The sequence below is a fragment of the Zingiber officinale genome, chromosome 4A (assembly GCF_018446385.1).
Source record: "Zingiber officinale cultivar Zhangliang chromosome 4A, Zo_v1.1, whole genome shotgun sequence".
In the NCBI taxonomy this organism is placed as follows: domain Eukaryota; kingdom Viridiplantae; phylum Streptophyta; class Magnoliopsida; order Zingiberales; family Zingiberaceae; genus Zingiber; species Zingiber officinale.
This window is the reverse complement of record NC_055992.1, coordinates 158,801,157-158,945,335: the sequence shown is the minus strand read 5'-3', so window position 1 is coordinate 158,945,335 and position 144,179 is coordinate 158,801,157. Positions and strand designations below refer to the sequence as shown.

The 144,179-nt window shown below is 38.1% G+C and overlaps 8 protein-coding genes and 1 pseudogene across 11 annotated transcripts; 3 read left to right on the top strand and 6 right to left on the bottom strand.

Annotated features, from left to right (window-relative positions):
- Window positions 1-32,812: 32,812 nt before the first annotated feature.
- Window positions 32,813-34,327, bottom strand: LOC121971915. Its single transcript, XM_042523434.1, has 2 exons — window positions 34,090-34,327; window positions 32,813-33,752 (listed from the first exon to the last, which is right to left on the bottom strand). The coding sequence occupies exon 2, from the start codon at window positions 33,712-33,714 to the stop codon at window positions 33,214-33,216; it is 501 nt and encodes a 166-aa protein (XP_042379368.1). The 5' UTR covers window positions 33,715-33,752; window positions 34,090-34,327; the 3' UTR covers window positions 32,813-33,213.
- Window positions 34,328-35,626: 1,299 nt separating this feature from the next.
- LOC121971914 (AMSH-like ubiquitin thioesterase 1) lies at window positions 35,627-52,153 on the bottom strand. Its single transcript, XM_042523433.1, has 14 exons — window positions 51,799-52,153; window positions 44,559-44,623; window positions 41,655-41,730; window positions 41,297-41,473; window positions 41,056-41,150; window positions 40,092-40,197; window positions 39,964-40,010; window positions 38,757-39,081; window positions 38,505-38,594; window positions 38,353-38,415; window positions 38,202-38,276; window positions 37,474-37,536; window positions 37,288-37,340; window positions 35,627-36,025 (listed from the first exon to the last, which is right to left on the bottom strand). Exons 1-14 carry the CDS (start codon window positions 51,910-51,912, stop codon window positions 35,851-35,853), a joined length of 1,524 nt encoding a protein of 507 aa, XP_042379367.1. The 5' UTR covers window positions 51,913-52,153; the 3' UTR covers window positions 35,627-35,850.
- A 1,320-nt stretch (window positions 52,154-53,473) lies between these two features.
- Window positions 53,474-60,139, bottom strand: LOC121971913 (transmembrane protein 214-like). Its single transcript, XM_042523432.1, has 10 exons — window positions 59,629-60,139; window positions 59,341-59,478; window positions 56,987-57,175; window positions 55,272-55,409; window positions 55,060-55,181; window positions 54,843-54,975; window positions 54,637-54,766; window positions 54,475-54,554; window positions 54,258-54,389; window positions 53,474-54,063 (listed from the first exon to the last, which is right to left on the bottom strand). Exons 1-10 carry the CDS (start codon window positions 60,085-60,087, stop codon window positions 53,815-53,817), a joined length of 1,770 nt encoding a protein of 589 aa, XP_042379366.1. The 5' UTR covers window positions 60,088-60,139; the 3' UTR covers window positions 53,474-53,814.
- Window positions 60,140-62,506: 2,367 nt separating this feature from the next.
- Window positions 62,507-63,884, bottom strand: LOC121973843. Its single transcript, XM_042525188.1, has 3 exons — window positions 63,178-63,884; window positions 62,990-63,053; window positions 62,507-62,891 (listed from the first exon to the last, which is right to left on the bottom strand). The coding sequence occupies exons 1-2, from the start codon at window positions 63,799-63,801 to the stop codon at window positions 62,991-62,993; spliced, it is 687 nt and encodes a 228-aa protein (XP_042381122.1). The 5' UTR covers window positions 63,802-63,884; the 3' UTR covers window positions 62,507-62,891; window position 62,990.
- A 1,680-nt stretch (window positions 63,885-65,564) lies between these two features.
- Window positions 65,565-66,954, top strand: LOC121971911. Its single transcript, XM_042523431.1, has 2 exons — window positions 65,565-66,400; window positions 66,610-66,954. Exons 1-2 carry the CDS (start codon window positions 65,591-65,593, stop codon window positions 66,670-66,672), a joined length of 873 nt encoding a protein of 290 aa, XP_042379365.1. The 5' UTR covers window positions 65,565-65,590; the 3' UTR covers window positions 66,673-66,954.
- Window positions 66,955-69,824: 2,870 nt separating this feature from the next.
- Window positions 69,825-72,716, bottom strand: LOC121971910 (receptor protein kinase-like protein ZAR1). Its single transcript, XM_042523430.1, has 2 exons — window positions 71,040-72,716; window positions 69,825-70,672 (listed from the first exon to the last, which is right to left on the bottom strand). The coding sequence occupies exons 1-2, from the start codon at window positions 72,529-72,531 to the stop codon at window positions 70,029-70,031; spliced, it is 2,136 nt and encodes a 711-aa protein (XP_042379364.1). The 5' UTR covers window positions 72,532-72,716; the 3' UTR covers window positions 69,825-70,028.
- Window positions 72,717-74,663: 1,947 nt separating this feature from the next.
- On the top strand, window positions 74,664-77,831 carry LOC121971909 (lipid phosphate phosphatase 2-like). Of its 3 annotated transcripts, none has more exons than XM_042523429.1 (9): window positions 74,664-74,842; window positions 75,022-75,078; window positions 75,428-75,649; window positions 75,736-75,823; window positions 75,915-76,024; window positions 76,109-76,202; window positions 77,076-77,252; window positions 77,349-77,408; window positions 77,528-77,831. In XM_042523429.1, the coding sequence occupies exons 2-9, from the start codon at window positions 75,043-75,045 to the stop codon at window positions 77,647-77,649; spliced, it is 909 nt and encodes a 302-aa protein (XP_042379363.1). In that variant the 5' UTR covers window positions 74,664-74,842; window positions 75,022-75,042; the 3' UTR covers window positions 77,650-77,831. The 3 variants fall into 3 exon arrangements, with proteins under 3 accessions (XP_042379363.1, XP_042379362.1, XP_042379361.1); XM_042523428.1 differs by having other exon boundaries at window positions 77,076-77,264; XM_042523427.1 differs by having other exon boundaries at window positions 74,937-75,078; window positions 77,076-77,264.
- Window positions 77,832-78,077: 246 nt separating this feature from the next.
- Window positions 78,078-84,498, bottom strand: LOC121971908 (receptor-like protein 4). Of its 2 annotated transcripts, XM_042523425.1 has the most exons (9): window positions 84,354-84,497; window positions 83,224-84,276; window positions 82,996-83,146; window positions 82,341-82,412; window positions 81,517-81,585; window positions 80,093-80,161; window positions 79,856-79,933; window positions 79,522-79,727; window positions 78,078-78,629 (listed from the first exon to the last, which is right to left on the bottom strand). In XM_042523425.1, exons 1-9 carry the CDS (start codon window positions 84,454-84,456, stop codon window positions 78,523-78,525), a joined length of 1,908 nt encoding a protein of 635 aa, XP_042379359.1. In that variant the 5' UTR covers window positions 84,457-84,497; the 3' UTR covers window positions 78,078-78,522. The 2 variants fall into 2 exon arrangements, with proteins under 2 accessions (XP_042379359.1, XP_042379360.1); XM_042523426.1 differs by lacking the exon at window positions 81,517-81,585 and having other exon boundaries at window positions 84,354-84,498.
- Window positions 84,499-90,500: 6,002 nt separating this feature from the next.
- Window positions 90,501-100,596, top strand: LOC121972978 (annotated as a pseudogene).
- The last annotated feature ends 43,583 nt before the right edge of the window (window positions 100,597-144,179 follow it).

Sequence of the window (144,179 nt, the reverse complement as noted above, 5' to 3'; positions counted from 1 at the left end):
AGAGAATGTGCCAGTAGAAGTTGATGGAATCATAATTCTCACAGATTTTGTGGTACTCGACATGGTTGAAGACCCAAAGATCCCAATCATATTAGGAAGACCTTTTCTTGCAATAGCTGGAGCAATAATTGATGTCAAAAACTATAAGCTTTCATTGGTAATTGGTAAAGAAAGGTTGGAATATGATTTATCTAATTCTTCTAACCATGTATCTTCTCTTTTAGTAAGTGTTTACAGCAGGGTGGACGCTTACGAGCTAAAGGATTGGAATTTCCATCCTCACAGGAGGCCGCTGGACGAGGTACATGATCCGGCAAGTGATGTTGGGAGAAGGCCTCCCAACAAAAATGAAAAATACATCTACCCTCCGAGGGCAAGAAAACGAAAAGAAAACGGGGATCAGTCAAGCTAAAAACCTTAAACAAACGCTTCTTTGGAGGCAACCCAAGGATTTCTTTTGTTAGTTTCAATTCAAGTTTTCTTTTCATTAGTTAGTGTTCTTATTGCGTTGTTGTTGTTTGTTTTCAGGTTGTATTTTGCTTCCATGAGCTGGCCATGATTACTTCATGGGCATGGAAGCATTGGAGAAGTTGGAAAGGGAGAAAATCATCTATGTTGAGCTAAACAGAGCTTGACCGTGTACTAGACACGGCTGTGTAGAGCTTACAGAGGAGGAAGAGCACTCGGCCGTGTGACTCACATGGGTCGTGTAAACTTACCCGAGGAGGAGACATGCTCGGTCATGTACCAGACACGGCCGTGTGAATTTTTTAGAGGAAAATTGTACTGCCCGTGTCCCATACACGACCGTGTGAGAATTTCCGAGAAGAAGGACTCGGTCGTGTCTCGGACACGGGCGTGTGAGGCTAAATCAAGAAGGAAAAGAATCCGGCTGTGCATCACACACGACCGTGCAAAAGAAGCCAAGAGGAAGCCTGCATTGCCCGTGCCATTGGCACGGCCGTGTGGACATACCCAAGAAGGAGGAACCTTGGGTCGTGTAGATCTACACGACCGTGCGGAGCAACCCTACCTTGGTCGTGTCTATAAGACACGGCCATGCCCAGGTCGTGTCGGCTACACACCCCCCTCTCTCAACTCCTGCTAATCTTCAACCTATCTTCTTCGAGCTCTCAGATCTAGCTCTCTACCTTATTTTTCTCTACAAACTATTTCATATCTAGATCTAAATAGTAATTTTCTTCTCCTATCTTCAAGATCTAATTACCTCCACTGCTAAGATCTCATTTCTCGAGATCTATTCTCTTGAGATCTTACTTCTCAAATCACAAAGCCTTTCCCTGCTTTGAACTTCACATCATGTCTAATCTTTTTTGAAGAAACTTCGTTGTCCCCAGGACGTAGCACAGTTGGGGGCGCATGGTTTCGTGATCGAGAGGTCCAGGGTTCGATCCTTGGGGTGTCATTGCCTGGGGTTAACATCCCGGCTATACGCTTTCAACTGTGTACCTGCATTTACCTCCCTCCATTCCGTGGGACCGACTCTAGAGGGGCCGCTGATGTGGCGGTTCCATTTTTTATTTTTTTAAAGAAATTTCGTAAAGGAAGCGGTGGATCAAGCGGAGGAAGGGAGCCAACAAAGGAAAGAGGAAAGGAAAAGGTCACAAAGAGCAAAGGAAAGAGGATTTCACACAACGAAGGTAACGACAATGAATTCAATATTATTTTTAGAAATGAAGATCATAAATCTAGATTTGATATTCTTGTCAATAGAAAAATTGTGTGTACACGTTATATGGACCCAATTGTTTTGAATATTCTAGGAATTAGAGATAATGTAGATTGGATGATTGGGTCTCTTGATTGGAATGATATCATGTACACACATCTACCTACATATCATCGCATTATACTTGAGTTTTTGAGTTCACTAGATGTTCATTTTGCTAATGAGGATGGCTATGTTGGCCAAATAACTTTTAGATTAATGAACCAAGAATTTCAGTGGATATTTAGTGAATTCAATAATTATTTTGGATTGCCCACCGGTAGCTCTCGTAGGTTTGACTCTAGATTCAATTGGAATCATTTTTGGAATTCGATTACTGGATTGGATCAACCTTATGAGCCTTCTAGAGCTAAAGCTTCTCATATGCAAAACTCCATTTTTAGGTACTTACATTCAGTTATGAGTAAAACTATTTTTTGTAGAGGGGAAAACGATTGAGTTGTTAGAAAAGTGGAACTTTATGCTTTGTGGACTATGTTATATAAGGTTTATTTTGATTCTGATTTTTATTTTTTGCAAACCTTGGTGAGAGCTGGGAAGACATCCTTAGGATCGATTGTTTTTGGTGGTTTGATTACTCAAGTAGCTATAAGTTTGGGCTGTGATATAGATGAACTAGAGATTATTCATGGCAATAATATGATTGATATTGATGCATGCATTGCTATGAAAATGATTTGTCGGGATGAGAATGATTTTGCTTTTCCTAGGAGGGATGATTTTCCACTACCCCTTCCTTATCCCGAGCGTACTTCTATTCGCAACCCTACTAATTGGGTGATCACTGATGTAGATCTTGAGAATGTCCCTTCTTTATTCGAGGACACAGAGCCCCACCTTGAGCCCTCGTCATCTGGACACCCGCAGCCCTCCGGACATCCAGAACCTGCTAGGCATTCTTTCTCCTATGGTACGGGTCAGTCCAGATTTGATTTTTCTGATTTTCGTGCATCTCTAGACTCGCTTCATGAGAAGCAGGAGGCCCAACGAGTAATGTTGGAGGGTCGCTTTACTTTATCAGATGATCAGTTTAGAGAGGTACAAGATCATTTTCAGTTTACGAATAATTTTCAAGGTCAAGTGGCCGAGTTTGTTCAAAACTATGATATTGATCAAGCTAGGATGAGAGAATTCATGCAAGGCATGAGTGTTACTAGTCAACAAGTGGATGCCCTCTATGAATATCATAAGTTCCTAAGTGATACTCCAGGTTTTCCTATTGGTCATTCACGTAGACCCCCACCTCCTCCTCCACCATCATATTGATTTCATCGAGACGATAAAAAGTTTAAGTCGGGGGGGTGGGGTGTTTGTAATAACCTAATTTTTTCTTTGCATTTTTCAATTTTTCTATTTCATTATGCATTTTGTTTTGTTTGTTTGGTTTCTTGAGTTTGTTTTTTGACTTTCATTTAATTGTCTTTTGAAACATTGTGGCATACATATTGAGAACATCAATCTTCACTTTTATACTTTCTTGTCTTTAAGTAAAATGGTTAGCGCATTTTTATCTTAATTCATGATGTTGTAAATAATGCTAGTATGTTTAGTATACCTCTTTTCTCTATCTTAAGTAGTATGATATGAGCTAAGTATTGTATGGAGATAAGTTTGAGATTTGGTTTAACCTTAAGGATCTTACTTTTACTTTACTTGAGCTTGAATAGTTTATATCATTAAAATAGTCATGATTCATCCTATTTGTTTAGTACTTGGTTTCCATGGTGATTTCTCAAACTTCATTTTGGTTACTAGATGAGGCTCAAATCATGTAAGCACATTTGGAAAAATCAAAATATCTCAATATTTGTGCTTATGTACATATGTTTTAAGTGTTGCACCTTGTAACCATTTAGAAAAAAATGAAAAAAAAAAAAGTGAAAAGAAAATAAAAAATGTTGAATAAGAGATATAAAAAATAGTTGTCGTGAGTGAAAACTAGCAAGTTACCCCTTTGTGATCGAGTTAGGATACTGGGGAAATAACTGCTATGATTCTCTTGATATCGAGCACGCCTTTGAGACCTTGGGTTGATTGAGAAATATGAACCAAGTGTGTGGCAGGTAAGTGTCTATCACTGGAAACATTAGGAACTCAATTAGATGACGACTTGACTAGGACGAAAATTGAAACTTGAAGAGTTTGGGTTACTTATCTGCACTGTGCACAAAGAGACTTATGCTTAAGCCATACTTGAGTTATTTCCATGATCATGCTTATCAATGAAACTTTTGGATAGAGATAAGAAAGTGCATTAGGGATTATGATGCATTATAGAACATATGAATCTAGATTGCGACATTTTGCTTGAGGACAAGTAAAAGTTTAAGTCTAGGGGTGTGATGTGCGTAGATTGTATACACTTGTTTAGCATGTTTTGATTTACATTATTATATTTAACGCATGCTTTATCTATGCATTTTCATGCTCCTTGATTACTTTTAGCATATTTACTCTTGTTTGTTTGGAGATATGCTCTTGTGTGTTTTCTGTCTACAGGAGTCGAATTTGAAGAAGAATTGACGTTCGTGGCCAATTCAATAATCAAATGAAGAAAGAAGACACTAGCCATGAGTGTCACACAACCATGCCAAAGGAAAATGACCTTGGCCGTGTGAAGCTGGCTGGCCGTGCAGCTTCAGTAGAGAAGGAGAATGGAACGACCGTGTGAGAGCCACACGAGCGTATCACTTTGGAAGCTAATCTAGAACACGGCTGTGTGGATCTACACGATCGTATAAGCCTTCCAGAGACCAAGCATTGCCTGGCCGTGTGTGCCACACGGTCGTGTGACATTTCCAGAGGCAAAATATTGCTAGGTCGTGTGGATTTGCACGATTGTGCAAGGCATCCAGTGACAAATCATGGCACGGTCATGTGAGAGTCACACGATCGTGTGACTCTGGCCGAGAGGGAAGTAGGCAAGGCCGTGTGAGATTCACACGGCCATGGCACGGGTCGTGTGGCACCCAAACCCCCTGCCCTATATAAGGATTTCTCCTCCTTTGAAAGAGAGGAGGCTCTCCCTTTGGGGAGATCGAATCTTGAGGCTTTCCTTCACCTTTTGGGCGTTGATCCGGCAATTTCAAGGAGTTTTTCATCCAAGATTCGACTTCGGTAGCACAGATTGGTTTCGAAGATCACTCGTCATCTTTAGATAAGCATTTCTTCTTTATCTTCTTGATTGAGATCGGAATGTTTATGATCATCTTATCTTTAGTTCTTTTCTCTTGTTTCATGGAGTAGATCTCCTTGTTCTAGGATAGAGGGAGTATTTGTGATGTGAATTGATATATGAATTCATGGGTTTACCAACTTCTTGTTTCAATGATGTTGTTATGTTTTGTATCAATTTAATCTTGTGTGGATTATTGTGTTTGGATCTAATTACCATTCTTGATTGGATGTTTGTAATTCTTGTGGATCTTGTAGAGGAATTCTCTAGATTATATGACCGAGGGGCGTCGTTACAGGGCTACCCCGTTAACGGACATTTAGGGGATCACCTTAAAGGGTGATGCAAGAATCTACAAAGAAGAGGGATAGATGAATGCGATGTACCCTATATCTTGATGTGAATTGATTAGTGATGAGTTTCTATGTTGTATGACCAAGGGGTGTCGTAACAGGGCTGCCCTGTTAACGGACTTCATAAGGATCGTTTCTATTTAGTTTCTTAAAGTGTAGATTAATGTCCTTAGCCGGTGTTTTCTGCAGAAGATAACCGACAATTTCTTGCAAATGCATGATAATTAAGGATAGGGTTGGTAGACCATATTACATTGATAAGTATTACAAAGAAACCAAATCTCCTAGAACTTCCATAAGACCTAGTTTCCTTACCTTTCTATTTCTATTTTCTAGTTTTGTTTTAGTTCGTGTAATTCTTGTTCGGTTGTTTAGTTAATTCGTTTTGATACATATTTAGTGATTATAACCAGTCCCTGTGGATACGATATTTTTTTTATCTTACTGACGACGTATTCATACACTTGCGGAGACGTAACACTTAACATAAACTAAATTAAACTTACTTAAACTCAATTTAAAATTAAACTTAAATTCAAATCAAATCAACTTAAAATAAATCTCACAATCATCCGTAAGTATAACATGTTTTACAATATAGACTGGGTGAGATAGAAAATTAAGCGATTGAACTCAATCAAACTATCTTTTAATTCATCAAATTGGATCCAAATCAAATACTTTATGTGTTAGAACATAATAATTTGGAACAATGGATGTTGGATAGTGGATGTGCCAGACATATGACTAGAGACAGATTGAAGTTCATTAAGCTGAAACTCAAGAACATAGGGTCAACTACGTTCGGCAACAACGAAAAACTTAAGTTAATCGGAACCGGTAATATCTAACTGAGTTCCGATTTTATTATTCGAAAAGTACTATTAGTTGATAAATTTAACTTTAACTTACTTAGCATAAATCAACTGTGTGACACTGGTTATTTAGTTACTTTTTCTAACTCTAAGTGTATAATTAAAAATGTTGAAAATCTTGAAATTACACTTAAGGGAATTAGGAAAAATAATGTGTTGGAACCCCAAGGTTGTTTTGATGTGATCAACAAGTTAAGGTAGGTCCTGTGTCTTTTAACCTTGTGTCTAAGTGTGCAGGAGCTTAGGAACACAGGTAGTCCAGCGGAAGACGCAGCTAGCGAGAAGGACGGCAGTCCGAGGGACGAGGTGCTGCGGAAAAGTACACCCGCAGACGAGAAGGAAGCGTGCGGTGGTTCCGAGGGACGAAAGCTGGAGCGGAAGATTGCTCGGGGAGCAAGAGACGCAGCTAGCGAGAAGGATGACACGCGGTGCGTTCGAGGGACGAAGACTGCGGATGAGTACGCCGGTGGACGAGAAGGAAACACGCAGCGATTCCAAGGGACGAGAAGCCGGAGGGAAGCTCGCTCGAGAAGACCGGAAGTTGGGTTCGGGTGAGCCCTTTTCCGGATGGCAGAGATCACCCAAGCGAGCGGATCCGGAGGAGAAGAACCAGACCGAGGAGGGACTGAACCAGAGAAGAGGTTCCGGACGAAAAAGTCAACGCTGTTGACTTTGGGCTCTGGGGCGCCCGGAACAGTCCGGGGCGCCCGGAGCCCTCCGGGGCGCCCGGAGCCCTCCGGGGCGCCCGGAACCCTTCCGGGCGCCCAGACCCTGATTTTGACCAGGATCACGATTTACGCGATCTGAACGTTGGGGGATAAAGTTTTATCCCCCCAGGGCGCCCAGAACCCTTCCAGGCGCCCCGACCAAGGCTATAAATATAGCCTTGGTCCAGAAACTTTTCATCAACTCAGTAATTAGCATTCCAAACACTTGTGCGCTCACTATTCTAGTTTAGCTTCTGTTTTTGTGCTTTCACCGGTGTAAGAGGCTTCTCCGCCCGAAGGAGTTTTTAGTACGATCACTTTCCTTGGATTAACAACCTCCCCGGTTGTAATCAAGTTAAACACGGTGCCTCGTTTCTTTCTTGTATTTCTGCTTAGCTAATTTTATACAAGTGTTAGTTTAAGAGTTCAAGAAGGGTTGTTTTTGTTTTTTTTTTACAGGGTTATTCAACCTCCCCCCTTCTAGCCGGCCCAACGATGCTACAAGTGGTATCAGAGCCAAGGCGCTTCAGGAGGACTAACCGCCGAACGAAGCAACGAGATGGCCGGACCAAGCATTCACCCGCCGAAATTCGAAGGGGATTTTGCCACTTGGAAAAAACATATGCAGGTATTTCTTACAACAGATATTGAATTATTTTTAACAATAAAACTTGGTTTTCAAGCTCCAGAGGACAAGGAAATAGATAAATGGACAAAAAAGGAGTAGGTCGACTTCGTGGCGAACGGCAAAGCAGAGTACCATCTGCTAAGCGTTCTTCCGCCTCAAGAAGTCAACAGTGTTGGAGCAATCTAGGTGCCCTAAGTTTTGATGTTTGGGCAAAGGTTTAAGTTAGGTTTATTGTTGTATTTGATATGCATTGTGAGTGTGCAAGATACAGGTACAACAAGGAAAGTCCAAGGGTGAGTTTTGGCGGTGAAAGTCCAAGCATGTAGTCTTGGCAACGTAAGTCCAAGTGTGATCTTGGCAAAGGAGGAAAGTCCAAGGATGAGTCTTGGCGGTGTAAGTCCAAGCATGTAATCTTGGCAACGTAAGTCCAAGTGTGACTTGGCAATGAATGAAGTCCCGGAGGCGCGATCTCTTGGCAAAGGAAGACCCGACAACAATGACAAGGCCGATGGAAGCTCCAGAAGGCAAAACGTGAAGGATGGGGAGGCATCCGAGGGACGCAAGGCTGATGGAGGAGGCTAGAAGGCTAGGTCTAGGTTGGTCGGGCGAGAACGAGTACTGAGTGAATGTACTCGAGGTAAAATCCTAGAATTAGGGTTTACTGTAGCGCACTGTAGCGTTACTGTAGCAGTAATGTAGCAGTGGACTGGTGACTGTAGCAGTCGACTGATGCACTGTAGCATAGCCGTTGAGAGAGTCGTTGGGCTGGCACCAGTCGACTGGTGGAAGGACCAGTCGACTGGTAACGGGCAAATCAGGTTCTGATTTGTTCCAAGCTCTATAAGAAGGAGCTTGGTATGGCCGGCCAAGGTGACGAAATTAGACTTGGTTAAAGCCTAATTAGTAGTCACCAAAGTGCTCAAGGATCTCTTGTGTCCAAGTGTTCTTGGTTGAAGTTGTGGTGAGGTTTCTCCACCCACAAGGAGCGGTTTGAGCTAGCCGGAGTTTCCGGGGACTAATCCACCGACGGATTGAGGGATCGTCCACCTTACGGACAGCCGTGGAGTAAGAGCATCATCTCCGAACCACGTTACATCGACGTGCATTGGTTTGCTTGTTCTTTTCTTTATCTTTAGCTTTCGTATTCGTAATTTGTATTGTATTATTCCGCTTGCGCACTAACGAATACGTAGGAAGCCATCGATTTGGGTGAGACGCTATTCACCCCCCTCCCCTCTAGCGGCCACCGATCCTCCAACAATTGGTATCAGAGCGAGGTCGCTCTTCTACGGACTAACCGCCAAGAGAGCAAGAAGCTAGAGGAAGAAGAAGATGGAGTCCGAAGGACCGCTCGCATGGGATATCCGAATTCCACCTCCGTATGACAAAGAAGACTTCAATTATTGGAGGAAGCGGTTGGAGACATGGTTCCAAATGGATTGGAATCAATGGGTTGTCTTGAGTGACCCATTTGAAGCTCCTACGGACAAGAAGGGTAAACGCCTCCGACCTCGGCATTGGACCAAAGAGCAACGAGAGCAATCGGAGGCGGACAAGGCGGTAACGAGAATTTTGCATAATTTACTACCTTCTAATATCATTGTGAGTGTAGGTGAATACACAAGTGCATGTGATCTTTGGAAAAAGATCATTGCCTATCATGAAGACCTGTCACAATTCCAAGGAGTAGAGGAGTCCAAGGAGAATGGTTCATTGGTCCAAGAAGAGAATGACCAATCCGATGTTGACATAAGGTCAACATCCGAGGAGGAGAAGGAAGATGAGGAGGTATCATCCACATCTTCAAGGGAGGAAGAAGTGGAATCATCGACATCTTCAAGTGAAGAGGAAGAAGAGCAATCCAAGGAAGAAGAGATCTTGGAAGCTTAACTCTCCACCTCAATTACCAAGAAGAGCACAAAGGACCACATCAAATGCTTTGAGTGTGGTAAGATGGGGCATTACAAGAGTAGGTGTCCTTCACTCAAGAAGGTAAAGGAGGTAAACCCTAAACTCACTAAAGTTAATTTAGAAACTAATGTGAGTTGTAGGAAGAAGAAGAAGGAGGAGAAGAAGCACATTAGGTGCTTTAAATGTGGTGAGTGGGATCACTACCACACAAAGTGCCCAAGGAGAGGAGAGCTCAAGAAATTGGTGCACTTGAAGAAGTGGGAGAAGAAGAGAGCTTCAAGGGTAAGGGAGGTAAACCCTAACTTGAATGCTAGTTCAAATTTAAATCGTTATAATGCTATTTATCATGAAAATAGAATGCATGATAAATCTAAGGATAAATATATCCCTCCTCATGCTAGATTTATCACACCTAAGGCTAGAAAGGTAAATAATAATTTAGGCAATAACTCTAAGGATTATAGATATATGCCTAGATATAGAAATACTCATAGGGGTCAAGAAAAATCCAAGTCTATGGATTCAATGACGGAAAACCAAGTCTTAAGGTCAAGACTTGATAATTTAGAAAGAACCCTAGCAAGAATGGAAAATATTCTTAGGGGTCAAAATGAGCATAACTTAGGAAAAGCTAGACAAGAGTCATCCAATGGCTATATAGGTTTGGGATACAAACCTAAAGCCAAGAAGGATGTGACTTCCTTTCATAGGGTTCCATATAGTTATGAGACCAACCCTAGGTTTAGTGGTCAAGCTAAAAGTACAAGGGAAGTTGTCCCTAAGAGTACTTTTGCAAAGACCAATGTGACTAAGACTTCTAAGAAGTCTAATAATGTCACAAAGAAGGTCACAAGGGAGGTCATCCCTAGAGTTGACTTAGTAAAGGTGACTAAGGCTCCAAAAAGGCTAAACAAAGTCACAAATAAGGTTACAAGGGGAGTTAGCCCTAGAAGTGACCTAGTGGAAGTGACCAAGGTTTCTAAGAAGTCTAGAAAGGTCCTTAGGAAGGTATCTATGGAAGTCATCCCTAGTGAGTACCTAGAGCATCCAAGGAGCACCAATAGGTTTTGGGTTCCTAGGAGCATATTCTCTACACCCTAGATAGGTTAGAGAGTGTCAACTCCAATTGGAAAGGTAGTTAACCCAACCTTTGTAAAGTTGACACTTGAGAGCATTTTTAAGGTTATTGTTAACCTTTGAAAAAGAAAAAGGTTATTGGGTTACTCTTTGAAAGAGTAATATATATGTCAAAATTTGAGGAGTTAAATATAATTTAAATTGACACACTATAGAGAAGCAAAAGTAATGCCAAATTTGGAATTCGACATTTTCTTATGGAATTAAGGGAAATACAAACCTTAATCCAAATTGTCACTCTTGGAAAGAGTAACATGTGCCAAATCTTAAGGAATTATGTTTGAATTAAATTGGCACAATGTGGAAAGACATAAGAAGTACCAAATTGGGGGTTTGGTATCTTCTTAGGGTAATTAAAGAAAAATCTAGATCCTAATGTAAGATGTTTACTCTTTGGAAGAGTAAAATGTGTCAAACTTTGAGGTTTTGAACTTAATTTAAATTGACACATTTAGAAAAGGATAAGAAATGCCAAGTTGGAGTTTTGACATTTTCTTAGAAGGTTAAAGGCGAATCTAAGTTTTAATTTGATTTCATTTACTCTTGGAAAGAGTAAAATGTGTCATACTTTGAGGAATTTGTTTAACTTAAAATGGCACAAATTTAGAAAGAAATTAAAGAAATGTCAAGTTGGGGTTTGACATTTTCTTGATAAAATTAGGCAATCTAGGGTTAAATTTTGAGTTAGCTAGGGTTAAGAATACTTAGATAGGTAATCTAGGTAAATTTTATTTATGCTAACTTGCCATGATTGTTTGCCCATCATATATCATGACATCATATTTAATATTCACATTTTATTATGAAAAATATAAAAATACCATGTCATGTCATACATGCATCATGTAACTATAACATGCTTTGCTTTTGAAAATTGCTTATTTTGATGTATGTCATTAATCATCATGCAGTATGTCAATTTCCTTGTGATTAAGGACAAAAGACATTTATTATGTATGGAAGTGTTCCAACAAGAGGGATCATATCAAGTGACATCCTAGATGGATGATCATGATTTTTACAATGCCTAGATAGAGATGCATGATCCCTTAGTTTAGGGCAAGACCAAATATACATCTCACAAAGAACTATAAGGTGACTTGTATGTGTTTTAATACACGTTAGATACAAGTGAGATGTTAAGATGGTGAACAAAACTCAAGATGTTGATCTAGTGCATCTTGTTGAGTTTTAGGTTCATCAAAATACATAGTTATGTGTCTTCCAATCATTGGGAAAGCTAATGTACAAGTCATGTGCATTGAGCCCAAAGAACGTGGTTGGATATTGGTTTTGAAAATGATTTCAAAATACTTTTGAAAAACCTTTGTGAAGACTATCTTTTGATAGTAATCATCATTGAAAAGTTAGACACAAATTATGAGAAAACATTGAAGTTTTCAAGAGTTTTCAATTTTGTATCAATCTTTGAAAATAGAAAGTATTTTCATAGAAAACTATTTTTCCCTGATAAAGTATACCCTAAATAATGTCTACATGAGTTTTCATGATGAAAACAAGTATGAATTGGTTAAGAAAAACTAGAGTGAAGTTTCGGTTAAAGCTTAGTTTCATTATTGAACTTTGAACCTCAAAACTTCGAGTTTTGGTTTTCCTAATTATTTAAGAACCCCAAGTCATTGTTGGTGCAATGATAGAAGTTTAACCATATTTTTAGAGGGAGTTACTATTTGAAAACATAAAAATCTTTTCCAAGACCAAAAGGAGGTCAAGTGTTAAGGTAGCACATGACATTGGTATGAGGGGTGTTACCAAGGACAAGAGAGAGTCATCCAAGGCTAATAAGAAAAAATATGCTAGGGTAGCATATAATTATAGCAAGGATGAGGTGTCCATGATTAAGGACAAGAAGAAATTAATCAAAGACAAGGTGTCTAAGGTTAAGAATGTGAGTTTAGTAGGCCAAGTGTCACCCGAGGTGCATCGAAGTGACCTAGCCATAGTGGATGAGTCACCAAGAGAGGTGACTAAGGTTAAGATTCCTAAGGATAGGAAGAGCTTTTGGGACCCATGATAGATGGATTATCAAATGTGCCAAGTGATTAAGAGACAGACTTAAGTCTCTAACCTAGTGGGTTGACACAATTGGGATGTGTTTCATGCATGAAAATATGACATTGGGGGTCATATTGCATAAAAATTAGCTTTAGATGTATAGATGCCACATAAACCAATGCTAGGGATGTATTGTGGATTGGTATGGGCAAATACATCAAAAGGAAGCCAAAACTAGGACTTTAGGTCAAGGTTCAATTGAACCATTTAGCTAGTTTTGGATTTTGTGTCAATCTTGGGATTGGTAATAGATACATTTTGTAATGTATTTTTCCCAAGTAGACAAGGGTACAATAGACCTCTCCACAAAATTTGGGAATTTTTGGAGGTCTAGGGAATTTCTGGTGTATTTCTGAAGTTGGTCTGAAAAGGTTGATTTTTTCAGAAATAGGGTACCAGTCGACTGGTACAGATACCAGTCGACTGGTACAGATACCAGTCGACTGGTAACAGTGTTTTTGAGCACAGAATGCCTCTGTAAGCTCATTTTTTCGATACCAATCGACTGGTGATGATACCAGTCGACTGGTGATGATACCAGTCGACTGGTGATGATACCAGTCGACTGGTGATGATACCAGTCGACTGGTAACAGTAGATTTCGACCACAGAATGCTTCTGTAAGGTTCTGTAGAAGGGGGCAGTCGACTGGTACTTAGTTCAGTCGACTGATACCAGCCTAAAAGTGTTTTTCAACGTTGTTCTTGACCGTGTCAACTCGTTTAAATGTATGAGATCCATGGGGGATAAATACATGAGTTTAGGGTCAATTTGGATGACATGTTTTCAACAATTGGGATATTGTTGGAGCTCTTTTTGATGTATGGCAATGGGGGAGAAGTCTAGGTTTAAGTGGGAAACTTATACACCTTTGCAAGAAATCCTAACTCGAGGGAGAGCTTAGGTGAAGGGGGAACGATTGTTTAGGCAAAGGGGGAGAAGGTTACCTTTACGAGAAATCCTAGCTCAAGGGAGAGCTTAGGTGAAGGGGGAGCCTAGGGATTTAGGTTCCATTATTTATGCATGAATTGATTTGCATATTTATTTGCATATGTATTGCATTTATGTTTCCCTAACTTAAACAGGTTGCCAAACATCAAAAAGGGGGAGATTGTTGGAGCAATCTAGGTGCCCTAAGTTTTGATGTTTGGGCAAAGGTTTAAGTTAGGTTTATTGTTGTATTTGATATGCATTGTGAGTGTGCAAGATACAGGTACAACAAGGAAAGTCCAAGGATGAGTCTTGGCGGTGAAAGTCCAAGCATGTAGTCTTGGCAACGTAAGTCCAAGTGTGATCTTGGCAAAGGAGGAAAGTCCAAGGATGAGTCTTGGCGGTGTAAGTCCAAGCATGTAGTCTTGGCAACGTAAGTCCAAGTGTGACTTGGCAATGGATGAAGTCCCGGAGGCACGACCTCTTGGCAAAGGAAGACCCGACAACAATGACAAGACCGATGGAAGCTCCAAAAGGTAAAACGTGAATGATGGGGAGGCATCCGAGGGACGCAAGGCTGATGGAGGAGGCTAGAAGGCTAGGTCTAGGTTGGTCGGGCGAGAACGAGTGCTGAGTGAATATACTCGAGGTAAAATCCTAGAATTAGGGTTTACTGTAGCGCATTGTAGCGTTACTGTAGCAGTAATGTAGCAGTGGACTGGTGACTGTAGCAGTCGACTGATGCACTGTAGCATAGCCGTTGAGAGAGTCGTTGGGCTGGCACCAGTCGACTGGTGGAAGGACCAGTCGACTGGTAACGGGCAAATCAGGTTCTGATTTGTTCCAAGCTCTATAAGAAGGAGCTTGGTATGGCCGGCCAAGGTGACGAAATTAGACTTGGTTAAAGCCTAATTAGTAGTCACCAAAGTGCTCAAGGATCTCTTGTGTCCAAGTGTTCTTGGTTGAAGTTGTGGTGAGGTTTCTCCACCCACAAGGAGCGGTTTGAGCTAGCCGGAGTTTCCGGGGACTAATCCACCGACGGATTGAGGGATCGTCCACCTTATGGGCAGCCGTGGAGTAGGAGCATCATCTCCGAACCACGTTACATCGACGTGCATTGGTTTGCTTGTTCTTTTCTTTATCTTTAGCTTTCGTATTCGTAATTTATATTGTATTATTCCGCTTGCGCACTAACGAATACGTAGGAAGCCATCGATTTGGGTGAGACGCTATTCACCCCCCCTCTAGCGGCCACCGATCCTCCAACAAACAGGATTGGTAAATATAACTCTGCAAAGGAACTTTGGGAGAAGTTCCTCGAGCTGCACGAAGGAACGTCCGAAGCAAAGCTCGCCAGAAGAGATCTGCTTCGCAATCAGCTCACCAGCCTGTGACTTGGGGAAGACGAGTCAGTCGCGCATCTGCACTCGAGAATAAAAGAAATTATCATTGGACTTTCGAATCTCGGAGAAAAGGTAAGTAACCGAGATTCGTTCAGGTACGCTCTAAATTCCTTTCCTAGAAATACCAAATGGGCATCATTAGTAGATGCATTTTACATTTCTAAAGATTTAGAAAAGATTTCATTAGAAGAATTCTTTTCAACATTTGAAGTGCATGAGTCAAGATGTGCAGGAATGAAGGAGCCTAAAAACAACGTCGCTCTCAAAGCCTCGAGAGACGAACCAGAATCTGAATCCTCTCTCGACGACGAGGAAATGGTAATGATGGTAAGAAGATTCAAGAAACTTTGTAAATCCAGATCTACTAACCATCCGCAGGGAAAGAAGAGAAGAACGATCCGCTGCTACCACTGCGACGAAGAAGGGCACGTCAAGGACAACTGTCCCAAGCTAAAGAACAAGGACAAGGAGAAGGGTAAGAAGCCTATCCAAAAGCGAAAGGCCCTAAAGGCGACGTGGGACGATACATCGTCCGAATCGGAAGTCGAAGCTTTCTCCGGACTCGCACTGATGGCGAGTCATCAAGACGACGACTGTGATTCAAGCTCTTCCGAAATGAGCATCGAGAGCATCGATGAAGGGGGAGACACGTCAGAAGAAAGCAGCAGCTCAGGGGGAGAAACGGACAACGAGATCGACAAGGTAAGTCAGGTACGATCTCTTCCTCCCGATAAAATGTTTAAGTTCGTTAAACTTTTAACAAAAGATTGCTGCAAATTAGAAAGTGAAAATAAAATTTTAAAAGTAATTCTAGCTAAGTCTTGTCCCTTAGAAGAATTAGATAAATTAAAACTAGCAAATGAAAAATTGAAACTTGAAAATGATGATTTGAAAATTCAAGTAGATAACTTGAAAAACTATACATGTTCATCTAAAACTAATTTTAGAAGATTTAATAATTTAAATTGGTACTTTAAATATCACCCGGGACAAATTAAGAACATTTCAAGAAAATATGTCCCTAAAAATTTTTTGGTTAATCCAGTAGGCTGGAACCTATATTGGGTTCTGAAGTCATGCTTAAATTAATTTTAAAATTAAAATTAGCGCTTTAAGTGAGAAAATTAAACAAAGAATTTCTTTATGAGGCTTTGTCTAAGGAAGTGGTTGTTGCCCCAATAACCAAGAAGGCCTAGTGCCTCGCCACGACCTAGAAGCCAAAATAATTGAAATAAATGTTTAATTAATTTACTAATGAAGCATTAATACAAGATTTAATTAGAGCTTTAAAAAAGATTATTCGAAACATTTTATTTCAATTTATAAATCTACTTACTTAGAAATTTTTAATTGACTAAGTCATGTGTTTTAAAAATGTACTTAAAAAATTCTCAAAAATCATTCTTTCTTAAGTTAAAAGATTTTCTGAAATTAGAAATTTATGCTCAAATTACTTAGAAAATTTTTTTTTCTAAGTGCACTTTTTTTAAGAACTTTACTTAGAAATTTTTTTTGGAAATATTTCTCAAAATAATTCTTGCAAAAATTTAAAATTATTTTTATGATTTTTTTTCAAATTTACTAAATCTTTAACCCTTAGATTGTTTTTCTTGGAACCCCATTTTTTTGTGATCAAATGGGGAGAAGGGAAAGTATAAGTCTAGGGGGAGGTAGATAGATTAATTTGATTTTATCTTTTCTATCTTTTTGCACTTAAATTGAAATTTAAATTAATTTACTTAATTCTATTTTATGTCTATTTTAACCCTAGCTTAACTTGGGTTGATCACACCAAAAAGGGGGAGATTGTTGAAACCCCAAGATTGTTTTGGTATGATCAACAAGTTAAGGTAGGTCCTGTGTGTTTTAACCTTGTGTCTAAGTGTGCAGGAGCTTAGGAACACAGGTAGTCGAGCGGAAAACGCAGCTAGCGAGAAGGACGACAGTCCGAGGGACGAGGTGCTGCGGAAGAGCACACCGGCAGACGAGAAAGAAGCGTGCGGTGGTTCCGAGGGACGAAAGCTGGAGCGGAAGATTGCTCGAGGAGCAAGAGACGCAGCTAGCGAGAAGGATGACACGCGGTGCGTCCGAGAGACGAAGACTGCAGATGAGTACGCCGGCGAACGAGAAGGAAATACGCAGCGATTCCGAGGGACGAGAAGCCGGAGGGAAGCTCGCTCGAGAAGACCGGAAGTTGGGTTCGGGTGAGCCCTTTTCCGGATGGCAGAGATCACCCAAGCGAGCGGATCCGGAGGAGAAGAACCGGACCGAGGAGGGACTGAACCAGAGAAGAGGTCCCGGACGAAAAAGTCAACACTGTTGACTTTGGGGTCCGGGGCGCCCGGAACCCTTCCGGGCGCCCGGACCCTGATTTTGACCAGGATCGCGATTTACGCGATCTGAACGTTGGGGGATAAAGTTTTATCCCCCCAGGGCGCCCGGAACCCTTCCAGGCGCCCCGACAAAGGCTATAAATATAGCCTTGGTCCAGAAGCTTTTCATCAACTCAGTAATTAGCATTCCAAACACTTGTGCGCTCACTATTCTAGTTTAGCTTCTATTTTTGTGCTTTCACCGGTGTAAGAGGCTTCTCCGCCCGAAGGAGTTTTTAGTGCGATCACTTTCCTTGGATTAACAACCTCCCCGGTTGTAACCAAGTTAAACACGGTGCCTCGTTTCTTTCTTGTATTTCTGCTTAGCTAATTTTATACAAGTGTTAGTTTAAGAGTTCGAGAAGGGTTGTTTTTGTTTTTTTTTTATAGGGCTATTCAACCCCCCTTCTAGCCGGCCCAACGGTCCTACACAATGTTTATATAATTGACTTACCAACCTCCTCACTAAAGTGTCTACTAACACAATAAGAGGAAACCAAGTTATGGCATAGAAGAATAGGTCACACTCATATCAGACTTATTTAAAAAAAATGAGTCAAAATGGCTTAGTTAGAGATTTACCCAAATTAAAAAACTCAGAAAATTTAATTTGTAATGCTTGTCAACAAGGTAAATAAACTAAGTCAACCCACTAACCAACAAACTTAAATTTAACCAACTCAATACTTGAGCTCCTACATTTAGACCTATTTGATTCACACATAGCCAAATCACTAAGCAGAAACTATACTGCTTAGTTATAATTGATGATTACTCAAGATTTACTTGGGTAAAATTTCTAAAAACTAAAGATGAAACTTTTGAAATCTTTAAGAATTTTTGTAAATTAATAGAAAATAAAAAAGATACTAAAATTAAAAGAATTAGAAGTGATCATGGAGGAGAATTTGAAAACTATAAATTTATTGAATTTTGTAAAATTAATGGAAATAATCATGAATTTTCATGCACTAGAACTCCCTAACAAAATGGTCTAGTAGAACGAAAGAATAGGACATTACAAGAAGTTGCGAGAACTATGTTAAATGAATATAATTTTAGTAACCAATTTTGAGCTAAAACAATAAATACAACAAGTTATATTCAAAATAAAATATTAATGAATAAATTTTACAACAAAACTCTTTATGAAATATATTACAATAAAATACTCAATCTAAATTATCTAAAAGTTTTTTGATGTAAAGTACACATATTAAACACTAAAAACTATTTAGGTAAATTTACATCAAAATCTACAACTGACATATTTTTAGGGTACTCCACAACTAATAGAGCCTATAGAGTCTTTAACAAGCCCCCGGGGCGTAGCACAGACGGTGGGCGCATGGTATCTCTGGCGTAATGGTCAGGGGTCGATTCTCATAAACTGACGACCTGGGGTTTACCCCGCCATGCGCCTATGGCCTGTGTACCTGCATGAACCTCCCTCCATATCCGTGGGGTCGGCACTAGGGGGGCCGCTAAGGTAGCGAATCTACCTTTTTATAGAGTCTTTAACAAAAATACTTAAAAAATTGAAGAGACAATTAATGTAATTTTTGATGAAGAAAATAACTCACCTAATGAAATCAGTGAAAATAATATTCAAATTACCAAAAAAATAGATGATGGAGAAGAAAATCAACTTAGACCTAAAACTAGTCAATCAGAAGAACCAAGTCTTGACCCTATCACAAGACAATTTAGGATAAAATCTAACCACTCATCTGACCAAATTTTGAGTGACCCAACCCTAGGAGTACGAACTAGATCATCATATAGAAACCTAAGCAAATAACCCTTATTTCTAAAATTATATCCAAAATAATAGAAGAAGTCTTACCTGACCCAGATTGGATAATCACAATGCAAGAACAACTAGCTCAATTTGAAAGAAACTAAGTCTGGGAACTTGTACATAAACCCACAAATAAATCTATAATTGAAACTAAGTGGGTATTCAAAAAAAACTAGATAATAAAGGTGAAATAGTAAGAAATAAGGCTAGACTAGTAGCAAAGAGGTTCCGCCAAGTAGAAAGGTTAGATTATGACGAAACCTATGCACCCGTAGCCAGACTTGAATCTATAAGGATGCTACTAACTATGCAGCACATAAAAGATTCAAGTTATACTAAATAGATGTAAAATCTATATTCCTAAATGAGTTCATTAAAGAAAAAGTTTATGTAAATCAACCCCCAGGATTCGAAGATCTAGACCACCCAAACCATATCCTTAGGTTAAAGAAAGCTTTATATGGATTAAAACAAGCACCTAGGGCATTGTATGAACGACTTTCAATATACTTAATATCCAAGGGATTTAACCAAGTCTAATAGACCAAACCCTATTTGTTAAAACCTTAGAAAAAGATATCTTTATAGCTCAAATTTATGTAGATGGCATCATCTTTGGCTCAAAAAATACAAAATTCTTAAAAGAATTTACTAAAGTAATGAAAAATGAATTTGAAATGAGCCTAATAGAAGAACTTAATTTTTTCTTAGGTTTATATATAAAACAAACAAAAGAATGAATTTATATTTTTTAAACCAAATACGCTAAGGAATTAATTAAAAAGTTTAGAATGGAAAACCCTAAAAATATAAATACCCCAATGACAATTAATATTAAAATTGACTCTAACTTAGAAGGAAAACCTGTAGATTTGAAATATTATAGGAGTGCAATAGGAAGTCTATTATACCTAACTGTAAGTAGACCTAATATTTTATTTACAGAGGTATAGATACTAGGTACCAATCATGTGTAAAAGAATCACACTTAACCAATATAAAAAGAATACTAAGATACATTAAGGCAACTCTAAATGTAGAACTTTGGTACCCTAGGACTAGCACGCTTGACCTAGTTAGGTATTCTGACTCAGACTATGTTGGGTGCAAACTAGATAGAAAAAGTACAAGTAGTAGTTACCAACTTCTAGGTCAGTGCCTAGTAAGTTGGTCCAGCAGAAAACAACACTGTGTTGCCTTGTCCAGCAGTGAAGCAAAATACATAGCCTTGGGTGAATGTGCATCTCAACTATTATGGATGATGCATACCTTAAAAGATTATCAACTAGAATATAAAAATACAAAATCTCAATTGATAACATAAATTCAATAAACTTAATCAAAAATCCAATACACCACTCAAGGACTAAACAGATAGAAGTTAAGCATCACTTTGTAAGGGATCATGTAGCTAGGGGTAATATTGTACTTGACTATGTTGAGTCCAAATCAAACCTAACAGATATTTTCACAAAACCCTTACCTGAACTTAAGTTCATCACACTTAGAAGACAATTAGGTATGTGCACAGTAGAATAGATTTTAAAGTTTTTCAAAATTACTCCTTTTATTAAGTTTTTTTCAAAACTCCCAATTTTACTAGTATTTTCAAAGTTTGGAAATAGTTTAGGACTTTCCCCTTAAAAAACATGTACCCCTAAGTTTCAACCATAGCATCTCACAAGCACACTAGGAATATCGTGCTTGTATATGAAAAATGTAGGGATTTAGCGCGCTAAACACGCTTAAGTGCAGTGGAAAATTAACTAGATCCTCTCCAGAAGATCTATGCAAAGGAAAAAACAATCATATACTAAGTTTTACATGAGAGATATACCTTTGTTGCGTGCCCTTCGTAATCTCGACAGTAACTTTTTCTTTGGATGCAAATCTCAGCGCGATCAAGCATCCGCACCTCTACAATATCCACACGAACACATCCTTCGTTCGTCACACGAACGAAGCCTTCAGAGAAGAACCACCCTCATGGTGCTAGCCACTCATGGAGGTTCGGCCAAGAGCAAAAATCGCCCAAGGAGGAAGAAGGAGGAAGAAGAGGGAAGATTAAGAGTCACACTTTTCATCTCTCTTGAAAAATCTAATCAAAAACCTATTTATATTCATCCAATGAATACCAAGGGTTTTTTTGTCTCTTTGTATTCCTATTAATGAGTTGGATTATTATATTAAATTAACCATTAATTCAATAACCTAATAAGTCTAACCCATTAATCCAATGTGTCTAATTCGGATTGGACTCAATTCAATGAGTGAGTTCATTTGAGTCTAACTCAATGAGTAACCCTAAAAGTCTAATCATCTCATAATTGGCTCTTAGGGCTAATTACTAACAATCTCTCACTAGCACTAGTGTCAATCACCACTAAGATGACACAAACACTTTGGATTTACCCATTATTCTTAATATCCTTAGTATTTTAGTCAAACTAAAATACCCATCTCTAAACTAATTTGTTCTTTGTGTGTGACCCAATAGGCCTCGTAACGTTGGCAATGTATCTAAATCAACATTTGCGATACATAAGCAATGAGTGGCTTCTAGCAATGCATCATTGCTACCCAAGTGACGAGAAAGTCGAGATCCGACCTAACCTTTCTGTGGCTATTATCTTATAAAACTCAATCATTCTATCCTTGATATCTAGATTGATCAATGAGGCATAGACCGTGTCATCCTCTTATCAATTTTTGTATTTTTTTGATCTCTAAGTAGACACACTAAACAAATAAGCTCAATATCTTATATTGACTCATTTGAGTATGGTCATACATTCTTGTGTCCTACTAATCAAAGGGCCCACATATATCGCTTCTGTCATATGGAAGGGATAGATTCCATCTACATCACTCACATTCCTCCGCATAATTTATTGCATACCCAGTGATCGACTTTATAGTCCACCCTGTTGCAGGTGACGTTTGATGATACCAAAGTACACAACTCCTTATGTAGGGAACTATAGTGACTTCAGGTTTAAGGACTATTTATACCAATAGTCACATGAGAATGTTTATGACACTCATATAACGATCCATGAAACATCTCATAGCGGGTCAATTTAGCACATATTCTCTAATATATACCCATGTGTCAATCTAATATCTCATATCCATGACTTGTGAGATTAAGTCATCTGTTGACTTACATGCTAGTCTTAACACATTAATATTGTCCTTGTATATTAATGCTTGACTAGGAATAGTTTAAAGTAGCATTCTCTATATTATTTCACTATTAATTCAACAAATTGATATATTGTAGATTAGAACCTTCTACTTTAGAACATTATTATACTTATTCATTCGACACTCAACTATCCAATTCGGTTGACAATTCTAAAATTTCAAGTGGACAATAACTCCAGGATCGAAGTGGACGAGAAAGTTGAAATTGCAAATATGGAGCTAGAGTCAAATAATGAAACTCTTCCGTCTCATACAATGGAGACCTTTGAATATCCATTGGAAGTGACAGAATCAATCAAGTCCTCTGGTAATTCTCATAGAAAAGAGTCCTTAATGGTGTCAGACATGCTTGAGGTTAACAATAATGACATATATAGTAGCATTGCTCCATCAAGTTCTTACTATCTAATGAAATGTCCAAAATTGAAATTGCATCCAATTCGGTTGACAATTCTAAAATTTCATATGATAAGTCGCAAATGAATCAAGTAGGGAAGTCTAGAAAACTTGAAACAACAGATGAGCATTGGAAGCAAATTATTGAGGCACTCAAGATTGGTTGCGATGATTCACTAGATAGCAAAGATTGGATTATGCTAGAACTGTTAAAAGACAAGTTGTCTATGAAACATCAAAACAACAAACAAGTAGACTCTTTGTTATCCAAGCAAGAACATGACATTATACATCTTATTTCTGGTCTTGGATACGAGTGGGCTTTGAATATGAGCATGGTGTTGGCGTGTATAACAAGCTTAAGCTTAAAGATCGGAAGATTGGACCATGTGTGATATTGCAGAAAATCAATGAATGCTAACAGATTGCGCTTTACTAGTCACTTGAAGACCTTTGATGTCTTTAATATGAAACACTCGAGTCCTTGTTCTGTGGATGTTGATAATACTATTCTAAACTCGAGGATGAGTTCTTTTTAACCAGGGGCAACTGATGCAGGAGGATCTGAGCTTTGACGGGACATAACTTTTAATTTGGGCTGAACCCATAACGACCAATCTTGGGCAAAAACATGTCGTTTAAAGTCTTTTCGAAGGCTTCGAAGATTTTGTCATTTTTTTAGAGTAATTTTCGTCTTTTGCATTTTAGGGTTTTGAGTCTGTTAAGATTTTTTTCTTTCTATTATGATTTTTTTCTTTCTGTTAAGAGTTTTGGATCCATTTAAACACTTGTCTGGGTTGATGTTAGATATTCGCATTTGGTTTTGAAAATAAAACTCTTTTTGTTTAAACCTAGAGGCAACTCCTCTTCGTTTATTGAATTCTCTATGTCTTTCTCTGCAATTCCTCTGAGAAAACAAGCCCTAGAATAATCGCTATTCTGCCCGGCGTTAGTAAGACTATCAATGTTGATATTTTGTGTCTCCATTGATTCAAGTAGGCTTCTTAATGATTTAGCATGAGATCCATATTCTAGCTGTGCTAAAGTTTTGCTTTTTAAATGATAGCATAGTTTTTCTTGCAAGTTGTATCAAAGTCGCATCATGTTAAGTCATTGAAAGATGAACTTAGATTGTGTATAATCATATGCATATATGTTGTCTTTGTTTTTCCTTTCTATATCCTTATATTCTATGATTTAAGGTTTGAATCTTGAGTATGAGAAAAACTTATTATTGGAATTCAAGTCTATGGTTGCAATTTCTTTATTATTATTATCATTTACGAAATTGTGGATATATATGTATATCCAAATTTTTATTTGAATTCAAGTTGGGTTCTGAAAATTCTAGAAATTATTATTATTATTTTTTTAAGAAGACAGGATTACCTTTAGTTGTGGAAGGCTTTATATTTATTTTGGAGGAGTGGGTTGCAAGTACTGAGAGTGCAGTTGTATGCAGTTTTGGATTGGCTCAATCCATGACCTAGTTTGCTTTCGACCCAATCCAATTGACCATCAAGTACCACCAACGACTGCCGACCAATGATTGGCATTGATTAGCAATCCGTGACTATAGACCGACATTGTTCGGCTAAGATTCAAATGCTTATTCTACAACACTCCTACCAAAGTTGGATGTGGAGTGTATGGAAACACAGAATTTTACTAGCATTTGAGCAGCAAAGTCAGAAACCCCCCTCCCTGTGTTCAGAAATGGTTGTTCGATTGATGAAGAGATGAAACCAAATCACTGTGGGTTGCTGCAAAGTATTGATGAAGAGATCACCAATCACTGCAGATGGTTTCCTGATAGATCAAATTCGTTGTGCAGTAACCCTCTGCTAAACCCCTCAGTCTACCATCTAATTAGCTGTGCTTTACTCTACATTTTGTATCAGATGGTTAGGCCTCTATAAAAAGGGCAGTCCGGTGCACGAAGCTCCCGCCATTTGGGTCCCGAGAAAAGATTCATTGTACGTAGCCTTACCCTGCTTTTTGCAAGAGGCTTTTCCAGATGGTTAGGCCTCTATCTAATTTGTAATTCTTGAGACATTGCTTCTTCTCTATATGCTAGTGAAAAAACTCTAAATCTCCTATTCAATCGCTGCATGAGTCAAATTCAGTAAAGAATTTACAATATATAGACTTTATCAATCAGTTGCTGTGTGAAGCATGCATGAACATGGCCTGATCTCACCTTCCATTTCTCTCTTTTTTTTTAAGATAATAATAGTAATTTAAGTAGCAGGTTTTGATCGAATTGGTTGGTTTGTCAGCTTCATACAATTTCCAATGCATGGATTGTCGTTTAATACTACTTTGCATTGCTAATGCTAAATGCTAACCTCGTTGACTCATTTTCACAAACAGGAAGGGCGCATGGATGCATCCTCCTCCCAGCGGAAGCGACGCGGCGACGGCGACGACCGTCTCCCCTCAAAGCCTCGACCCGCTTCTTCGTCGCTGCCGCGTGGAGAAAAGGGTCCCGCGGCGTCGGAGGAGGACGTGGAGGAGTTCTTCGCCACCCTGCGCCGAATGCGCGACGCGTCGCAGTCCGTGGCCGTTGGGCGAGGCACCGCGGCGTCGGCCAGGTGGAGCCCGTCGTTCGAGTGGGAGGACTTCTTCGGGGGCGGCGCCGAGAAGGTCGCCTGCGAGGGGTGCGATGGAGCTCGAGCGGTGACGCCGGCGGTAGATGAAGAGGCGAAGCGGCCACAGGGCATCGACCTCAACGTAGACCTGACCACGGTTCGGAACCGACGGTTCGACGGTTCGGAACCGCCGGTTCGACGGTTCCAGGCAGGTCGACCCTTAACCTTAACCGCCCAAGACGGTTACGGTTCACGGTTCAGAACCGCCGGTTCACGGTTCGGTTCACGGTTCGTCACGGTTCGTCACGGTTCAAGATTAATATGTTAATAAAAATTAAAAATTAAAAATTAAACATTAAACATTAAAAATTAGAAATTAAAATTTATTAAAAAAAGGGCTTGCACTTATTTAAGTTGCCTACGTATCCCTTTAGGGGAATCAAAGCCCACGTAGTTCTTTTACATTTTTATCCTTTTACATTTTCATTCACTTCCATTTCCTGTTCCTGTCGTATTTGTTCCTTGAAGTATCAAAATCTTCAACTTCGTCATCCGAAAGTTGCATTCCTTGGATTCTTTTCTCCGCCCTGGTCCAATCGTCCAATAATGCTTGGGCTTCCAATGAGTCGAGACAAAGTTGATCGTTCATCTAATATGTTGCCGCGGCACTGAACGTCTGCTCCAGCAATGTTGACACTGGACAAGCTAAAATTTCTTTTGCGATCACGGAGAGAACGGGAAAGCTTTGAGCCTTCTGTGACCACCACTTTAAGATATCGAAGTTTTCGCTATCCGCTTCATTAAAATCAAAAGAAGTCGTAAAATAATTCTCAAGTTCCTGTGGAACTTGAGGATCCCGTGGACGTTTGTCCGTTCTTTTAATAAGAGTTGTGCTTTTGTAAGTTTTAAATTACTACTAGTAGTTTGTTGAATTTCGAAATATTAATTTGTGTTCCATATTTTGCATAATGTTGATTATAAATATCATATAAATAAATTCTAACATTATATATAATATTAATGGATCAGGGAAGAAGAATCTTTAATTGGAATTAAAGCATCATAATATAAAGTTAACATTTCTTGTAAAACTTCTAATTTAAATCTAGGATCTAAAGCAAATGCAATTAAATAAATTTCAGGAATTAAATAAAAATATTTTTCCCATTTAGTTTTCATAGCTAAGATGCAAGGAGATAAAGATTCATTATTAATATGTTCATTTAAAACTAATACTATATTAGAAAAATTTTCTAAAACTAATTGAGCAAAGGATAATAAACACCGGAAAGTTGTTCGGTTGCATCATTAAATACTTTTAAAATTTCACAAATACTACTACAAATATTCCATTGTTGTGAAAATAAATATATATTAGCATTAGTGTTTTGTGCAAAAAATGAACATAATAATTCTTTATATTGAAATGAATCTTGTAATAATTGGTATGTTGAATTCCAACGTGTTGGTACATCACGTGAAATTTTTAGGTCTCATTCCATTAATTTTACAAAACCTACCCCATTGTTTCATTATAGATGGATGAGACCATAAATAAGAAATTGCAATTCTAATTGGTTTAATATAACTTTCTAAAATTTTAAACCATCTTGAACACATAAATTTAAAACATGGCATACACAACGAATATGAAAAATAAACCTCCAATAATAGGTTGACAAACAAATTTTAGATCATCTATACAAGCGGTATTAGAACTAGCATTATCTAATGATATTGAAAATATTTTATGAGTTAAACCATATTCTTCTAAAATTAAACATAATAATTGTGCGATATTATGAGCATTATGTGATTCATCAAAAACTCTATAAGCTAATAATCTTTTTGGAGATTCCAAGAGTTATCGATCCAATGGCAAGTCACACCCATATAAGAATGTGTTTGCCAATGATCACTCCAAATATCGGAACATAAAGAAACTTTATTATCTAATTTACTAAATTCATCAATTAAATTCTTTTTTCCTTGTTTTATTAATTTTTAATTGTACGAGTAAGTGTAGTCCTAGGAACACGTTTAGCACATGGATTAAGAGATTCTTTACAAAATCTTCAAATGTGCATTTAGATCCAAAACTAAAAGAAAGATGTTCTACGAAAACAAATTTAGCTAATGATTCTCTTAATTTATTATCCGAATATAAAATAAACCGGAATCGGTACTACCGCTAGTTGAAGAAAATCTTGATAATTGTGTTTGAGAACGGTCGAGTCCATATTCCGTCGGGTGCTTCGTTTCTACATGTCGTTTCAACGACCCATAGCCGCCGCTTGGAATTTGTAGGAAGCATTGCAGTGCTTACATTTTGCACGCATTTCTCCCGACGGAAGAGTGACCTTCTCAAAATGTTTAGTAAAAATAGAAGATTTTAGAGGAGGAAGTTCCCGAACCTTAGAAGTAATTGCATCGGTACTTCCTTGTGTGTCGGGTGTCGGATTCGGAAGATGCTCGATCTCATCATCGGTGGATTGAATGTTGGGGTCCTCCTCCCGCGGATTCATTATTTGCTTTCCTTTCGAGCTCGAGATGATGCACCTCCGGCCTCCTTCCATTGTAATTGAAAGCGTGTAGAGATTAGAGAATACGAAATGAGATTAAGAGTAGAGAAGATGTGTGAAAAATGATGAAATAAGCTCTCTATTTATAGAGTTTTGATAGTAATGTACACTAAATCATAGCCATTGATCAAAAACGGTCAAATGATCCTAACCGTTGAAAAAATACCTAAAAACCCTCCCAATGGCTACGAACCGCCGGTTAACCGCCAACGCTATGAATCACGGTTAACCGCGGTTCAGCCGCTTAAAAATTTGCGGCTCAACTCCGGTTAACCGCGGTTCGCTTTACATCAATGAACCGAACCGCCCGCAACTTGCTGGGCGGTTCACCCAACCGGGTCAGGCAACCGCCCGTTGACGGCCCGGCCGGCCCGGGGTCGGGTCTACCTCAACGCCGATCCGGGGCCCGAGGCGGAGGGTGTGGCGGTGCCGAACCCCCTCGGTGAGTATACCGCCCTCTCAGTGCTTCCTCCGGCTGTTTCCTAAAATCAAATGTCGCTGCTGCTCTCAATAATATGCAATAAATTAATAATATTTAACTTCCTTGTTTTTGTTTGCACTTCTCATTTTTTTTTTCTTTTCCTTCTAATTTTAAAGTACAATTGCCTTTAAAAAAAATAAGGATAACAATGGATCGAATTCAAGTCGGATTTTACATCCTCCATCTTTATATTCATTGGGTATAGGATTTCGATAGGTATATTCATACACATTAAAGGATCAGATATCTTCTATAGTTTTAATTTTTTTTCTTCCTATCCAACTATTGTCATTCAACAAAAATAACATCCTATTTAAAAATATATATATAATTAAAAAAATAGATTAAACATCTATATAGTCTCCTCCTGATATCAACAAAAATAGCAAGTTGATTTTGGAAAACGAAAATTTTCTTTAATATATATATATATATTATTTAATCGGGTATTCGGGTCGGGTATCAGGTATTGATAGTCCCTTCATACCCTCCTCCATTCGGATCGAGTATCAATTCTCCATCAAATTCGGATGAAATTATTATCCCTAAAAAAAGCCCTATTGCATATTTTATTTAATGTCCTTTTCCTTTTTTAAAAAAAAAAATAGTCTTAGCCTCTTGGCTTAATCTTGTCACCCAATTATATTTTAGTAATTTAATTGATTGCTAAAATAGAAAAATAAGAATAATAATATTCATAATAGAGACTTACAAATGGTCATAATATACATTAAAATATTAAATACTTAGGACCGAATGGATGGTTAATAACTTTTAAAAAAACACTTCTCCTTAGCAAATGCAATGCGAAATACTGATCGTGTATGTTTTAGTATTAGAAAAATACAGTGAACACAAATAGATATACAGTCAAAAAACATATGCATCAAGCTCCCCGAACTTATTTTATAATCGATCGTCAAATGATAAGATGGAAGAATTTTTTTATCCAAAGATATACATTAGTTAAGAATTGATCTCTTATTCCACTGTAACAAATCTACTATCTCTAGTCAATTGCTTTATCCGTAATCGGTCAATTATAATAAAAGATGGAATCTATCACTCTAGCAGCTTCACACGACCAGTCACACAAGTATATGTGAGGAAGTAAATCGGATTATATGTGAGGAAGTAAATCGAGAAACTACAGTTGACCATTGTAGGAAGGACATTTTTCTCGATTTTATCAAGATTCGATCTCTTGTCTATTGTAGCAATAACTACCCCCACGATAGCTAACTCAATCATACTCCAGGGGCTATTCATAACTTGTTAAAAAAATAAATAACATTGAACCTAGGATGACCAATCAGATCGCATAGAAATTTTCTTAACGACCCCTTTAGTATCAACCTTACAGATATGGAAGAAGGTAATACAAATATATAGACGGGAGACACATGATGGGTTAAACCATATATGTCATCAGTTCCTAGGAATCAACCCCTGACCATTATACCAAAAATATTATGTGTCCACTATCTAAGCTATGTCCTAAAGTAAATAAAGTGTTATTAAAAAAATAATAAATCCAGTTAGCCTCATTAACTAGTTCTGGTATGATCGGTCCGATCTAATGGAATTTTTTCACCGACTATTAAGATAAATCAAAAAGTACTCGCGGTGGACAATCCAGAAGTCCAGTATCCTTTGATTATATGTCCTATTTAGAAGAAAAAAATACTATTAATGCTCCTAGTTAAAATTAAAAACTTGGGCATCATTATATTAACAATCTTCCCATTAACATAATAAATATTATTAAATGATAGTAAAAAAAATGAAATTCGTTATCTCAATGGACTATGGTTAAATTTTGTAGTAAGAAATTAAATTTTGTAGTAAGAAGTTAAATTGGAAAACTATGGTTGATGACTTGAGCATCATTATATTAACCATCTTCCCATTAACATAACTTATCCTCATCGAGCCACGAGCTTCCCAAGGTTTACGTGTAACACACTAAGCTTCTACACACTGATGCACATATTAGAAAACTAACGTAAACTTAACTTAAATTTTTATCAATCAAATCAAAAATAATATTGTCAAACTGGACTTGAATTCTTTCCAATTTCCTTACAAATATTTTATTTCGATCGACAATTTGATCAGGTCCATTTATTTGGAGCATTGATTATAAAGAAAATATGTTTTTTAAAAATATCTAGAAAGATATTTATAAATAATACCCTTTTAATTTCATCAGACTAAGTAATAAGGATGGTAATAAGACGAGATGGAGACGGATTTGTCATCCCCATTTTCACCCTTGATTTTCATCCCTGATCTTATCTCCGTCTCTATCCTTACTTTTTTGGGTTCGGAGAATCTCCGAATCTAAATTATCGAGGATCAAATCAAAGGCGTAGCTATATAAAGATCAGGAGGTGCGATCGCACCCCCCGGAATTTAAGAAAAATATTAATACTTGGAAAAAATAAAAGAATGTATAGTCATAAATTTTAAAACTTTCTCGTCCTTTTAGTAAAAAAATTTAATTAAAATCCTTTTAGCCGAACGGCCCAAACCTAATTTACTCTTTTCCTGAGTCAATTTTTTTCTGTCTATTTTTCTTCTTCCTCCTCTAATCCCGAACTTTTATTTTCCTCTTTTTCATTTTTTTCTTTCTCTAATTTCTTTCATATATTTTTTCCTAACTCTAATTTAATCCGAAAAATCTTCCGCGACATGCCACTGACGTTATAGCCCAAGTCGCTATTGCCGTACACCGATTGCTACCATCGTCGCTGTCATTTGTTGCATGGTCGTCGTCTTCACTTGGCTAACGTCGTCGCTTTGCAGATGCTCCATAAAAAAACACCTTTTAATTGAGGTAACATTTTCTTGATTGATTTCTTTCGCTTAACCGACGTCATTGTTTGTTGCCAGCATCATCGTCATCATTCGTCGACTCCGTCGCTTTGCCCCTCTTGAGTGAAATTCCTAGCTACGCCACTGGATCAAATCCCTATCTCCCGTTTCATTCCGCTTTCATCCCTAAATTAATTTAATAATATTATTATTATTTTACTATTAATATTAATATCAGTATTAATAATAATTTTATTATTAAAATTTTTTAAAAATTTAATATTATTATTATTATTATTATTATTATTATTATTATTTTTAGGACGGGTTCGGGGATAGGGACAATATCCCCATACCCACCCCGAACTCAACAAAAATTCCTGAATCCATCCCTATCCATGAATAAATCGGGGATCCCATCCCCATTTCAAATTTTTCTTACGATACTCTTAACTCATGAGGAAAATTATCATCAGAATTTCGTAAAAAAAAATTATCATCCCTATTAGATAGGAAGTAAATTCCTTATTCTCACTCACATATATTCATATATTTTTTATAATAATAATAATTTATAACTCCTAATACAATTCAAACTTTAAAAATCCTAGACAACCTCACCAACACCATTGGTCATATAGGGATGATTAGGCCTGATGAAAAGTCAAATTAGGTGTTGGTCCAGCGAGAAAAATAGGATGATTAGACCTGATGAAAAGTCAAATTAGTCTAGGCTGAGGTACCAAGTTAATCAAAAATAATAATAATAATAATAATAATAATAATAATTAATCAGGTTAAATATCACCAAATCACAAAGCGCGGGTAGTGGACGTCTAGAAATTCAGCATCTCTTAATTATATATTTCATTTAGAGAAAAAATTTATATAAATATCTCGTAACTGGGTAAACCAACTAGCCTCTTGGATAAGCAATCAATTCTAGCAAATCAAATGTGTTGTGTTAATTCACTTGATCTAGGTGATCTAGTCATTTTCAACGAAATCACATGAGCCATTTGTTTGATTTTGGTCATCAAATGTGTTGTGTTAATTCACTTGATCTAGGTGATCTAGTCATTTTCAACGAAATCACATGAGCCATTTGTTTGATTTTGGTCAAGTGGGTTGAGTGAGATGTGCAAATTGGACGGTCTAAAAAGGATGAGTGAGTTAGTTGGATTATGCATTGGGTCAAGTGGATCAAATAAACTAGATAGTCCCAACAAGTCGAGCGACCTATTCAAACATAGCTGTCGAATCTATTTAGACAAGTTAATCACGTTAGGTGATCTGAACAAACAAGTTGAATTGAACGAGCTCAACAATTGTAGCAATAGGTTGAATGTATAATTCAAGTAAATTATTATATCATAAAATTATAATAAAAGATTATATATATCTATCTTATCAGATATGTTTCTTTAGTCAACTCTCTTTGTATTCTTATTATGCTGCTTTTTGCCTCTCCCTCTCTATTCTTAGTTGACAAAGCTGACCAAGTCGCAATTTTGACCTCGTTTCTTCAATAAAAAGAAACAAATCAAACACAACCAATTCCACCGTTGACTTCAAAAGCAATCCCAAGAATGATCTCATACCACTGGAAAAATTCCGAACTTCATTCAAAAGATCCAAACTTGATAACTCAATAGTATACATTGAAGAATATTTACACATTTCATACAGATAATCTCAGCTTTGTATCAATAGCTAAAAATCCAATTCTTGGAACGAAATCAAAACCTCAAAAGATTTGGTTGATCGGTTCTTCAATCCCTCGCTCTCTCGCTCCCTCTCCCTCTCTAATCTAATTATTATATCTACAGATTTTGGACTTAGAACAGCAAGCAGACAAGATTGGAGGGTGGTAGGAAAACTGTACAATTACAAGAACAGATTGGAAGATTTTTCCAAAGTACCTGAAAGTTTAGCTCCTTGAATTGAAATTTTGAGTTTTTGGAGTCGAATGATTGCCTCTTGCTCTGCTTCACATGGCGGTTGTGTAAAAGATGGCAGTTTTAGGCCACGGCGGTGATGCCGCTGCAGCTCCGGCGAGCGCCGTCGAGGCAATCAAAACCCTCGACGCGGACGGCCGCCGGTAAGAGGCCGAGCTTGGCGTGGGCGCAGCCGTGCTTGGGGGACATCATGGACTGGGTTAGCGGGAAGGGGGCGAAGGGAGCTGGCGGGCGGTCCTCGCCGAACCGGGCATCGTGGACCACCGGATTGGCGGCGCGACTCGGCGGAGAGCCGCAGAAAAAAGGCGAGTTCGAGTCCGGTTGGTGGAGTTCTCCGCCCTTTGAGAGAAGCATATCGACAAGGTCTTCTTCCCCCGCCTTCGGATCAGGGAAATCCTTCGAGGGCCACGGGAACGGCCTCAAAGGCTCGGCGACGACGCCCAGCGGGCGGAGCCGCCGCGGTTTGGGACACAAAATTGGGGCTTTGCGGTCGGCGGCGAGGAAGGGCGGCCGCATCTCTTCACGGGCGGCAAAGGCGTTCTGGTGAAACCCGCAGCTGTTCATCTTCCCTCCGATCTCTTCCAGATCCGCCGGCACGCCGCCTGTAAATTACAAACCCCCAAAATCCTCGTATCAACCCTAGCGATCTCTTACCAGAAACACAAAATAGTCGATCAAAAGATCTCTCGAAGCAGATCCGTAGCTCTTTTCGAACAAATAAAAAAAAATTCTCAAATTTCAAAAAAGACCAACAGATCTGATCTTAAATCAGCCGAAGATCCTTCAAAAACTACGACCAAGTCACTAAATTTATTCAAAATAATTGCATAAATAAAACGCCGTAAACGATAAGAAGGCACAGATCTACAACAAAAAACAAGACCGAATCAAAAACGAAAAAAAATACTTAAATCGAACAGTTCTTAAAAAAAAAAGTACCGCCGTTAACGGGCAAAGATCGCAAATCTCTTCACCAGATCCACTTCGCGCTCTGCGAGAGAGGAATCGGACAGAAATCCGCGGAATAAAAAGGAGGAAGACGTCGAAAGGACGCCGCAGAAGGGATGGATCTGGCGCAAAATTATAGAAAGGGTTCGAACTAAAAAGTTGTGAAAAAAAGCAATAATAAATTAAAGAGGAAGGTGTGAGGAAGGAGTAGGAGAAATTATTGTATGATTGATCTTGTGCAAAACTTTTTAGTCCCAATTTTAGTAAAAAAAAATTCAAATAAGAAGATTAATATATACAATGTATATATATATTATTGGATAATTCAAAAAATGGGGAAAAAAATCAAACTGATTTCCTCTGAATAGGTCATGCCAATATAACACTTTTTATTAAAATTAAATCATAATTTAAAATCTTATACGTTAATAAAAGTTGATAAGATTATTAAATTAATGAAAAAATAAGATTTTTAGATTGGATTAAAGCGTTTAATTATTTAAACACATGCAACATAGAAGATGTACATTATAAAAAATCAATAAATTAATATGGTATTATTACAACTTATTGTCTAAGCTTGATAAACAATGTCACGCTCCCAGGGGCTGGATCAGTTGGTAAGTGGTTGGAAAGTTGTACCATGAAGCAACTGGTTCGAGTGTCGACGGTTGCAATGTGGGATAATATCCCCGTCTGCCGGCTTAAAGCCTCGAACCCCCAGCCACTTGTCAACCCAGCATTCACCCTGATTAACCCTCCTCCTACATCACCATGGGGCAGGCGTAGGGGGCCGTCGGGGCGGCGGATTCCGCCTTTTGTACCATGTACCTTGATAAACAATGTCATGCATGCCTCATGGCTATCTACGACCTTGTGTATTATTATTTAATTTTCATCGTTATCCAACAACTATTAAAGGCACGTTGAAATTACATAAAGATATTAATAATGTCATGGGGGCCAGCGAAACATTTTTAATTTTTCACTCAAAGAAATTGCTGGAGCCTTTCGGTGCATGCCAAGAGACATATTCCTAATGCATTGAAAAGTCAGTTGGTGTGTAAACAAGGGAAGAGATGCTTCGTGCAAAATGCCAACCTTTGAAGTTGATGTCTGATCACATCGCAATCTGCGTTCATTGAAAAGTCAGTTCATTTAAACAAGGGAAGAGATGCTTGATGCCAAATGCCGACCTTTGGAGTTGATGTCTGATCACATCACTCTCTGTGTTTGTGATTAAGATTCTATGAAATTACATAATCGAGCACAATTTGTCAACATTAATTAATTCATCGAAGAAATACTTGAAAGACAAACGAAGTTGAACACGCATCGTAGATAAGTCTGCGAACCACAAAACAAACGAGAAGACAAAGCTACACGATCGATCCTATTTAAAAGAAAAGACAACACTTCAGACTTAGGACACGACCTAAGTTTCTGCGCAAATCACAACTTGCAACTCACTAAAAAAGAGAAGAACAAACACTGCCATGACCCATGAAGTAGTCTGCTAGGAAAAAGATAGTAAAGAGAGCAACCATTTATAAGATGAGTATGGCTAGGATCAATACATGTTTTCATTCGCGAAACATAAACATTTTGGAGAATATGTACAGCAAATATCTCACAATTGTTACCATGGAAATCGGGAATATGTAAAATTTGAAAGAGAATTTACAACAAGAAATTGATTGTGTCTTAGCACACAGGTTCAGTGTAACTCGAGCAACATATACTTAGATATTGTCAACGGAGGTCCACTACATCGAACTTGAGTTTAGGGTTCATGTAGACATCAGGGCAGTGGTCATAGATAGGGCCCCCGTCTGGGGGTGGTTGGTGAGGATGGAAACCTCGTTGTTGGCATTGCTTGATGACCGACATACCTCCCGGTGTGGTCAGCCGAAATATCCCATGCTTCCTGCAAATTAAATGGAGAAATGAGATAATGTTGGGTGATGCAATGATCCATGCCATCTTGTATTTTAAACATTGAACCCAGTGGGTAAATAAGAGCAGATATAATCCTGATTTTGATATTTAGGTCAAACCAACACAAAACCTCAACCCTAACAAACTTGTATATACATTTATATTCAAAAATTTGAACTCTTAACAGTTTGAACCAGCCAGACAACGGTGGGAAGACAAAGAAATGTCTAGTTCAACAGCACACTAGTGGCCTTCTAACACAAACCAATACAGAGAAGGTCAACCATACTTTGATCCTTACAGACAAAGACTATTCTTATAGCCTTAGAAAGACAGCTAACTGAAGCAATAAAATATAGAACCAAGGTTCAGCTCATCAATTAGTTGGTGACTAAAACTTCATGATACTTGGCTTTTCACTTATCCTCTCTGTATCTGATGTTGGACATCTGAGACTCAACACTCCAAACTGAATATTGGGTCGTGACACAGAGTCAGACACTCGTACTTCCATCACTCAGTCAGACACTCATACTTCCATTGATCATGCATAAAAACTTTTTTAAAAAATAGGTATCAGATACTCAACTGATACCTGTCAGATATTAGAACTTTAGCCTCAATAAACATACTAACCAGTCAGAAGAGAAATGCAGAGGACTTCTAACTCTTTCCTTTTTAGTACATGTGGCCTCCGTGACAATAAACTGAACTAAATAGGATACCCAATGTAAGGTAAGCATGTGATTTCCTAATTCATAGGATCTCAACTAAGAGATAGTGAAGATCAGCCAATGTATAGAACTCCTATTGAAGCGGGACTGCAGTGACCTGTAATGACACTCCATGCATATCAACTTCACTATAGTTCCAAGGCTATCGCTCGACCACAATCAAGAACAAGAGGAGAAAATATTGGCTTTTCTAATATTGCATACGACCAGCCTTGAGCAGCCTCAAAGCAAGCATCATGTGTTGTGGCTGTGCAAACATGCCCAGTCAAATAAATAAGAAAAATTGTTACAAGGCAAGACAGATTTGGAAAGTTTCAATTTTCAAACAAGGACAGGCAGACTGGCAGCCACATGAAAATCATCCCAGTACTGGATTCAAGATGAGAGAAATTGTAGGTAGCCCATTGAAATTCTATATCAAACAACAAAATCACAATTTTAACTCCAGCAAACCTGTTTGGTAAAGGCTAGTAAACTGATAAAATATATGTAATGCATGTGAGAAAACAATAATAACCTGGAACTGTCTTTTGGTGCCATTACAATTGCAATTGCCTCAGGCAACATAATCTGGTCAATTTTCAGAAAGTCAATTAGGATAAAACATAGCATTAGATCGTACTCAGAATGACCATCACAAAATTATATTACCTTCCACAAAAAACTACCAATGAGAAATAGGAAATGTCAAGACTATATATACCTGGTAGGAATAATGGGTGTGTACATCAATCGAAGACATAAAACATGACTGAGTAGGATGAGTCTGAAAATTGTACAGAAGAAAATTAGTCAAAGTACTCCAAGTGAAATCAAATATGGTGATCAATGCCTTCGATGGTAAGGGAATATTTCAAAATTAAATGTAGAAAGTGGTCACAGCAAGAAAAGTCAACAAAAAAAGAAGAAGAAATGTTAGGCAGAAAATAGGGTCGTAAACAAGCTAAGTCAAGACAAATTCTATTAGTGTTCATGTTTGTTTGTTTACAGCAAAAACAAAAGTGCTCGAGCTGAACTCAACTTTAATCCAGCTTAAAAAGTCAAAAAACATGTTCAAACTTGTTCATTAGAAAAAACTTAAAAATATGAAAATGGTTTGAGCTCTTGCCAAGAACATCTAGAGATAAGGTTGTTTTTATACATTTGCTAAATCTCAAACCAATAAATGAAATTTATTTATTTTATTGGTTTTTTAAAAGGATTCACTTCTTTGTGATGCTAAAATCAAACAGCAATGAGATATACAAATGTACTTAAAAATGAAAATTGAGAACATAATAAATATTCATGATATTATTAAAAGGAATTTTCTGATGAGAAGCATGGAAGAGCAAGCAGCACAAACGCAGCAAATATCTACACAACTTAAACTTTTTGAAAGTACTCTCAAATGCTAGCAAAACTTAGATAACATTGTCAAATGAGACTCACGTGAATCCATCCAAGAGGGAAAAGTGCTTGCTTGTCCTGATAATCAAATATTTCTTCTTCATTTGTTGTCTGACACTGAGTTAGATAAAAGTAAATCATGATAGGTTATCATTTGATTTGCATAAATATGCAAATAGCTAAACTGTCTTACTGAATCAGATGTGGACTCCTGCTTTGGGATGATGAGAGCTGTCACATAGAACTTTCTGTTTTTCTGCAAAACAAAGAAATTCATGAACAACTTCATAAAGTTTGTTGGAGTAATGCTTACTGTACGCTTATGTTAAAACCATCTAATCTTACAAGGGAACCAGCAAGAACTCCACAAGTTTCTAAGTTTCTGGTAGTATTTGATTTCGCAAGTCTCATAAAACTCTCCATCAAAGCAATTGACTGCAGGTATGAAAAAGAAAAAAAACTAAGAAAAGGCAAAAAGGAAATAATAAAAAGAATATCCATGAAATGAAAAGTCAACAAAATTTTTCATAAAAGCCTGAACAATTATGATAAGTAGCAAGATCACAAGCAATGAACTATATAGATTGGAGTACCCACTATGTGAACTTCCTGAGGTGATTCAGCAGGAATTAGATCATTCTGCAAAGAAACAGTTTGTTCATTTGAGGAATGAGAAACTTGTGGTGTTATGGCGACATCATGAACTTCTGCCAGGACCGGCGGAGGACAGAGTTCTTTGATAATCTCCATCTTAGGAGTCTCAACAAAAGTATCCAGGTTAATCATTGGACCTGGTTCTTCAGGTTGATGAGTTGAAGTATCTTGTAAGGAAAGAACATCTTCAAGTATGGATCTTTCCTTCTCCAAAGTTACATTTTCCTTAACTGCCTCTGGTTTATCCTCTGTTGGTTGATGAAGCACGCTGTTGCAGTAAGAAAGAGAAAAATGGATACCTAGCTTAAATACAAGTAGAATGACATTCACAAAACAGGAAATAGCAAAATCCTGAGGGTAAACCTCTCTCTTCACTACATCCCCTTCCCTTATTTTCCCCTCCTCACTCCCAATGCCCAAACAAATCAAAGTACAACAAGCGATGGACAAAAATTAACACATTGAAAGATCAGTTGTAACAAAAAAAATAACCAATTAAGCAGAAGGGAATATAAGATATAAATTTGTTACTTGCTCTCGACAATGTTTTTGCAAATGTCAAAATGATGTTGGTTATTCAACTCTAAATAAATAACTCATTACAACATTTAATTTCTCATGAATAGAAGACTAACAAGACTTATTTATACGTATCAGCATAAGTTTGGCTTTATAAGTTCTACATGAAAAATTGTTTAAGCTCAGGATAAAAAAGAATCAATTTGTAAATGTAGGGTATAGCCACACACACGCACACACACATAGGGAGTTGATATAATGCCCGCTCGTCTACGATTGCACCCAGAAGTAATCCAGGCGCCCCGAGTGCATTCACTTAGGGGAGCCCAAATCACTTCTGGGCGCCCCGACCACTCAGTCGCGGATGAGCAGGGAGGACAACGAGTCGGGCACCATATACATATGTGAAAGATTATATCTAAGTAAAATCACAGGGAATACAAGTTAAAATAATTAAGCAACTATGTCAATCAAATGATCATAGTATATCTCCTTCCTAAAAAATCCCCCTTCATGTAGTGCATGAGGATAGAAATCAAAATAATAATAAGATCCATCTATATTTTAGTTCTATGATAAATCCACAATGAAGATTGCAAGAAAATAGAATGAAGAATTTAAAATTTTCCACCTTGGCATCTCAATTGGCGTTAAGTCCAAATTGCTAGGGTATTGAATCTACACAACAATAAAAGGTCTGTTTATCAGTGGGAAAAAAATCTAAAAATTAGTCAACAGCTCAAAAAAGAATAATCATACTCCACGGTCAACACTCGGTGGCTGCCATCGTCCATTAAGACCATTAGGACCCAAAATCGAGTGTCTTGATAGGGTTTCCTCTTTGGGAAGTGGGATATTGAAAGATCTACAAGGCAAAAAAGTCAATGAATTAAATAGTGTGGAACAGAAGAATATATAAAGTGTCAACTGATGAAAGTATCAGAAAGAGGACATTAGTTACTAAAATAATAAAATGTAGTCAATACATCCTTTATGAATCTGGTATCTACTTTGAGTTTGAGAAAATTGAATATTATAGAATATTAGTAATTGTTTGTTTCAGGCACTCTTTATATGAAGAACAATGTCTTTTCTTCATTCTTGCAGGTTGCCATTGCAATGACTGCTAAGCAGGCTTAGCTTTTGCAAAGGAAAAATGTGATCAACACCTTGAGGGAAAATCATTAGAAAGGGAATAACCTATCAGGCAATGACTTGGTTTGTTTGTGATTTACAGTGGATGAATTGTGAAGAAAAAGGTATAAAAAATCTATCATCAAACACAACAGAATAGTTGAATGCAACGTAAAAATTAAAACAATTTAAGTAGTACACATAATTAACTGAGAATTATACCAAACTTACTATAAATGTGTTTATCATCAATTATGTGTTAATGGGAGTAGTAAAAACAAAGGAACCATACAGCAATAATTAATGTGAGCATTTAGTGACTTCTGAGAAAATTTTTATCTTCATATCATACTTAGATTCTGGAAGTCACATTTATCATAAAATAATGATCTGAATCTGTGTGATGTGTTTTCTGCTCTTGTTCATTAAAGTCCTAAACTAGGCTCAAATCTCCAAAATTTATCTGGTGGTTTCTTGCACATAAATAAGCATATGACAGGAAGTAGCTACATGCACAAGATTTTGATAATCTCAATGAGTTCCCATCTATCCCAAGTAAACTTTTACAGCTGTATGTTTAAAACCTTACAGTTTATTAAACTGAGATTTGGATTTTGTCAATATCTTGCCTCCTTGAACATTAGAATTCCTGTATAAGCCATCTCGTGCAACCATTCTATCAGCCTACAAAATAGAATAAAGACAAGCTACAAATCTCAAGAAATGTGTACTGGTGCAAACAACTCTAAAATACAAAAGCTATTTTTAGACTGGCAATGATCAATCAGATAATTTAACCATATTTTGTGCATAATCAGAGATCATCATACCTGAGTGGTGTTATAGTTTTTGATTGATGGCCAATCAAATGATTCATTTCGAGAACCATCTTGTGGCAATTGTCCCCAAGTAGTTAGTTGGTTTCTGTTCCTCCTATTCAATTCTTCAAGCTGATGTTTTACATCAGGCTTCAACGCTTCTAGCTCATTCAAGGCACTTAACAATCTCTGGACAAAGTATATGAAAAATGAAACAATAATTTCTCTAAACTGTTAAACTCACAATAATGATTTCACTCTGCAGAAAATGGGATTACAAGCAAGTCAAGTCGGTAGGAAACAAATTGAGAAGTTCCAGCTTAAGAAAACATATACTGATAAACATCAATGATAATAAAAGAGCAAATACCTTTCTGAAATAAAGTTTTTCATCGTGCAATATCACCTGAAAATCTTTATGGTGTGGAATAGTCTCTTTAATCAAACTGCATCAGAGATATGCTAAATTCATAAGAGTATGGTATCAACTGAGAAAAATAATCTGGAAGAGTAAAACTGAATGTCAAATAGAAAGTTCAGATGCTTCATTATTTTTCAATGTATGAGCTATGAGTATTCTACAAAAACATAAAAAGCATAAAGTAGAAATAAAAAAAGTGCAATCTAATGGTTGAGTCAATTTTAACTAAACGATGTGTACCCTTAATGGCCTACTCACAAGTGTACGTCTTGGAAAGAAGCCTTTTAAGGATTCATACAAGAAATAATAGAGGAACCCTTTTCATAACACTCAGCTCGCTACTTTATCAGTCCAGTCACAAGTTTTGCATTGCTTGCTGTTGAAGTAAGAAAGCATTTTTTTTAAAATTCTTTTATGCATATCATAAAGGAAATTTTTGATTTTTTTATGTGTACCACAATGGAAAACTGGTAAACTTGTCATTGGTAGTAAACGTTTATTTGAGCATCCACCGGTATATGCCATATATGCAAAACTTGTATAGGAGGCTTATAAAGAGTTGGCCAACCCTTTGGTACTCTAACCAATAGAGATTAATGATGATTAACAGTAGCCTCCTTATTCTTTATTGAGCAAGTGTAAATGTGTACGCTGCCCAGTTGACAGATATTGTAGCAAAATCAAACCAACCAAGCTGGCTATTTTCTTTTTTCCTTTTTTTTTTTGCGCTTAGATATTGCATGTGATGGCATCTCATATTGTACCAAATAGGTGCCCTAACATCAAAATTTGCAACAGTGTCTACTAACCTCATATTGCACGCACTTTGATCCTTTTGCCAATTTCATCAATATGCTAGTTTCTAGATTGCTTTCTTATTGTCCACACAATTAACCACTAGAATTATTGTGAAAAAAAGAACTAACTGCTAGAATTAAGCAACAAAACATAAAATCTCTATATCAAAGTGATGCCAATGTATCACAACCATGCTACCATGACAATCTTGGGATTATAATGTTTAGTCAATCAGGTAACAGCTTTAGTATCCCAGGAACTTAAGGTTGGCCTCAAAACATAACTCCTAAAGAATTGCCCTAGAATCTGCCACCTTTGTGCATGAGTGAGTGTGCAATAGACCTTGTTCCACATCACAATTATCAAACCCCTCACTACTGTATGAACCCAGTAACACACTAAACTAAATATACAGGACAAAAAATTTCCTAGATTGCTCCTTCATTAGAGATAGCATGAGTCTTTACATTGCCGACATCAAATAATGATGGCTCTTGAGGAATGAGCATTAGCACTCATGCCATCAATACCTAGACTTAGACTACATTCTCGATTTGATGGTCGGAGCTAAATGACTCTCCAAGATTAATTTGTGGATATCATTAGATTCTAATTGGGATAGAGTATAAGTCAAAAACCACCTTTAACCAAGATGGGCTATACAAGCAATTAGGACTTTCAAACGCCCCAAGCACATTCATGAGGCTCCTGAATCGTGCTAAAACCCTTTGCAGGAATTTTTTTTGTAGTTTACTTTATTGGCATCCTCCTAATTTATATCCAAGAACATAACACCCACCTAGTCCTTAAGACCTTTGAAACGAGAAGTTATTTGTCAACTTGAAGAAGTGCTCCTTCTTATGATCCTAGACTCTTTCTTGGATTTATTATATCCACAATTGGCATTTCAATGAACAAACAACAATTAGATTAATCAAGGATTGGCAGTTGGCTTGAATCCCACATCCTTTAGAAAGCTCAAAGCTTTCATGCCTTGTGACCTTCTATAGATGTTTCGTTCGGAACTTTAGTACTATTGTGGCTCTCATCACAAATTGTCTTAAAAGGGAAATTTCAGTGCATTAAGTCTGCCTCTCTAGCCTCTCAAGAAATCAAAAGAAAGGATAACTAAAGCCTCTGTCCTAAGACATCCTGATCTTTCTAACCATTTAAAGTAGCCTGTGAAGCTGTCTTGAGCCAAAAAGGGTACCCCATTGTCTTCTTTGGTAAGAAGGTCAATGAGACTTGGCAGCGTTACTACACATATAATAAAGGGTTTTGCACTATTATCCAAGCTTTAATACATTGGCGATACTACCTATTACCAAAAGAATTCTTTTTCCACTCGGATAACAAGAAACTCAGCTACATCCAATCGCAAACAAAATTGGCGCCAATCATGTTATATGAGTTCCTACAAGAGTACGCTTTAATTTTAAAACACCAACTAGAGAAACATAACAAATCCACCAACAGATTAAGCTAAGTCATAGCCACCCCACACAAAATGGAAAGCAATTTGGGCAGCTAAAGGGGCCTACCTGCCCAAAATATGGAATGAATCTTCAAGAGCTTCAAACTGGGAACAGGCATAATTAGTTGACTTTGTAATTAAAGACGGTTGCCTTTTTAAAGGTACACATCTATATAATTCCTAGCATAATTTGAAGGGTTCTTAATACAGGACATACAAGAGGTCTCACAAGATAGTTTGGCAAAAATGGTCTGAGAAGGGCTAGAAGATAGCCCTTATTTTGGGTGTGTAGTTTTTTACATAACAAGTCATAATTTTACAAAGAACCTTATAGGCCTTTTAAAGGATTAAGATTTTGTATTGGATCATCTTTCAATTAATAATATTTTCCCTCTTTCAGTGAGTTGAGTTATTCCCTATACTACATCAAAATAAGAGCAATTGAGTACATTTTAAAGAAAAGTGAAATATAATGGTCGTCAACAAACATCATAACCATATATAAAGGATGCTTTGGAGAACCAACTCTAGTATTAAGAGGTAATGCATTTCAATGCTTGCATTAACATACTACTTCTGACCTTGAGAATCTCATAAGCATAACATAAAGATCAATGATATCCTTCTCGCTCCGGTAAATGTCTGCCTGCACTATGCCAAAAGATTGAAGTGATCAAGAAATAAAGAGAAATAGAATAATGAAACCTCTTAATATAACAACTAAGGATGGAAAACTACAGTACTACACTTATATATCAATAATTGTCAGCCGACTGAAGGAAACCAATAAGCATTAATGATAACTTATGCTCTACTTATTGGAGCAAGACAAGGAATGCCAGGACTGGAAGAAAAATGCCACCATATAAGGGCTCAATCTACTGATTCAATAGACACTGCCCACCAGTCGAAAGGCTCTTCAAATTGAAAAGCTAAGATGCTTACTAATGTTGGCCATCTAAATTTTGATTGACACAACATTGTTGGACCCCGTGATAGTTTTGATGTGATCAACCAAGTTGGTTAGGTCCTGCTGTGTTTGATCCCTGTGTCTGAGTGTGCAGGAGCTTAGGAAGACAGGAAGTCGAGCGGAAGACGCAGCTAGCGAGAAGGACGGCACGGGAAGGGAGTCGACGGGCTCGGTGCGTCCGAAGGACGAGAGAGCTGCGGAAGAGTACTCCGGTGGGCGTGAAGAGCGTGTGCGGCGTTCGAGGGACGTTAAGCCGGGACGGAAGGCTGCTCGAGGAGAAGGCCGGGAATTGGGTTCAGGTGAGCCCTATTCCGGTTGGCCGCAATCACCCAAAAGAACGGAGCGACGGAAGCTGGAAAAACCAAGCTGGAATCTTTGCTGCCAGCTTGGAGGCGCCTCCAGCAGGCTTGGAGGCGCCTCCATCATGAAGGCGCCTTCAACAGGTCACATTTGACCGTTTGCGTTGCGGATAAAACTTTATCCGCCGACCGAGCTGGAGGCGCCTTGAACCTTGTTGGAGGCGCCTTGGACCCTCGGGATAGACTTTCCAGGAGCTATAAAAAGGCCCCTGGAGCTAGGAATTGAATAACAACTCAAGCAATCAATCTGTAAACAATTCCTAAGCAACTAGTGAGCTTCAAAAATGTAAAAGGTTTTTCCGCCTTCAGAGAAGGAGATTTTTCTTACTGCGCTCTTTTCTACTGTCCTGGATTAACAACCTCCTTGGTTGTAACCAGGTTAAATCCCTGAGTCTTTTCTGTTCCTATTTCTTTTTCTGTTTCATTAATTTAGTTGCTGTTATTTTATTGCTGATTTAAATTCTGAGTTGAAATCCGAGGAAGGTATAGTTTGTTCTTATTTTCAGCAATTCACCCCCTCTTGCCGGTCTCCGCTGCACCAACAAGTAGTATCAGAGCCTGATCGCCTCAGAAGGACTAACCGCCAACTGAAGCACTACGATCAAGACGATGGCCGGAGCGAACATCCATCCCCCGAAGTTCGACGGAGACTTCGCCACATGGAAGCGCAAAATGGAGATATTTTTTAAAACCGAATTTGACATTCTGTTAATAATGAAATATGACTATGCAGTTCCGAAAGACAAGGAGGAAAATACCTGGACAAAAAAGGAGCAAGCAGATTTCGTCGCCAACGGAAAGGCTGAGTTCCACCTACTCAGCGTTTTACCACCGCAGGAGGTAAATCGGATCGGAAGCTACGACTCAGCGAAAGATCTCTGGAAAAAATTCCTGGAGCTTCACGAAGGTACTTCCGAAGCGAAGCGCGACATCTTCCGGAACCAATTAACGAACCTCCGGATGAACCAAGGCGAGAAGGTAGCGCAACTCCAAGCGAGAATCAAGAAGCTGATAACGCAACTAACGAACCTTGGAGAAGAGGTAACCAACCGGGATTCTATCCGATACGCGCTCAATGCCTTCCCGAGAACTCCAGAGTGGGCCTCCTTAGTAGATGCGTACTACATCTCTAAGGACCTCGAGGTAAGTACGTTAGAACAATTATTTTCGACTTTTGAACTTCACGAATCTCGAGTCGCGGAGCCAAATGGAGCAGAGAAGACAAGTCAGAACATTGCCTTAAAGGCAAAGATGAACAGTTCTGACTCCGAAGCCTCAGTCGACGAATCCGAAGCGGCACTACTGGTAAGACGCTTCAATAAGTTTTTTAGTACTAACAAATTTAAATCGCAGAGGCATCATCGAAAGAAGAGGACGGTTCGTTGCTATAACTGCAACGAAGAGGGGCACATCAAAGATGACTGCCCAAAGCTAAAGAGAAAGGAGAAAGAAAAGGTAAAGTACAAGAAGCCAGAACCCTCCAAACACAAGAACCTAAAGGCCACATGGGATGATTCGTCATCCTCCGAATCGGAAATCGAAGAATTCTCGGGACTAGCACTGATTGCCAACCATCAGCTAGAAGAAACGTCCAGCTCAAAGATGAGCATTGACGAAGGGGGAGGAACATTAGAAGAAAGCTGTAGTGAAGGGGGAGCGTCACCAGAACAGGTAAGTCAGGTACGCAATATAACCCCGAATCAATCTTTTCGATATATTAAAGCTCTTTCTAGAGAATTAGATAAATTAGAAAAAGAAAATGGAAATTTGAAATCAAAAAATGAAAATTTAAAATTAGAAATTGAAAAGTTGAAAAATGATGCATGCTTAAAGAAATTTCCAAAGTCAAAAATTAGAATTTATGGTAAATTAAATTGGTATATAAGGAAGCATCAAGGTCAACTTAGGAAAATATCAAAAAACTATGTACCCCCTAGATTTTTGAATAATCCTGTAGGAAGGAACCTCTATTGGGTTCCAAAATCTATGCTTAATTAATTTTTCAAAAATTAAAAGCTTACAGTGAGAAAATTAAACATTGAAATTCTTTATGGAAGCTTTGTCTAAGGAAGTGGTTGTTGCTCCAATAACCAAGAAGGCCTAGTGCCTCGCCACGACCTGGAAGCTAAAATATTGAAAGAAAATGTTTAATTAACTTTCTGAAAAACATTAAACAAGAATTAAATAATGCTTTGAAAGTTTATCAAATATTTGTTAAAATAAACAAAAATTCCTTAGAATTTTTTTCGGAACATTTGAACATTTACTTAGGATTTTTTTTTCTTCTTAGAATTTTTTTTTTGAAAATTTTATTTTTTAGCAATTTTTTTCAAAAATTCACTTTTAAACTTAGAAAATTTTCAAAAACTTCAATCTTACTTGAAAATTCTTAAAACCCATTTTTGCTGTGATCAAAGGGGGAGAGAAAAGTACAAGTTTAGGGGGAGTTAGAGAAAAGAGAAAACTTAATTTTTTTTATTATAGTGTTGCAATTTTACTAATTGCAAAAATTATTCTTCACTTGTTAGTTTAGTAATTTTTTCTTTAAAATTACTGTTTATGTCAATTTTTAACCCTAACTTGAACTTGGGTTGATACACATCAAAAAGGGGGAGATTGTTGGACCCCGTGGTAGTTTTGATGTGATCAACCAAGTTGATTAGGTCCTGCTGTGTTTGATCCCTGTGTCTGAGTGTGCAGGAGCTTAGGAAGACAGGAAGTCGAGCGGAAGACGCAGCTAGCGAGAAGGACGGCACGGGAAAGGAGCCGACGGGCTCGGTGCGTCCAAAGGACGAGAGAGCTGCGGAAGAGTACTCCGGTGGGCGTGAAGAGCGTGCGCGGCGTTCGAGGGACGTTAAGCCGGGACGGAAGGCTGCTCGAGGAGAAGGCCGGGAATTGGGTTCGGGTGAGCCCTATTCCGATTGGCCGCAATCACCCAAAAGAACGGAGCGTCGAAAGCTGGAAAAATCAAGCTAGAATCTTTGCTGCCAGCTTGGAGGCGCCTCCATCATGAAGGCGCCTTCAACCCTGTTGAAGGCGCCTTCAACAGGTCACATTTGACCGTTTGCGTTGCAGATAAAACTTTATCCGCTAACCGAGCTGGAGGCGCCTTGAACCTTGTTGGAGGCGCCTTGGACCCTCGGGATAGACTTTCCAGGAGCTATAAAAAGGCCCCTGGAGCTAGGAATTGAATAACAACTCAAGCAATCAATCTGTAAGCAATTCCTAAGCAACTAGTGAGCTTCAAAAGTGTAAAAGGCTTCTCCGCCTTCAGAGAAGGAGATTTTTCTTGCTGCGCTCTTTTCTACTGTCCTGGATTAACAACCTCCTTGGTTGTAACCAGGTTAAATCCCTGAGTCTTTTCTATTCCTATTTCTTTTTCTGTTTCATTAATTTAGTTGCTGTTATTTTATTGCTGATTTAAATTCTGAGTTGAAATCCGAGGAAGGTATAGTTTGTTCTTGTTTTCAGCAATTCACCCCCCTCTTGCCGGTCTCCGCTGCACCAACAAACATTCCATATATCCCGGCCAAAATATAAAAAGTACCAAAGTCATTTTCTAAGGGAAAGAAGATATATTAGTTTCAGTTATCCTTTTCCTTGATAAACATATTATTAATCTAACAATATGTGTTGCCCCATCAGCAAAAAATTTAACACTCTGCAAAACATGGTATGACTTAAGAAGCATGAAAACAAAATCACCAGTCAAGTAGATCACTTCCCTCTGCCTCATATCAAGAGAGATATTGCATGAGAAACTTTAAGCCATTGTTTTTAAAAAAAAAAATCCATTTCAGTTATTTATGTGGTTGCAAAGCTACGTAATGAGAGGACAGACTGCATTCATTTATGAGTGCATGAGGATTTTATATGCTAAATACATCCCTAACTAAAATTCAGGTCATGATTGATTAGTATTAATTTGATTAAATTAGTCCACATGTTATTACTATTGTTTAGTCCACATCTAAATTTTCTTTTACATGAATTATTTGGAATTTTTGATTGATTAAAAAAACAAGCATATTGGTACATGTTATGGGTCTTATTGTTTGTGTATTATATATATATATATATATATATATATATATATATATATATATGAACTTATAGATTCTTTAAGAAGATTAATTTAATTATTAAGTGATAGGTATAAATTTTGTTTAAATCGATTGCTTCAATTAATTAATTTCACATATGATATAGTTGTATACTCATATATTGTTGCACAAGTTTTAACTCATTGTCAATACAACTAATCATATTGGCAAAATAGGTACCATAATTAATTGATTTAAATTTTAACATAGGATATATTGGAATGGTAGGATCAGTACCTAAATTGGTATTAGAATGTTTTTAAAAGGACTAAAATAAAATTGTTACATGTCTGAAATGAGAAAAAAAAGTCTTATAAAATGAATTAGAAGATTAAGATTAATAATATAATTAAGAAAAGTCTACAATAATGAATTAGAAGGTTAATATTAAGCTCTCTTTTTCATATATTACTAATAATGTTACAAAATTTAGTATATGGAAAGTGGAAGAAGGATAAATGAAAAAAACCTGTAATCAGCAATAATTGCATATCATGCCTTTCTATAGCCATGTGGCAGAAACAAACAACACCATACATAGGTAGACTACCTACTGCTACAAGAGTTGTCCAACTTAATTATTAAAAACTTGTACTAATTAATTGAATATATACATTGTATCAGTAATTACTATAAGTGGACATCTATGACCAAATATATCAATAGAATAATTAAGCAAAAGTTTCAATTGTCAAAAGGAAGCCCCAGTTATTTTGTTTTTTTTTTAATCTAGTTTAGACATTCTTCATACAAAAGTGTGAAGGATTTGACAACTATGAACCCAAGCTAAGATCAATAGCAGGTTGGACGTTCTCTGAATGAAGAGAAAAGAAGAAATAGTAGTTTGGCTCTGACATAAATTGATGATGCGTTAGGAGTTTAATTAATCATAAGATTTCTTTTTGTAATTTCTTCACAAAGTAGAACCTTTTTTACTGAACTTGGTGGATGTTTAGTAGGTTAAATGGATAGTTTTATTATTTAGTGGGCTTGTTATTTTCTTAAAAAAATTTCAAAGCTCTATAAATGGCTAAGTTCAATACCAACTGATGATACATTAGTAATTTAATCAACTATAAGTATCATAATAGGCCATTCTCCATAAAGTCATGCCTTTTCTTAGAGATGTTTAGTGGGTTTAATGGATAGATATTATTTAACGGGCAAAACAAACTCAAACCACTATAAATTACTTATTATCTCAGAACAAAACCTTTGAGTCACTATCCTTGTTTATAGGTAAGCTTCCAATATTGACACTTCCAAAAACAAGTTGAACCCTCTACCAAATGAATGTGTAGACATAGGTAGTGTGGCCTTCATCAAAGCAATTTGACACCTTGTCCTATTCATTTGAAGGGATAAGGAAATGATGACGCTTCTATAGATGATTTTCTATCTAATAAGTAATTCTTTGAATCATTGTCTCACATTTCAAGATCAACATTTCCATTAAAAATTCTCACCTCCACAGATTGAGAAAGTGTCGTTACATAGGATTCCATTCTTCATCAAAGCAATTGTTAATGCAATCTAGTTAATTGTTGAGCAAGCAAATGTTAAAGATGAATGGATTCTTCAAATGATTACTTTATTCAAATTTTGCTGGTCGGGGAAATGAAACAAGAGGAATTTGATTATTTGCCATGGTTTCTTTATTAATTAATTGATGAAAACTAGTGCTTGTGTGGATTCAACAAGTGATTTTATGTGTTTCATAAGTAGTTCTATTAATTAGTGTACTGTTTTCTAGAATCCTAACATGGATGTGTCTGTATAATGAACCTTGTATGTTTGATAACTAATCTACTTTGGTTTTCCCCTAACTTCTTATTGTTATCTTCCATCTCACCACTGTTCCCGTACCTCTCTTCAGTGGTTTTACATCCCTAATATGTCGACTTCAACATCAACAAAAGAACACTAATCCAAGCTAAGCCATTATGTTAAGAAATGCTTCTTTACCCTTTTCCAACTAAACCCTAGAGTTTTGAATCATCTGTTTTACAAACCCTAGACTACATCACATCAAGATAACTTAGACTTGAACCATCTGTCTTTCAAGTCCTAGACTACATCACTTGTGAACCAGAAAACACAGGCCCATAGCATCAGGCAACAAACATCTTGAGTTATTGTATACAACAAAACAGGAATTGCTGCCGTATTGTCAAATGCTGCTATTCAACTAGTAATCGTACTGTTTAACTGGCACTTTATCTATTAGATACGGCTGATAATAATTGAAATTTGACCAAAATCTTAAATTCCCCCGTAAAAACGAGCGAGTGCTTAAGGGTTTAGTTATGTATCACCTGCCATAATTGACGAATAACCAAGACTAAGATTAACAAAACAGTAGTATCAAAAAAACGAATAGAATTACAACCTGTCTGAGAAGATTATGGGCTATCCGATAGTAGAAACTGAGGGAGATACGATTGTCAACATCAAGCCTCTTGGCGCTCTCCGAGATCTTGATCTCCCCGGCAGAAGGCTTCATCTTGATCTTAGGGTTTCCACCTACTCAGCTCCGCAGCCCAAATCCTCAAACCCGCATCCAAACAGAGATTATATGAAAGGAAACCCACCGATCCAGTTGACGGAAAATGGATCGGAAGGAACGAAATCCTCTTCTAGAAAACAAGATTGAGATCGGCGCGAGTCGTCAATGTGATTTGGTACGTCGCGAGGACGAACGGAGAGGGGCAAAATTGCAATAAAGCATTGAGTTTTGCCACAATGTCATCATTTTTTGTATATTATAAAAAACTTCTATTTAATAAAAAAATAGAAATGTTTTAAATAAATAGATTAAATTAGATTGTAAATATCGTGTAAAATATTTAAGTACGTATCTAAATATAAAAATTATAAAAAATAAATTAAATAAACTTTTGTAAAATAGATCGAGATGAATGAATGAAGTTATTTTAAAAGATAAAAAAATATAAAAATATAGTAAAAGCAATATAGTGCACTTTATGATTAAAAAAATAAAAGTAAAATAGATTATGTATAGGTTTAAAGATGACTAATAAATCTTATAGTTTGTTAAAATAGTTAACTTTATTAAAGCAAAGAAAATGTAAGAGAAAATAAAAATATTAATTAATATAATAAAATTAAATAATTTTAAATTATTAGCAATATAATTTTATATAAAGGTCAATGACCAAAATCTATAGTTATAAGATTTTTAAATATATTTAGATTTTGCTATGAGTATTTTTTTCTGTAGATAAGAAAATTTTTTTATAATACAATCGTAGGTGTAACTCAAATCTTAGATCCTTAATTATCCATTGAAAAACTTAATCATTCCACCATTAGCTAGAGATACTATGAGTACTTTGTATATGTGATTGTGGTGTATGTTGAATTATAATTTTTTTACTATTTATTATTTTCTATAAATATTGTTTTTAGAGGTTATGGCCTAGAAAAATTAAATTATCTTATATTAAATATGAGTGAATAATTATAACATTTAGATTGTTTTATATTATATCTAGCAAATCAAAAAATATTTAACAAACTTAGAGTACTTTGGTTTACATCGTTTTCATTTTATGAAAAACACGTATTTTCTAAAAAATAGAAAACGACTTTTTACCATTCTCTATTTTTTTAGAAAACGCTAGTTATTTTTTAAAAAAACAAGAACGAAAAATACAAATCAAATATTATTTTTTAAAAAATGCACGTTCAAAAAATAAAAACAATATAATTTTTTGAACGATACAAACTAAACGCACCCTTAATTTTTATATATTTGACTGTCGCCAATATCATAATAATATATAATTGGATTACCTTATATTAAATACGAGTGAACAAATTGTTGTGTTTACCTTACATTAGAAATTGCTGTTAGTAACTTGTGCTTTCTTTCTCTCAGATTTGAGGAATAAGAAAATATACTTTTGGCAAAAAGAAAATTCATCAAAAACCAAAGGCATCGTTACTCGTTAGTATTGAATTAAACCAAAACATGAGCCAGATGATTTAGACCATCACATGAAAAATTGAAATAAGAAGCTTAAGAAATGCATCATTCTACGTAATCAACATAACCTCAACCAACAAACTCAAACTATTAATTTAAAACATTCTGGAACAGGAAAAATTACCATCAAGCAAAAGCATGATTTACAAAACAATGTCTCATGCTTCACGTTTAGTCTAGTCCAAAAAGATACACAAACTTCAGTCTCTATGGAGCCACAACTAACTAGACCTTTAAACAGATTAAAGAGGCAGCTTTCTGCCATGGATGGAGCAATTTCAGATGGTTCTCTAGGGGAGATGAAAAAACACAATTATTCTCTTTAATTTACCGACAACATATGCTTTCTTGAACCATCTCCTTTGTTGGCGAAATTAGGTTAAGCTCAAAGTTGTTCTAAGAGGATTGAAGAGAACTGAACAACACCTGAAGTTTCTCCCAATTAAAGTTTTCCCAGTTGATTAACTCTGCGCTTGGTGAAATGGCGGCATACACTCCAATTCCAAGAACAAGAATGAAAACACTACCCTTCACGCAGCCAAATTTACGTGTTAACTTCCCCAAAAGAGTCTTGCAGTACTTATCTGCTTCTTTGATGGATGTTACTTTGTTGGGATCCGTGTTTCTCGACAAGGCGTCTTCATTCTTTAACAGGAAAATAAGGAGAAAAACCTCTTAGCAACTAAATGTGTAAAAATGCTGTGTAACTAAACCTGAGCAGATTCAGATATAAGCCCACAGATAACAATAGATGTCAAGAATGGAAATCTAAGAACCATGAGCTTCTAACAACTAAAAATGCAGACCAACAAAAAATATATTAGATTGTAGTTGCTTACTTTAGCCCTTAAATGCTTAAGTGTCACTTTAAGAGTGTCTGGAGAAATTTTGCCGGAGTACTTTCTCCATTCAGTGGAGAGTTTCCGAAGAACAACAATTGTTTCATCAATCTTCTCTAGATAAAGTTTTTCCTACATAATAAAACAGTTAAAGCAGTCAGAAGGTTTATCAAGATAAGAAAAGCTATGAAGATAGAACATTTGAATAAGAACTCACCCACTGTTTGTAGCACTCCGCATTCTGAGTCAAACACCAGATGAATAAATCTGAAGCTTCCTTTGTTAGCTCAGGATTATCTGTATTTAGGTTTCATGTTAAAGTACAGCCATACTATGAAACATCATCCTAGAACATAACAATGCAACATTTAAATTATACTTTCTTGAATCGCTTGGATAGCAAAAGGTAAAAGTTGTTGTGATGCTTGCTTTGTGGTTTTTGAACCAGCAGACCCAGCAAGAGCCAGCTCTTTTAGGGTAGGATACATCACCTCGAATCTTTCAGTGGCCTGCAGCAACAAATGTTAGGAACTCATCATAAAATTCTGTGCTAGATGGAGATATTTTTCATGGAAATAAACCAACCTTGACCCGAGCTGTAGAAGCAGGAAATGTCACCCTCATGAGCAAATCAAGTGCAGCAGGTGGAACTATGCGCTCCCCCTTCCTAACAGCGCCATTTGACAGAATAGTTCGAGCTTTTGGTCCTGAGAGAATCCTGCATTCAAACCAAAAAAGTATCTTAATACTCAGAGCAATAAAAATGGAAGGATATGGGTATCATCATTGCCTAAAGGCAGACCTTTCAATCAATTGCAGCACCAAGTCCCTAGACTGTGGGTTCACATTTGATTTTCCACAAACCACAGAAAATAGGTAATGTGACCAGACATACATGCCGACAACTAGATCTCCTTGAGAAGCCTATCAAAAGATGACATCATCTCAGCTTAAAAGAAGTGGTCATAGTGAACCACTTAGATTAAGAAGCAATCCTGGAGGGTAACAACTTACCTGTGCAGTGACCCAGACAATAACCGGCAGTTTTTCTTGTCCTTGATATTTTTGATCATCTCTTAGTTTGGGCAAAAGGCTTATAAGTATGTCAGGCTTCCGTCTCAAGGTCATTGCTAGCACGACAAATATTGCAGCCTGCAGGTTTCATTTTATATTTGCATCATATGACAATAGAAATACATAATATGATGGCAATAACAAGAATTCAGTGGAACTAACAATGGCACCAGTCCAGATAAAAGTACAATTTGATTGACAAAATATAGCTTACAAAATTCAAAATAGTTCTCCAATATAAAACATTGTGAACAAAAATTCAGGAAAATGAACTACAACTGACAATCAAAACTTCCCAGGAAGGCTATATTGTTTTACTTTTATCTCATGACTAAACAAAAACTTCCATACCTTTCTGTTAAAAAGCTAGTGCATAAAGGATACAGAATCCTGATTTTGCATACAGTTTGTCGATTAAGACTATCGAAATTCAAAGAAAAACTGCACATATATCCTTACAGACAAACTATGTTTGCATATTTACCATCTCAAAATTTAATTTTGCAAATATACCATTTGTAAAACATAAATCATGCAAATATGTCATCCTTCATTCATGAAATAGTATTTATACAATTTAAATTGAGAATTTTCTCCTTTAATTTTTAAATATATATGAAATGGCATTGAATTTGATCAATTATCAGTATTCTAATTAATTTTCTTTAATATAGTTAATATTTGTGGTGACATTTGAAAATTTAGGAATGACATGTTGATACAGAAAACAATGATTAAAATAAAATAAAATAAAAAATGAAATAGGGAGAGGAGAAAATGAAATTAAACAATAGTTAAAATTATAATGACATTTAGGTATGTAATATTAACTGAACATCATTAACACAAGTTAAATTCAAGAAAATGGTATTTATGAGAGATGATATTTTTGAAGGATATATATGCAACTTTAATTTAGTAAAGAAATGCAATTTAATTGTTTGAAAGGGTAAATAGGTATTTGGAAACAGTATTGTTTAAGACTGGAAGAGACTGCAAGAGGAAAAACACACATCGAAAAGCATAATTAGTGAAGATACAGGCTCAGAAATTCATGCAAAATCTTGGCTAAAATGACCCTTGATTCTATTTTCAAAAAAATATGAGGCTATATTGTTAAGCTACGTTGCCTAAGTTAATGTAACTAGTGAAGTACACTATCAAATCACTGAAAATAATCATTCATAAAAAAATTTAAAAAATAGCATTTAGACTACTTTATTATCCAAACCAAAATACTCCATATCTCTCTAACATTTATATACAAGCATTATCAATAATAATGTGACTCTTCTGCTTGTCATTTTATTTCCACCTACAAGTGGACCAAGCTCACAATTTTGCTTCGCATCCAAGAGGTACACGCCAAGATTTTGATCATAATACTCAATATCGTGACAAGCTTTACTACCTACTTACCCCTTGGCTCTCATATAGAAAATTGGTGCTCTGGCTGAGAGGTCCAATAGAAAATTGATTCAGATAATAGTCACATTTAAAAACTCATTTACTAAGACTGGCAATTCATTTTGGAGGGTAAATGGGTAAAATAATCATGGATCATCTATTTTGTGGATAATCACATTCATCCATAGTTCTACCAGCACATGTATGACAAAGTGGAGAAGACATGGAAAAATATAGCTGAATGTTACCAGAGCCTTTGGTGCAGTTGGCTGAACAGATTTTTTTAAGCCCTTAACTGCAGGTAGCTGACTCGCCAAGTCAGAAAGGATGCCATCGAGACACCATAAAACGAAGTCAGACAAAGCTTCAGGGGATTTTAGTGCAAGCCAATCAACTGAAGTCTTGTAAACAGAATCAGGTATATGGCTTAAAGGAACCTGTACAAAAGTAATGGAATTAAATTAGATGTTTACCTTTCTATGTGAGAAACTATATATTACAGCTGCAAAATATCATGAATGAGTACTAATGCTTGAAGAGACGATTTAAAAAATCTCAGGTAAAAAAAAATATCTTAGCCAAAAGTGACCTTAATGTACCAACACCATAAGAAAAAAAAAAACTAAACAAGAAAACAATCTACTAAATATGTTGTGTGATTGATGAAGATGGAGATGGAATTTACACTGAGACTATGCCATCTTTAACAAAAGAATAGAGAAAAAGGAAGATGAGCCAGTAATGAAACAGAAAGGAGATCAAACAGGGTTACAAAGACAGAATAAGGACTACTAGTGACTGATAACAGTTCCCTCTTTAGATCATATAATAATGTGGGGAATACCATATGCTTTCATGAGGCTTTCAACCACATTCATTATCTTTAAACAAAACAAAAAAAATGCAGCACAATGGCCATAAGACTTAGTAGTTGTTCAACCATGTACATGTAAACATTTTTGTGCCACATCCTTTCAGATTGATAGAGTTAGTTTTCCCATTGGACCGTGTTGTAACAATGTTAATCAAATTGGACCTAATTCTAGGCTTGATGAAAGAATTGTATGAAAATTCTATCAATAAATGAGGCTGAAGTGACCATCATGATGTCGAGCCACTTAGGTCTATGGCTCACATATCTCCTGCAAAATTATCTTTCAATCTAAGTTGTACTAGAGATTTGATTGGACAATAATTTGTTGGAAATGAATAAGCTGGAAAGAAAAGATCCAATTTACCCAAGATATCATAAGTCAAATTTATGGTTTTACAACCACCTCAAGGACAACTTGGTTAAGTTTTCGTCCAACTTGACCTTAGACAAACTCCAAGAGATAAGAACTGAATAGTTAAGTTGCCACAAATAAGTCCTCATGTGAATGACAATGGGAGCACTAGGCCAATAACCATGGAAATAGAAAGGGGAAATCAGTGAGAAAAATATCTCAAATTCTAATGCTAATGATTTGAATTTGTAACCAACAACCAATTCTCCAAAAGATGAAACTGATATAAAAGGAATCAATTTACATATTTTGGTCAAACGAGTTAGAATGATGTTTTGAGATTCAACCAGTTGGTGTTGACCTTTGACAGATACATCAAATCTTACTACCAGATATACTTTCTGCACCTTGATCTACATTCATAACAAGCTTGAGAACAGAAAATAGGAGCCTACCAACTCATTAGAGGTAGTGATAGAAAACACGCTAGGCTTTTTGCAGTTTGAACAAAAGACCGATCAAAACATAAAATGAGGAGAGAAGAGATCTTCTCTCCAGGCCAACTTATCCATGTCTACAAAAGCAGAACATATCGGAAGGTCAAAGTTGATAAGTTAGACATTTGGCATTTACATAAACATACACAAATTGGTTCCTGACAAAAAGTCTTCTCCTTTAAATACCTAGGTATCCTACTTGTGAGAGGCTCGTATTAAAAAAAAATGAATTTTATGGGGAAAAAAGCTCCAAAAGTCTTAAGATAAAAATTGGTAGAGAAATTCTCAAGATTTTTAGGGTATTAGTTGGATATGATGATTGTTCGGAATCAGCCCCTTACAAATTAGGGTAAGGATGAGTATAATAGACCCTTGACCCCGCATTGGCGACAGCTTCATGCACCAGGCTACCCTTTTTTTTATCGTTGATATGATGATTGTACGCATAGATCCCCATAGATAAATACATACACTACCTACCCTGATGATAGATATGGACCAACTTAGGAGAGATTTGCCATGAAGCAAGTAAAACTGTAACAAGAGCACAAAAAGTAACGGGGCTTTAAAGTTCCATCTCAAGAATTGAAAAGTCAGTCAATCAGAGTTTTTTTTTAAAGCAACAAGACAGTGCAGAACAGGATGAATTCTTGTATGTGAACATCAGCAGAATTTGAGAATGAGGGCCAAACCTAATGGCATTCTCTATTTTTTGATAATGTGTATTTTGCAATGAAGGTCAACCTTTGTACTAAGACATAAGCCATCATCTTCAGGTTTTCTATCGAGAAAAGGTAACCAGAGCACCAAACACATGTTTTATATGGAATGATAGGATATAATGAAAAAGGAAATTAACATGAGGCAGAACAAACTTACATCGACGATCTTCTCAAGAGGTGATTCCTTGAAGATCTTAAACCAAGGAAATTGCGATACACTCACAGAAGTAAACGAACGTGCGAAGAAATCTGCAAATCTCATCAGTTGAATATCCTGCTGTGATTCATAAGTTACCTGAAAAGATAGAGAAGGTCAAAGGGGAAAAAAAAACTCCTCCTCTCTAACACTGATAAAAGAAGATTCGACCTTTAGACAGATTGTTTTGAAATTATAGATGAGTAAAAATTGTTAAAACACCGAAATTTGCACGGATCTAGTCCTCACAGAAATCTCGGCAAGAAACGAAGCTAGATCGGTGTCATCGATCTTGGCGGCAGCCTCAGCGACCGTGACCTTAGGCTTCTTAACCTTCTTTGGCTTCTCCTTCTTCGGCGCCTGTGTTCCGTTCTCCGGGGCTCTGGCCGCACCGTCTTCATCGTCATCCTCGTCAGAGGAGGCCGGCGCAGGTCTCGATCTGGCAGCATCTCCGGCCTCGGCTTCAGCTGCGGCGGCCGCGGCGGCTTCGATGGCACGACGTCGCTCGCGGGCCTTCTGCTCGACGGAGTCAAAGACATGCGAGCGATCGGGGAGGCCGTTGGCATGGCGGGGGCGTTCGGGTTCGGCCTGGGCCTGTGGCTTGCGCTGGCGCTTGGAATAGGTGACTTTCTGCCAGCCGTGGCTGGGGGCGGAGGCGGTGGCGGCGCCGCCGTCAAGGAGGAGAGAGGAATCGAGGGTGTCTTCCATGGGCAGAGGAGGAGGAGGAGGCGGAGCGGCAACCGGAAAATGGGCGATGAATTGAGGGCAGTAGATTATATATAGCAAGTGGGGCCCTCCGCTTCCTCTTCGACCGGGCCGTCCTAATTGGAGGTGGACGCCGTAGACGGTGTGTGAGTGAAATGGACAAATATTTTAATTATTACTTCCATGTAAAAGAAATTGGATTATTCTTTTACGATTTTAAATATATTTTAGTTATCTATTAAATTTTAAATATATTTTACTTATCCTTATTTCATTTTTTATAAGAAATATAATTATATCTTGATCGGTTTTGAATAATATGGAAGACGATTCATAATTTGTTCCACGAGTTAAATTATGGATGATTATTAAACATTAGTATAAATAGTTAAGATATGAAAAAGAGCATTCAAATATATTAAATTTAGACCCGATCGAATTTGAATAATAAATAATAAAAGATGGTGTAATGAAATATAATTAGTTGTTATGAAAGTGATAAATTATGAAGGTGTTGATTTGTAATAATGGTGGCTAACTCTGGTAAGTATGAATTTTAATTTAATTAATAAATATATATTTTAGTTTATTTAATTATTTTTAAAGTATTAATCTATATATCACATATGATAATTATAAATTTATTTTATATTTAACTTTAAGAAGTAAATGAAGGCAGGTGTTAAATTCTTCTTGATTAGGATATTATACAGATTTAAATATTTCTAAAAATGATTTTTTAAATTTAACCCATCTATGACCCAACAACTATTAGTATATTTAATGCTTTATTTTGTGAATTTGAAGATTAAGTTGTGGTAATAATTTTGTAAGGTGCCAAATTAATTTATGAATTATTCGCACTGTCAAAATTATAAATTAAACTTCAAGGGTAATGTGAAACTTAGTGTTAAAAATATAATATCTTTTATAATTATTATGAGCTAGGGAAAGCCTTATTAGCTATAAAAGTTAAAGATATCAATAAATTTGATTAAAAGTGAATAATGTGATAAGTATTTATTTTTTTAAAAAAAAATCTATTTTATTTTCTCACAAAAAAAAAAAGAAATCAGGAGTCAACTTTGATGAATAGTTCTGTTATATTGGTAAAAAAAACACTCCCGTATTTCATTTTACACAATTGCGTTAAAAAAATTGTGTTTGTGCTTGTCTAGGAAATTTTCCATTAGCATTTTTATTTTCTAAAAACTAAAATACATAAATATCTAAAATTAATTTGTTTAACATGATTAAATTTATTAATGATCAATAGTTTAAAAACTTAGTATGACAATAGTGACTACTGCAACGGGCTTCCCTATGAAAAAAATTATTTTAATTTAATATTATACTTGTCTTACTTAAAAAAAACTAAAAAAAGTATATTTTTTAACATTCGGCCTAAAATATTTATAGAAATTTTTTTGATCATAGTGTTGTCAATTCTAAGATATGGGACTAAAAACAACTATATTTTTTTATATAAAACAATCAGAGAAAATTAATGATGAGAAAAATTCATAATAATACGCTGTAGCTGAGTCTCGAACTCTAGATCACTTATTGTTTCGCTTGTGGAATTACTAATAAACCTTGGAATTATTTTTAGTATACATAGAAAAAAGGATATTAACATAAATACATTTTAAGATTTACTAAAGTTAGTTAGTAAAAGGGGAAGATTTTTAATAAAATAATAAGATAAGAATACAAATTTAAGACGAGGAATAATCATTTTCATTTTAAAATTAAGTAATTGACAAAGTCGGCATCTTTTAAAAGTGAATTACTAAATGGGACATCCTATATTCCTTAAAAATTAACCTCAAAATTTATTGAAGTAATTATCCATGTAAATACATTAACATGTGTATGTAGGTCATTTTTATTTTTAAATGATAAGTACAAAAGGTATGTACTTATACTTATCATTTATTTATTTGACTATTATTTATGAAAAATATTTTTTATAAAATAAAAGACAATATAACGGTTAGAATAATAAATTGGGCATACCAGGTCAAGTATTTATACGGGCATGCCTATTTGAGCAATAATAATATTAAAATTACTTTTTACATACAAATTTCCCATCAACTAAACACATATGAGTTAGACCGCCTAACATCACAAGTAATTTGAACTTGTCATAAGTAAAATTCGAACCTTATTGCCTAGGAAGTCTGTCTCATCCTTTATCATCGCACCAAAATCCCGTAGACAAGAAGAGAACAATACTCATGGCCTTTGAGGTTATCAAAAATTCGATCACAAGTATTCAATAACCCAAAAAAGCTAAAAATTAAGAAAGAAAAACATGAATAAATTTTCCAGACACATTAAGAGTATAACGATGTCTATTTGGTACAAATGCAAATCTTTTAAAGTCATCAAACAATTCACATTGAGAGGGGAAGGAGACTCTGAATAAAACAACTCGGCTACACTAGGAGGAGGAACGGGACTCTCAAGATCACCAAATAAGTCATCAAACAAATCACCATCTTCATAACATCTTTCACTTCAAACACAATGACACAATTCACATTGATTATAACAAAAAAAAAACAGAGATTTCTGATAAAAGTGCATATAACTAGTTCATCCAACAAAGTTCATACTTTTAATCAGAACACATACTTTTCTAAAGTCTAAACTGAGACTAGAAACAATCGAAATTGAACTCCACACCGTGTGAAAAACGCGTTTGGACTCGAGCTCGAATTATAACTTGTAGAAATAGAGGAACAATCGGTAAGTAAAAGCTTCCGAGTTTCTCATGGAATAGAACCTTCATCATCGATCTGTATCTCCAGCAGAAAGATCAACTAAATCAGTTCAATTAAAGGGGGAAAAAATTGCTTTTTGTTGTGTTGGAGAATGAGGGATGAATAGAACGAACCTTAATCATCGACTTTGTAGGTTTCAGGAGTTATCTCAGACAACCATAAACCTGGGAAACCATACTGCAGATACAATTTGAGCGTAAGAAAATGCACATATAAAAAAAATCGCAAGAAAAATAAAAAAGGGAATCGAAATCTGAAAAAAAAAAGGAGGGGTTTTTTTTTTTCCTGATAGAGATCTTACATCAAGCTGCCGCTGCACGATCTTAGACCTCTTCTTTGGCCTCCGAGGGGGCTTCGTCCCCTTAAACACCAAGAAGTCCTGTTCGATCTCCTCACGGGACAGTACGATCGAAAATTTCTCCATCTCCGCTGCATCTGATCTCCCCCTCGCGGCATCCCCCGGAGGGAAGCTCTTATCGGCCAGCAAAGGGGCAGAAGACCCGGGCGCCGTGGTAGGGCAACCATCCTCTGCCGGAGCGTTACACGCGGCCCTCCGCTTCCTAAGATTCCAAGGCCTTTCCGCATCGGGAACCGAGGAGGACAAGGTTCTCTCCGCTCCCTCATTTGCTTTCCCCTTCGTCGACGCGGGCGAGGTCTTCTCCAGATGGGATGGTGGTGGGCACCTACCCGTCGTTCGGCCTATCCGATCGAATGAGAGGGTCAAGGTTGCTCCGGTGTCTTCGCGACCGGCGAAGGGGACGTTGGTGCAGCGCAGATGGCGCTGGTTGCCCCAGCTACGAGTGGGGAAAATAAAGTTATGCAGCTTCCGAGACGGCGGCGGAGGGGAAACACCGGAGGGCACCGGAGGACGAGTATCCGACCCTATGGAAGGGAGGTAGCCCTCTGCGTGGGGAATGATCGCCATGGAAATCGGCGATCCAAAGCGGCGGCTTTCAGGGTTAAGGAAAGGGAGGGGAGGCAGAAAAAGGGAGAAAAGGATTTCTAACGTTCGCGTAGTCTCTCTCTCTCTCTCTCTCTCTTCGCTCGCGGGGTTTATAAATATTAAAAAATAGCAACGAAAATTAAAATTTTATTTGATATAAATGGATAATTGTCCATCTGGCCCTTATCATATTCATATTTACGATATGAGATTGAGGATTTTCATGATAAAAAAATGAACTTTTTAGAATAATGGTCATGACAAATTTTTTTTTAAAAAAAAGTCCTTAATTATTATTTTTTTTAAAAAAATATTAAAATAATACACACTTTTTTTTATACCCGAGATACTCCTTTTACTTGATTGATCCAACTCAAGGAATTTGAACCATTCGACTTGACATATTGACCACAAAAGTCTATATTCTTGATTAGGTCATTTTTAGCGTGCTCTTTTAATTCATTTCAGTTCAATTCGTCTTTCTTTGCAATTATCTCCATTTTATCTTCATCTTTTTCATTGTTGTTTAGTGAAAACTTCTTCGAAGGTGTGCTTTAGGGTTTGAAATTTTGTTTCAGTAGGCAAAGTCAATATAACAATTTTAAGGTTTTACTAGCTCTAAAGCTTGTACATAATTAAAGCTCCTATTTCAAATTAATCAAAGTAAATCAATCAATTAGGATAGTTCATTTTTATTTTGACTATTAGATTTATAAATATTGATCATACTAAAATGTTAGAAGATAAATTTTATAAGACTAATTCATATATGACTCTTGTATTTTTAAATACTTAGGTTAACTTGTAATTTGTAATTTATACACAGATATGCATAATTCTTTATGGATATCTTAAATTATTTTCCACGAGTGGGTTTGGTGAGCTAGAGATGAGGTGCCTATTTTTCTCCTGCTCAAAATAATCACCAATATCACTAGACAACAAACATTAGATTATAATTATATAAAATTGAAAGACCTATTTAATGTAATATGAATATTCTTCCGTCCCAATTAAGATCTTTAAGACTTTCCTTTGTGTTTACCTTTCGAGCACTTGGAAGGCAATGAACATATTACAAAATTGCACAAGTAAACACTTATTTTATATTTATTTTTCATGGTAAACATAATAATTATAGGCCGAAAAGAAAGCATAAATTGATCCAACTTCCTTGAATTAATTTTAATTGCGGCCACAATTCAACTGTCATTTATTAATAAATTGACATTAAATAATTTGGTGAAATTGAAAAAAAAAATGGACAATTCTCATCAACTAGATGAATTTTCTTAGATATTTTAAAATTTTATCGTGCAAAATTTGGTCCCAAAAATAAATCTTTATTTATAAATTATTACTATCTTATTTTAAAAAATATGTAATTTTTATTTTGGTATTTATAAATGAAGAACAATTCTCAAATAAATCGTACAGAATTGATAACCTTGTTCAGTTGTCATGGTCGAAACTGCTATATTCGCCAGCCCGAATCTATACCCAGACAGCCACGTAATCATTTTCAGCAAGGGGCCCATTCGAAAGGGTATCCTACCTTCCATGCACCCACGCACATTTTCCGATACGTTAATGAGAAAAAAAAAATAGCAAATACAATAAATAACACATTACAATAAACCATAAATACAATAAAAAGAATATATATATATATATATATATATATATATATATATATATATTTCTAATATTAATATTATTCCCTCACTATAAGAAACCCTCTCGACCGGTCTCTGCTCTTCTTTGTTCTTCCATGCCTCCTCTCATAACCTCGCCCTCACGCCAACCCTCGTCATCGAGCCAGCCCCTTCCTCCCTCGCCTTCGGTTTTGAAATCTGCGGCCGACCGCTCCGCGTCCGTCGCCTCCGGCATGGTCATCTCGCCGGAGTCTCCCTCCAGGCTCCCGAATCCCAGCCAGGAAACGGCGGCAGCCGCTGAATCGCCGCTTTCTCGCCGAGGGACACAGGGGAGCCTCCTGCGGGATCTGTCCTTCCAGATCTTCAAGGCGTGGGGCAGCCATCGGTTGGTTCACAGCATGGGAAAGGAAGACGCCGTCGCCGCCGGCGAATGGAGATCGTCGGCTCCGTCGGAGTCTGCGTGCCCGCGGATCCGTTTCCCGGATAGCGGCCGCGGCGATGGAGATGACTCTGGGGTCGAGGATGTCAGGGAGCGCTTGCTGGTTCACCTCCGCGAGGCGGCGGACCGGATGAAGTTGGTGCTGCCCAAGGACTGCGGCGAGGCTGAGCCGGCTCCGGTACCGGAGTCTGCGCCCGATCTTAAGGCTTTCGACGGCTACAAGGCGCTACCCTGGAACCTGAGGACGCGGCGCGGAGAATCTAGGGAGATCGAGCGGTGCCGGAGCGGTTCGCCGGCGCCGACACCACCGGCGGTAGAGAAGAGGACGGTCCGGCTCAGGTCGAAGGACTCTAAGAGAAAGGAGCGACCTAGGTTCTCGATCTCGCTCACGAAGGAGGAGATCGACGAGGACATCTACGCCGTGACCGGGTGCAGGGCTCGTCGCCGGCCAAGGAAGCGGCCGAGGGTCATCCAAAAGCAGCTAGAGGTGAGATTCTTCGTCCCGCTTTCCCTTCCCTTTCCTTCCTCCGTCGACGTTTCGTTCGCCCTTGTGATCCAGAAAATCCCCATTTCCGCTTCATTTTTTCTACGATTTTTCCACTCCTCTCCGATTCCAACACGCCGTTCCTTTTTCTTTCAGAATGATCCCTTTCACTTTAAACATGATTAATCCCTCTTGACGCGACTCTTACGCAGGCGCTATTCCCCGGCTCGTGGCTTACGGAGATCACCGCCGATACCTACAAGGTACCAGAATAGCGGTAATCGTACCGCGAGGGACGCGACGCATCTAACTCCGCATCGTCCAGCCATGGGTGATGGGTTTCTCCTGCAGAAGGCAACAGCAGTAAGCAGAAGAAATCATCCTTTAGTTCGACCTCGATACTTGAACATCGTAGAACACCCTCATTGCGTCAAAAATTCGTCCTGTAATCGCCCTGTTTTAAGAGTCCAATTTTCGCTCAGTTCCAAAAGAGATCGATCGATCGATCCATGAACAATTGATGAGCCTTGTTTCAATCAAAGCGCCAGCCACACTCTCTGCTTCCAGACAAAAACGCCGACTCGATTGCAGTTCGTTTCACCGGCGGCAGGGGTGGAGCGACGGTCGCGGCGGCGCCGTGCGGTGTGATGCGTTCCGCTTCAGCCAGGGCCGTCGGCTCAGGGTCGGTCAACGCTGCGCTCCTTCACGACACTTGGAAGTCGTCGTCGTCGCTGCCGCCGTCGTGGTCACCTCCCAACGCGTGGATGTTTGTTTTCCTCGCGTCAATGTTGCGACGGAGGGAGAGTGTTAGTGCTAATTGTGGATTAACCAGTAATTACTAGGCTTCCATCAATTAATCCATATTTATTTTCTTAATCTGCAAACACCGAAGCCGCAAGTGTACCAGGCTGGGCAGAGTTTAATAATTGCGCATATAATCGTGCTTTATTTGAGTAATCTATCGGCGTGCTGCCAAATCAATTAAGATTGGGTTGTTTCGGAGCTGATTACATGGATTAAAATACTTGGCTTAGTGCTAATCGATGGTCTAATGTGCAGATGAGGAGAATGAGTTGGGTTCGTTAGAGGCGACTCGACACGTTAATCCCTTCTTTTTCCCAATCATGTGGGGCATGATTGGTTTAATATCAAATCAGAAGGGGATATTTTACTTGATATTGCAGCAGTATTAAGGGAGACATTTTAAATATTTAATTATAATAATTTGATATAATTTTGCAATTTATTATAAAATTAATAACATTTATTACAAGAAACAAACTCCAAGAGAATTTTAGCATAATAATTCAAAGGATATATATAACAACTATAAATTTTTTACTAAAGATACTACGTTTCAGTTGCAAGTCATTGTTATCAAATTATTCGATAACTATTCTTAGTAAAATAAGTATTCTAAGTAACTAAACAAAAGTGTCAATGTAATGAAATAGAAGAGATAAGTACAAGCGATAAGCGTAGTAGGAAGTCAAGGAGGACAATAATAAAAGAGACTAATATACACAACAATCTTCTAAAACAGTTAAGAGTAGTGGGGTTAAAGTCAGACTATCTATGGCTAAACCTAACTCAGTATCACCTATAAAAAAATTAGGTCATGTCGCGTTAGGCTAGCCCTAGACTCGGACTGTTGTTGGGCTGGACGACAAAGACTTTTATTTTATAGTTTATTATTAATTTTTATTATTTTTAACTTATGTAGGCTAATGTTCTATATTTATTATAGTGAAAGATGATTACATCTCACTTTAAATACCTCCCATAGTTTATTTTCAATTATGTGAAGGAGATAAATCATAAAGTCAATTATAACCGACTGTTAAATTGATTAGGGTTGTTAATGCCCTAGGTTCATGTTCGTTGAGATGGTGTGATGTCAAATGTTATATCTAACATGTGGCAAAAGGCGATTCGCTCTCCCTCAGTGTCCCAACAATCCGTCCCTAGGTCAACACGGAGGAGGTAAATCACGGGTGATTACTAGCCATTAGTGCAAATGACCAAGATATGGGGGAGGTTATGCTCGGTCACGCCGAATTTCGATCCCAAAACCTCATATAGCAACACCCAAGTGTTATATCTAACATGATCTATGATGTCCTAGTGGCGGTGACAAATATTACCTTTTGACACCCTTGCATGGAAGACAAAATCAAAGGGATACCGAATGCAACATGTAGATTTGTTAAAGTAAAATGGAGCAAGCACAGAAAGTAAAAAATGAAGACAAGAGTATACTATAGAAAAGAGTCAATCAATGTTATGCATTCACATAAGTAAACATAGTTTAGTTTGGTTGTGATTTTATAACAAATCATAAAAATTCTATCTAATCCATATATATAATCACTTGACATTGGCACATTTTTTTATTTTTATTCGACATCCACTCAAATTTTTTTAACCCACTTTTACCTTGGGTGAAGGTGTAGACCACTCTTATACTTTACCAATTTAACTCTTTTAAGGTACATGAGTAGATAAATTAGACATGTACGATGGGTCAAATTGCATGTGACTTAACTCAAATGTATATAATAATATCCTACGTAGCACAACACCAGAGTGAATTATTATAATTCAGATATTCTTAAAATTAATTAATTTTACAGGTGATCATTCCATAAAATTTTTTCATTCACCGCTACTCAGATAAATTAAAAAATACTCAATATTTTTAGATTTATCATCTATGTGAGAAAAAATTCTAAAATGTGCCACTGTGATTCAAATTCTAAATGTATGGTTAACCACTTCGAAGTAAATTTGTTAATTTTTTTTTTTTTTGGATAATCCAAATATCTAATTTTTCAAACTAACTTACTAATTCTAGAAATGATTGATCCGATCTTATAAAAATTTTTCATCCACCACTATAGATAAATTGATAAACACGAGCCCATCCCAGTCGTTAATGTTTTTAGAACTGACAAATGTAGTTGAGATTCAACCCGTATAAAAGCAAGTCTTTGTCTGTTCGATTCACAACTGAATCGTGCTGGGCATGATTTGAGATTGAGCCCGACATGGCCCAATGGGCTGCACTAGTGTGATTTCGTAACAAAATACTTAAAAAGTAATTTAAAAAATCAAAATAATTAAATCTCAAACGAAAGAAATATATTAAAATTAACTTTTAAGTATGTATAAATTGTACTTTAAATATTTATCTTTTGCCCAGAAATCTGTTCATAAAAACAAACAGCTCTCTGTTGCATGTTGGAATGCTGATCCACCAACTTAAATGCAGGCCAGAAGACACAGCTAGGAAGAGACAACCTCACTGCCCTACTGAGTCTGAGAACAGCAAGTTGATGCAGACCATGCAGCAACCACGAAGAGGGAGTCTTTCATGATTAGGGTTTAGGGTTTGGCCTTTTTAAGCATATTATTGCCACTCACTGTCTTACAAAATGCCAGAATTCTTCTAAAGAATCGCCTGATAAACATACACACTGACAGTAATTTACTAATTTTACAATGACAGTAATTTTATGGATCGATAGGCAGATCTCTAAATACACTGGCTCAAACAAAATATATTACACTAAAACTACACTTGGAATACTGGAAATCACAAGCATATAACAACTGAGATCATTATCATATCTTAGCTAGCTAATTTGTCTAATGAGTCGACAATGTGCCTCATTGATGGTCTGTTTTCAGGATTGAACTGAACGCAAGCTAATGCAACCTTGAGGGCTGTGGTAATGTCGTCTTCTCTTTCGGGTTCTTGCGCCAAGTAAGGGTCTATCACATTCAACAGGCTCTTCTTCTCTTCGATCGAAATCTGAACCCAGCGTACTAAATCCATGTCGGAGGTGTCCATTACAGCGGAAGGCGATCTTCCAGAGATCAATTCTAGTAGGATCACTCCATACGAATACACGTCCCACTTCTGGGATGGCCTGAGAGATTTCAGGGCTTCAGGAGCTTGATAGAACAATGTGTTGCTCCAGATAGGACTGAATGAAATGCTAGACAGCGGGCTTTGCTGCTTCTCGTTCGCCTTTCCAACCGAGTAGATAGATGTTGCTCCGATTTCCATGTTGGCTAGGTGGCCCAGCCCGAAGTCTGATATGTATGGTTCCATGTCTGAACCAAGGAGGATGTTGCTGGGTTTAAGGTCCCCATGGACATACTTCTTGGGGCTGAACTCATGCAAGAAAGCCAAACCCTTTGCCACTCCCTTCATGATCTTAACTCTAATGCTCCATGGTAGCGGTGAAAAGTTCGCATCTGAAGGATTTCCTGTAAACATATGCATTGCGGATACGACCATTAATGAGACTAACAGCATGTTAAGTAGATAATTCAAACAATTTTGCTTGTATTCTATATAAGACTGTCTTTCTCAATTCCTCAATATTTTTGTCAAAATGATCTTAAATATTTAAAACTCTCAGTTACAACCAACCATTCGAGAGTATACAATACAAATATTTCATGACATTTAAACCAATTTAAAATTAACACTTCAAAGTACTTAATGAAAGATGAAGATAACTAATGTTTGATTTATGTATGAATGAGTAATTGCCGCTTTGATAAATAACCAAGAGTGAGTATTATTCATAACTACTACTGAATCATGCAAGATTGTATCATTGAGACATACCATGAATTGCATTGGAGAGGTTGCCGCTTGAAATAAAATCATATATCAGAAGCTTCTCATCAGCCGACCAGTAGTAAGCTCTTAGCTGAACAATGTTAGGATGCTTCACTTTGCCAATTGCTTCTACCTCAGTTTGGAAATCTTTGAACCTCTGTGATCCACCTTCGCCTAACCTTCTCACCGCCATCGTGATCCCATCGTCCAATGCCACCTTGTAAACTATTCCAATCCCGCTCTTCCCCATCACAAAAGCAGATCCCTTTAAGAGATCATCCAAGTCGAAATGCACTTGCTTATCTAGTGGTATGAGATCAAATTGCTTGACATTCTCTGCCAAAACCTCTGATCTATCTTTGCCACAGCAATAGCACATTTTGCTATCCTTCGAATCACTGCTAGAGTTCTCAGTTTTTAACTCACTCTTCGAAGAAACTGCCCTCCTGTAGCAGTGGAAGAACAGCATTGCCATAAGGCCAATTGCGAGTACATCGCCGATAACTATAGCGGTCACAGATCGTTTACTGAGACTATTTGTACTCTTTCTACCATCTAAAGAAGATACCGGTGATTGATCACTTGGCAAATAAGGAAATTGGGATTGGCTGGTGGCTGAAGCAGGACAGGGGTTCTTTAATGGCTCTCCGCAGAGATTAGGGTTTCCAATGAATGCAGTTGGGCCACGGTTCACCAGAGCTCCATTTTGCGGAATCGAGCCGCTCAGGTTGTTGAATGCGAGGTCGACGTAGATTCTTTCGGGTAAATTTCCAAGACTCGCCGGAATTGAGCCGGAGAAATCATTGTGAGAGAGATCGAGCGTGTCGATGAGACTCGACAGGTTCCCCAAATCGCTAGGGATTGAGCCGTTCAATCTGTTGTAAGAAAGGTCCAGCCTTTCCAGAGCCGTAAGATTGGTACCGAATCCGGCCGGGAGGGCGCCGGAGAAGTTGTTGCGGCTCAAATCGAGGAGCCTCAGCCTCTTGCAGTGGGCAATCGAAGCTGGAATGGTCCCATCGAGGAAGTTGTTGGAAAGCTCAAAGATTTGGAGGGAGGAGAGGCTGCCGACCTCGTCAGGGATGGCGCCGGAGAAGGAGTTGCCGGAAAGCACCAAACTTTGGAGGCTGGAGGCGGAGAAGAGACCCGGGGGAAGGAGTCCCCGAAGCCGGTTGCTCCGGAGGTTGATGCGGCGGAGAGCGGCGAGCGCAGACAGCGAGGGAGGCAGGGAGCCCAAAAGATGACTCCTTGGGAGCGCAATGGCGACGACCTTCCCTTCCTGGCAAGTGACGCCGTTCCAAGCGCAGGGATCGGAGGCGGTGGAGTTCCAGGAGGCCATGGAACCGCCTGGGTCTTCCTCGATGGACGATTTGAAGGAGAGGAGGGCCTCGCCCTCCTCATTTAGGGCAAGCGGAAGAGGAAACAAGCTGCAGCAGAAGAGGAGAAGGAGAAGAAGAACAGCACAGAAACGCGCTTGCGTGAAGCGGAGCTCCATGGCCATGAAAATGGGATCTCGAAGGAAGAAAGGGAGAGCGAGTTTGGGGAGAAAGCAGTGAGATGGCGACGACGCAGAGAGTGGAGATTGGTGGGCGATTTGTGAACTCTCAACTAGATTTATGCTCGGATTTGGGTCGACAGATTTATCTATCTTACTATTTATGGAAAAGATTTAACACAAGCATCGAGTTTAGAATGAGAAGCTAAATGTGATATAAATGTCAAAATTATTTTCTAGATTTTAGAAAATTTGGAAAAAAAAACAAACATTTTGCGCAATCACAGGCGAAGAAGACTGAGAAATAGTCGGAATGCTGGTGCAACTCCACATCCGTACAATCAATGCATGTGCGGTTTGACTTGCTTCGCTCGAGTCAACCTCAGCAGGCAAAACTTTAGTGCAGAAGATTTGAGGGATCGAAATGAGAATTATATTATTATGTGTATGAATATAGATATTATTCGTAAAAGTAATAATTGGTTAGTTTAATATTTTATATTGAAATTAATTAAATTTTTTTATCTTTAAAGAAAAATAAGAAAAAAAATTAGATGTAAGAGAAAATTGAATGTAAGAAAGAAATATGATAGAGAGAAAAAATACAATGAAAAATAATGAAGAGAAAAAATACGATAAGAGAAAATGAGGAAAGAGTGTAATGAGAGAAAGCATGATGATAGAAAATGAGAGAGAAAAAATGATAAAAGGAAAAATATGATGAGAGAGGATGAAGAGAGAGAAAATGTAGTGAGAAAAAATGAGGAGAGAATGTGTTGCAGCAAAAGGCGAAACCCTCGCTCCCAGGACCCCCACCGACCGGACCCACGGTCATTGTGAGGGAGGTAAATCGCAGCACCCAAGTTAACATGGGACGGACCGGGCGGGATACAGGGATAGGGGATTTATTCCCCCGTTGCCACTGAGTTTCGACCCGGTGGCCTCATTGTAGCAACTTCCGCCCCATGCCATCTCGGATGACCCACGGGGTCAGGAGAGAATGTGTGATAGTAGAGATTGAGGAGATAGAAAGTATGATATGAGAAAAAATAGGAAAGTGAATGTGATGTGAGAGATTCAGGAGAGAAAAAATATGATGAGAAAAAAAACGTGATAAGAGAGAAAGTGCGTTAAGAAAAAAATGGAGAGAGTGTGATGGGAGAGATTGAGAAGAGAGAGAAAATGTGATGAGATAAAAATCATAATGAGAGAGAAAGTGTGATGAGAACAAAGAGAAAAGAGAGTGTTATGTGAGAGATTGAGACGAGAGAAAGTATGATGAGAGAAAAGTGCGATGAGAAAAATAAAGAGGGAAGAGAGTCTGATGGAAGATATTAAAGAGAGAGAAAGCGTGATGAGAGAGAAAGTGTCATGAGAAAAAAAAACAAATGTTGCAAAAAAGGTGGAAACGCCACCTTAGCGGCCCCCTGGGTCTGACCCCACAGATATCCAAAGGGGGTAAATCACGGTTAAGCTGGGCAGGAGAGGTGACTGGGGGTCGAGTAAAATTTAAAGTGCAGCAGACCGAGGTTTTACGCCCGTGTGCAACTGGCGACCCTCGACCCTTGAACCTCCGTTGCAAGCGTCAGGCCCCCTTCCAGCTGATCCAACCCATAAAAAAAAAACAAATGTAATAAGAGAGATTAAGGAGAGAGAAAGTGAATCATTAAATGAGAAGAGAGAAAATATGATGAGAGATAATAAAGAAAGAGAAAGGAATATGAAAGAAAGATTAAATAAATATATTTTAATATTTGATATTAAAGAAGAAAATTTTAATTTTGGGTTAAAGATATTTTTGGAATAAGAGAATATTTTGATTGTTGAAAATAGAGTAATGACTCATTGGGGAGACATGAGAATGAATTATTACCCAATTATAATGATTAATTTTCTTATTTGTATTTCCATTCCTATAATTCAAATATCAATAATGACAATCAACAATTGCTATTCTCATTCTCCACTCTTATTCTCCTAAATCAAACGCTCCTAGTCTCTCTAGTCAAATGTCGTTTTTTATGTGTGAAAATGATACTGGGCCGACATTAGGAGGGCCCATTGGGCCCTTCTATGACGGAAATAACAATTTTGTTTGTTTTTATTTATTAAAACAGAAATCTGGAGCTTTCGCTTTTGCTGCGGCGGTTGCTTGCCAGTTGCCTCGGGTGTGGATTCGAACGCCTCGCCGAAAGCAGTGGCTTTCTCTGCCCGCCTCTTTTTGTGTGGTCACGCTTCTCCCGTTGCCAGTTACCGATCGGTCGCCGTTGAAGGTCTCGCCTGCCCTCGCTTTGGCGTCGCTTGAGCGCGGTAGTCGGTGAGTGTGCAGTGTGCTCTCTCAGGATTTCTTTCGCTTCGGTTTCTCGAACTCGTTTTTTTCTTTTCTTGATCGCTTTGTGGTGACACACAAGTTTCATTTGCTTTGGAGTTCCGGACTGGAGAAGGAAGAAAGTGCCATTTTTTTTTTGTGACGCGGTTGTGTGCCTGGGCTCGCAGGAACGTGAAACCCTAAGAAAAATGATCCCTTCTTGGTTGCTGAACTATCGTCAAAGGGTAAAGTTATTTTTCCGTTCCAAGTCATTATCTTTGTCTTTTCCTTTTATCCCGTGTTTTCTTCTGATTGTGATCGCTTGAATGTTTAGTGGATTTATAATAATTGAAATTGAATTTGTGAAATGCTTCCTCCTAGATCGTAAGAATTCTATGCAATTGTAAACTTTGAATATGGATATTACAATGCACATCGTAATCTTTGTTTTCATTTGGTAGAATTCAAAAACCATGCTCAGTTTTTTATTAACTACTCTTTCTTGGCCTAGCCTGTTTTGTTGATCCTATTACATTGGCTAGAAAACTTTCAGAATTCAATTTGATTAGTTTTGACCTTGCTGTATACTGGCAGGGCAGTGTGAGAGAGATTCATCTGGGTTCACACACATTGAAATCTCATGGAATTAAAGTTGCTAAAATCCACAAGTTTGATTGGCTTGCACTTATTGGACTGCTGATACTTGTGTTGGCTATTAGGACTGTTCATCCTTTTTACCGTTTTGTTGGAAAGGAAATGATGACTGACCTAAGATATCCATTCAAGACGAACACTGTGCCACCATGGGCTCTTCCTGTAGGATATTTCTGAGTATCATGTGTAATGTTTTAGTTCATTCTGCTTTGTCGGTTGGTCTTCATATGGTGGTTTACAACATGTAGATAATTTCAATTTTGTTACCTGCTGCAATCATTGTTGCCTTCTACATCCACAAGAGAGACATTTATGATCTTCACCATGCCATTCTAGGTAACCCTTGTGTGTCGATTTCCTTTACTCAGGCTGATTATGCCTAAAATATCTGAGACTCTCAGATAAGATGTTTCAATTCTGTATGTAGGGCTCCTTTTTGCTGTGCTTACAACTGCACTCATAACGGATGCGTTAAAAGATGCTGTTGGTCGACCTAGGCCAGATTTCTTTTGGCGTTGTTTTCCAGATGGAAAAGAGGTCTGCTTCCTGACTCTTGTAGCTAATTTTATTCGTCAAATTGTTTCATATTTGCGGTAATGTATTAGTCTTTGTTTGCATAAGGTATATGATAAAGTGACAGGAAATGTTATTTGTCATGGAGAGAAAAAGGTATTGAATGATGGGCACAAGAGCTTTCCAAGTGGTCACACTTCATGTAATATGCTCTCTATTCATTTTTCTTTGGCATTTTTTTCTAAGAAGATGCTTTTGCAGAAAGGACATTATTCATATCTTCAGAAAGTTGCTTTTGTTGTCCAAGCATATTTCTAGTTAATGGAGGTTAAACTAAGTCTTCTTTAAAGGATACTTGATTTGTCTTATTAGTTATTTATCATTTATTCTACATTGATTCAGTCATGAGTTAGCCAAAGTGTCTCTTCAGTGCTAAGAGAAAATTGCAGTAATCTCTTAGCTTTTGGAATAATGGCAACACCCCACCTCTTGCATCCTAGTAATCTGACCATTACATCTACATCTTTTGATTTCATGGATTAAACTATTAAAGGATAGATTGGTGCATGAAGCTCCCGCCAATGCCGGGTCGCAAGAAAGGGTCGGATCAAATTTGGGTCTATTGTATGCATTCTTATGGCAAGAGTTTGTTTTCGTGACTCGAATATGTGACTAAAAGATCACATGACACCAACTTTATCATTTGTGCTAAGGCTCCTTTTCTTTTCATTTCATTTCATAGATTAAAAAGGTTATTTTAGTCCTTCTTAGCATGAAAGTAATGACCTTGTTCCGTTCATTTAAATATATTCCCAGTAGTGATCAAAACTGAGTCATATACTTCTACAACAATTTTATTCACTACGCCAATTCCAATAATGTTAGAAAAGGATTTAATAGTTAACTAGTATATGCTTCATGAGGTGACCATAGAATCAAATGCGCTCTTATTGGATTACATGGAAATAATGATATTTCTAATCTAAAATTCTTCATTTTATGAACATTTAATATATTTGGTTCTGTAGTTTGGATTTGGGTTTGACAATCCACATTCATCTTCAAAATTATGCAGGGTGCTTTGCAGGGCTTAGTTACCTAGCACTGTATTTGTCAGGGAAGATCAAATGCTTTGATCGCAAAGGGCATGTGGCAAAACTTTGTATCGTGTTCTTTCCTCTGCTTCTTGCATCACTTATTGGAATTTCACGTGTTGATGACTATAAACACCACTGGGAGGATGTCTTTGCTGGTGGCATACTTGGTTATACATGCCTACTTTTGTGAAAAACAGGCTAAAATGTCTTTTTTACCTGTGTCATGACTAATTAGTGCTTTCTGATCTCAGGTGTTGTAGTGGCCACATTTTGTTATCTGCAGTTCTTTCCGGCTCCTTATCATTCTGATGGTAATATTTGCTTTGTTTGTTTTGTATCATTATATTTTTGGTGCTCGATGAATTCTGGAGCAGTACATACTTAGGTAATGCTATAAGTTCAATACCAACATTTGTTTCTTGGTATCAAGGTTGGGGACCATATGCCTACTTCCAGATGTTAGAGGATAACCAAAACACCAGCATCATCGGGTTATCTGGCATACATAGTAGTAGCTCACCGGCGAACAATGCATCGTTCGGGAGGGTGTAAAGTAGAGCTTGTGATGCAGACTTGCATAACCTAGAATCATATATCAACATTTTTATGATGAAGAGCTGCAAAGGTTGACAAGGGAGATGTTAACTATGCTACCTGTGAGTTTGGCATGAATAGATCTTGTAAACCACCTTATTTTCTTCTTATGTGTGTTTCAGTGCTTAGTTTTTGTTCCCCGAGCTTTGTGTCGTGATATGTGGTTGAACTCGTGGCTTTTTCATATTCATGCTTAGAGTTTTTTGAAGATGTCTGGTCCAGCCCAAGGACAATGCCCAGCTCGGCTGTGGTTGAAGATGTCTGTGCTGAGCATTTCAGCTCGATAGTGGCCCATCTAGCTCTGAGCTCGACCAGTTTGACACCTCTGGTCCAGATAAAATTGGTAACCAAGCTAGTTAAGGCATCAATATTTAGAAAAACTAGTGTTCGTGAGAATGGCATTCATTATTGTTAATTTGTCAATACAATCAACATTCGTAAATTTTACAGGGAGCATATCAAAGTCGCACCAGTACATAAAAAATGTAGAATCCATAGTCACCAGGCCTTATCTTGTTTACATTCACGAATCAACCCATCTATATATCATTTAAGACCAAATGCTAAAATTTATCTAATCCTATGATTCCTAACAGATTCATATGCTACACAACATATTTGACCTCTTCCACCTTCATATCTTATAAGATACATGCTTCGTTGGTAACTTCAAGCAAGTTGGCTTTCTGATGAACAAAAAAGACTACATGGCTCAAATGATTTGAACTCCGTATCTGCTACCTTCAAATAACGTTTGGGACACAATTGACCATCTGATTTGGTCGCTCAAATCGAGAAAACAAAGCAGTCTTTTCTCATGTTAGGAGTTTGCTAATGAGTGTTTGAGGTGCTTGGAAAACCTGTTGAGTTTGATGCTTCTTCCAGCTCTACAAGCATAAGCTTCTGTCTTTGGTACCTGTTTCTTTTAGCTGCAATTGCTGTGAGAGGAGAGCAGAACGTTTTAGTAAGTGGGAGTGGGAAGTCGATGCCATGCAAATGTCAATGAAGGATTTACGACTTGCAAGATAAAGCAGTTTAAGTTTTTAAAACAATCCAACTCACACCTCCTATACATCTCAAAAGATCACACGATAGTTATAAAAAGCATGGTTCTCAAGGATGTCCGAAACATCAAAATATGAAAGTCCAACTGGCAAAAAGAACTTGCTGGTTCACTTAAGCTAAACACATCAATTAACCATTCAAAGTTTTCTCCTTTTTGAAATCCATTCCTATCTATGTCCATACCACAGCAATTGACATGCATTTATGTATCAGTCTCATGAATCAAAACCATTAAGGTTGCAGAAAGGAATACTGTATGAAACATCCCTTACATACTGTAGATGAAACTGGAACGCAAACTAAAATCATAAACCTAATCGTCCAATCTCGTGTATACCCCCTGCCAATGGTTCATAATGCCGGTAACTCTAACAAGCACTATCTGGTTGTCTAGAAATCTTATAATTCAGTCTTATTATCATCGCAGGGTTAAGATATACTTACTCTTTCAGAGTTGTACACTTCAATCGGTAATTTTTTCCACTCCTTATTGACGTGCTATTTGTATACCTACTCACAAAACTGTTCAACAAACCCAAGTCGCAGTAGTATAGAAGAAAAAACTAAAGGAACATTTTGTTCTGTTATCAGGTGAAGGGCAGGACAAAGGTTGGAAAATACAAGGAGCATAGATGGTAAGGTTGGATGATGCCATGATGTTTTCACCAGCTTACAAAATCAGTGGGATTGAACAATAATTATTTTCAAGATACAATCCTATTAAGTAAAAAAATTAAGAATAATTTTTCAAGTTATTTTACTTACATATTAAGTCTTGAGGAAACTCGAAATCATAATCACTGCTTCCCCTCCTTATGCAGAAAAAGTAAATTACGAGAAGCACGATGAGAATAAAAAGGCATGATAGGCCAATTGAAATCTTCCCAGCTAATGAAAGACCACCTTTGTCCCAAAATAAAGGGCAAGCAGGTAACGTAGGGACACCACAAAGACCTTTGTTGCCTGAAAGGCTGAACAAGAAAAAACTAGTTAATCCTATAGAAAAGGAATTGATGTAACGACAAGTGTATTACAAAGATTTCTATGCTGTTAAGTGACAATTTTCACTCAATAGCAGACCCCCATGAGGATAACTTACTCTATGATTCCACCATGTACACCAATTGAATAAACTTTCTCAGGAACTTGTCCATCCAGTTGATTGTTGTTTAATAATCTGATTGAAAATTGAAACCCACAAGTTATGATAGAAAGTGAAGGATTCGGTATTAGTAAATAGACTTCTACTAAGTTTTCAGAAACTTAAATTATATTATTGTACGGAAAGGATCAATCACAATGATTAAAGCAACAGAGAACATCTTTATCAACTCACACAATTTGCGAGTTTGAGGAACCCAAGCTATCTGGAATACTACCTGTAAGCAAATTTGAAGACAGATCCCTGAATAATAAAAACAACAGAGGTTATTTATGACTAAGAAATGGAAAATATGAATAATGTCAGTCGTCTTGAGATAGCATCAGAACTATCCTTGCAATCCAAAAACCCAAAAAAAATTTAGCTCAACAATCTGCAGAACGTTAGTGGATAACAGATATTGGAGAGAGAAATTGAAGATTCGACCTCATAAAGAGTGTTGGAGACATGATGATGCCTTGGTGTAGTGAGTAAAGGGCCTTAGAAAGGATTGAGATAACTTTTAGACTGTCTGGACAAATGCTTGTGCACCTTTCTCTTTACTTGTTCTCCAATATATGGGCTTGGATTTTTCACACACAATAGGCTTACATCGCATCATATTATTGCTTTGTTATTTTCTGTGTTTGTCTTTAACAGCTCATTGTATTGAAGGAGGCACTATCGACTACATGCAACAAGTTAAGTGTAATACTACAACACCATGTGACATCAGGTTGGTACCCACATCTTTGAATACTAACTCAAGTAATCCAATTTACCCATTACCCACCTTGGGTTATTATTCTTCTACTTTAACCCAATCCAATTTACCCGCTGCTCCTTAAGCTAATAGAAAAATTCAACAAGACTACAGTATGACCTGTCATGCTTTATGAATCATAATGTTGGGTGATAATTTAAAACATATAAACAAAATTATGAAACAGAGATAAGAATGCTAAGATGTATATGGAATGAGATTAATAGGAAATGCTAAGATGTATATAGAATGAGATTACTGGAAAGGATAAAATGCAGAATTATCTAAAATAGTTAGGACTTAAATGCTTGATGATGACCAATAATAAAAAATAATTAGGTGTAGCTTTAATAAATGATAAAATAATAGAAAATAGATTGAGATGGTATGAACATATTCAAAGGCGATGTAAATTCTATTTAGATGAGTTAGAACAATTAGCGTGGAAGTTATTGGAATTAGAGATAGAGACCCTATTGTTAATATATATCAAATCATCTAATTAATTTAATTATTATAACTGATATGGTCTTGAACAAAGCTCAAAAAGGGGCAAGATGGATATAGTTGGTCCCAAATAGCTAAGATGGGATGAGCACATTTTAACGATGATAATAATGATAATATTTATTAGTATACTTGTATAAAGTATCTAAATGATGATTTAGCTTGTTTTGTTTGGAAACCCTATCAAACATCAAGTTATTTAGATCAATCTAACTAGGCTTGTTCAATATATATGGAAACTGAGAAAACAGATTAGAAAATATGCAAATATACATACAGTTCACAACAAAGCTTACTAGGGATAGGAGTAAATATCATATCTAGGCATAGGAGTAAATACGAGTCTTACAAGCTTACTAGGGATACAAGACCAAAATCTGTCGGCAAACTTCCTTCCAAGGAATTAGAGCTCAAGTTTCTGTCAGATTGTTAATTATATGCCCATGAGAGGTAAGATGAAAAATTGAGCAAATATGCACATTAAATAGAATAAAAGAAAAGCTCAAATAGCAAAATCATTTTCTAAGAAAAACAAAAGGGCGTTCTGACAAAGACAAATTGCAGCATGCAAGTTGAAAATAATATTGTTGTTTAGTTCAACAGATATATTTGCTAAACTAAAATCCCTCAAGTTGGTCCATGCACTGTTTTTTCTCTTAAGCATATAACAAATTTACCATGTCATATTAAAACCTTCCAATTGTCAATACTTGAAAGATCAATTGCAGGGCTGGAGTCCATGCAATCATGACTGTGTGAGAAATAAAACAAGAAGTTATTAACATAGAGCAATTGCTACCATACGAACAAACATTGTTTCCACATAAGTCTGCAGTGACCCTTTTTTTCCCCTTCATTTTCATTTCTAATATACACCATAAAAAAGAAAAACCAACATTAGTCACAAGCCCAAATGAAGAATGCTGGCCTACAGCCAGTGTTAAATTGTCAAAATATTTGAATATGTATCTCAACCCAAATTTTCGTAAAGTTAGGTCTCCTCCAAGTGATGTAGTCTCAGCATGGAGGAATAAGATTCATGTAGCCTACCCAAATAATTGGGAAAAGAGAGCTTGATAATGCATATGATGATGAACATACACAATAAAAGAACAACTATGAAATCAGCAAGAAGGAAATTGTGCAAGATGTACCAAATTAACTGATACTTACAAGTTTACCAAGTTTGTTAAGAGACTTATTTTATCACTAATATACCCTTTCAAGCCTTGACTTCCTAAATCCCTGAGAATCAAAACAGGAAAAGTTAAGCAAGTTAGGAATAATCCCTCAGGTCTTGCGATGGTATCCAGAATCCACATAGACTAGCTCATGTCTGACATAATTAATACAAGAAAGAACATGTAGGTTAATGCCCATGCAAATTAAATATTGCTAGATGAAAGATTTTATCCTTCCTAAATGCACACAGGACAATGCAAATGAAAGACAATATCTACCACAGAAATTGACTAGAAATAATAAAAAATAACACTGATTTGTTTCCCAGGATTGAAAGCCAGTTGTATTCCAAGAATAAAACATAATGCAGGTAATCAATTTTCTTTTCTAAGCGTTCATGTTGATTTCACTGATAACCGACCCAATAAAACCATATCTCTACTGAAGAAGAGTCTCACTTCTCATGCAGCCACTATTGATTCATGTCCTACAACTTTTGTTTACTATTGGAAGAAGCCAAAGTATGCTGATGGAAGAGATTGTAGATGATGGAAAATTGGAAACTACTAATGAAAAGTATACAATTTGGAGACTAATAAAAAAATGCGGAGATAATCTGATCATAAAATATTATGCAATCGCTTACAATTGAGTGACAACAAGATTCTGTCCATTATCACTGCGATGGCAAGTGACACCCTCCCAAGTATCCCATGTGGAAGGTGCGCACGGGTCTCCATTCCAGCCCATCCTATCTGGTATCCGCAATGATTCCTTCAGTGCTTGCATCGCCAACACTGTCAAGAAGGAAGTCAGCTCAAAACTGTTCCTAGCAGCAACTGTATAATCCCAGTTCATGTTCCTGACCATCTACCTTGACTTGGCACCGTGGCCATGTCCAAGGGCACCATGGCGTAGTTCTCAAGTCCACAAATAATTGGCTTTCCCGCCACCGGCACCAGCTTAACACTTAGGATCTTACTTGTCAAGTTATGCACTATGTAACTCCATTTGAAGGCGGTGAACCCTCTCACCTCCTTGTAGATGTCGATTCTCGTCACGTTCTCTTGGCCGATCAATACATCGAATACTCTCTGTGCTGCAGCATTCACCCCTGAATCTATCTCCGCAAAGTGAAACCAGAGCATGTAATCTAACCGCGTGTCCACCGGCAGCAAGTATTCTAAAGCGTCCCCAGTGTTGACGGTTGTGATGGCTGTCTCGTACAGCTTGACGGGAAAGAAATTTGGGGCCTGATTGGCGCCGAGTATTTGGTGTCCCCCAGAGGACAGCGCCTTGACTGAGACATTGGGGTTTCGGTACGTAGCGTCAGGTTGCCAGACCCGGGAAAAGGCGTCGGAGTCGTTAGTGAATCCAGGACCGAAGAGGGAGGAGCCAGCGGTGAGGCGACCATAATTGATGAGGATGAGATCTGTTCCGGTGGAGGCAGCATCATAGGCGAGTAAGTGGACGGCCGCGATCTCAATGGAGGCAATGACAGGAGGGTCGGTGGCGATGCTGTAGAAGCAGAGGGTGGCGGTGCCGTCGGGGACAGCGGCAATGAAATCGGAGTATGCGCCGGAGCGGGCAGCGGCCTCCAGCCATGGGGAGCGCCAGATGAATACGAGCGTGCCCTCGAAGGAGACGTCGAAGCTAGGGCTCCGCAGCTTGGAATCGTAGTTGTCGTAGACGGTGAAGGTGCGAATATAATAGCGTCCATTGGGAAGGGGAACAGCGTAGCAGTTCTTCTTGCCGTAGGAAACCGGGGGGAAAAAACGGAGAGTTCGCTCCTGCGGCAGCTGGAACCGGTGGGGTTCCGCCACCAGCCCGGCGGCGCCGCCAGAGTAGTAGAGATCCGCCACCCAGGAGCGCCCGAACTCCGACGTGAAGTTAGCGGTGCCTCCGCAGTCGATGTTCAACTCAACGCCTGCGACCCCAAAGAAAAATTAAGCAGAAAATTGACCAGGAGGAGGAGCCATGGCAATGTGCGTGAGCTAAGCATACCAGCAGAGAAAGGATCGTTAGGCGAAGACGGATTGGCGTCCCCAGAAGCGGAAGAGAAGAAGAATAAGAAGAAGAAGAGGAGGAGGAAGAAGAAGTGAGCCATGGCTCGAGCTTGGAATCATGGAGATCGGGAAAGGAGTCTTATGACGGAAGACTGCGGGCGCAAATCACGGCCGTTCATCCGCGCCGTGACGCAGTGAGTCCACTCAGGAAACGAAAATGCCGTCACCATGATCGTGTGTACGGAGTAAATACAAATCAGAAAAAACAACCAACGAGAATATCCAAAACATCGAAATGGATGCCGTGATTAGCGGTCCTGTTCTATTCGTGTTGTCATTGGTGTTGGCGATCCGACGTTCGATTTCAGTTCCTCAACTTTTTTAAGTCAATAGAAAACATTTAAGTCAATAGAATGAAGGCAACGATAATCATGTTTTAGCTTGAGGGTAGATCATATGGTCCGTTTTTCCATATCTTTATATCTCTATAGGACCCTTTCGCAATATAGTCGGATCGGATTGGAATTTCATCGTAATTGAATACGATTTCTATTTGAATTTATATTTTTATTTAGATTATAATATGAATCGACAGACGATCGGAGGTCACTGACGATAATAGATTGTCAGATATAAGAGAGAGGTGATCTTCGGATGACCTTCGATCATCTATTTTGATTTAAACTATAATCTAGATGAAAATATAAATTAAAAAGAAATTACAATACAGAAATTTTACACCATAATTATGAAAGAAACTAGGAAATGACCATATAAAAAACATGTAGGTACCCAAATTATTCGAACTCACATAGTAATAATGATTTCTATGAATTTATTGTCTTCAGGTGACTGAGTTAATTTGGACGGTTGTACGTCAACCAGGCAAAATTTGTCAACCATAGATTTTTTTTTCTAGCAAAAGTCTAATTATCTCAAACTTATATAAATATTTTTTTAATTGGCATCACCTACCTACATTTTCGAACCGATTTAATTCTACAATGATTAATCTAGTTTTACAAAAGTTTCTATAAAATTTTTATTATTAAAATAAATAAAAAAGTATTTATAAAAATTTATCTAGACGGTGAATATTTTTATTTTTCACTAGAGGGAAAAAATACTATATAGTGTGTCACAACTTTAAGATGACGTTTAGTTTAGAGGTTTGGAAATGAGGGAATGGATTCATTCTCAAATCTTGTGTTTAGTTGATGGGAATGTAATCAAGATTTTAGAATTAAACTCAAAAATTTGGATATGGATGAAACTCACCCTCTCCCTTGGGTTTTAATGGATTGAGAATAAAAATTAAATTTTGGACGAAAATACCCTTAGTATATTTGTTCATTTTTTTTTCATTTCACTCTCTCTCCTTGTACTCTCTCATCATACTTTCTCTCTCCTCATTTTATCATCATATTTTTTCTCTCAACATACTTTCTCTCTCTTTATTCTCTCTCATCACACATTCTCTATCATTTTCTCTCTATATTCTCTCTCATCACACACTCTCTCTCATATTTTCTTTCTCTTCATTCTCACCTCATTGTTCTTCATTCTTTCTCTCTCATCATTTTTTTCTGTCTCTTCAATCTCTCTTACCATACTCTCTTTTCATATTTTATCTCATCACACTTTCTCTCTTCATTCTCTTCCATCACACTCTCTCTCCTCATTCTCTCTCATCACACATTTTCTACCATTTTATCTATGTATTCTCTCATTTTTCTCTCTCTCTTCATTCTCTCCTCATTTTTTTCATCATACTTTCTCTCTCCTCGATCTCTTTTACCATACTCTCTCTCCATATTTTTCCTCATCACACTTTCTCTCTCTTCATTCTCTTCCATCACACTTTTCCTCTCCTCATTTTCTCTCATCACACTTTTCTCTCTTCATTTTTTCCCATCACACTTTCTCTCTCATCACATTTTCTCATCATACTTTCTCTTCTCAATCTTTCATTTTCTCTCATCACACTTTATCTCTTTTCATTTTTTCCCATCACTCTTTCTCTCTCAACACACGTTCTCTCTCATCATACTTTTTCTCTTCTCAATCTTTTCTATCATGCTCTTTCTCCTCATTTTCTCTCATCACACTTTCCCTCTCTTCATTTTCCCCATCACACGTTCTCTCTTATCACACTTTTTCTCTCATCTTATGTTTCTCTCATATTCAACTTTATCTTCCATCTAATTTTTTTCTCTTATTTTCCTCTAAAGGTAAAAAAAGAAATTTAAGTTCATTCCGATTGAAAATATTCAACTAACCAAACATTATTTTTAGGAATGATACCCAAGCTCATACACATTCCCATTCCACAATACTATGATACCTGATCCCGTCCGGAAGCTGAGTCGGATGAAGGCGGGTCTTGTTGTACGAAAGATTGACGGAGAGTCGTTGAAGTGCTGAATCCACCGGGTACCCCCCTAGAAAGGTTCATACGAGCGGCCTCCAGAGAGAGATGATCAGGATGATGACACTATTGTTCTGCACACACTCAGACGAGTCCACCGGTCATTAGAGACCAAGAACCAGGGAAAAAGTCCCCGTGTCAGGCCCTCCGACACTCAAGTCAGGTACTTTTTCCCCAGAAATCGCAGGGAAAGGACGAAAAGTAAATGACTAGTGAGAAATGACGAGTGAGCGTACCTGCATAAGGGACAAGACATCCCTTTTTATACTGCAACGGAGATTCCTAGGTCTGACGGATGTCAGGAAATGTCGTCTGTCAGACTTTGTCTAGCGGTGGTTGACACGTGGCTTTTCCTAATAGGCTGGCGACCAAACCGAAGATGTATTGAGCCCCGACTGTTAGCATATTCCCTGGCACCTTGATGATTCCCTTTGACAAGCGGTTACGATTCCTCGACTAATTTGTCCTGTAGCGTCTGACTGATCCGAGATCTGGACTCATCCTGCTTTTATATACTGTTGCCCTCGAGTTGTATGTCCCGATCTATGTTAAGTTCTTACCCAGATATGCCTTTGTCATCTGCTATCTCCGATCTGCATTCCGAGTCTGTATCCAGACTTACTTTTTGGGTTGGATGTCCTGACCTGCGCACTGGGTCTGTAAGAAGACCTCTGCTCCTTAGCACAAACGTTCTGACCTGCACGCTGCGTCTGTCCGCCGACCCACGTCTGTCTGCTGTTATCCAAGGCATGAACATCCCGACCTGCACACGGGGTCTGCCCATCGACCCACATCTATATGCTGTTATTCAAGGCATGAACGTCCCGACCTGCACGCTGGGTCTGTCGACCGACCCATATCTATCTACTGTTATCAAAGGCATTAACGTTCCGACCTGCACGCTGGGTCTGTCCGCCGACCCACTTCTATCTGCTGTTATCCAAGGCATGAACGACCCGACCTGCATGCTGGGTCTGTCTGCCGACCCACATCTATCTGTTGTTATCCAAGGCATTAACGTCCCGACCTACACGCTGGGTCTGTCGGCCGACTCACATTTATCTGCTGTGACTTTGACTATGGACACGTCAGCTGGACTTTTGACCTTCCTGTTGTCTTCATCAGTTTGATTGCTGACCGGCCACGAAGGCTTGACTTTTGACCTCCTTATCCTCCACATCAGCTTGACTGCTGACCTGTCACGGAGGCTTGACTTTTGACCTTCTTGTCCTCCAGGTCAGCCTGACTTCTGACCCGCTACGGAGGCTTGACTTCTGACCTTCCTGTGGCTTTGACTCGTAACCACATCATCCTATCGACCCCCCAAAACACGCACCGTATCACAAGCTTCCCCCTCAAGTCTAGTCGAAGGAGACTCTAGTCCGACTAACTAGTCGGATTAGAATTCAATAGTAACTAATTATGATTTCTATTTGAATTTACATCTTTATCTAGATTATAGTTTGAGTCGAGACAGACGACCGGAGACCACTGACGATAGATGGACTATCGGACATTAAGAGAAGGATGATCTTCGAACGACCTCCAATCATCTATCTCGATCTAAATTATAACCTAGATCAAAATATAAATTAAAAAGGAATTACAGTCAATTATGATTGGATTTTTACACCATAATTATGAAAGAAATCAGGAAAGGACCATATAAAAAATATGGAAAAAGGACCTGCACTCTTTTTAACATGAAAAAAGGATCTACACTCTTTTTAGACATGTAGGTACCCGAATTACTCGAACTCACAGAGTAATAATGATTTCTATGAATTTATTGTCTTCAGGTGACTGAGTTGATTTGGACGGTTGTAAGTCAACCAGTCAAAATTTGTCAACCATAGCTTTTTGTCTAGCAAAAGTCTAATTATCTCAAACTTATATAAATATTTTTTTAATTGACATCACCTACCTATATTTTCGAACCGATTTAGTTCTACAATGATTAATCTAGTTTTACAAACATTTCTATTAGACCGGAGGATCGTTCACTACAAACACTTCTTGATCTAAGAATATTAGACCGGAGGATCGTTAGCTACAAACACTTCCAGCCCGCCTAGACTTAGAATTTATTACGAGCAATCTTTATTGCTCAATTTCCATATCTCCACGACTACCATTAATGCATCCTCCTCCACCGCCGCACCCTCCACAACCCACGTTGAGTCGGTTTTGTGGGCGGCACCAGCCACAATCTCACCATCCTCGTCTTCTTCGATGGGTCAATAATCAGATGGATAATGCTTAATCCTTTTTTCATGTATATATATCCTAATTCCTTTCTTTTTTGTTGTCATTAAACTATTAAGAACTCTTGTTTGTCGTAGTTGTAGAGCTAGAAAAGAAAAACATTGGAACTCTTCGAAATGGAAATGTTAGTGTGACATTGAAGGAGGAGGATCCATAAATTATTATTATTACTAGTGATCGTACACACGCATCGTGTGTGTAATATAATACATTAAAATTATATTGATCCTTTATAATGAAATTATATTAATTAAAGTATTTTAACATTAAAATATTATAGAGTCATTACTATAGTCATTAGGGTAAAATACTTAACTTTTGAAAATCTAAATTATTTGGGTCTTTGAAAATCCGAATTGTTTGGATTTTCGAGTGTCACCTTTACAACTTCCCGATGAAAAAAATTAATTTAATTTAATATTATACTTATCTTAGTAAAAAAATTAAGAAAAGTATATTTTTTTTAACATTGTTGGCCTAAAATATTTATAGAAGCTTCTTTGATCATAGTGTTGTCAATTCTAAGATGTGAGACTAAAGAGAACTATATTTTTTTTTTATATAAAACAACCTGAGAAAATTAATGATGAGAAAAATTCATAATAATATGCTGCAGCTGAGTCTCGAACTCTAGATCACTGATTGTTTCGCTTGTGGAATTACTATTAAACCTTAGAATTATTTTTAGTGTGAATAGAAAAAAGGATATTAACGTAAATTTATTTTTGGCTTCACCAAAGTTAGTTAGTAAAGGGGGGAGATTTTTAATAAAATACTAGTGTGACATTGAAGGAGGAGGATCCATAAATTATTATTATTATTAATAGTATTTTTGGATTTTTTTTTGATATTTTAGGTAATTTTGATCATTTAGGTATTATTAATAATATCTGTCTTTTTATATATTTTTTAATATTTTGAGTATCTTTAGTGATTTTAGAATTAATTAGGAGTCATTTTTCCTTTTTTTTTTTTATAGGATTAGTTGTTTTCTAAAAATTAGTTTAGAAATTTTTTAGGATGAGTTTTTTTTTTTTAAACTTTTCTTATTTTTTAGGTTATTTAAACAAAGGTTAGGGCTCATGTAAGAATGTGGTTGATGTTGAGTTTGATTTTGATTTGAATAAATAAATTATTTTCGTTTAAACCTAGAGGCAGCTCCTCTTTATTTACGAATTATCTTACTATATCTTTCTCTGCAAACCTCTATGTCGAACGTTGCACTCGAAGTTCTTTCCCTTGCATGAGTTGGTATCAGAGCTTTTGATCTAATGGATAGTCATCGTAGTTGTGGTCGTGGTTGTGACAGGCAGGTTCTGTCTGAGGAAGTCTCGCACCAGGATCGAAGCGTATCTTACGAGCTCATCGAAGATCTACAGAGAGAAGTCACAGAGTTATCCCAGTATCTAGCTACACAATAATTTGAAGATCGTGAGGTGCATGATCAAGGTCATGACAGACAAGTTCTGGCTGGGGAAGCCTCACATGCATTGTGATTATGGTGCCCGAGATTTTAAAGGTCGTAAGTTATTTTATTTTAATTTGAATAAAATATTTTTTGAGAAAGATATAGATGACAAGATTGAAATAGTCGGTGATCTAATTTATGATGAAAATGAAATCAAGTCAACTAGCGAGCCAATAGATGATGAGATCGATTGCGCTATTCTCGTCATTGATTCCGCCACAGATGGCTTCGAAGCTGGCAACTCCAAGAAAGGTTGGATCTATGAGAATACTCTACTTGCTTGTACTCTTGGAGTTAAATAGATAATTTGCTGCTGTAACATGATTGAGGACGACGTCATGGATGAAATTAATGTGGGTTTAACTATTAATATCCAAGACATTGATGTTTACGGGCTTCAAATGAAGATTTCTAAGCTTATGAAGAAATAGAAATCATTTTGAAGATGCAAAATGCAGCAACCATAACAATGATTCTTTTATATGGATAAAAAACAATTTTAATCAAAGAAGCATAAAAGACTTACTTATTTCTCAGATACGTGGTAGTAATGAATTACATGTTGGGAAGGTTCCATTCTATTCGATTACCTGGCCCTTGAAATTGATATACCATCTTGTTATGCATATGACTTGTCTGAACAGCAGTCTTCAACGAAGCCACCTGTAGCTGTTAGAATCACCATCGCCATCGAAGATGATGATAGTAATGCAAACTCAGCACCCTTATTTAGGTCAATGCACGAGATCACCCTTTCAACTAATGACGTACCACAACTTTTGAATTTGCTGACTTCATTACTTGGCTTTAATATTCAAGAAGAACATGTAACAAATGATAGCTACTCTTTAGATGTGTTTGTTGTTTAGGGTTGTCCTTATGAGAAAATTGAACAAAGGGATTTGTTATGGAAGGAAATTCATAAGATGTAAGTATCTCATGGTAGTTTTGATGTGATTAAATCAAGATCCTATTATGTTTTGATACTCTGTGTCTAAGTGTGCAGGAATTTAGGAGAACAGGAAGTCGAGCGAAAGACGCAACTAGCGAAAAGAACGGCACGGGAGAGAGTCGACTGGCTCGGTGCGTCCAAGGGATGAGGCGCTACGAATGAGTATGATGGCAGATGAGAAGGAGGCGCGACACGTTTTCGAGAGACGAAAAGTCGGAGCGGAAGGTTGCTCGAGAAGCCCGGAAAATGAGTTCGGGTGAGTCCTATTCTAGATGGCCAAAATCACTCAAGCAAGCGGAGCTAGAGCAGAAGACCCGGAGAAAAGGTCAATAGGAAGTCCAAGCGCCCGGACACAGGATGGTCGCGGGCTAAACCAACCCGGTTCGAGCACTAGGACTAGAAAAGTTATCAAAATGCTAGCTGTCACGATCCATTGAGACGGGGGTAAAATTTTATCCCCCTCCAAGCGCTTGGAACCCTTCCAGGCGCCCCGATCAGGGCTATAAATACAGTCCTAATCATAGAAGCTAGAAACAATACTTGTAATTGATTGTGCTTAAGTTTAGCTTTGTAATTGTGAGATTTGATTGATGTAAGAGGTTTCTCTACCCGAAGGAGACTTTAGTGAACTTTAACTTTCTTGGATTAACAATCCACTGATTGTAAACCAAGTAATTCTTTTTGTGCCTTTGTCTTTAGTTCTTATTTCTTTGTATGCAAGTGTTTGTTTTAAAAAAAACTGTAAAATTTGATAAAGGTTCGTTTTTATTTGCACTCCCCTCGAGCCGACCTCTAAGGAACCAACAAAAGATGCGGAGACAAACTTGGTTAAAATGTATGATCTCTTCAAATGCATAGTCCACTACATGAAGGATACTCTCTACCATTTAGATATCAGTAGATGGAATTGATGAGTTTGAAATTGATTTTCGGCTTCTCAACTTTGGAACAAGTTGCATTTGGATCAACGAAGATTCTCAAAGTTCAGAAGCTATCAGTATATTTTGTCAATTTGGTGCCAGAAGAACTTCCTCTGGGGTTACCACTTGATGATGCTATTCTAAACTTGAGGACAAGTTCTTTCCAACTCGGAGTGACTGATACAGGAGAATCCATATATTATTATTATTATTATTATTATTATTATTATTATTATTATTATTATTGGTATTTTAGGGTTTTTGGTATTTTAGGTAATTTGACTATTATTGATAATTTCTGTCTTTTTATATTTTTATATTTTGAATCTGTTAGGAATTTTAGAATTAATTAGGAGTCCCCCTCCTCCCCCTTCCTTTTTTTAGGATTAGTTTTCTTTTCTAAAAATTAATTTAGATTTTATCTTTGTTTTAGGATGAGTTTTCTTTTACTTTTTCTTCTTTCTATTGCGAATTTTTCTTATTTCTTAGGTTATTTAAACAAGGGTTAGGACTCTTGTAAGGAGGTGATTGATGTAGAATAAATAAATTATTTTCGTTTAAACCTAGAGGCGACTCCTCTTTGTTTACGAATTGTAACGACCCAACCCCTCGGCCCCTTGGGTAGCTCATTTGGCGGCCCCTTAGCGGTCCCTTCGGCGGCCCAACTTTGCGGCCCAACTGGCGACCCCTTATGTCGTTGACCGACGACCCTCGACCGTGCTGTTATTCACTAGGTCTTCCCACCCTTGGCCAGTAGATTTTTGCCTTCCCCAGAATTCAAACTCTAGACCTCCAGGCTAAGTACTAGAGTTTATGAATCCTGGTAGCCAAGTGAGCGGCGCTATTACAGACGGTTCGTCGAGGGTTTATCGCGTATCGCTATGTCGTTGACATGCCTGACTAGGAAAGGTGTGAAGTTCACTTGGACAGAAGACTGCGAGACCAGCTTTCAGGAGCTGAAGCGGAGATTAGTGTCGGCACCAGTTTTGGTTTTACCTTCTAGAGAGGACGGATTCGTGCTCTACACCAACGCATCTCTACAGGGCTTGGGCGCTGTTCTGATGCAGCACGGAAGGGTTGTCTCCTATGCTTCTCGACAGTTGAAGGAGCATGAGAAGAACTACCCAGTTGATGATTTAGAGCTGGCTGCCATTATATTTGCTCTGAAGATTTGGCGGCATCATCTGTACGGCGTTACCTTTGAGATTCTTATGGATCATAAGAGTCTCAAATATATTTTCACCTAGAAGGAACTTAATCTCCGGCAGAGGAGATGGATGAAGTTCTTGAAGGATTACGATTGTACCATTAGCTACCACCTAGGGAAAGCTAATGTGGTTGCCGATGCACTCAGCAGGAAGTCCAGAGAGACTTTGGCCTGTTTCCGAGCTTCAGTCACGAACTTGATTCAGGGATTCTCCGAGTTGGACCTTCAGGAGAAGGGACAGACAGAGCAGGGTATTCTGGTTATCATGGTTGCTCAGTCATCGATTAGGACTAGGATCCGAGAGGCTCAGGCCGGTGATCAGTATTTTCAGTTTATTGGCAGTCAGATAGCTTCCGGGCAGCAGGCCGAGTTCACACGAGATAAGTGTTGGTGCAACCTTAGGTCAAGGTTGACCTGGTTGACCCGACTCGAGTTGACCTGACTCGAGTTGTATTTTGATATTTGACGAGAATAGAAAAGTTGTATCTTGATGTTTGACAAGAATACAAACTTGGGAGATTGTGGGTGCAACCTTCGGTCAAGGTTGACCTGGTTGACCCGACTTAAGTTGACTTAATTCGGAAAAGTCCAAGCATGGAGACTTGGCACGGAAAAGTCCAAGCAGGGAGCTTGGCACTGGAAAAGTCCAAGTATTGAGACTTGGCACGGGAAAAGTCCAAGTATGGAGACTTGGCACGGGAGAAGTCGAAGTATGGAAGCTTGGCATGGGAAGTCGGAGAGGGCTCGGTAGCTCGTTCTCTGGACTAGGTCAGAGAGGGCTCGGGAGCTCGTTCTCTGGACCGGACGAAGTCGGAGAGGGCTCGGTAGCTCGTTCTTTGGACTAGGTCAGAGAGGGCTCGGGAGCTCGTTCTCTGGACCGGACGTGGAAGTCAGAGAGGGCTCGGTAGCTCGTTCTCCGGACAAGGTCAGAGAGGGCTCGGGAGCTCGTTCTCTGGACCAGACGAAGTCGGAGAGGGCTCGGTAGCTCGTTCTCTGGACTAGGTCAGAGAGGGCTCGGGAGCTCGTTCTCTGGACCGGACGTGGAAGTCGGAGAGGGCTCGGTAGCTCGTTCTCCGGACTAAGTCAGAGAGGGCTCGGGAGCTCGTTCTCTGGACCGGACGAAGTCGGAGAGGGCTCGGTAGCTCGTTCTCCGGACTAGGTCAGAGAGGGCTCGGTAGCTCGTTCTCTAGACCGGGAAGGCTTTAGGGTTTAGGGTTTAGGGTTGGGAAGCTCTAAGGCATTGGATCGGTCTGGTGACCGATCCAGTGATACTCTGATTGTCTGGATCGGTCTGGTGACCGATCAGTAACCAAACAGAATGTTTCTGTGGGTTAACTGATCGGTCTGTAGACCGATCAGGAAGCGATGGACTTCAGAGAGCGATAGGAGGGGATCGGTCTGTGGACCGATCCACCTATAGTCTGATCGGTCCACAGACCGATCAGACTTCGAAGCCAACTCTCTGTGAGAGTTAATTGATCGGTCTGGGGACCGATCAGCCTAAGGCCTGATCGGTCCACAGACCGATCAGGGACCTCTTGGACCGATCAGGATGGAGCTTGATCGGTCCAAGTCTAGCCGTTGAGACACAACGGCTAGATTTCTCTCTGTGTCTTCTTTGTCTTCTTCGCAGGTTCATATAAGAGGGTTTCTACAGGGAAGGGATCGGTGCTCTAGCAGCCTCTCTTTTCTTTCTGATCTTACTGCAATCAGAGCTTTGCTGAGCTCTCATTTTCCTGAAGCTTCGTGGAAGCTTCCTTCGGTTGGTTCCTGCTGTTGTAGGTGTTTCGTGAAGTTATTGCTTCATCCAGTCGACGAGAAGGCAAGCTGTGTTTTTACATTCTTACTGCCTTTGTATTGTGCTATATCTTTGTACTCCTATCTTGCTGTTGCAAGAAGTTTGTGGCGAGGTTTCTCCACCCAGAAGGAGTTTCTATTAGCCGGTTTTCCGGGGTCTCATCCACCGACGGATTGATAGGCTTCGTCCACCTTACGGACACGCCGAGGAGTAGGAGTTTCATCTCCGAACCTCGTTACATCGTCGAGTTTAAGGTTTGCTATTCTTTGTTTCATTTCTACATTATATTTCCGCTGCGCTAACTAAAATTGTAGGAAGAAACGCGAATTTGGGGTCGGCTATTCACACCCCCCCTCTCTAGCCTCGACCGTCGATCCTAACAATAAGGAGGGTATTATATACTTCCGAGGCAGATTATGTGTACCTCAGTCTCGCCCGGTCTTACAGGAGCTACTTCAGGAGGCTCATCGCTCTTGATTTACGATCCATTCAGGTGGGACCCGCATGTATCAAGATTTGAGACGTTCCTACTGGTGGAACGGTATGAAGAAAGACATCGCGGAATTTGTAGCGAGATGTCTTGTCTGTCAGCAGGTGAAGGCTGATCACCAGAGACCTGCCGGATTACTTCAGCGGATTCCGATTCCAGAGTGGAAATGAGATCACATTACTATGGATTTTGTGGTGGCATTGCCTAGGACACAATGAGACCATGATGCGATTTGGGTAGGAGTTGATTGATTAACCAAATCCGCACACTTCTTAGCGATCCGGAAGACTGATTCCCTGGATCGATTGGCAGATCTGTATTGCTGGGATATCATCAAATTGCATGGTGTCCCATTGAGTATTATTTCGGATAGAGACTCACGGTTCATGTCCCGGTTCTGGCAAAGTCTGTAGCAGGACTTGGGCACTCAGCTCCATTTCAGTACAACTTTCTATCCATAGACAGATGGACAGTCAGAGCGGACCATTCAGACTTTAAAGGATTTGCTGAGGTAATGTGTATTGGATTTTGGAGGCAGTTGGGAGGACCATTTGCCATTGGTAGAGTTCGCCTACAACAATAACTTTAATTCGGCTATCCAGATGACACCGTTTGAGGCGTTGTATGGTAGACCTTGTCGGACACCCACCCTCTGGGAGGAGGTTGGGGAAGCCCAGTTGGAGGCAGAGTTGGTCCGTACTATTAGACGGAGGATGTTCGAGGCACGGGATCGCCAGAAGAGTTATGCTGATAGGAGACGGAGATCCTTGGAGTTATCTACTGGCAACCATGTTTTTCTGCAAGTTTCACCCACAAAAAGGGTGAAGAGATTTGGCCTCAGAGGTAAGCTAGTTCCATGATACATTGGCCCTTTCCAGATCCTGGAGAGGATTGGAGCAGTAGCTTATCGCCTGGCGCTACCACCGGCTCTAGCAGGCGTGCACAACGTATTCCATGTATCTATTCTGAGGAGATACATAGCAGACCCAGCTCATGTGTTGTTTGATATACCCGTTTCCCTTCAGCCTGATTCCACCTACGAGGAGGTTCCGATACGGATTCTGGACCAGAAGGAGCGTCAGCTGCGGAACAAGACTATCCGGCTGGTTAAAATTGGATGGCAGCATCATTTGGATGAGGAGGCTACCTAGGAGCTCGAGGATACGATCCGAGCTCGATACCCTCACCTTTTTACTTGAGGTATGTAGGTTATTTTTCGTTCAGCATTTATACTTTCTATCTGTTGTTAGTACTTGCTGATGGTAGATAATGAAAATTTGGAGACCAAATTTTTATTAGTGTGGGAGAATGTAAAATACCGAAAAAAGATAACCATAAGGTAATTTTCCAGAATTTTTAGAAATTTTTCGAGAATTTTTCGGAGCTTGTATGACTCGGGTTATAGGGATCAGTATTGGGCCCGGGGAAGCCTGTTTAGGCTACCTCGTTTAAACAAGGAAATGTTTATTTTCTTTAAATCATTTCCTTTTCTTTTCTTTATTCCCTTCCTTCGTCGTTTCTTCCCTAATCCGCGCCGCGTGCCCGAGCCACACTCCGGCCGTTTCTTCTTCTTCCCCAAACCGCCGCCGCCGTCCGTTTTATTTTCTCCTCCGGTACAAAGGCAGTGGCGAGTCTCTCCTTTCCTCTTCCCCATCTCCGCTTCTCGTCCTCTCCATGCGACCTTCCCTGCACCGAGGTTGTGCCCTAGCCTCTCCGCACACCGCCGAGCCCTAGATTTGATTCACCGGACCTCCCTTCCCTCTGTGCTACCGCCACCTTCAACGATCGCAGACCAGTGCCGAGCTTTATGCTTGATTGATTGTGCCAAGCTGTGCCCTAGGCTCCGCCCTCCTCTCCTCTTTCTTAGCCGTGCCCTAGGTTCATCGCCGGCTTGCGGTCTACTGTGTTGTGCCCTAGCTTCGGGCTTTGCCTCCTCTTTACAGTAGTGGCGTTAGGGTAAGGGGACAACAAGTTGAGTTGGGTAGTTGTTTGATCCGTGATCTACGCTGCTTGATTTTTTTTTTCTTGTTTCGGTTGATTCTAGCAGTAGGGAAGGGAATTCAACAAGGTTGTGTTTTGTGGATCCGAAATTCTGTTCTGTGGGGTAAGGAGTAGAGTTGGTGATAAGCTAGCTTGCTGAATTCTTGACTTCCTTCTGGATCCAATCATTTAGGTGGCTTCCAGCAGCTTTCCTATTCCGGCAGCAACCCCTTCCAGCAGCAACCTTTTTGGCTGTGAAATTGAGGTAAGGAGTAGGATAATTGATCATGTTTTAGATTCATGTGTAAGTGGATTTAGGTTTTGGATTTCTATCTAATTGTTTGTTTGGGGTTAAGATAACAAACCCTAATAATTGACCATGAGATTTAATTAGGGTGTATTGATTTAGATTGTGCGTATTAGGGTTTTTCCTAATTTATTAGTCTTGTAGATTTTATTTAGCTATTTAAATTTTTATGAATGTTAGCTAAATAAAAATATATATTGATTGATACAGGACTTTGACGCGAGACGAACATCTCGACGTCGGATTTGGACTGGATTGGACTTTCCTATTGGAGGCGGGTAACTTGACCTATCTATTTTGATACGTTTTGTTGATATGTTTAGTAGATTTTAACAAGTACTAATAATTATGATTATATCTACATCGGTATCTGCATCGGTATATCATTATATATTTATTGATTAGATAACTTATATAAATAATTTTTTTAGATTATAGCAATGAGGCTATATATCCAAATTATATATATATATATATATATATATATATATATATATATATATATATATATATATATATATATATATATATATATATATATATATATATATATAGTATTGATATTATGCGTGTCCTCTTTTGTGCTCCTGTGCGCGTCAGGTGGATATATTTTTTTTCCACCTCTCATATTTTTTTCACCACGTCATTTTATTTTTTCCTTTCCTTTTCTAAAACCTAACTTTTCCTCGCCCTCGCCTCTGTGTTCCCCGCGACGCCGTTTCCTCGCCTCGCCTCGCCTCTGTGTTCCCCGCAACGCCGTGCTCTGCGATCCTCGCTCGCGACGCACCTAACTTTTCCTCTCCTCGCTCGCCTCGCCTCGCCTCTGTGTTCCTCGGCGTTCCTCGCCGCGACGCCGTGCTCTACGTTTCCCGTTGCCGCGAGGCCGTCCCTCGTTGCTGCCGTCGTCGTTTGTCAAGAGCCTCGGTGTTCCTCGGCGTTCCTCGCTCGCCGATCCATTATTAGTTATGGTCTGGGTGGCTCTTCCGTGGCTCTTTTTGGCATAGTGGGTGGTGGTATTTACACAAAAGTTGTCGATGTTGGTGCTGATCTCGTCGGTAAGGTCGAAAGGAACATCCCCGAAGATGACCCTAGAAATCCAACTTTTCCTTTTTCCCTTGCTTCTCATGCTAACCCTTGTGTTCGATGCACAAAATGTTTCACATGCGTTTGCCCAACACATTGTACTGTAAGAGCAGTTTTGCTACTAAATGCCCACTCTAATCCTTTCGCCTTTGTACAACTTACAGGTGATAGCAGACAATGTTGGTGACATTGCCAGTATGAGATCTGACCTTTTTGGCTAATATGCCGAATCAACATCTGTTGCACTAGTTGTTGCCTCTATTTCTTCATTCGGGGTCGACCTTGATTTCACTACAATGTGCTATCCTTTGCTCATTAGTTCTATGGGTATCATAGTTTGCTTGATAACTACTCTCTTCGCAACTGACTTCTTTTCTCTTCGCAACTGACTTCTTTGAGACAAAGGCTGTAGAAGAGATTGAGCCTGCTTTGAAGAAGCAGCTCATCATCTCCACTGCACTCATGGCTATTGGCATTGCCATTGTTACTTGGGTGGCCCTCCCATCATCTTTCACTATTTTCAACTTTGGATGGTAAGCTTTTTATTCCATTTGTCAATCAGTTCTCAGATGCTTTTTATGTTTCTCAATATACTAATTAATGGAGATGAACAGGCAGTTGTTTTTCTGTGTGGCAATTGGGTTATGGACTGGCTTGGTGATTGGATTTGTCACTGAATACTACACAAGCAACGCCTATAGGTAAAAATAAATGTTCCCATTCCTCTATTCAAGTATCAACATTATTGAACATTCTACCAAAAAGACATCCTTCAAAATTGATACTTACCAAAACATGCTCTGTAAGTTTTTTTTTTTTACCATATGGTGTTGCACGTCTATTTTTTAATCTCCAATCTACTCTTGCATGCACTTTTTGGTATACGCCAATACCAAGGGTGCTTTTGTAGGTTAAATGCTCGGCATTGTTTACAGTTCACACATAATGCCTTGTACTTATTCTCATTTTACAGTCCGGTTCAAGATGTTGCTGATTCATGTCGAACTGGAGCTGCCACCAATGTTATCTTTCGGCTTGCTCTCGGATACAAATCTATCATCATTCCCATTTTCGCAATCGCTATCAGCATATTTGTTAGCTTCAGTCTTGTTGCCATGTATGCTATGGCTGTTGCTGCATTAGGCATGTTGAGCACTATTGCTACTGGCCTAGCAATTGATGCTTATGGACCCATCAGTGAAAGTGCTGGAGGTAATGTCGAGATGGCTGGAATGAGTCACAGAATTCGGGAGAGGACTGAGAATAATATCTACCATTCCATTATCAGATTCTCAAGATTTGCTGAAGCAGAGCTTAAGCTTTTCCACTCGCAACATAGATGACTGCCCACACTTGATCTTGACATTCAAGACTTGGTTTCAATGAGCAAACAGGCTGGCTACCAAGGAATAAGAATGATGACATTGTAGGTTGAGAATGTAGTGGATGTTGATATTGAAATGCATCTTTGTTTGAAATTTATGTATGTCTGTTGTATATGATCATTTTCTCAAGAAACCAAAGAGATGTAAATACAGTACTCATGTATTGTAACTGTCTTATGCATATGGGAATAAATGAATTTACAATTTACAATCAAAATTCAAAGTAAGCGATAAAGATTAATACCAACAGATAAAAAAAATTGTCTATCATTGCAACATTTAATTAAAGCTTCCAAAAATGATATGAAATATATATAAAAAAATTCATTGTCAAGATTAAGCAGCCGACTCAAATGTCTCTCCAAGCATTAAATCTGGGATATCGTCATTTTCTCTACCTTTAGATGTTGCAGCTTCAGGTGATCGTCTCTAGAATTGCTTTGCAAACTTCCTCAAGTTATCTAGATTATCAGGACCCGAGGGACAAAATGTTCACTCAAATGTTAATGAGAGCATTCATAAGCATAAATCAAGCTAACATAAGTGTAATAGCTAAAAAATACACACGTTTTCAGTAATAAAATAATGCATTTATCCATTTGAAAAAAATATACATATATAGTGGAACAATGCATTTACCATTTACAAAAAAAAAATATGCATACAAAAATGCAGAAAACTACTGTTGTTTAAAGTAAATTGGAAGCCAATGTATATATATATATATAAATTTTGAATATTAGTATTTTAAAACTAATTTTGTTAAACGGTAGGAACCCTATGCTCTAATGAGAAGATAGCAAGCAAAGCATTGAAGAAGAATACCATCGTCAGTCTCATACTTGTTATTGAATCTACAAAAGTTTTATCCTAGTGCATATTGTTTGAACCTACAACAATAAAGACAATTATTACTTTCAATATCTCAATCAATCAACTACTATAATTTTATAAAAAAAAACTTTGATAGTACCAGCTATAGATGTCAATTCTTCTTCATATGTGTCATCATCGCTGTTATGATAATTATCTATAGTTGATCTAACAATCAACACATCGTTATATTTACAAATTTAATAAAAATAATTGATTAGCAAATAAAATTACCATACAAATATAGAATTAATCTACACATACCCTTGCTGTAAACTTGGACAATTGCGTTTGTCATGTGACACACAAAGATGCCCACATCCACGACATAACCGAGACTTTGAAGTTGACTTCTCCTTTGATGATTTTAGTCTCTTCCCACATCCCTTTGTTCTTACTAAAGAAGGATCAATAATATTATGAGATCTATCCATGGATTTCCTCTTTTGACCCCCATTGTCGCATGTTTTACTAGTATTCATCTCTTGAATTTTGTTGTAGATATAATCAAATTGTTCATCCAAGAAGTTTGCCCCCTCATCAGTCAAAGATGCATCATCAATTAATATTGAAGCTTTAATGGATAACCTTGAGTGTCTTGACATCAAAACCCTTTCTGGATCATCAATGAAATTTTACTTACCCAAAGCATGTATTGCTCCAACCTTTGCATCTCGTGTCCATCGTTTGAGTATATATTTATTTGGCAAATGAAACACTTGGTTGATACGAAAAAAGGCTAACATATGCCTGCATGGAATGCCATTGAACTCAAATTTCCTATAGCTACAGAATATGTTGTCCTTCTGTTTGTCATGCGTAAGCACCCTTGGTTTGGAGAAAGAATTACTTTGAAATTTCATCACATGATAAACCACTGAGTCAACTCCCGTAGATGCTTGCTGCACATAATAACCATGGATCTCACTTATTTCACTTTGAAACTCTACCCATTTCTTTTTTGTGTACAACTTAACCATTTGAGTTTCCATTGGCCAGTTTGTCTAAATCCTGGGAAGCTCATTCATATCAATATAGTCAACAACTAACTCATTGTGTCTTTGGTGTCTCAGTGCCCTATTGAAACGGATTATAAAATCTATCAATGAATTCTTATTTGAAACATACCTCTTGAAAAATGCATGTGAACCTTCAGATCTTTGACTACTTGACATTCCAGCACAAAATATATGACTAAAATATGCTGGCACCCACTTGTGTCGCAATTCATATATCGAAGACAACCAATCATTTTTCTCCAAATTAGCACACTTGATAACTTCTTCCCATGAATTCTCAAATTCATCAGGTGTGGTAGAATTTCCAATGACATTCTTTATGCTTTGGTAGTATTCACGAAAAGTCAAAGGGTCTAATTTATCTGGAAATTTATTCAGTATGTGCCACAAACAATATCGATGCACTGTCTGAGGGAAAACTTGGGCAATTGCTTTCGTTATAGCGGGATCCTGATTAGTGATGATCACATTTGATACACCTTTAGGCATAGCTTCCATGAATTTGTTAAGCAGCCAAACAAAAGACTCAGTTTTCTCATCACTTATAAAGCCGCAACCAAAAATAATTGTCTGATGATGATGATTAACTCCTACAAATGGTGCAAAAATTAACCCATATTTGTTAGTGTTATATGTTGTATCTGTAGGACCGTTAGATTCGATAGAGGGGGGGTGAATATCGATTCGAAAATCTCGAGTTAAAACGCAGCGGAAATGTAAGGAAGTAAAGAGATGAACACTGTTGATTTTTACTTCGTTCGGAGCCTGTGACGACTCCTACTCGAAGGCCCGTACTCCTTGAGTACTTTCGTTGGGCAATTCACTAGCAATTCGGATAATTACAATTTACGTACAAATATTGCTAATGAAAGGAAGGAAAACAAAGCTAACCGACAAACAATAAATTAAGAAGGAGAGCCGGAGTGAGTCGTCGGAGCTTTGTGAGCGTCGTTGGAGCGCAGAGCAGCAGAGTGATTGGATTCAGAGTTCTCAGAAGACTGATGTTTTGAAGCTCCTGCCTGGGGCTTCTTTTATATGGTGCTCCGGGCGCCTGGATCCCTTCCGGGCGCCTGGAATGTGACGTAACACTCCCAACCAGCATTCTCCAAGTGTCAACGTCGTCCTGGGGATAAAACTTGCCTCCGGGCGCCCGGATCCCTTCCGGGCGCCCGGACCTCCGGGCGCCCGGACCCCTCTTCTCCAGAAAGTCCTTCTCCTGCAAGAAAAGGTTAGTCCGAGGCAAATGTACCCTGCAGCAAAGAATGTTAGCACAGTTTTATCGATAAGCAAAGTATGACTTAAATTCCGTCTTTCCGAGACCGGAATCTAGTCACGATCTCGACGCCTAATGTCCCCTTCCCGGGAACGCGTCCTCACAGTCACTCCCCTCCAGTGACTTACCTCACTTACCTGCCAGACGTCCGGTCAGCCCGTCGACCCGTCTGGACTTCTCGCCAAGCGTCCGGTCAGCCCGTCGACCCGCTTGGACTTCTCGCCAGCTATCCGGTCAGCCCGTCGACCTAGCTGGACTTCTCGCCAAGCGTCCGGTCAGCCCGTCGACCCGCTTGGACTTCTCGCCAGCTATCCGGTCAGCCCGTCGACCTAGCTGGACTTTTCCTGCACACTTGATCAAAGTGTCAGACAACAACACAACTAACTTAACCTATTTGTCATTCATCAAAACCTGGGTTAGACCGTTAGTGCTACCCGCACCAACAATCTCCCCCTTTTTGATGGAATGACAACCTGGTTAAGTTAGTGAAAGCATATGTACGAAACAACATGCATTTGTGTGGTTTTAAAGTTAGTTTGTGTTTTCAAATTGGTTTAGCTAACTTAACCACCTAACCCTTCTCCCCCTTTGGCATTCATAAAAAAGTAAGCAGGGGTAAACAAGCATAGTGTAGAGTAATAAAAAGTTTGGTTAAAAAAATTCAAAGATATTGATAAAATTAACAGCAAAAAAATAGTCAAGTTGACTTGGGGGAGTTTAAGCTTTTGAAAATTCATTTAAAGCATTTAGCTTTTAGCTTTTAGAAAGCTAGTTAAGTTTTGATTTTCAAACACAAGTTTTCAAAAAATCAGAATTCCAAAACTAAGTTTGAAAAATTTATTTTTCAACACTAAGTTTGTAAACGATTTAATTTAAAACTTAAGTTTTGACAGTGATTTAAGTTTCTTTCATAATTTTTAACACTTGAGTTTTTGCAAATCAAATTTCAGTTTGTAAACATTGATTTTGAACTTTACTTTTAGTTTTCAAAGGAGTTTGGTAGAACTAATTTTGATAAAGTAAAAATAATTAAGTCTAATTTTTAAAAATCAAAATTTTAAAGTTCAAAAGTACTATTTTCAAAATCATGGTTTAAAATACTTGAAAAGTTGAGTTTTCAAAGACTAAGTAAAAAGGATAAAAAGTTTGTGATTTAAAACAAAGAATTTTCACAATTTTAAGCAAGTTGATATTGAAAATTGATTTTCAAAAGTAAGGAAAGTGATTTTGAGAAGCTTAGTTTGTAAACTTAAGTTTTGAAAAATCTAATTTCCACAATTTTCAAAACTAAGTTAAATCTAATTTTCAGAATCAATTTTCAATAAAAAGTAAAACCCAATTCTTAAAAACAACTTAGTTTTATAAGAGTTAGTTTTCAAAAGTAGGTTTAAGAAATTTTTGGGAGAACATTTTTCAAACAAGATTTAAAATATTTTATATAAAGGAAAATTTTTTTAATTAATTCCTCCCCCTGAACCTGACATCACTTTAACTAGCTGTCTAACCAATTAGGTACTAACTAACTATCAGAAGATAGTAGCTTTCACTTGGTTAGTCAGATTAAGTTAATTACAACCAGTCAGTGTTTGACTTGACTGATGAACTTTAATCTGATTAATATCTGAATTGTATTTAACGTCCAGACTTATGTTGATGCACTGAAATTAGCATCTTAAGTCCGGACAGTTGGCCTATGCATCTCACCCCTTTCTATGTTTGTCAAACACAAGCAAGGTAACCCTAGGGTGTTGGTGAGATGCTCAAAAACTAGTCCTATGGGTACATGCTTTCTAAGGATGTAAACCTAGTCTAAGGCAAAAAACTGTTTTTGAAAGTCTAAAAATGGAAATTTTGAAAATAAACAAGTTTAGCCTATAAGTTGATAAAATTATTTTTGAATTTTTTTGAAATTTCCTAGTCTATTGAGATAGAACATATTCAATGTAAGTTTGAAATGTCACTAGATAAATCCAAAATATTTTACAAATAGTGTAGCTACAGAAGTAGGTCATCACTAAAGCTACTGCGATGATGAAGGGGGTGGTCCAGATCCCAAGGATCGAAGAAGTGCCATCATCTCAGTGTGGCGGGTGTCCCCGGCAGCTCGTAACTCGGCAACCTCTCGCTGTATGTCCCGATGAAAATCGGAGTTCTCCTGCTGGAGACTCGCCATGGCTCTCTCTAGTCCGGTCATACGGTCGGCTAGAGTGCGGGGAGCGTGTCGTGGTGCTCGAGCTGGGGGTGGTGGTGGAGCCGGTGCGGCTTCCTCCGGAAATAGTGCGAGCATGAACTCGTCCATCTGTGCGTCTGGATCGGGCTGGTGCTGTGCCCCCCTCCGCCAAGTCATAGTCCCGTCATCTCTATCTACCTGGATGCCGGCTAGGGAAAAGTTCCGAGAGGATATAACATCGAACTCGGTCATACGGGCAACGTCTCCTCTAGTGACATCAATGTGCAGCGAGGACATGTAGGCTGTCAGAATGTGACCAAATGACATATGGACTCGACTGTCAGTCACGTATCCGGCTGCGTAAATAATGGTCGAGAAGATATGTAGGCTAATGTCAATTTCTAACCTATGAATCAGGGCATAAAGTAGGAATGAATGGAATGGGCGCATCACAGCGATGTCCCGAGTGGTCAGTGGTAAAATGCAAAGAACTACAACCCTATAAAGAGCGTAGTCCTGGACGCTAAGTTCTACTGACCTAAACTGTGTCACAGTGGGATCTCTCTCTCCCCCAAAAAAATACGAATACATCGTATCGAGAGTAATATGTGAGTAGGGATTGTCGAACGGTAGATCCCTCGGAGGATAGCACAAAAAGGAGCAAGTAGAAGGATGCAACTCTAAAAACTCTCGGATAGTCGTAGGGGAAAATACGATATCAGTACTTGCAGCCCTAGTGGTATAGGTGAAGTCGTCTACTTTTACTAGGTTATTGCAAAATTCTGCACATAGACTTATGTTTATTGGACTGGTACATTCTACAAGGTTCCTTAAATTGTAGTGACCTATAACCTCTAAGGCAGAGGGACATGACCTTAGGAAGAACTCTCTATCTATACAGGTAGTCCTAATGGCCTTATAGATGGTGGACTCAAACTTAATCCTAAGTTCGTCTATGGGAAACCTAGGGTCTGTACTAGCATTGGAGGGTCCAGCACCAGTATTTGTTCGTTTCCTACTATATATAAAAAAAATTTAGAAGACAACAAAAAAATATTTTAGAGAGGGGAAGAATATTTTACCGAGGAGCCATCGAAAAATATAGATTTGACGACCTCGGTTGAATCGCAACAGCGTCTTCACCGCACGAAAATTTTAATTTAGAGTACTTTCGCACTGAGGTTCAAAGTGAACCTTGGCAAAAGTGAGAATGAGTGGGGCAAAGGTTGGGGGCGCCTGCTGCCCCTTATTTATAGGGGACTCCGGGCGCCCAGGGTTGCTGGGGCGGGGCGCCTGGAACCCTTTCCGGGCGCCCCCGACGAGAATACCAGGGGCGCCCGCCCCTGGTTTTTGACTTCCCTTTTTTTTTTTTAATTAAAATTTGAAATTAATTTAAGTTTTAAAATTTTTAAGTTAAAGTTTTGAAAATAATTTTTAAGTTTAAAATTGAAATTTTTAAAATTTTACAAATAATTTAAAACAAATTTTTAAGTTTAACACCAAATTTTTAAGAATAATTTTTAAGTTAAAATTTTGAATAATTTTTAAGTTAAAATTTTGAAAGTAATTTTTAAGTTTAAAAGCAAATTTTTAAGTGAAAATTTTGAAAATAATTTTTAAGTTTAAAAAGAAATTTTGAAAATAATTTTTAAGTTTAAAAATAAATTTTTAAGTTAAAATTTTGAAAATAATTTTTAACTTTAAAAACAAATTTTTAAGTGAAAATTTTGAAAGTAATTTTTAAGTTTAAAAACAAATTTTTAAGTTAAAATTTTGAAAGTAATTTTTAAGTTTAAAAACAAATTTTTAAGTTAAAATTTTGAAAATAATTTTTAAGTTTAAAAACAAATTTTTAAGTTAAAATTTTGAAAGTAATTTTTAAGTTTAAAAACAAATTTTTAAGTTAAAATTTTGAAAGTAATTTTTAAGAAAAAAACAAATTTTTAAGTTAAAATTTTGAAAGTAATTTTTAAGTTTAAAAACAAATTTTTAAGTTAAAATTTTGAAAATAATTTTTAAGTTTAAAAACAAATTTTTAAGTTAAAATTTTGAAATTAATTTAAGTTTTATTCATCTCACCCGATTTATATTATCAATCAAGGAATCCTATGATTTTGTGAGATGAAATTAGTTAGATTACAGAGTTTTGTTTTAACTTGTGTTAGATTCAGACTTAGCTTTGGTTTCCACAAATAGGCATTCTTCGGATAAACTTCTAAGCTTGGTGAGTCACAAGGACATCATTAGAAGTAACCAACCTTTCGAGGTTTTCCGAATAGTCCTATCCACGAAACTTAGTACTAAATCTTGGTCTAACTGGTTAGGATTCGTTTAAGGGTAGCTTCGGTCAGTTCCACTTGGCCAAATGCACCAGATCGAAACCATATCTTTCTAGACATGCGATGCCCAAGCTTCCCTAACGTACTATCATCCAAAAACTTCACCAGTACCATGAGTCAAGTTAAACTTGGTCTCTCTTTAACTAATCCTAATTACCCTGCCGGGTTAGTTTGTTTTGGGTTACCCTGTCGGGTAGGTTAGTTTTGGAGGTGCCAGCTATTCTGGAGCCTCCCCCTGAATTATTGGCCATTAATTTAGATTTTGGGTTTGTGTCGATTCTTTTTATAGTTATAATCAACTTGGTGATAATCTAAATTTTGTTGAGTTTTGAATTTTGATTTTAATTTATATTTTAGTTTTTGATCTGATTTATTCAAGTTTATATAATGTATTTTATCTTTAGGTATATAGAATTGATTAAGTCCTACTTGCGTGGTTAAGCACGCTTTCGGGACCCAAGCTTGTTTGGTTGCTTTGTGTTGGGTTAATAATGATTTAAAGGTTTTGTTTGAGTTTGACTTATATCCAAGTCCGGTTTTATTATAGCATGCCTTTTGGTTATTTAGAATTAAATCTAAATTTTTAGATCTTGTTGTGAATTTTTCCAACAATTCTTTTAACTTATTAATTTCATTTTTAATGATAAATTCTCCTCCTCAAGTGTTCGATCTTGAGTTGGATTCGAATTTTTTAATTGTTCCTTGAGGTTTTGATTTTCCTCAAGAAGAGATTTACTTTCATTTTCCAATTTAACTAATTTTTTATTTAAACGCGAGATAATTCTAAAGAATTTACGATTTAAGTTTAGGTATACCTCTTCGGAACCTTCGGAAACAAGTGCGGACTCGTGGCTTGATTCGGGTTCGGACCCGTCTTCCGATTCCTCTGATTCGTCTTCCGTTTCAGCTTCGCGAGCCATCAGCGCGAGGTGACTTTGGTGCTTTTGCCTTTCTCCCTCCGATTCGTCTGAGGAGGAATCGTCCCATGTTGCTTTGAGGGCTTTCTTCTTTGTTGACTTTGGTTTGTCAAGTTTCAATCTTGGGCATTCGTTCTTGTAGTGCCCTTTGTTACATCCGAAACATGTGACATTTCTTGAGTCGGTTGGCGAACTGATCTTCTTTTGCTGAAGCTTCTCTTTTTCCCGGTGAACATTTTCCTTACCAGTTCACCAGGTTCTTCGTCTTCAAAGTCTTGATCGGAATCTTCTTGATTCGGGTTTGTTCTTCTTTTCTTTAGAGGAACTCGCAAATAAAGCTACACCTTTCTAGACCCGCGTTAGTTTGCTCATGAAGTTCTAATTCACAGAAGAGTTCATCCAATTTTAATTTAGATAAATTTTTTGAAATTTTGTAGGCATCTACAATTGATGCCCACAAATTATTTCGCGGAAAAGCATTTAACGCGTACCTTATTAAGTCTCGGTTCTCCATTTGGTGGCTTATCGCGTGGAGACCATTGAGGATATCTTTGATCCTCGCGTGGAGCTGACTTGCCGTTTCTCCTTCCTGCATTTTTATATTAAAAATTTTATTTAACAGCAAATCTCTTTTTGTTACCTTCGCATCGCTTGTTCCTTCGTGCAGCTCGATCAGTTTATCCCAAAGCTCCTTAGCGTTTTGATGCGGTCCGACTCGGTTCAGTTCTTCTCGTGTTAGTCCGCAGTGTAGAGTATTGATGGCTTTGTTTTCAATTGATGCCTTTTTCTTTATATCATTTGTCCAGTCTTCAGGGTCTAGTATGTTCCCGGAGTTGTCTACTGGAATTTTGTAAGCCCTTGTGACGCTCATCCATTGGCCGTAGTCTGTGTTCATGTAGACCTCCATTCTCCTCTTCCAATACGAAAAATCATCCCCGTTGAATAGAGGAGGACGTACTGTGCTGAAGCTTTCTTGTTGAGACATCTTATCCTGCACACACTAAATTAACTGGAAAAAGAAAATCCCAAGACTTCGTCTTGGATTAGCAGTGCGGGAAAAAATAGAAGCTCTAAGTTGGTGTTGTACCAATTTAGATTTTAAATGCAATGAAAAAAAATCTTCCAAAAAGATAATAATATCAGTTTGGAATTAAAAAAAATTATTTCACCCCCTGTCTGATTGGTGGTTGCACCAAATCAGAGCGGTACCTGCTCTGATACCACTTGTAGGACCGTTAGATTCGATAGAGGGGGGGGGGGTGAATATCGATTCGAAAATCTCGAGTTAAAACGCAGCAGAAATGTAAGGAAGTAAAGAGATGAACACTGTTGATTTTTACTTCGTTCGGAGCCTGTGACGACTCCTACTTGAAGGCCCGTACTCCTTGAGTACTTTCGTTGGGCAATTCACTAGCAATTCGGATAATTACAATTTACGTACAAATATTGCTAATGAAAGGAAGGAAAACAAAGCTAACCGACAAACAATAAATTAAGAAGGAGAGCCGGAGTGAGTCGTCGGAGCTTTGTGAGCGTCGTTGGAGCGCAGAGTAGAAGAGTGATTGATCAGGCGGTTGAGTTGAAGTGCAGCCGAGTCAAGAGCTTATAAGTCGCTCGAGCGGACTTATCGGTCGAGCGGGAAAAATCTCCAAGTGTAGAGTGGCAGATCAAGCCAGTGGGCGAGTACTCGCCCGGGCGCCCGGACCCCTCTTTCCGAAAAGTCCTTCTCCTGCAAGAAAAGGTTAGTCCGAGGTAAATGTACCTGCAAAAGAATGTTAGCATAGTTTATATTCAGTATAAGAAGTATGACTTAGATTCCGTCTTTCCGAGACCGGAATCTAGTCACGATCTCGACTTAGATATCCGAAATGGATCTAAGCCGGATCGACGCCTAATGTTCCCTTCCCGGGAACGCGTCCTCGCAGTCACTCCCCTCCAGTGACTTACCTCACTTACCTGCCAGACGTCCGGTCAGCCCGTCGACCCGTCTGGACTTCTCGCCAGCTATCCGGTCAGCCCGTCGACCTAGCTGGACTTCTCGCCAAGCGTCCGGTCAGCCCGTCGACCCGCTTGGACTTCTCGCCAGCTATCCGGTCAGCCCGTCGACCTAGCTGGACTTTTCCTGCACACTTGATCAAAATGTCAGACAACAACACAACTAACTTAACCTATTTGTCATTCATCAAAACCTGAGTTAGACCGTTAGTGCTACCCGCACCAACAGTATCAAATACAACTACATCACCATATACATTGTATGCCGTCCTTTATACATGATCCACCCAAAAATACCTACTAAATCTGTTATCTGAATCAGTCTCGTAATCAAAGAGAAAAGCTGAATTCTTCTTTTTCTCATATGCAAATAACTCGATTAGTGTTTCAGCATCGATACTCTTTTGTTCATCCCTTAACTGTTTCTCAAAGTTTCTAATATCTCTTTCTGTACAACCTACCAGCTCAGGCCCTCCATACTCTATCTCTAATAATCGCATTTGTTTGCAAGTTGGCACATTGGCCTCTGAAAACTGTTGAGTCAATGCTTTCTTTATTGTCGAAACATTACGATGTGAGCGTAGCAAATGCACCTTTGAAGGAGTCGAAAGTTGATGATTATGACCTTCCATAAAGTTAGTGACAACCCAATTAGGTCTAGTTTGTTTCTTGACAAGTGAAATCTTTGACTTACAACCAGTTCTAATTTTGCCACGTGCACTTTCCCTCGTCCGTTGATCACCTTTTGTTTGTTTATTTCGTTGATCATTTGTATATCCTTCTTTAAAGCATACAAATGTTTTCCAGACAACTTCATTTGTCATCTTATTTTTCTTGCTATTATTTATCCTTGCACTAAATCCAGATTCTCGTGCATATTGATTATAGAATGAAAATGCCTCCTCTATTGATGAGAATTCCATCCCATATTTTGGCTTTCAATCATCTGCAACTTGGGGAATGTATAGCTGATTATGTTCTTCCATTGTTGAGGAATTTCATATTTAGACGAAGTGAAGTTCTGCATATCACCATATAGTCACAAAAACATTCTAAATCAAATAGACATAAGAAAATGGATGTTGCTGGATTGTGAAGGTTTGATAAGTACCATATAACAAGTGTATCGTTTGGTAGAATAGTTAAAAATTAGTTAGTAATCTAACATCACAGTGTTCTCATGTGGTGGTCATCGACAATGAAAAATATTTACATTCAGCATCAAAGAAACAAATAGAAGAGAGAAAAATTATAATTATGAAGATCTAGTGTCTGTATACATCCAGCATAGAAACAAATCAAATAGGTTAACAATGACAAAAGTTTTACAACTATAATGATAACCATGGACAATGGGAAGTAGAATGGATGCATTATATCTTTGCAAATAAGCAATAAATCAAGGATACTGTAATGAATACAATTCTTTGCTTTATATACTAGGGACACTAGTATTTATACTTGCTATATTAGAGAATGAATTCACTAAGATGAGAATTCCTTTGATCTAAATGTCATAGTAGCATAATGGTGTCCATAACGGTGAGTGATAAGAATACTGATTTGTATATTTTAAAAAATATCATAAGCCCCTTTATTTTCCACATGGAAGTAATTAGATTTAGTTGGCAGTATGTAAAAGTCACCCAAGAAGAAAACTCCTAAGCTGACCTTTGGATTCTTTTCCAGAAGAAGCCAAACAGAAACAAAAATTAGACAGTGACCGGCAAAAACTAGATTGTACACTTCTATTTCCCAGACCAATAAATCCAGAGTACGTATTGTCAAAGGTAAACGGATGGAAATAGTAGTCATGAGTCCAATTAACAGCCAGATACAATTTAAGTACAAGAAAAGAGAAATAGAAAATAATTGGGTAGCAATATGTTCAAAATTTGACAAAAGGTAACCTATCAAAGTACCACAAGATGGAAAGAGTGACAATGAAATTGATATAGCTCAAAAAGCAACTAAATACAAAAAAAAATACATAATCATAGTTATCAATCACTGCTAGACCTATAATCGCATTGCTCAAGGCAACAACAAAGAAGGGATTTAGAAACCTAATGCCGCAGGAGAATGATGGTTTACAAGCAACATCACAATGCAAAAGCCGATGCTAGCTGGTTGGATTGTTTCAATAGAGTGATTAGGGGATGATTCAGGAAGGAAACTTAAAATGCAAATATAAAAAATAGGGAGGGTTCTCACAGTGAGGGACGGTGGTAGGGATGGCATCGTGGCGACGGGTCGGCGTCGGCGGCTCTCGACCAACGACGACGGCAGCAACGATAGATGGCGGTAGGGACGGCGTTGCGAGCGAGGATCGTAGAGCACAGCCTCGCGGCAACGGGAAATGTAGAGCACGGCGTCGCGGCTAGGAACGCCGAGGAACACAGAGGCGAGGCGAGGCGAGCGAGGAGAGGAAAAGTTAGGTGCGTCGCGAGTGAGGATCCCAGAGCACGGCGTTGCGGGGAACACAGAGGCGAGGCGAGGAAATGGCGTCGTGGGGAACACAGAGGCGAGGGCGAGGAAAAGTTAGGTTTTAGAAAAGGAAAGGAAAAAATAAAATGACATGGTGAAAAAAATATGAGAGGTGGAAAAAAAATATATCCATCTGGTTTTGACGCGCACAGGAGCGCAAAAGAGGGCGCGCATAATATCAATACACTGTATATATATATATATATATATATATATATATATATATATATATATATATATATATATATATATATATATATATATATTTGTCTTAACAATATAATCAGAGCACGTTTCTTGCATATATAGTTTGTGGTTTAGACATAGCTATAGTATTGGACTCAGTTCAAAATTTGTTCATCACACACAACGTAAGAAATAAAACTCCTCCCATTCCCTTTTCAAATTAAAGTCATCAAACAAATAATAAGTCGACAAAAATTACTTTCTAACGAAGCTTAGCTTCTGCGTCAGCAACAAGCAAAAAGACGACTGGATCGCGTCAACTATCTTTCCACCTCTTATGATCGTATCAATTCTACTCTCAAAAGATAGATCATAGGTGTTTTACTTGATTTGTTTATTTACTCAAGTATTTTATCACTGCTCTACATAGCAGTGTACTACATCCCTGGAATCAATGATTCGTCATTTCATGTTTCATACGTATGTTTGTCCTCTCGGATGGTCTAGTAACAAGCACATGAGGTGTTATCATAATAAGATCTGAAATTTGAATCTCGACAAAGCCGAATTAAATGGGACAGATTGACAGGGACACTGGGAGCAAACACATGCGTTTATCTTTTGCCACAATATTTCATACGTATGTTGGATCTAATATCATGTTAGATTTTATAACTCAAATATCTTATCAACACAACCCATTTGAATTTTATCTTTATCAATTTTTGTCAAACTTTCAATTATCAAATATTCAATCGATCGTGATATTATTAAATATCCCCTTAACCTTTACATACTTAAGGTAAACTGAGCATTAAGTTGTACACACGGAGCAAAGAATGTTTTTACAAGCGTACTTTTGCTAATTAAATAAAAAAGAAAAGAAAAGAAAAGAATTGACTTACACAACCTACATAAAATTGATCAACTATTATCACCATCTACCACGATCGCCTCATAATCCACCACCGCTGAACACGCTCAATCTCCTCCTCCTCCTCCTCCTCCTCCTCCACCACCACCACAGCCTCCATCGTCACCGTCGTCATCGCCACCATCATTGCCGCCGCTACCGTCGCCGTCGACGTCGATGCCGACGTTGATGCTGCCGCCGCTATTGCCACCGTTAATAAAGTTGAAGACAATACCCAAGATGACTGCTACAAAAACCCTGAAAAACAGCCACTAGTGCCCTTGTGACAGATTCCAAGATGCATCTTTCTGCACGTGGAACATGTGGCATACTTAGGCTGCTTGCTTACGGATCCTCCCTTCTTATTACTCCATTGCTTTCTCTTGGAGCTCCCCTTCCAGGTTGAAAACCTTGGCCTTGAGTTTTCTGAGTTCCAAAACTCCCTTGACCTTTGTTCTCGATCTGTACTGACTTCTGCTGCTTGATGTTGTTCAGGTAATGCTCCGTGATCAGGGCGCTACTAACCAGCTCTTCTGCAGTCTGCGGTCTATTTATTCTGCCAGCCACATTCAAAGCTATCTCTGACCTCAACATTTTGAGCATTACCCTTACCCTCTCTTGTTCTGTGTTGACTAGTTTGGAGCATAGGCGAGCCAGCCTATTGAATTTCTTCACGGCTTCGTCGACCGATAAACTTCCCCGACGGAATTCCATGAACTCATCGTAGTGTTTATTCATGACTCGCATATGAAAGAATTCTTCAAAAAACTCAATCTCAAAGTCAGACCAGGTCATTTAATTCACTATCCTTTTTGCCTTGACCTGCTCCCACCATATTCTCGCATCTCCAGTGAGGCAAAAGGAGACACACTTTATCTTTTCTATCTCCGGCCAGTCCAGTAGCTCCATTATGCTCTCCAGGGTTTTGAACCATGCCTGGGCATCCCATGGTTCATTGGTGCTAGAGAAATTCTCTGGTTTCAGTTTCTGCCACTAGATGAGGTACGCTTCTTGCCTCACTACCTTTGCTGGTGCTACAGGTGTAACTGATGGAACTTCAACTATAGGTGTCACCATATTGGCTTCTGGTGAGACTACGGGAGGAGCTTGCTAATTAGCAGTCAGGGTGGCAATAACCTACTGCTGCTCCGTCAATTGTCTCTGTAGTTGAGCTATTACTTCTAAAAGGTTGGGCTGGGGTGCAGACTCATTTTCCATTGGTTGAGGTTCATTAACTCTCGGCTGTCTCGTCGGTCGTCCTCTATCCATTCTACATATCATAAGCCAAACCGGTGAGACATATGTCAGCCCATTCTCATTCCTACTTGCTACCATCCCTACTTTCATATATAAACATGCTAAATCTTAACAAGCATTCTTAATAATCATAACAGAACTAGATGCATAAAAGTTATGAAAACAGTAATTTCTTACTTGGAAGCTGTAGGATCAATGTTTGAGGTGTGTGACGGAAGGATGGAACTCGCTCTGATACTAAACTATAACGCCCGCCCTTCTACTAACCTTAACTTACAGGACACACATTACCCTTTTCTCTTTCTATCTAAATTTCGGCATTCTTACCTATTATATGCTGCTCAGTCCATAGATCTATTCTAACTTGTTACGATTGGTAGGACATGACTTGCATTCAAGCAGAGCCGAAAGGGAGTTTAAAGCTTCTAATGAGTCTGGGCCGAGTGGCCCTGACAGGTAGTGTACTCCCGGTTGGCGCAGGGCACGACCGTGTAAGGGTTACGGTCGTGTGAACTCACACGGTCGTGTCACTTTGGCCAAGAGGAAAAGAGACACGGCCGTGTGAATCCACACGACCGTGTAACTTTGGTCGAGAGGAGGATGTGCACGGCCGAATCACACGGCCGTGTCACCTTAGCCGAGGGGAAGAGGTGCACGACCATGTGATTCCACACGGTCGTGTCACCTTGGCTGAGGGAAAGAGGTGCACGGCCGTGTGATTCCACACGGCCGTGTCACCTTGGCTGAAAGCGAGCAATGAGAGGTCGTGTGAACCCGCACGGCCGTGCCACGGGCCGTACGAAGGGTCACACCCTGCTCTACCAAAAGAGCTTATTCTCCCCTTTTTCACCCATCCTTGCCACTCTAAATTCTGCCAAACCAATAAATTCATCCTAAACAATTAATGACAGTATTTTATGTAAAACGGAGAGAAGAAAATACTAAAGTTCTAACATGTTCCACACAATTACAAGTTCTCCTATCTCCTTCCATTGTTCCGCCACACACACGCACACAAACACTCCTCCTTCTGCCTCCTCCTACTCAAGCTTTCCTTTTCCTTTATCTGCAGTATAAGAAAATGCAAATCTATAAGCAGATGCTTAGTGAGTATCATCTACCCACAAAATGATGCATTAAAATAGGACATGCTTTTCAAAACTGCTTGAGGAAAATACAACACATGCTTTTAAAACTGCTTAGGGAAAATACAAACATGCTCTTGATAGCAACTCACGCTAAAACGCATAATTCGGAAATATGTGCATGACATATATTTTCAAATAGGTTTATCATGCAAACATCGACTTAAAAACATATTGGTAATGTAATGAAAATCGGAATCTTAGCTTATTAGAGAGTTCCTTAATACTGTGCTTTATAACTCGGGTTCTCAACCAAAAGGATGCTTCCACTAAGTAAACAATGAATTTTGAAAACGTTATATTACATGACTAGTAAAAATAATAATCACTTGCTTGGGCCCGACATTGTACCACTTTGCGCGCATCCTTAATAAGATCCGAAGTAGCTAATTCCGAACCTATCAAGGTACTACTAGGCAGTCTAGGAGCCTAGGGGCGATCTAGGAGCCCACCCATGGACCTTGTGTCCAATACATGCCTTTATAAAGTAAAATACTTTCTTTTAACTATTAATTTCTTGTACTTGCGCTTGTTTGACATTTAACCAAACACCTTATGTGCGCTTAATCCCCTCACACTTATAGGGAAACACTTTAGGGCACTTGAATACGCTTCTTAACCCCAAAACTAAATGGGAAGCAATTCAAGACACACTAAACTTGCTCTTGGTCCCAAAACTTTAAAGGACACCATACATATCCTAACATGCATCTTCTTTACATGCATAAAAATATGATATCTTCCTTACATGCATAAAAACAATGACACAAGATGCATCATCGAACAACTTATACTGCAGGTGAGTAGTACTTACCTCCTTTCGCTAGATCTTACTATTATAAGGTGTAGGGAAGACTTAAAATCCTCCCTCGTATGCCTTAATCTCTGAGTCGCCCTTCTCCCGCGTACCAATTCTTGCAAAAACTCTCCCCTTATATCCTCCACTTGAAGAACTTAGAAGCTTGGACCTAGGTTTCTTGATCTTGGCCGAAACCACAAAGGGGATAAGAGAGGATTCGGCTAGAGAGGAAAGGAAGAGGAAGATTAGGTTTTGATCTCATCCAACCCCTTTTATACTAAGTGGAAGTTGGAGCATCTCTTCACATATAATCTACATATAATGAATTGTTTCATATTGCTTATGTGATGTTTTACCACCACCTAATGACTACTTAAATCAATCTCAACTAAGAGGTCTCGGGTTCAAATTCTAGCCCGGGTCATTTATGAATATATTTTTAATTCTTTTCTCTTCTTCTATTTCTTTTTACTCTTTTAGAATAGAGGAAATTTACGGGTGTTACAGCAAAGAAAACATCTATCTTATCTTTTGGATTGGCTGGACCAGGAATAAGCATGGTAAGGAACATAAATTCATCTTTCATGTGCATCCATGCTAGTAAGTTGTACGGTGTTAATATAACTGGCCAAGATGAATATTATTGTCCCGACTGACCAAATAGTTGAAATCCATTTGCAGAAAGACCCAATCTCACATTACATGGTTCCATTGCAAAGGAGGGAAACACAGTATCAAGATGTTTCCATGCAGGAGAATCATAAGGATGACACATTATACCTCCTTCGTGCTCATGCTCATGCTCATGCATGTCACAACATGTGGCCAGCTGTAGTTGCAGATGCTTATAAGCGTTGAAGTCTAGTAGTTAACGGAAAATAATACATCACTTTCCAAGCAATATTTTTTCTCTTCTTCCCTGGTATACGAGTACAATGCTTAAAACGAGGGTGAGTACAAATTTTACATTCATTCAAATCACTGTCTTCATTCCAAAATATCATGCAGTTGTTTATACAACAATCAATCTTCTCTACAGGTAAACCTAAACCTCTGATCAATTTCTTTGTTTCATAGAAGCTATCAGTCATTATGTTATCAGCAGGGAGCAACTCTGACATCAATTGACAAATATCATCGTAACATCTTTCTGAAAAATGATATTCTGTTTTCATATTCAATAACCTTGCAGTAGCTGATAATTGAGAATGACAAGAAGGAATGCCTTCCCATACTTCTCTTTCACTAGCCTTTAACATTTCATATAGTTGCTGATATTCAGGGGTTGATATTTCATCTATATTCGAATAATCAACTGCATTCATCGCATCTTGAACCATTGATTGCATTGAAATATCAATATTACTTGATGCTTCAGGAGCGGTAACAATAGTCCCAAAAGATGAACCACCAGAAGGCTCAATTGGTTCATATAAATAAGACTCTCTGTGACAGTACCAATTGTAGTAATTTGGCACAAAATTATTTTTACAAATGTGCATTTTTACAGTATCCTCATCACGAAATGCCCTATTTTGATATTTTTTTATCATTGCACGGACACCGTAACTCAGCACCATTCATACATTCTGGATTACTTTTAGCAAAGTTCACAAAATGTTCAACTTCAGTAATAAAATCATCTCTGATAAAATCATTGTCTAATCAATTGTACATCCAAGCTTTGTTCATATATATTGTTACCTAATGAGAATATAATTTGAAACATTATTAAACTTGTATCACTTGAAATAAGCTTAAATAAGACATTATGTGCAAAATTTCATCTCACGATCATCGTATCATATTACCGAAAATCTCCTCTACACTTAAGCAAATACATGAAACTAATATACACATGTTGTTCTTTAGTGCATCATTAAATGGACTAACGATACATATATGAAAGTAAAACAAATCTAGCCGAGAGCAGGCCGCGCGCAACCCCCTATTGCGAGAAGCCACCAACGGCGACCCGTCGCCTGCGAGCAGGCCGCAGCGGCCCGCCTGCAACGAGCAGGCCGCGGCGGCCCGCCGGCAGCGAGCAGGCCGCAGCGGCCGTCGTGCGTGTGAAAACGAATAGACGAGAAAGGAGAGGAGGAGCATACTTGAGTCGCTGGTTGAGGATCGCGGTGAATGGGAGAGGGCACGAGGTGGGCATGAGGTTGCTGGACGCAAGAGATCATTGAAGTCGGAAAATCGCCGAAGCCGAAAGAGGAGATCGATCGCACGAAGAGGAAGGGGTCTGGTGCCCTAATTCTAATTTGCGTTACTGACTGAATTACAGTTCCGTTGGTGTTTACCGACGGAATTACATTTCCATTGGTATGTACCGACGGAATTAGGTTTCCGTCGGTATTTACGGACGGAAAGTTCATTCCGTCGGTATATTTACCACCCGCACCCCATTAAATAAAAAAACCCGATGGTTTGTACCCGTTAACCGGAGATATTTACTGACGGAATTACTAATTTCGTCGATAATATTCGAACCCCTCTAATCCGAACTAACCCGGACCTTGACCGGTCGCACGATTTTCTGACGAAATTTAATTCCGTCGGGGTTTACCTACTGAATTAACGTATCCGTCGATAATTACCGACGGAATTGTTAATTCAGTCGGTAATCTCCGACGGAATTAAACGCAGTCGGTAACTTCCGATTGAATTAAATTCAGTCGGATATCACCGACTGTATTTAATTCCGTCAGTAAATCCGTCGGTAATTGCAGGCACTTTTGTAGTGCTAGAAGAAAATTTTTATTAGTTCAAATTCATTATAACTCAACTTCTAAATGTTAAATTTATATAATATATTTTAAAATAAAAAAAAAAAATACATTTTATATTTTAAAATAAAATAAAAATAAAAAAAATACTGATTGAATCTAGATGTCTGGATGGCCGTGTGGCGAAAGATGGACAGCAGAGCAGATTGATCGGTCTAATGTATATGTGTTGTGGCCAATTAAAATATGCCTTCTCGATCGATCCCTTCGTTAACCCCAAAATTTTAAGTCCTTGAGTCCTCGAGCTATCACATCCTCCCGCCCTTGCTTATATATCCAAGCATCGTCCTCCCGATGATTTCTGCCAAAATCAACAACGCTCCTTGGATATATGCTTAAATCACCATAACTAAGAAGAAAAAAAAAAACTTTTTAGAGAAGCAATTGGAATCATCTCTGGTGATGAAATGGTTCCATCGTCTGAAACTGTACGTGAAAATAACTCGTTGAACCAGAAAGAAATTAAAGTATTTCTTCTCTTCCACGATCCTGCTGTCTGGGAACCTGACTCGATCGAGTCCAATATGAATTAAAGAAAAGAAACACCCCCCTCTAGCAGCGTGATAGTGAGAGAGAAGTCTCCTTAGATGGATCTAGTGACTAGCGTATGAAGTATCGTCATCATAAAGTCTGGGGTTCGAATCTCGATAAAATCGAGATAAATGTCTCCCTTATGTACTAGTTACTTTCCAAAGACTAATAACCGTCCATGATTTACCTCCTACGTGTTGGTCTTGAGACGGATTGATAGGAGCGTTGGGGACAAACATATTCATCTTTTACCATCATGATCACGAGAGAGAAGAAGTGAGAGAGAGCGACCTATGAGGTTTCAAGTGAGATGGCTAGGTGGTGAAAGCCCTCCACGGCGGCGTTTGAGAAAACACGGATCCCTTCTCTCCCTCCACTCATGAACAATATTCCCCTAAAACCAAAACCCTTATCTCAAATTGATTTTAATCCATCAAAATTTATCATATATATCACGTCATCAGTATAAATCAGTAAAAAAATAATATTTTTAAATTTATTATAATCATTAATTACTACGTTTATAATGATTATAGTCCATATTTAATCTTTTTATTTATTAGTTAGACGATTTATATAAGTACTTTTTAAGGTTATAGTAATAAGGTTATCCAAAAGCAATTATATGTTTTTTTATCTATTTGTTTTAACAATACAATCAGAACACGTTGCTTGTATAGTCTGTGGTTGAGACACAGCTATATAGCATTTGACTCCGTTCAAAATTTGTTCATCACACGCAACGTAAGGAATAAAACTCCTCCCATTTCCTTTTCAAAGTCACCAACCAAATAATAAGCCCACAAAAATTAGGAGCAAATCTCCTCGTCCATAAAAAAAAATAAATTAGAGGATGGACCTCTCAATTATGGTCAGATTATAATTACAATATGATTATAATTGATTATGATTTTTTCTTAAATTCATCATGCTACTAAATTATAATTTAGGTCGGAGCGGTTGATCAGAAGTCGTTCCGTGCTCAGCATTCGGTAACATGAACACTTATCTATTTCTGGCAGCCTTCAGGCAGCCTTTGATTATCTACTCCAATCCAAATTATAATATGATGAGAACGATAAATTTAAAAAGAAATCATAATCAATTACGATCGAACCATACAATCCGACATTAATTGAAAATGAATGATCCCTTAATCCATTTTTTATGACCAAAAGATCTGGTCTCACAAAAATTACTTTCTCATGAAGCTTAGCTTCTGCGTCAGCAACCAGCTCAAAGAAGACTGGATCGTGTCAACTATATCTTTCCACCTCCCATGTACGAATCACTTCTACTCTCAAAAGATAGATCATAGCTGTTTTACTTGATTTTTTATATATTTACTCAAGTATTTTATCACTACTCTACATATCACTGTACTACATCCATGGAAGCAGTGATTCATCGTTAGTTTCATGTGGTAAAAATATGATTCGTCATTTCTAGATCAACACGGAGGAGGTAAATCATGGATGACTACTAGCCATTAGTGTAAATGACCAAGATATAAGGAAAATCATGCTCGGTCACATCAAATTTTGACCCCAAGACCTCATGTGACAACACCTCATATCTTAACCATCGCACCACCCCGAAGAGATTAATTTTATATGTATGTTGGATCTAATATGATCATGTTGAATTTTATAACTCAAATATCTGATCAATAGCAATCCATCTGAATTTTATTTTTATCAATTTTTGTTAGACTTTCAATTATCAAATATTCAATCAATCATGATCTTATTAAATATCCCATTAACCTTTACATACTTAAGGTCTCACTCAAATATTAAATAGATTAATAGCATGTAAGAAGAAAAATAGGGAAAGAATATCAAAAAAAAAAAAAAATATATGAGAACAATAATAGAGAAAGAGTATGAAAAAAATATGTGAGAAATAAAATCTATTATTAATTGATATTTGAATTTCAAAGTAAACTGAGCATTAAATTAATTGTGCACACAGAAAGCAAAGATTGCTGTAAAAGGTTGGAACCGTCAACCTAGCGGCCCCCTCAACCCGGGCCCACAAGTATGAGAGGGAGTAAATCACGGTGAATACGGGCCCAGCTATGATATGGTGGTCTCAGGTGTTTAGCACGGACAGATATTGATGTTATCGCATTTGCTGCCGCAGACCCTCGACCTCTCGACTCATGCTGCAAGAATCCATGTCATAACCAGTTGATCCCGCCCGTGGGGGCACACAGAAAGCAAAGATTGTTTTTACAAGCGATACTTTTGCTAATTAAATAAAATAGAAAAGAAAATAATTGGCTTACATAAAATTGTTCAACTATTGTCACAGTCTACCACGGCCGCCTTATAAACCACCACCGCTAAACCCTCAATCAGCCTCCACCGCAACCCCCACCACCACAGCCGCCACCGCCACCACCACCACCACAGCCGCCACCGCCACCACCACAGCCTCCACCGCCGTGCCCACCGTGCCCGCCGTGCCCACCGTGCCCAACGCCACCACACCCTCCACTGCCGCCGCCGCCATCTCCACACCCTCCACCGCCGTCGCCCCCTCCGTCTCTTCTCCTTCTTCTTCTTTTGGTCTTATTTACAGTAGGATCCTCGAGACAGTTGAAGACGACAATAGCCAAAATGGATACTGCTGCAGCCACCCCGCAAAGCACATAGAACATCCCGGTCATCGTCGGTGGTGGCCACGTTGAATGGGTTTTGTGGACGTCCACCGGCGGCACGACCCACAACCTCACCATCTTCTTCTTCTTCTTCTTCTTGGATGTGTCAATTAATTAGATGGATAATGCATAGTCTCTCTTTATCATGTATAAATAAGAGATCGATCGGTAGCAATGCGTTTCCATTAATTTGTGATTGGGACATATATATAGCGTTGAACAGTTCAAAATTTGTACACAACACGCAATGCGATTGCACGGAGGAGAGAAAAACAGGCAATATATATATATATACGCCGGAAATAAATCTACCATGGATTTATTGCTGCCTCGACGAATGAAGGCGAGCACCACTCGCTGGTGAAGGTTTTTACTGATTGCACTGTCGATCGCATTCTGAACTAGTCGTCTTGGACTCGTAGCGTAGTTGCCAAGAAATTAACAATAATGGAGTACTGGATCGATATTATATATTATATATTGGGCCTTTAATTAATTAATTATGGCCACAAGATCGTTAATTTGATCATATCTGCTGGCCGTCAAACTCAAGTCTCATGGAGCTAACTATGGATATATCATATACGGCAGAAGTCATCGCATGGAAATTATTATATATTGTAGCTCAAATTAAATAGAATTGCAGGAGCTTTCAGCTTTCACAGAAACGCTCGTTTAATTTTCAGTTCCCTGCATGCTACAAGAGGAACGAGTCATGAGAATCTGTATCAGAATTAATTTACGGCATATATATGGCGCGCTTCCGGTCCGGCCATCGCCGGACACTCTTCTTGCAAGCGGCATCTTGCGCCCAGCAACCAACGTACCTGATTTTTCATTCAACTAGAAGGAAATGCCCTGCCGGCCCGTAACTGAGATTCTATAAGAGTAGATGTTTTGGAAAGTTTTCTAATGGAAGTTATAAGCCATCCACGCCCACTAATTCACTCATTAAGGGGTATTAGAAAAATATTTAAAAAAATAGAAATGATTAAAATTGTTGCTATAATGGACAATAATTATAAAATAATTAATTATCTTTCGAATAACTGTTGTAATTTTAAATTTCATAGTTAATTATTTAAATTTTTTAGATCCCTTAGAGGCATTTAATTTTGAGGTTGGTGTATATTTTAATTTAATTGAATATACTAACTCGACTCTAAAAGTATGATGAGTAGGGATACAAATTAATATGCACTAGTATAGTTGTATATACAAATATTGTGTATTTAATTAATTTCATTGAAGTAGAGTATGTTGTTTTTAGAAGATGATCTCTCACATATTGTAGACGATGAGGTGTTGGTATTTTTAGGTTGTTTAAAGAGAAATATTATTGATGTGCAACAATACTAATAATAAGATGCTTTGAAGTATAATAAAAGAAATTAAGAGTGGGGAAAAGAATTCAAATGTATATATGTTGTGGCCAAGTAAAATATGCCTCCTCCTTCGTGAGCTCCAAAGTTTTAAGTCGTCAAGTTAATCACATCCTCCCTCCCTAGCTTATCCAAGCATTACCCTCCGGATGACTTCTCAAAATCAACGCAGCAAGATTATATATATTTATTTATTTATAATTTTTAAGATAATTTATTTTTTTTGCTCCTTTTAAATTTAGAGTGAATTCTTAACTTAATTATATAATATTTTATATTTTGTATTTTTCAGCATTAATTTTAAATTTAATAATATGATTATTTTTTTTTTCTTAATTTTTGTTATCTGAGAAGAACTGAAGATGTTTGACAATACTCAGCCCCGGTCCTAATAATCCGGAGGCCCAGGGCGAAACGATCAAAATAGGTCTTTAATTTTTTTCATAAAGTAAAAATTATTTATATTAATGTCTTCTAATTTTTTCTAGATACAAAATCATCTATAATATGAGTAATTTCAAAAAATTTTAAAATCTCTTTTTCGATAGATAAAATTACTAATCCATTTAAAACCTTCAGGTGCAGCGTGCAGAAGGTGCTGGTGCAGCCGTGTATAGAAGTGGCAAAGGCGTAGCTTCGCTGTGGCAAAGGCGCAGCTTCGCTGTGACGCTGTCGTGGAGTCGCCGATAAAAAGGAGAGCAAATAAAAATGAAAAAAAAAAAGAAAGCTAAAAGAAAAGTGATGTAATTGTAAAAAATTTTAAGAGAAAACTGAGAAGTAGAGAATATGAAAAAGGAGAGGGCTCATGGAAATTGTAATTTGCTCGAGCTTGTCTGCTTGTGCCGTTGTGCGACGACGGAAGAACAGGTGCAATGGACAAACAGTATCAGATTTATAAAACCTAATTCTTAAAATAATTAATATATATATATATATATAAATTATATAAACATATATAAGTTGTGGGCCCCTCCAAGAGCTTTGGCTTGTGCGGCGGCGGAACAGCGGCTGCACAATGCAAGGTTTACAAAAATTTTAAAACAATTAATATTTATATTATATAAACATCTCAAATTATGGGCCCCTCCCAAACTTGGGCCCTGGGCAATCGCCCAGGACGGCCCGGCCTCTGGGCCGGGCCTGACAATACTCTTTATAAGGCTTCAGGGTGTAATATAGATGATGGGTGCATGACATGATGACTTAAAATTTATCCCATTATACGCCTGATGTTTATATATTTATATATATCTTCCTTCATATTCATGAGATTATTATTAAGAAAATCGTTAATGTATTGAATCTATATTTAAATCATCTAAGAAGAAAAAATACTTTTTTAGAGAAGCAATTGGAATGTCATGAAATGGTTCCATCGTCTGAAAATGTAAGTGAAAATAACTCGCTGAACCTGAAAGGAATTAAGTATTACTTCTCTTCCATGATCCTGCTGTCTGCGAAGCTGACTCGATCGGGTCCAATATGAATTAAAGAACCCAACACAAGGCAAAAGTGGCAGCACGCTCGCTCAAGCGATGCTGACCCTACTCACAACATTCTCACCGGAAATTAAGCTACTTTTCCGATGACTACTACGGCGAGTGTGGTGGGGGAGCCATGAACGCTAGCTAGTTAGCTTTGCTGCGATTTCGAAAGGTTATCCCTCAGGTTATATAAATATATATAAAATGACATGGTTTGGAATGTTGACGGTCATCATGATCCAGATGATGGATATGTTAGGCAGCCTTCTATGTTGATCGAGTCGTCAGAAGTTCTCTGGTCAATACTATCTGTAGACAGCAATCGGGTTACCCCGATCCCTAGCACCCCGATACTCGAGACAGGTTCCAATAATATATAAGAAACAGACCAAATGAATAGTGGAATAATGAAATAAATAAAGGATAAGTACGGTGACGTACCCTGGCCCAGGGGACGCCCTCAGGTAGACCGGTGAAGAGTAGATAAATGTGAGTCAGCTGAGGAGCCGGATCTGGAGGCGATGGCACGGAGTCAGGTGCAGGATGGATCCAAAAGACAGCACGTAGGCTGAAATATGACAACGACACCTAAGCCAGAATCCATGAATTCTGTCCGTATATATTAACGACAGAAAACTTATTTCGTCGGCAAAAGCAAATGGAATGTAACGGAGGTTACCGACTGAATAAAATGCAGTACTTGGTAAATTCTCGACGGAAAAGGTAATTCTATCGGGACTTACCGACGGAATTCAATATTCCATCGGGAATCACCGACGGAATTCAACATTCTATCGGCATTATATTGAAAATGCCCTGTTGCAATTCGATAAATTGCCGATGGAATGTGGATTTCCGTTGAAAATTACCGACGGAATATTGAATTCTGTCGGCAATATGTAGTAAAAAATTTGAAATCCCTCCTCTGCATTTCCCACTTATCATATATACAATTTTTATACAATAAAAACCATCACAAACGATGATAACACAAATACAAGTCATACATCAATCACAATCCATACAACCAACAACCAACACAATATACAATACGCTCACCAACAAATGATAAAACTATCTAAAAAACAATACAAAACATACTAATAAGTGGTCATATCTCCAAAACTCAATACAAAATAAAACATAACTATCCAAATATCAAGTACTGATAATCATAAACATCCAAAAGTACTGACAAGTGAAAGTCAAATACAAAATATCCAAACTTACCATGATACATCAGCTACACATATATCCAAATATAATCCTTTAAAAGTCAAATATAAGAGATTATAATCAGACTGAATCGATACAAATGTAATATATAACTCAAATAAAAATTGTAATATATAACTAATTTTATATGTAAAAAATACCTGGATTATAATGTAGATATCCAATGATAGTACGGTGGTGAATGTATCAATATGGAATCCTGAAAAATGTAATACAATTTAAGATAAATATCTAAGAATATCCAAATAGAATAATTATATTTGACTTAATTAATATATGATAAATTAAAATCCCTTAAGAATCTAGAACCTAAAAACAACTACAATATACTTTAAGCATACAAGGGTTCCTAATTTCTAATGAAGAACAATTAGGAAACATGAAGCAAACTGTAGAGTAGTCACCAAGATGAATAACCTCTAGATACACATATGAGACATGCATTCCATAACCGAATTTAGACTAGATGATTTCACACAGGAGAACAGAATAACAACTAGGATGATTGCACTAAGAAAAAAAATTAAGTTGTAATTGAATATACCTCAGAAAAATCTAATCATCGGCAGGGTCTAATGGGTCTTGAGTCTCCTATGACTCAATACCATGCTGTGACTGGAGCTCCTGTGACTGGGGCTGCTATGATCGGTCTCATCTAGCAATGGCTGCTCGTATCTGGGACAATGTCTACTCCTGAGCAGCCCATCTCTCCTCCTACCTCTGATCCATGGTAGTCATCTGAGTCTTCAATTCTTGATTTTCTTTTCTTAATGACTCCACCTCAAAAGAAGAAGAAGAAGAACTGACACGACCCCGATGAGTCCTCAAGCGATCAAATACCACCTTGGTCTGGGAGCCAAGATCGTAGAAGGAGGCGTTCTTTGTCCTTCCACCCACAACATCATAAAAAATTTCATTTATTTGCTGGGTGGATAGATCCTGTGACTCCCCACCCTCTACTGGTGGTTGAGATGCCTGAGCAACCCTACTTGTCATTTCCTCCTGTGTAGAAAAAAAATATACAATTTATATCTTGTACACAATTATTAGAGTTAATTAATCATTAATAACGATTAAATATAATAAAGTTAATAATTCAAACCCCAATGTTCTTCGATAGAAGATCTACATATGTGCCATCTTTTCTCTTGTGAGTCTTGAGAAAGACCTCCAGGCAAGTGGGTTGTCTTTCTAAAGAACGCTCCTGCATGCACAAATAAGTTGGGTCACAATATACAAGCTTGTTAATAAATAAAAATTTAATTTACAAAATATTAAATTCAATTCACCAGATCCATGGCGTGCTCAACAATAGATCGAGATCCTGATGTATGCCGAGCAGATCCGGTACTCAGGCCACATGACTCTGTATTCATATTTTCTTGAGCTTTTAGAGCCTTTGTCTGTCATCTTTCTGCAGACCAAGTGGTCATCCATGCACTCCAAATCTCGTCGGATACATAAGCTGGTCTAGTGACATCCTTTCTCATATAATATAAAAGGTCTTTGTATAACTTGGCATAGTAAATATTCCAAGTCGCTGCAAATTCTGCCTCGTGTCCATCCTTCCATGTATATTTTTTCTGCAATTAGAAATTAAAAATTTAGTATATTAAAGAATAAATATATTGTACATATTCAATTTACTTACCACATATTCTTTATAATAAAAATCTTTAGTCTCACTATCTACATGTCTCCATGTAGTACCAGCAATGCAGACTCTTTCTTTAAATTTTCTTGTAATATATGTCGATACTCGATGTCCGTCAGGAGTAAACCTGCATATAAACAATTTTAAGACATAAGATATATGTTTAAAAAAAGAACATAAATTACTAATAAATAAAAAATACTTACGACTCTCCAACAACCCTAAGAACTATAGATCCACGAAGTGGTGGTGCTGGATGATCTGCCATGAGATATAATATCTACAAAATAACATTACAACACATCATAATAAAGTTTACTAACATGATAATCAGGCAATAAAATAAGATTGAAGCATAACTTACTTGATGAACAATAATGCTAAAATTTCATCAATGCAAGACTCTGGAAATATTTCTACTCAACATCAACAGTTTGTAAGTCATCGTCGCTAGACTCTGTTAGGTCAGCAAAATCCTCACTGCTAGATGTCTCTCCATCATCTAGCTCCTCGTCAGTGGCATTAACATCTACAAGTAATTGTGATGTAGATGGGAGTTGTGAATCAACTGAATGTCTCTCTACTTCATCATTCTAAAATGCATCATGGTTTTGAGCAGTAATGATGTTCGGCATTTCTATGATCGAACGAGACTTCATTCGACAAACAGACAACCATTCACTAGCTCTTCTTCTCTTCGTAGGATATTTAAGATAAAAAACTTGACTCGCTTGTATTGCAAAAATGAAAGGTTCAAACTTATTGAACCTTCTATTTGCATTAACCTCAACTAAATTATAATTTGGATGAATTATGATACCTGTTCTTGGGGTCGGATCATACCATAAACATTTGAACAACACACACCTTTTTATAGGTAATGTTGGACATTCAATTTCTATAATTTCCTCAAGTATACCATAGTAATCAAACTCAGTGTTATTGGTGTCGATAGATCCTTTTATACAAACACCAGAATTATAAGTTAATCTCCGTGAATCTCGTTGTGTTACATGGAATTTGAGACAATTAACATAGTAACCAGAGTAGACCATTATTTGGCGAAGGCGTCCTGATGCAAGATTCAATATTCTATCATCTTGCACATTTGATATTCTGCTGTCTTTCATCAATCAAAAGATATATGATATAAATTAGGACCGAACTTAATCTTATGAAGAATTATGAAAATTTCTCTAACTTACATATATTTGAAACCATAATGCAAATTCAGTCTCTAACTTTTCAGCAACCTGACTTGCACTCATTGATGGATTTTGTAGACATAATTGTTGTTCATACAAGCTGTGAATTAAGGTAATTTTGAGGCAATTCGGATATTAAGAAAACAAATACAACGAGATTAAAGTTTGAGTGGGGAAGTTAACTTACTTGATGTATGGTTTGACTTCATCACAGTTTAAGAGGATGTATGTTCTTGCAGCATGGTATTCTTGTTGAGTTAACCATCTAGAAACAGATGCACCCATTGGTTTACTAACAAATTTAAAAATAGAAAGCATCGATGGGTCTATATTCCAAGTATCGTCAAAATTTTTAGGACATTTGTTTCGTCTGGTTTTAACATGATCAGCAAAATAATAGGAGCAGAATGAAGATGCTTCCTCAACCAGATAAGCATTACATATTGACCCTTCAACTTTTTCTTTATTATGAACACTATTCTTTAATTTTTTCAAAAACCGTTCAAATGGATACATCCATCTGTATTGAACAGGACCAGCTATTCGTGCCTCATATGGTAAATGTACTGGTAGATATTCTATTGAATCAAAAAAACTAGGTGGGAATATACACTCTAGCTTACAAAGTATGAGAGGAATTTCTATTTCTAGCCGAAGCATATCGGTCGTCATAATACACCTCGCTGTCAAATCTCTGAAAAACAGACTTAACTCCGTAAGTGCTTGCCAAACATTATTGGGAAGTGAATCATGAAAAGCTATTGGAATAAGTCTTTGCATGAACACGTGGCAGTCATGACTCTTCATTCCAAACATCTTTAACTTGTTCATATCAACGCATCGAGCCATATTCGAAGCATATCCATCTGGAAATTTAATTTCTTTTAACCAACTACATCAAACTTGTTTACTATCTTTGTCCAATGTATAACACGCTTTTGGAAACTTATTGTTTGTTTCATTCTGATACAACTCTGGTCTGTTGACTAATTCTTTTAATTCTTTACGTGATTTTGCAGTGCCCTTTGTTCTTCTAAGCGCATTCGTCATAGTGTTGAAAATATTATCAAAGAAATTTTTCTCAACATGCATCACATCTATATTATGTCGAATGAGTAGATACTTCCAATAAGGCAACTCCCAGAAAATGCTCCTTTTCTTCCAACCGCACTTGCACATCCTAACAAGATATTTATTTATCTCTTCAGAATTAGGCTGAGATACTGGGAGAAATCCATAACTATCTATTTGTTCAATGATTTCTTCACCTGAAGCATGGATTGTTGAGGGAGGTTTTCTGACTACAACATTCTTTAGAAAATTTTTCTTATTTCTCCTAAAAGGGTGATCAACTGGTAAAAATTTACAGTGATTATCAAACCAAGATACCTTCCCACTACAAGGTAATGAAAATACATCGGACTTTGTCATGCAATGTGGGCATGCTAATTTACCAGCCGTGCTCTATCCTGACAACATTGAGTATGCTATAAAATCACTGATCGTCCATAATAAGGCAGCATGCAATGTAAAAATTAGTTTTACTTGCAATATCATAAGTCATCGACCCTACATTCCATAATTCATTCAGCTCAGCAATTAAAAGTTGTAAGAAAATATCTATCTTATCTTTGGGATTGGTTGGACCAGGAATAGCATGATAAGGAAGATAAATTCATCTTTCATGCACATCCATGGCGGTAAGTTGTACGGAGTTAATATAACTGGCCAAGATGAATATTGTTGTCCTGACTGACCAAATGGTTGAAATCCATCTACAGAAAGTCCCAATCTCACATTACGTGGTTCCATTGCAAAAGAGGGAAATACAGTAACAAGATGTTTCCATGCAAGAGAATCACAAGGATGACGCATTATACCTCTTTCGTGCCCATGCTCATAATGCCACGTCATGTGGCAAGCTGTAGCTGCAGATGGATACAAGCGTTGAAGTCTAGCAGTTAATGGAAAATAATACATCACTTTCCAAGTAATATTTTTCCTCTTCTTCCCTGGTATGTGAGTACGATGCTTAAAACGAGGGTGAGTACAGATTTTACATTCATTTAGATCGCTGTCTTCATTCCAAAATATCATACAGTTGTTTATACAACAATCAATCTTCTCTATAGGTAAACCTAAACCTCTGATCAATTTCTTTATTTCATAGAAGCTATCAGTCATTATGTTATCAGCAGGGAGCAACTCTGACATCAATTGACAAATGTCATCGTAACATCTTTCAAAAAAATGATGTTCTACTTTCATATTCAATAACCTTGTAGTAACTGATAGTTGAGAATGATCGGAAGGAATGTCTTCCCACACTTCTCTTTCACTAGCCTTTAACATCTCATATAGTTGTTGATATTCAGGTGTTGGTATTTCATCTATATTGGAATAATCAACTGCATTCATTGCATCATTAACCATTGATTGCATTGTAATATCAATATTAGTTGATGCTTCAGGAGCGGTAATAGTTGTCCCAGATGATGAACCACCAGAAGGCCCAATTGGTTCATTTAAATAAGGTTCTCCGTGACAGTACCAATTGTAGTAATTTGGCACAAAATCATTTTTGCATAAATGCATTTTTATGGTATCCTCATCACGAAAAGTTCTATTTTGACATTTTTTTATGATTACAGGGGCACCGTAACTCGACACCATTCATACATTCTGGATGACTTTTAGCAAAGTTCACGAACAGTTCAACTTCAGCAATAAAATTAGCTCTGAGAAATCTATTTTCTAATCGATTGTACATCCAAGTTTTGTTCATATACATTGTTACCTAATAAACCATTTTAATGCTCATTAAATGAAATAACAATACATATAATGAAACTAAGTCTACTAAACAAAAGATAATGCAAGTAAAATAAATCTAATTTATAGAATGTAAGCAGGGGTCTGCAGTCAGCCGTGAGCAAGGGCCTGCGGCCAGCTGCGAGCATGGAGGTTGCAGCCAGTCGCGAGCAGGGGTCTGCGGGCAGCCGCGAGCAGGGACCTGCTGGCAACTGCGAGTAGGGGACTGCGGCCAGCTGCGAGCAGGCACCTGGGGAGCAGCCGCCAGCGGAGCAATCGCCTGGGGAGCAGGCGTCGGCGGAGCAATTGCCTGGGGAGCAGGCACCGGCAGAGTAGACGCCTGCGATCGACATGCGCGTCAAACAGAAGAGAAGAGGGAGGAAAGGAGCATACCAGAGTCGCCTGTTACTGATCACTGAGAACGAGAGAGGACACGAGGCTAGACGCCGAGATTTTCGGTTGTCGATCGCCGAGGATGCGGAGAGGAGAGGAGATCGAGTTCACGGGGAGAGGAAAGTGGAACCGCGTGCCCTAATTTGTACTCTCATTTACCGATGGAATGACAATTCCGTCGGTAATTTCCGACGGACTGTTACAATCCGTCGGTAACCCCTACCCCTGAACCATACCTCCCAAATCAAATACCGACATTTACCAACGGAATGTTAGTTCCATTGGAAATTATGGACGGAATTACCAATTCCGTCTGTAATTTTCGACGGAACTAACATTTTGTCGGTAAACATAAACACTTGTAAATGCAATCCGAACCCATTAAAGGATTTGCCGACTGAATAAAAAATTCAGTCAGTAAATACTGACAGAAATTTCCATTCAGTCGGTATGTGCCGGCTGAATTTAATTCAGTCGGAAATCACTAAATGAATTTAATTCAGTCGGTAGTTTTCCGACTGATATTTATTCAGTCGGTAATCATTGACTGAATTGAATTCAGTCAGGAATTTCGTCGTTATTTACAGGTTTTTTTGTAGTGGATTCGACATACTAGTCTGAGACCAGTGAAGACCGCTCGACCCCGAACAGGGGAGATAAGAGATCCAATATGATGATCCGAGACCAGTGAAGACCACTTGACCCCGAATGGGGGAGATAAGAGATCCGATATGCTGGTCCGAGACCAGGGAAGACCGCTCGACCCCGAACGAAGGAGATAGAGATCCAATATGCTAGTCTGAGACCAGTGAAGATCACTCGATCCCAAACGGAGGAGATAAGAGATCTGATATATTGGTCTGAGACCAGTGAAGACCGCTCAACTCCGAACAGGGGAGATAAGAGATCCGATATTCTGGTCCGAGACCAGTGAAGACACTACAAAAAAACTGGACATTAGGACCGCAATATTTGCAGCGGTTGATGAAGCGGTTGTAAAAGCAGACCCAATAGAATCAGTCAAGTTTAACCGCTCTTAAAACCGCTTCAATTGATTTTTTATTGAAGCGGTTGGTAAACCGTTGCTATTGGACACATATAGAACCGGTTATTAAAACCGTTCCTATAATTACTTTTAGAACCGGTTTAGAACCGCTTCTAAAGGTTACATACGACCGCTTCTAAAGGGTACATACGAGATTAATAAAAAAAAACATGCTTGCATCTCATATTATTTTCATAATTCCAGCAAACCTTTCTATTTCGGCGACCCTCTTTGTTCCAGCGACCTTCTCTTTTCTATCGACCATCTATGTTCCAACGATCCTCTCTATTCTAGAGACACATCAGATTAATTGCACCCTAGCATCATCCTTCGACATCCACATCATAAATCGCCTTTGATTTTGTTTCTTGAGGTAATTTCTTGGTTTAGTTTTCCTATGGTGATAATGTTTTTATATGTTAATGGTGATAAAAATTATAATCGATTATGGTTTAATTTTTGTTGGCCGGTAGATTTATAAATTTTTTCAATGAATCCCTTAATTTAATTCATCATTTTCTACAAGTTATCCCTATTATTTTTCAAGTTTATTATTGTAGTTTGCTTACAGCGTGTCTATGATGCCAAGCTTCATTTTTATATTTAGGAATTGTATTTATATATATGTTTGTTGAATTCTTTGAAATTTTATCTACGAAGTTTCTTTAATTTTGATAAATCTTGCTTCAATGTGTTAACTTTTATAAATTATTGAACATCATCAAATTATGCAGAAGTAATGGATGGCTGCGCCACATGGCAATCTTGAGTATCGGGTGGGAATCCTATATTTTTTACGTTATGCATTTAGTGATGCGGCTCCAGATGTCACGAGACCATGTCCTTATTGCAAATGCATAAACTCATTGAGTCATGATCGTGAGACAATACACGAACATCTGATGATAAATGGTATCTTACAAGATTATCGCATCTGGAATTTTCATGGAGAAAAACTAATTGTACAACATCATGATAACAAAGAACTTCATGGCTCGGTGCAACAAGTTTCTGAAGTAACTAGCCATGAACCCATGGTACAAGAAATGTTGCATGATGCATTTGGAATGCATGAAGGATCTACAAGTAATGAAAATTACATTGGAGCATCAACGAGTCATACACCGATGAATTCTAATGTGAAAGATTTCTATCAACTAATAGAGGAAGGGAAACAACAACTATATACTGGATGCACAGAGTTTTCTAAACTGTCGTTCCTTGTTGAGTTATTTCAATTGAAAGTGAATGGAAAATGGAGTGATAAGTCATTTACAGCATTGTTGGACTTCCTTCGCCGAGTACTTCCATTCGAAGCTCAAGTGCCTAAGTCATTTTATGAAGCAAAGAAATTAATTTCTAGTTTAGGACTTCATTATGAAAAAATACACGCTTGTCCAAATGATTGCATGATTTATTGGGGGGAAAGTGAGAATGAACAGGTTTGCATAGTGTGTAACCTTCCAAGATGGAAAAATTTACAGAAATCATCAAGGAGATCATTTAAAGGTGGAAAAAAATGTCTCGAGGTTAAAATTCCAGCCAAAGTCTTTTGGTATTTTCCGTTAAAACCAAGATTACAACGGTTATTCATGTCATCCAAGACGTCTGAAAATATGCAGTGGCATTTCAAAAAACGTGTTTCAGATAGAAATCTAAGGCATCCAGCTGATCTTGATAAATCCAAGTTTAGGTTTACCATTGTATTATGTATTACTATTATTGCTGTTGGCTAATGTTGTTGGTTGCTACTCGGAAAACCTATAGGTTCCACTGTACAAAAATTTTGTACAAAGGTCTGAACCTTTTCCTAGCTACCATGTGTTCTTTTAAATTAAATTTTGGATCGCCTGCGGAACTTAACACGTTTGATCCAAAACTTAATCTATTTGTTCTTTTAGGTTTTGACTTGGATCTCCTGCGGAACTTAACACGTTCGACCCAAGTCTCCTTAAGTTATTAATTCCATTAAATATTAATTTCCATAATTGATTCCCAGTACTGACGTGGCGAGGCACATGGCCTTCTTGGATATGGGAGCAACCACCACCGACTAGACAAAACCTTTTATAGAAAGCTAATATTTAATTTCCTAAAATAACTTTAGGTTAACCAAAGAGAACAATCAAATCACAAGGAAAAGAAAAACAAAAGAACACAGCATCGAAAAAAAAACATATTCGAAATACTAGAACGTAAGCCTCTTGTATTTGGTATTATTTCCATAAATAACTAGCATGATGCGGAAATAAAAATTACTAGTTATACCTTGTAGAAAAACCTCTTGATCTTCTACCGTATTCCTCTTCTAACCTCAGACGTTGTGTGGGCAACGATCTACCGAGATGAGAAACCACCAACCACCTTCTTCTCCTCCAAACAAGGTTCGGCCACAAAGGAAGAGCTTCACCAAAGAAGAAAACCAAAATACTAACCAAGCTCCAAGAGATGCTAGCTTTCTCTCCTTCTTCTTCTTCTTCTCCGTGTATTATCCGGCCACCACAAGAGCTCCAAGGAAGGGAGAGAGGTTCGGCCACCACAAGAGGAAGAGAGGGAGAGGATGGCCGGCCACACCAAGGAACAAAAGAGGGAGAGAAAATAATAGAGGTTGTGTCTCATGAAGGCACCCCTACCCCTTCTTTTATATTCCTTGGCCTAAGCAAATTAGGAAATTTATTTACAATAAAATTTCCTTAATTTCCTTGATATGATTTATTTGAGAAAAATAAAATAAAATTTCCCAAATAAACTCTAATGGCCGGCCACATCAAGAGGAAGCAAATTGGACAAGTTTCAATCAACAATTAAAACTTTCCTTATTTGTTTCCGGAAATTTTAAAAAATAAAATTTCTCTTTAAAAATCTCTTCATGGTTAATAAAAGGAAATTTCTATAATTTTAATTTTATTATCATGTGAATAATTTTAAAGAGAAAATAAAACATCTCTCCAATCTACAAATAAGGAAAGAGATCTAATCTCTTTCTTTAATCTTTTGTAGATCTTTTACAAGAGAGATATTTTAATTTTAATTCTCTTTAAATTATATCTACCACATAATAATAAAAATTAAAATTAAATTTCTTTTTTAATTTAATTTGGCCGGCCCTACTAGCTTGGGTTCAAGCTAGGGCCGGCCACCCAATAATATACCTAGGCCGGCCCTAGCTTGTTCCCAAGCTAGCTTGGCCGGCCCCATTGGGTGGGTATAGAAGGTGGGTATAGATGGGTATAGAACTCTATAAATAAGAGGCTACGATAGGGACCGAGAGGAGGAATTGGTTTTGGTCTCCCGATAAAATTAAGCATCCCGTGTTCGCCAACACACAACTTAATTTTATCAATGATAATTCATTCCACTAGAGAACTATCATTGAACTACCGCACCAATCCCAAATTACATTTTTGGGCTCCTTCTTATTATGAGTGTGTTAGTCTCCCTGTGTTTAAGATATCGAATGTCCACTAATTAAGTGAGTCACTGACAACTCATTTAATTAATATCTAAGTCCAAGAGTAGTACCACTCAACCTTATTATCATGTCGGACTAAGTCCACCTGCAGGGTTTAACATGACAATCTTTATGAGCTCCTCTTGAGGACATTATCAACCTAGTATCTCTAGGACACAGTTTCCTTCTATAATCAACAACACACACTATAAGTGATACCATTTCCCAACTTATCGGGCTTATTGATTCATCGAACTAAATCTCACCCATTGATAAATTAAAGAAATAAATATCAAATATATGTGCTTGTTATTATATCAGGATTAAGAGCACACAATTCCATAATAACTGAGGTCTTTGTTTCTTTATAAAGTCAGTATAAAAGAAACGACCCCAAATGGTCCTACTCAATACACTCTAAGTGTACTAGTGTAATTATACAGTCAAGATAAACTGATACCTAATTACACTACGACCTTCTAATGGTTTGTTCCTTTCCATTTTGGTCGTGAGCTACTGTTTATAATTTATAAGGTACTGATAACATTATCTTCTGTATGTGACACTACATACTATGTTATCTACAGTATAAATTAATTGAACAACTACAAACAAATGTAGATAAATTGACCAAATGTGATTCTTTATTTAACATGAATGTTTACAAAGCTTAGGCTTTCAGTATACACTCCAACAATCTCCCACTTATACTAATGACTAAGCTGCCATATCTTCTACCATACATCTGATTCCCATTCCCTCCACATGCCGATCGAAAGCTTTCGCCGGAAGGGCCTTAGTGAAAGGATCTGCCAGGTTATCTGCTGATGCAATCTTGGCGATGACAACTTCTCCTCGCTTCACGATATCTCGTATCAGGTGGTACTTGCGCTCTATATGTTTACTTGCCTTATGAGCTCGTGGTTCCTTCGAGTTTGCAACTGCACCGCTATTATCACAATAAATTGTGATGATTTTGGGCAAACCAGGAATCACATCTAAGTCCATTAGAAAGTTCCTGAGCCATACCGCTTCTTTAGCCTCGGAGGCTATCACATACTCGACTTCCATGGTTGAGTCCGAAACCTGATTAACACTCCTCCATGAAATGGCTCCACCTCCTAAAGTAAACACATAGCCGATGTAGACTTCTTGTTATCTCTATCGATTGGAAATCAATCAGTGTAATCCACAGGAGCAGATCGTCTGCTGGTAAACTAGCATATAATCTCTAGTCCTTCTCGGTATTTTAATATATGCTTTACCGCATTCCAATGTCCTTGTCCGTTACTCCGATATCTGTGACCATGCCCACGGCAAAACGGATCTATCTCGTGTATAACATTGCATACATTAGGCTTCCTACAGCCGAAGCATAAGGAACTGCTTTCATGTCTTCTATCTCTTTCGATGTCTTTGGAGACATCTCTTTAGACAGAGCTACTCCATGTCTAAAAGGTAAGAAACCTTTCTTGGAATCCTGCATGCTAAAACGAGCAAGGATTGTATCTATATATGAAGCTTGGGACAGACACAACATTCTTTTCTTGCGATCCCTTATCACTTTGATCCCAAGAATGTGTGCACACTCTCCTAAGTCCTTCATATCAAATTGTTTGGACAACCATACCCTTACGTCTGATAATACCTTGACATTGTTGCCAATTAACAAAATATCATTTACGTATAGTACAAGAAATACCACCACGTTTCCGTTACACTTCTTGTATACACAAGACTCATCCGGACACTGAATAAATCCATACAATTGGATTACTTCATTAAACCGGATATTCCAAGACCTTGAAGCTTGCTTCAGTCCATAAATGGACCGATTGAGCTTGCACACTAGATGCTCTTTGCCTTTTTCAATGAACCCTTCTGGTTGCTTCATATGAATATTCTCTTCAAGACTTCCATTAAGGAATGCCGTCTTGACATCCATTTGCCAAATCTCATAATCCATATGAGCAGCAATGGATAAGAGTATCCGGATAGACTTAAGCATGGCTACCGGTGAAAAAGTCTCCTCATAATCGATTCCCTCTTTCTGAGTGTACCCTTTCGCAACAAGCCCAGCTTTGAAGGTCTCTACCTTTCCGTCTGTCCCTCTTTTCCTTTTGTAGATCCACTTGCATCCAACGGCTTTTAAACCATCAGGTGGTTCTACAAGCTCCCAGACTTTATTAGAGTACATAGACTCTATTTCAGAATTCATTGCCTTTTGCCAAGATGCTGCATCTATATCTTGGAGTGCTTCGTCGTATGTTCGTGGATCAGGTTCATGTTTACCCGGGACCAAGTCCGAAGACTCTCCCAAAAACATGAATCTTTCAGGCTGCCTTACAACCCTCCCACTACGACGAGGCACTGTCTGTGGTTGTGTATCATGTGTGACACGTGTTGCAGTCTCTTGTGGTACTTCATCTTGTACTGTTGGTACTGAAGTAGACATGTCCTCTCTAAGTTCTTCTAAAACAACTTTGCTACTGGGCTTGTGATCCATTATATAGTCTTCTTCTAAAAACTGGGCATTGGTGCTAACAATGACCTTCTGGTCTTTAGGACTATAAAATAAATCACCTTTCGTTCCTTTGGGATATCCTACAAATACGCGAACTTCTGTATGAGATTCTAACTTATCAGCATCTGGTTTCAGCACATGTGCTGGACTACCCCAAATCCGAATATGTCTTAGACTGGGCTTTCGCCCATTCCACAATTCTATGGGAGTAGAAGAAACTGATTTAGAAGGTACTAAGTTCAGAACGTATACTGCTGTTTCCAGAGCATATCCCCAAAACGAATTTGGTAATTCTGAATAACTCATCATTGATCTAACCATTTCCATAAGAGTCCTATTCCTTCGTTCTGCTACACCATTCTGTTGGGGTGTTCCAGGTGCAGACAATTGGGATTGAATCCCGGCCTCTGATAAGTAATTCCTAAACTCTCCTAAGAGGTATTCGCCACCACGATCTGACCGTAGTGTCTTGATACTTTTACCTAGTCGTTTTTCCACATCAGCCTTGTATTCTTTGAACTTATCAAAGCACTCGGACTTGCGGCGCATTATGTAAATGTATCCATATCTTGAATAATCGTCTATGAAAGAGACAAAATATTCAAAACCTCCTCTTGCCTGGACAGACATAGGACCACACAAATCAGAGTGAACCAACTCTAACACTTCTTTGGCTCTATACCCCTTGGCCTTGAACGGCCTCTTGGTCATTTTACCTTCCAAGCAGGATTCACAAGTTGGAAAATTTTCCAACTCTAATGAACCCAAAAGTGCATCGGCTATAAGCCTCTGAATCCTACTTAAGTTAATATGACCAAGCCTTAGATGTCAAAGATATGCTTGGTTCATTTCCGAAGGTTCTTTTCTCTTATTAGAATTAGAAGATGAGTTATAAATTTCCATGTTTTGCTTTATGAAAGAAATTGGATTTAAAGTATACAAATTGCCAACTAATGCACCAAAACAGATAATCACTTTATTTCTTTTAATAACTACATCGTTACTAAAGGAAACTGAATATCCATCTAAAAACAGTTTAGAAACTGAAATTAAATTCTTTCTAAAACTGGGTACATAAAGACAATTTCTTAAAACCAAATTCCTATTTCTACTAAAAGATAAGTAGACATCTCCCACTGCAACAGCTGCTACCTTAGTAGCATTGCCCATGTAGACGATAATTTCTCCTTCAGATAGTCGTCGGGTTTCCTGGAACCCCTGCAAGGAATTGCAGACATGATCAGTGGCTCCCGTATCTACACACCAGGTGCTGGTAGATAACACCGCTAAACATGTTTCAACAACTAGAGTATGAGATATACCTTTGTTTTGGTTCCTACGAGGACAGTCCGCCTTCCAATGTCCTGCGCAGATGAAGCACTTGCCCTTGACTTCTTCATTCCAACTTTAAATCCCGTACTGAGATTTATTCACTTTCTTTCTTGAACCGACTTGTTTCTTCTTCTTCTTTCCTTTCGGTTTAGAAGTAGAACCATTTTCGATAGTGAATTTGAGCATTGTGACGAAATAATCCTTCTTCTGCTTTCTGTCGGTAGTTCCGCTAATGAATAAACCCTCTTATTCATATTATAGTTCAAAAGTGCTCAAAACTTCTAGGTAGCGTTGGAGGATCATATCGATCTGGGTTTCCCCATCAATTTCTCCTCCAAGGATCTCTATCTCGTTCGGATAAGTCATCATCTTTAAGATATGATCCCTTACAGAGTACCCTCTTGCATGGTGGTCATTATCTTTCTCATGGCTTCTTGCCTAGAAGCCCTATCGATGACCAAAGAGTTCCTTGAGATTGTTCATAATATCATAGGTCGTTGGTAAATCTTGATCTTGATGTTGCAATACATTTGACATTGAAGCCAAAATGTAACACCGCGTCATCTCATCCGCTTTTACCCATTTCCTATGATATTCAATCTCCTCTTGGGTAGATTCACCAATGGGTGCATCAGGGCATGCTTAGTCAATACATATTTATAGCTTTCAGCAGAAGAACAATGTCCAGGTTTCTTTTCCAATCTATGTAGTTTGGTCCAATAAGTCTATTCTGTTGAAGTATGATGGACGATGGGTTGAAAGACATCCTAAGAATCACAAATAACTTTTGGTCGAACTCCAAATTTAGAATAATATTGATTCCTCAAACAATACTATTTTAAATTAACCAACACCTCATAACACCGTGAATTTTGTATGCCACGTTAGTGTGGACGTATACAAATTCAACATTTGTAAAAGGAGGGTTTTAACCCATTAATTTTATTATCTTGTCAACCTAACTTTTTGACAAATAAAATTAATAGTTGGTATCATTTGGTCACACAAATAATAGCAGTGACTCCGTTGGGGAGGATACTATTAGATGTGTCTAAGTGTATACCATTACTTGACACTAAGTCCATTAATAAGATTATGCCCCTTCCGTTGGGGAAGATCACATGCTCTTAATTAATTTCCTATAGTCATCCAAAATGGAAGTCTGTTCTAGTGATCCGCAAACAAGCTCATCCGTTATGGAGGAAGGCACTCAGAGCCAACACGCAAGCTTGTTTGCATCACTTACAAACCAGTAATGGAGACCATGGGATTTATTTAAAAATCCCTCTCCCACTTAGTTATTTATAAATGAGGAATTTTAACTATGCTAGCCTACTTTACTTGTAAACTAACATGCACACACAGCATAATATAAAAGCAATAGAGAAACTAATTTTCAACTATTATGGCTTTTATCTCTAGTTGTCCTCCGTGTGTTGTCATCCCAAGCTGCTGCCATATTTGGCCACCGCCACCGGGTCTAGCTGTCGCATCCATCTTGCTCCTTGTTCCGCTGCGCCTCTGGTCCTTAGAAGGTTCCACGCTTTGCAAGATTCGATCCGCGACATAAATAGAATTTTATATTTTGATCCTATATTCCATAAAAGGAATGTACATGTATCTAGATCAAAAATAAAATCCTAATAAAACTAAAGACAGCTCCTGC

Excerpts from the sequence above, each read along its gene's own strand:
- LOC121973843 (XM_042525188.1), bottom strand. The coding sequence starts at position 63,801 with ATGGCGATCATTCCCCACGCAGAGGGCTACCTCCCTTCCATAGGGTCG. Across the intron at positions 63,054-63,177 it reads TCGTGCAGCGGCAGCTTGAT|TATGGTTTCCCAGGTTTATG; the intron begins GTAAGATCTCTA and ends TTGTATCTGCAG.
- LOC121971910 (XM_042523430.1), bottom strand. The coding sequence starts at position 72,531 with ATGGCCATGGAGCTCCGCTTCACGCAAGCGCGTTTCTGTGCTGTTCTT. Across the intron at positions 70,673-71,039 it reads CCTCTCCAATGCAATTCATG|GAAATCCTTCAGATGCGAAC; the intron begins GTATGTCTCAAT and ends ATATGTTTACAG.
- LOC121971914 (XM_042523433.1), bottom strand. The coding sequence starts at position 51,912 with ATGAAGCCTTCTGCCGGGGAGATCAAGATCTCGGAGAGCGCCAAGAGG. Across the intron at positions 40,011-40,091 it reads CACCGAGTGTTGACCGTGGA|ATTCAATACCCTAGCAATTT; the intron begins GTATGATTATTC and ends ATTGTTGTGTAG. Across the intron at positions 37,537-38,201 it reads TCCCTCTTGGATGGATTCAC|ACTCATCCTACTCAGTCATG; the intron begins GTGAGTCTCATT and ends TACAATTTTCAG.
- LOC121971909 (XM_042523428.1), top strand. The coding sequence starts at position 75,043 with ATGATCCCTTCTTGGTTGCTGAACTATCGTCAAAGG. Across the intron at positions 75,650-75,735 it reads TGCCACCATGGGCTCTTCCT|ATAATTTCAATTTTGTTACC; the intron begins GTAGGATATTTC and ends TACAACATGTAG. Across the intron at positions 77,409-77,527 it reads GGCTCCTTATCATTCTGATG|GTTGGGGACCATATGCCTAC; the intron begins GTAATATTTGCT and ends CTTGGTATCAAG.
- LOC121971908 (XM_042523425.1), bottom strand. The coding sequence starts at position 84,456 with ATGGCTCACTTCTTCTTCCTCCTCCTCTTCTTCTTCTTATTCTTCTTC. Across the intron at positions 82,413-82,995 it reads AATCTTGTTGTCACTCAATT|GGATTTAGGAAGTCAAGGCT; the intron begins GTAAGCGATTGC and ends TTTGATTCTCAG. Across the intron at positions 78,630-79,521 it reads GTTTCCTCAAGACTTAATAT|CAATTGCAGCTAAAAGAAAC; the intron begins GTAAGTAAAATA and ends CTCCTCTCACAG.
- LOC121971913 (XM_042523432.1), bottom strand. The coding sequence starts at position 60,087 with ATGGAAGACACCCTCGATTCCTCTCTCCTCCTTGACGGCGGCGCCGCC. Across the intron at positions 59,479-59,628 it reads CGTTTCTTGCCGAGATTTCT|GTAACTTATGAATCACAGCA; the intron begins GTGAGGACTAGA and ends CTATCTTTTCAG. Across the intron at positions 54,390-54,474 it reads CGGAGTGCTACAAACAGTGG|GAAAAACTTTATCTAGAGAA; the intron begins GTGAGTTCTTAT and ends TTTATTATGTAG.
- LOC121971911 (XM_042523431.1), top strand. The coding sequence starts at position 65,591 with ATGCCTCCTCTCATAACCTCGCCCTCACGCCAACCCTCGTCATCGAGC. Across the intron at positions 66,401-66,609 it reads TCATCCAAAAGCAGCTAGAG|GCGCTATTCCCCGGCTCGTG; the intron begins GTGAGATTCTTC and ends ACTCTTACGCAG.
- LOC121971915 (XM_042523434.1), bottom strand. The coding sequence starts at position 33,714 with ATGAACAGCTGCGGGTTTCACCAGAACGCCTTTGCCGCCCGTGAAGAG.